The sequence below is a fragment of the Calidris pugnax genome, unplaced genomic scaffold, assembly GCF_001431845.1.
Source record: "Calidris pugnax isolate Ruff unplaced genomic scaffold, ASM143184v1 scaffold132, whole genome shotgun sequence".
Lineage (NCBI taxonomy): Eukaryota > Metazoa > Chordata > Aves > Charadriiformes > Scolopacidae > Calidris > Calidris pugnax.
The window spans coordinates 540465-684643 of NW_015090910.1; positions in this window are offsets into that span (position 1 = coordinate 540465).

Genomic DNA, 144179 nt, shown 5'->3' on the forward strand with positions numbered 1-144179 from the left:
ATGCATAGTTGTGCACACAATCCTTTCAAATTTGCCAGAAAAAAAAGCCCAGTTGTAGTGATTTTGGGTCAGGAGAAACAATGTGACTTAAATTTTCAGTTTATGAAGTACCTGTGTTGACAAAAGCATTTTTATCTTTACATTGGTACAAATTTACTAAAATACTCCTAATACCAGGACAAAATTGTGAATAACTGTAGCCGTGCATAGTTGTGCACACAATCCCTTCAAATTTGCCAGAAAAAAAAAAAAGCCCAGATGTAGTGATTTTGGGTCAGGAGAAACAATGTGACTTAAATTTTCAGTTTATGAAGTACCTGTGTTGACAAAAGCATTTTTATCTTTACATTGGTACATGCACTAAATGCTTCTGAGCCTGGGCTGTTGTGTGGGTGGTTAGGGAGGAGCCTGGACACGTTCCTGTGGGACCTGCTTTAGGTGGACCTGCTCTGGCAGGGGGTTGGACTGGATGATCTCCAGAGGTCCCTTCCAACCCCATAGCATTCTGTGATTCTGAGGACGTTGGGTATAGGGACCCACAGGAAAGTAAGCAGAAGCCAAAGGCAACACTGACAACATCATATGCCAAATTCAATGAAAGTGTAAAATGAAATGCCTTGTGCTGAGGCTGGTACAGGAAAGTAAGCAGAAGCCAAAGGCTTCCAAACACTGGCAACATCATATGCCAAATTCAATGAAAATGTAAAATGAAATGCCTTGTGCTGAGGCTGGTCGTGCAATCATTTTGGAATAAATACTGCCTTTTGGATAAGTTTCATTGATTTTAATAGAACTGGACAGACTGTATCCAAAGACTGAATTAGATGAGATCTAAAATATCCATTACCTCTTCATCCCCGCTGTTTGCTACCTCAGTTTCTAAAACCCCACACCCCACATAAACATGCCCGAGGTGAAGATGGGTGACCTTTCTCAGTCATCTCCTTCGTTTACTTTCCACGCAGGAATTCCACTGAGCGTCTTCTGTTTGAGTTATCTCAAAAAGTACCACGTTATCAAAACCCTATGGCTGGTTTCCAAGCAGTCTAATGATGATTCAAAGTGGATCTGTCTGTGCTGATACATAAAAAAGAATAATTTTAGTCCTGTACGTTCTGATAGTGAATCTGCTGCTATTGTGGCAGCTTTTTGCCTAGTGGTTTTATCTGCTAACACTTGAAGGGAATCTTTATCCCAGATTATCTGCAGCTGAACACTTTAAAATCAAGAAATTTGGCTTGTTATGATTATAGTTATTTGTAGTATTGTAGCACCTGAGAAAGGACTGGAACTTCATTGCAATGGGTAATATCTGAACTTAGAGGAAGAAAATCCCTTGCGAGGCTTTTACAGTTATACGTAAAATGAGACATAAAAACTTGTTAAAAGCAATAGGAAAAAATTGGTGGACATTCTAAGAAGTTGGTATGATTCTAGGGTTGGTTGGATATGTAGCCTAATGGTCCTGAATGAATGGACATTATTACTAAGGAAATCAATTAATCAATCAATCAATCCCTGCAGTCCCCTATTGACCATCAATTCTTTCTGTGTGTCTGGGTATCTCCTGCTGATGGGAAGTAGAGAATAAATCTTTCTGTTTTCCTCTGCTTCCACGCAGGCCTTGGCTTTTCTTTTATTAACCTGCCTTTATCTTTACACACAAGTTTTTAATCTTTTCTCCCCCTGTCCTGCTGAGAAGGGGGAGTGATAGAGCAGCTTGGGGGTACCTGGTGGCCAGCCTAGGTCAACCCACTACAATAAGTTACAAAATATTTTTAGTTTCATCTTCAAGTTCTGCAAAGCATAAGTAGGTAGGGGGAATATCTTCAAGTACTTCTGGGTAGGAAGATAATTCAAACTCCTTGTTGTTTTGTAGAATCACTCAAAACCTCTATTTATGAGAACACTTTTCCTTTTTTACAAGCTTGAAGTGTCCTTCTATATTGCTGGAATATTTGGCAGAGCAATAGATCCGGCCTAGGAACTTAAATACTTCTTGTTAGAAGGAAAGCTCTTTCATTAAGTTATTTTAAAATTCCCAAGGGTTTTTATTCTGAAGCTGTTCACCTGCATCTATAAAAGGAATTTACAAAAATATGTGATCAAAGAAGTATAAAGCGAATGGTTATTTTCCTAAGATTAAAGTGCATTTTTGGTTACTAAACTAGAAATGAAAATTGGCTCTATTAAATATTTTCATCAGTACGTTAAGCTTCATAAAGTAAGTTTATGTAGGTCACAAATTATAACACAACATAATATGGTGTGTGGAAGAATCACAGAATGGTTTGGGTTGGAAGGGACCTTGAAGACCATCCAGTGCCACCCCCTGCCCTGGGCAGGGACACCTCCCACCACACCAGGTTGCTCCAAGCCCCATCCAGCCTGGCCTTGAACCCCTCCAGGGATGGGGCAGCCACAGCTTCTCTGGGCAACCTGGGCCAGGCTCTCACCACCCTCACAGCAAAGAAGTTCTTCCTAATATCTAAACTATGTTATGTTACATTTAGAACAATCTAAGTTTTCTATCAATTTTAATTTGCAAACGTATCTCTTGAATTTAGAAAAGATTTACACATGTTATGTTACATTTAGAACAATTTAAGTTTTCTATCAATTTTAATTTGCAAATGTATCTCTTGAATTTAGAAAAGATTTACACATCTGCAATGTTTGGTGCCATAAGTAAAGAGAATAAATTACATTGCTCTTACATTATTTGAGTGTGGGGAACAGATGCCGTGGGTCCTAAGAATATAGACAAAATCTGCAAAGGTAGTCTAAGATCCAGGCTGATGTTTAGTAGAATTCAGAAGAACACCTGAACTATTGTTTCCTGATATATAAAATTCACTGGCTAGATGATATTTTTGAAAAATTATTTCCAGAGACATATATCAGAAATTCTGTGGCCTTTTGCTGCGTGCAATACCATGTTAGCTAACACGTGGTAACTAAAATAAGTGCTAATCTGATGTGGAAATTTTTTGCTAATTTTAGGAAAATTATATGTGCCTTCATCTTGGAGATGGTTCTTGAAAAAGAAGTAGGCTGTCAGCGTTTCAACTCTTGTTATGATTTAATGATGCGAGGATAACAAGACGTGCCATCTTTAGATTAATAGATAACATAAATAAGGAAGACTAATTATAAACAATTTAAAAAAGGAAAGCAATCATTTAGTGCATCAGTAGCTGGCAAGGAAAATGGATTTTTACTTCTTTTCATAATTCATTAAGTATACGTTAGTTTTGGGCAGGGGGGAGAGAGTTATTTCAGATTCCAGCAGCTAAATCTGTCCAAGCAACATTTGTCAAACCCACTTGATGGACATCAGGGCCCTTCAGAGTGGTTTACAGACAGGGGATGCCTTCTCTTGTGGTTCTCCTGCCACCCCTGGCTGGGACAGGAGAACTGCCCCAGTGCTGCTGGGAGGAGGAGGAGGAGGCTGGCAATAATTTACCACATCATATTTGACCCTGGAGCAGGGGCCAGGCTGGGTTCTGCCCACCTGGGATGTCTCCCCACTTGTCCTCTGGCATTTCCCACTTCTCCTGCCACTCCTCCTGGGACAGGGGAACTGCCCCAGTGCTGCTGGGAGGAGGAGGAAGAGGCTGGCAATAATTTACCACATCATATTTGACCCTGGAGCAGGGGCCAGGCTGGGTTCTGCCCACCTGGGATGTCTCCCCACTTGTCCTCTGGCATTTCCCAGCAGGAAATATCGTGTCTAAACCACTTTTGACAGAAATTTGTCCAAACGCTTCTCAAAATCCATCTGTCAAAAAGAGCTCGTCGTCTCCCCACGTGACCCATCCCAGTGCTGGGCCCCTTGTGCTGTTATCAAATTATTCTTGCCCCCTCTCCTGAATTTCCAATATAAACCTGTTAATCCTTTCACCAGTTGACCCGCCAAATAATTTATTTTCCTGCTTTTCTTAGGAAGCTTTGAAGTGTTTTGAAGACTGTTCTTGCGTTTCCCTTTGGTTTTCCCTAATTGAGACTGAAGCACTCCATTTCTTTCAGGGCAGCAGGTAATTCAGACTTGGCACATCACAACGTGCACAGACAGATGCCCTCATAGCTGTGTTGTGCATCCCTCCTGCTTAGAAGACTCAGCACTACGTAAAATATTAGTATCTAACTATCTCCATTCACAAAGAAACCCAAGGTTTTTTAAATTGTCTTTTTACGCAAATTATTTATGATAATTATTTATTTGAAAAACGTAGCTCCAGCGTCTCTCGTACCAACTTTTGGTCACATCTAAAGTGCTCTTTGTTCCAGATGTGAATGCAAATTGCAAGGACAAGGCAAAAGAGCTGGCCCCGTTGCTCTCAACAAATGTTATTCTTTTGTAATGACCTTTTGCTTTGTTAAACCACAGAAACTGCTTTAGAAATTGTTGATGGACGTGTGTGTTTTATGGTGCACCTGGTGTTAATTGTTATGCTTAATTCTTACAGTCTTAATTGTCATCATTGGTAGCTGAGGTTAGTCTAATGGGCTATGACACCATTGGTCATGTAGCTGAGGTTAGTCTAATGGGCTATGACAAAAATTTAATTGTCCCCAAAACCCAAGAATTGTCCCCAAATACAAGAACTTCCCAATCAGTGCAAACCACCACTGAATTTTATCTTGTCCAACTCCTGCAAAGCAGCTGATAAATGTATTTTCACCAAAAAGTGTGTTGGGGTCACCCTTCTCATCCACTTTCTGTGGTTCTTGTAGCTCTGGCTTTTGTTGGATGTATTTAAGCGTGGGAGGAGCAGACAAGGTGGCTGGTGACAACCAGAGAAGATTGAGCAATGACAACTAATTACTCAGCTTTGCAGTGCCTGAAATAGTATTTTGAAGGTAACTCTCCCTTCCCCATCCACCCTCATCCCCTCCCTGACAAAGACTTGGTGTGTCTAATAGGATATTGCACCTGGAAAGAGATTAGTTAGAAGAGATCCAAGTCTACCTGTCATGGTAAGTCACTTAGTCATTTGCCTCAAACAATGGAAGACACAGAATCATAATTAAGGCCTCCAGCTCATGGCAAGATAAAATGTGTACCAGGATAGCAAAGCAAGTGGCTGGATGTGTTGGTCATAAAGTTATCACCTTGGAGAGAGTCTATTGTTCTGAGTCTGTGAGCTCTTCTCTAACTGATGAGGAAATTAGGAAGAGATGATGATTTTGGAGGCAAATCTGCTTTTCTTCTGGAACTGTCAAATTTCTCTCATGCGACAGCACCACCTTAGCAGAGGAGAGCATTTGTCAACAAAGGGTTGCTGCTTGAGGTGTGACAACATCACCCACTGGTGACCTCTTGGGTCCCACCACGGCCAAGCAAACCCAAAAGCTGGGACCCTTGTGGCTCTAGACCATTAAGTTCTCAGCACAATCTCATCACCTCTCATGATGTGAAGTCTGAGCAAAGAGGTGTGGGGTTACTGGGTAGGAAGGAAATGTATAATATTTATTTATGTTTTTACTTCCAATAATACTGCCTGGAGGTGTTCTCCAGATGGAGAGAGCAGGGCTTGGCTGCATAGTTGGGTAATTAGGTGCCTGGCAGCCTGGTCCCAGCAGCTGCCACTGTGTCACCAGTGATGCAGCCTGGATGTGGCATGTCCTGGAGAGAGGCAGGAGAGACCCTGCACAGGACAGGGTGCCCCTCCATCACCTGGCACCATCATGCTTGCACCAGAGCTGAATCAGTCTCTGCTAAAACAAGTCCTATGAGGAGAGGCTGAGGGAACTGGGCAGGTTTAGTTTGGAGAAGAGGAGGCTGAGGGGAGACCTCATTGCCCTCTACAACTACCTGAAAGGAGGGTGTAGAGAGGCAGGTGTTGGCCTCTTCTCCCAAGGGACGAACGACAAGACCAGAGGAAATGGTCTGAAGTTGGGGCAGGGGAGATTTAGATTAGATATTAGAAAGAACTACTTTCCTGAGAGGGTGGTCAGGCCCTGGAACAGCCTGCCCAGGGAGGTGGTGGAGTCACCATCCCTGGAGGGATTTAAGAAATGTATAGACATGGCTCTTCAGGGCATGCTCTAGTGCCCAGGTGGGGGTTTTTTTTGTTTTTTGTTTTTTGTTTTTTTTGTGGTTGGACTCGATGATCTCAGAGGTCCCTTCCAACCACTAAGATTCTGTGATGTGGCCACAGCCTGGCCTTCCCCCGGGATCTTAAAAATCACTCTGTACCCAAGTTGTGCACATTTTGGCTTTCAATCTCCTGTAGAAAAGCAAGGCTATTGACTGCCTCAGCAGAGGAGCTCGGAAACACCAGCAATCTTTGAGACGCCTCAGAGCCAGAAATCTCTGCAAACACGATACGTTCCCCATCTAATTTCACTCCATTAAAGGCTTTATCTGGGAGGGCAGAACCTTTCCCGATCGAAATTGCGCAGTGGAGTTCAGTGAGAGCATCTTATCTGTCAGGTACCTGCACCAATGAGGTCACTTCAGGCTGTGGTTTCACCCGACAGAGCCAGGTGAAATATTCTTTCCCTCTTCTTCCATCTCTCACCCTCCCTCCAGACCCCCTCCCTGACCTCATCCTTACGCAAATCCCTTTCCAGCTCTGCTTCCTGTGCCTGCACTGAGATCTGGATCAGGGGATTGATTTGGCTTTAAAACACCCGACTCAGCTGAAAAAAAAATATAATAAAATCCAGCCATTAAAGAAAAGAGCCCTTCCTACTAAAGTAACTCTTCTGGGCATAAGCTACTTATACAGTCACAAACAGCATAAAAGCTGACATTAAAATGACACTCTTGTCTACTGTTTTGGACACTCCCTGGATGATGATGGATTTCCAGGCTTGATTTATAACCACTGGAACTGTTGGCTGATCAGAGGGAGAGTACTTCCCCATACATCACATCCGCAAATGGGAAACATGCTCTTCAGTCCTCAAAAGCAGCAGAAGAAAACAAATCTGCAATGTAATGCTGTAAGTCCAAAAACTGTGTAAAAAAAGGCAGCTTTTTCTTTTTTTCTGGCACTGGTGGGAATCCAGCCTTTCCTTTTTCCGAGATTTTCTTGGAATGAAATGTTTTGTTTTGGAACGGCAGAGCTCCACCCTTTTGTAGCAGCAACTGAAGACAGGAAAGATAATTAACAGCATCTAAAATGACACTTAGACAACCTATATTTAGGCTACTGAATCTCACCATGGCAGCCAGTCAATTAAATAACTTTTCAATCTCAATACATGGTTGATGGCAGCGAGCTGGTGTCCACAGGCTTTAGTAGGAGCTCAGACGTGCATATTTGGATCCCTATATGTAGATGTATAAATTTAGATGTTTGACTCTCAGTTTGGATGCCTATCTATTTGTCAGACAAGTAAACAACTAGTTTTCTTGGTTCTCTTTTTTGTTTTTGAAGAAAAATTCAAATGTGGACTGTTCTATTTGTCAGACAAATAAGCAACTAGTTTTTTTTGTTCTTTTTTTTTGTTGTTTTTGAAGAAAAATTCAAATGTGGACTTCAAGAGGAAATGGGCACAAACTTGAGTATCAGAAGTTCCACCTAAACATGAGGAGGAACTTCTTTACTTTGAGACGGGTAGAGCCCTGGCAGAGGCTGCCCAGAGAGGTGGTGGAGTCTCCTTCTCTGGAGACATTCAAACCCACCTGGACACGTTCCTGTGGGACCTGCTCTGGGTGGGAGGTTGGACTGGATGATCTCCAGAGGTCCCTTCCAACCCCGTATCATTCTATGAAAGCTCTGCTGATAAACAGAGAAGTCAGCCCACTGTGGCAGCTCAGGGAAGGCACGGATTTGGCAGTGGCTTTGTGGGTCTGTGGTTTTAAATTTTAGCATCTCAGACTTTGACACTCACGGAAGGTGTCATTTGAGACTCAGCTCTTATTTTGTGCTGAAACGAGTAATAAATGATAAATGGTCAAAACAAGCAAATATTCACGTTGACGTGAACACCTGTGGAATTACAATGATATTCCCTCCAAAGATCATTGTGAACAAAACCTCTTTGCCATATGAATAATGTTGGGGAGAAAAGTTGAAGGGAAAATCTCCCCTAGTCCATTCAGACAGCAACGTAGCAACTCCAGGGTGTTGTATTCAATTGTGTATTTTAATGTTTCAGCCCTTCACCCAGACACAGCAAAATCATCCAAAGTTTGAATATCCAATTTCTGGTATGAAACCATTTCCACATGCTATATAAGAGTAGCTCAAACCCTGTGTTTCTCGCCCTGTTCAGTAGCTGACTGGGCAAAAAATGCCATGCTATGTAAGAGTAGCTGAAACCCTGTGTTTCTCACACAGGGAAGATTCCCTGTTCAGTAGCTGACTGGGCAAAAAATGAAACAATAATGAGTATTCTGAGAAAATTCTCTCAGTTTGGTAAGAATAGTATTCCACTATCATTTATTACACTTTCTTTGTTTTTCACCACTTAAAATCAGAATAATTCAAGAACTTTTTTTACGGGTATAGCCTCAGGAAAGTATTTATGTCAAAGCACTGTGACTTATTCCTCTAAATGATTGAGACGGAATAGAGGAAGTGTGTTTAAAACATGATGAACCATCAGATGTCTAGTCATAAATAGAATAAATGATGGTGACATTTTTATGCTGGGCATTACCAAACTAGTGCAGAATTCCTTCTGTTTAATTTTGGTAATTTTTTAAGCACATAAGGATGTTATTTGGTTGCCTGGACACATTTTTTTTTTAAAAACTAGATATTAATTATACTCTTGCTTATATTTTATTTGGACAGTGACAGATATTTGGCATCTTAAGTGAATATTTTCTGCAGGTTTGAATTTACAGCTAATACACTCTCTTGTCAGGAGGAAAAGACCTACTGGGCTATTAATGAAAAACTATTGGCAAAAGCAACAAATGTTGATTTCTTTTCCCTTCCGATATTGATCCTGATTGCCAATAAAGAGGTGCCTTATTTTATTGCTCTTAGAATCCGAGATTCTCCTCATCCTTCTCTACTCCTTAGATTTCCTTTAATTTATCTATAGCCAGAGAGAATGTTTCTGGCTTGGAGAAAAAAAACCCTCTCAGTGGTGAGCTGAAAACAGGTTTTGGGGGAAAACAGGTCCTCAGACACCCTAATGGGACTAATGTTTCGGGGCAGGCCAGAAGTGGAAAAAGAGGAAAGAAATAAACCACTCTAGAGAAGAGGAAACTACCAGCTCAATACAGAAGCACTTGAAGCAAGAGGAATGCATGTTCTTTTGATCTATTATTGTTAGCATGCGGGCCTGAATAACATGGGCAGATTAATTGGAAAATAGCCCATAGCCCATTCATAGATAATGAAGTACTTATGAAACCTTTAAATGAGCTGCCCTGGCAGATCAGATGACTGCAGTGCTTACTGAAGCGCCACTGCTTCTAATTTGGAGATAAATAAATCTTGTTTGCAGTAAACTGACAGACCTCTCAAGCTGCCATGTGGCCTTCAAGTAGTCGGTAGATTTTAAAACAAGTTAAATGTCTGCTATGAACAACAACAAAAAAGTGTGTTCTTCAATTCCCCGTTAAATTCTTTGAGCTCTTAAAACCCAATTTCTGGTGTAAGTATTTTATGGAAAGTGAATCTTGATGTTAGCCTCCAACACTCATCTAAAAATTGCTGATTCTTTAGCTCTGCCAGCTGTGAAACCCGTACATCGGAGACTATTGCTGGACACAGATGAAGAGAGTTCATTAAAAAATATTGGACCGATAATTCACTGACATTTCTTGCTTTATTTGCCTAGCTTTATTAGTTCCTAAATCTCTAAGACCTTTTTAAACATGTGGAGTGAGACTGAGAAAATAAAACGAATCTGTTCTAATGGAGACATTTGTCACCGAGGCAGATCAGCCAGCCTGAAGTTAAAGAACAGACACTGGGAAATTGAGGACGTTGCTGAAATAAGGTTAAAACCTATGATCACCAGAATTCATAAGCTGAAGCAGTCAAGAGCAGCTGATGCCCCAGACCTCATCCAACTCTGTTTGTCTGAGCAGCCAACTGGAGCGATGACGGTAGCTGAAGTGCTGGCAGCCCGAAATATAGAAATGCTGAACACCAGAAGCAATTCTTTCCTGAACAAATGCCATTGGGGATGGCTTAAAGGCTGTGTGGCTGCTTAAAATACTCATCGGTTACCTAAAGGTCAGAGGGAAGTATACTGAGGTAACAGCATCCGTCAGGTATTCTCTGACCTTCAAACTTCAGTAGGTACCTGGAAAAGCTGGTGAGGGGCCTGGAGAACAAGTCCTATGAGGAGAGGCTGAGGGAACTGGGCATGTTTAGTTTGGAGAAGAGGAGGCTGAGGGGAGACCTCATTGCCCTCTACAGCTCCCTGAAAGGAGGGTGTAGAGAGGTGGGGGTTGGCCTCTTCTCCCAAAGGACGAACGACAAGACCAGAGGAAATGGCCTGAAGTTGTGGCAGGGGAGGTTTAGATTAGATATTAGGAAGAACTACTTTACTGAGAGGGTGGTCAGGCCCTGGAACAGCCTGCCCAGGGAGGTGGTGGAGTCACCATCCCTGGAGGTATTTAAGAAACGTGTAGACATGGCTCTTCAGGGCCTGCTCTAGTGCCCAAGGTTATTGGTTTATGGTGAGGTGTTGAGTGTGGGGTTTAGTTGGTGGGTGCGGTGTTTTTGGTGGGCGTTTGGTGTGGTGGAAAAGAAATGGTATAACCAGAAATGGTGAACTTGAAGGATGGAGGAGACATTTTCAGTTGGTGTAAATGAGCCACTGTGGGTGATTGTTTTACTTGATACATACATTTTAGGCTGCTGTTAATTACAGTCCAAGTTGCATCCAAACAAGTGGTTTCCCACCCCAAAATCTACTATAGCTGCTCTCATTGTAAGAACATGGAATACGTGTTAAATGCAAATCAGTACTGAATACTTATGCATACTTATGTATACAGATGCAATACTTTTCTCCTCTGCCTTATATCTCTACTTCTATCTCTAGTTATTACTTTTGGTCTCTTCAAGTGTACATGAAGTTAGATCCCAGTGGAGGTTGAGGAATCTGTACTAACACCTGCTTTTCAGGCAAAGTGTCTCCCATTTATTAGATTGCCAGCTTCTTCATCATGAAATATTTTTTTTCTACCTTCAGAAACGTAGACAATGACTTCTAATAAGGTACGAACGATTCTTTGTCGACTTCAGAGCTGTAAGAAAGTGATATGTTTTCATTCTAAGGAAAAAAAAAAACAAACAAACCCAGTAGATATGCAAATCCCAGTAGCATGACTGGGTGTACAGAGGAGAGAGCTGGTCAGGAAATATTTATCCCACAGAGGACAGCAGCAATATATATTCATAGCTCCACTCAGAATTGCTGGCATCGGGCGGCTGCCATCCACATTGGCAGATAAGCATTTTTTCCTTTAAATTCATAATTTTTACATTTGAAGGAGCAGAGGCAGCAGAAATCAGGCTTGCGTTTAAAGGATGGGAAAAAAAAAACCACAACCAACCCCAAAATATGGCCTCTAGTGGCGTGCAAACCCTCCCATATTGTTCTAGCAATACCAGGATAATATGAACGTGCAAAGTTGAGTTTTAAATTAGAGAAAAGAAGGAATGAGGTAAGGTTTTCATTAGGTAAAGTAGGGGGAGATAAAAAATTTAAGCAGAAGGTAAACAGGTAAAAAAACCCCCAATAGCTGATTTTGAAACAAAAACACGACACGGATGTTGTGATTAGAAACGGCAAGAGAAAGGACGTCAAGTCCATTTTGTAAAACCCAATAGCTGATTTTGAAACAAAAACACAACACGGATGTTGTGATTAGAAATGGCAAGAGAAAGGACGTCAAGTCCATTTTGTCAAGTAGGAAATGAGAAATAGTTGTAGCAAGGTAATAGGCTGTGAGGAGCCATAATTTCTAATTGTGGATTGTGCAAGCAGTTGTGGGGCTGGGCTCACTGGTTAAGAATAACAGTAGTTTTGCAATGAACATTTCTTTGTCTATAAATGCACCCATAAAATGGTGCTTCTCTAGAACTGTAGATGATCTTGTTCCTTTTCTGTGTGGTCTTGTGACTGAAAATGATGACAACCAACATCCACTTGAATATAGGGACAGAGGCACAGGACCCTGATTTTTTAGAAAAGGTCCCCAGATTTTCTTCCACCTATTAAAATGTTCACCATGGTTTTGAATGTATGAGGGAGCACAAAATGACACAGATTCTGTCTTCTCTTTGGAGCCAATAGAGAATTATCTATCCCAGCTCTGTCAAACGAACAGAAAAAAAATAGGAAAAATAAATGACAACGGTTAGAGTTGAAAACATGATGGTCTGGGAGACAGGACACAGAGGCCACCCCTGCTTTCTGCTGGCCCTGGACACTTGCCGCTGCAGCTGAATGGACAGTTGGGTAAGGAGGAAATCTGGGAAATGCCAAATTTTTCCTTGATGAGCATAAAAGGTGTCTTTGCCTTTCTCTCAAAGGTTACATGCACCCTTCAAACACAGAGCAGTGGATGTTTCTCAGCTGTAATTTCTTCTCGACTTTCATGTCTCTTTTGAGGATAAAATACTATTTTTTTGGAAGAACATAAGAAACTTTGCAACTGATAAATGCCATTTAGACAACTGTATCTTTATGTCCAGAATATAATCTTTGTCCTTTCTTTCAACTATCTATTCATTCATGCAGGGCCTCAAGCAAATCCCTCTATTTCAGTGAGTCACTTTCAGTTTATTCCGTGGTTACTGTGATGTGTATGAAAAATTGATTAGGTTACGTTAGACTGGGGGTTAGATGAAAAGTTGCAAATTATTACTTGGAATTTCATGTTGTAAAACTGAATTTTCTCTGTATAATACATTCCCCTTTAACATATCTGATCAGCTTCAAGGATAGACTTCGGAAATTGTGTGCATTTATTTAGAGTTATTTAGACTTCATAGTGGCAGGAAGAAAAGGACACAGAGAGGCCATGTTTCAAATTCCAGTATTACAAGTATTTTAGCCTCTGAAATGGATTGTTCTGTAGAAGGTCCCATTTTTCTTCATTGCCTATGAATATATAACAATGTCTATGTAGAGATGTCTGTGTGGTAAACGTTTACATCAGGGAGTCAAATCCTGTCTAAATATGACAGAACAATTCTGTTCATGTTTTGGTAATCTCAATGCACTTAAAATACCTTGTGGCCTTTCAGTATATAATGGGGCCTTATAAGATGACAGAGACTTTTTACCAAGGCCTGTAGTGACAGGACAAGGGGCAACGGTTTTAAACTGAAAAAAAAGGTAGATTCAGATTGGATTTAAGGAAGAAATTCTTTACAGTGAGGGTGGTGAGAGCCTGGCCCAGGTTGCCCAGAGAAGCTGTGGCTGCCCCATCCCTGGAGGGGTTCAAGGCCAGGCTGGATGGGGCTTGGAGCAACCTGGTCTGGTGGGAGGTGTCCCTGCCCAGGGCAGGGGGTGGCACTGGATGGTCTTCAAGTTCCCTTCCAACACAAACCATTCTGTGATTCTATGATCATGTGGATGTTCCTGTTTGCTCTTCTGGGATGATCCCCCCAAGATCATAGAATCATAGAATTGTCTAGGTTGGAAGAGACCCTTGGGATCATCGAGTCCAACCATCTACCCTACTCTACAAAGTCCTCCCCTACACCATGTCCCTTAGCACTGTAATCCCCAGGAAGAGGTGTCAGTGCCTGCAGAGTGGTACCGTGTGGGGACCTGAGCTCTCCTGTGGTGCTGGAAGGGGTAAGGGGACATTTGGTGACACAGTACCTCCAGAAGTCGACATACCCTTTCCCCCAGCTGCCCATCTCAAAGGGTCACCCCTTCCACACCACCCTCTGCTAGGGAAGACAGAGTTTTTCTTTATTGGCTTTGAATATATAACAATGTCTATGTAGAGGTGTCAGTGTGGTAAATGTTTACATCAGGGAGACAAATCCTGTCTAAATATGAGAGAACAATTCTGTTCCTGTTCTGGTAATCTCAGGTACTTAAAATACCTTGTGGCCTTTCAGTATATAATGAGGCCTTATAAGAATGACAGAGAGACTTTTTACCAAGGCCTGTAGTGACAGGACAATGGGCAACGGTTTTAAACTGAAAAAAAGGTAGATTCAGATTGGATATGAGGAAGAACTTCTTTGGTGTGAGGGTGGTGAGAGCCTGGCCCAGGTTGCCCAGAGAAGCTGTGGCTGCCCCATCCCTGGAGGGGTTCAAGGCCAGGCTGGATGGGGCTTGGAGCAACCTGGTCTGGTGGGAGGTGTCCCTGCCCAGGGCAGTGGGGTGGCATTGATCTTCAAGTTCCCTTCCAACCTGAACTATTCTGTGATTCTATGATCATGTGGATGTTCCTGTTTGCTCTTCTGGGATGATCCCCCCAAGATCATAGAATCATAGAATTGTCTAGGTTGGAAGAGACCCTTGGGATCATCGAGTCCAACCATCTACCCTACTCTACAAAGTCCTCCCCTACACCATGTCCCTTAGCACTGTAATCCCCAGGAAGAGGTGTCAGTGCCTGCAGAGTGGTACCGTGTGGGGACCTGAGCTCTCCTGTGGTGCTGGAAGGGGTAAGGGGACATTTGGTGACACAGTACCTCCAGAAGTCGACATACCCTTTCCCCCAGCTGCCCATCTCAAAGGGTCACCCCTTCCACACCACCCTCTGCTAGGGAAGACAGAATCACAGAATCTTCTAGGTTGGAAGGGACCTTAAAGATCATCTTGTTCAACTGTCAACCTGACTGACAACCTAAGACCTTCCAGGATGAGGCGACTCTACTCTTCTGCTGAAGCCAGGCCATATGCAAGAGTCATGGGGTTTGTGAGAGGGAGGTAAAAAAGGAAACCAGATCCTGCCTGTAGCCCAGTGGGGAGAAGCAGCATGGTTTTGGGAAAGGTATCTGACACCAAGACCATGTGCTTCCAGCTGAGCAGCCTCTCTGATCTCCATAAGCCATAAGTGTTTCTCCACTGCTGAGAAACAACTGGAAAATAAAAATATATCAACAGTCCCCATATAGAACATAAGTGCAATTAAGAAGCATCTTGAAACACAGTATGTGGTTAAATAAATCAGATATCCTGTCGTTGTGAAAACCCTTCTATGTTTTAAGTGGTCGGTAGTGCAATTTGTGTGTGAGGAATAGGAATGAAGATATGACCTACCCATCCACGTCCTTTTCAATTTGTGGCAGGTTGTTTCAGTTATAAACACAAAATATTAATAAATCTGTTTCAGAAGCCAAATTTTTCAAACATTCATTGGTGAGCTTTTAGTGGTTCAGCAAATGAAATCTGAAACAGCTGGCTGATGTATATTTTTAAATATAATCTAGTGTATGAGCTCGGGAATGAATTCAATATAATCACCAAATACTGAATAAAGTTGTAAAATGATTTATTGGAGCAACAGGGAGTTATGCAGAAAATAAAATTATAAAATGTTAATGAAATAGGCATTTAAAACTGGAGTTGTAGTGTATAATTTATTCCATTATTAAAGTATTAAATTGCTTTTGTGCAATAAGCCAGGATAAATGTAAGGCCAATGACTGTGAGGTTGAAAGTGAATTAGTATGCGCTGCCATGGCGTAGAACCAAAGGGCTACAAATACAGCTGTGTCATTACAAACCCAACATTTTCTCTGTAATACCACGTGTAACAAACTCATCAAAAGAGCAGAAGTTGCATCTGCCACTGTGGGCTTTTTGAGAGATTATAGAACTTTCCTGCCACAAACCACAATAAAAATAGTGTCTGAGCACTTTAATGAAAATAATCTAGATTTTTTTTTCCCAAATAATTTCAAAAAGAATACTGTTTCAGTATTTTATTTTTAATTTCTTTTTCTTTAAATTAATGCCAGAAGGAAGTTATTTTGAATCAAGAAAGATTTCTCATCTAAATGGAATTCCTTTAGAGATACAGAATCCTCTTTTTTTTTTTTTTTTACACAAATTTATTTAAACGGTGTCTTCTCCAGCAGAAAAAAAATTATCCCCAAAAAATCCTGGTCAGAACTGCTTAAAACTTTGCTACAAACAAAGAGATATGAGCTTAAATGTATTAAGAACCAGCTGCAATTGCAGCCTTTTGTGCTGGTTCATCTTACCAGCCTGCTGAATGAGGCTGAAGAGTCATCGGCATGATACTTTTTTTCACCCATAAGTGATAATTTTTTCCTCTTCAAAATGCTAAATTGATAAGATTGAGGGGTAATGTAGTATTTTATGGGAGTTAGGAAATGGAACAGTAAATAATTCTCTGCCTGCACTGTAGAAAATGGACGAAAAAAAATAAATAAAATTCCAGAAAAGGCAGAGAAATTAAAAGACATAATAGGAAAGAAGAACTGATAGCTAATAATTAAAAAAGACTTATTCAAGGAAAGAAATGGGTAGGAGACATTATTATAATCAGAAGCGGTAGAAAGTGTGTGTTAAAGAGAGATGGGAGTGACCAGAGGTGAAACAGAACAAAATAAGTTAATACTTAATTAGGCAAAGTTCTTAGTCGTGTCTTAAATCTTTCTGGAGACAAAAAACACTTAATTGGCGCCAAAAAAAAAAAAGTTAATAATAAATAGCCTCTAAACTGCCGTTCATTTCGTAGAACCACACGTTTTTGTGCAAAGAAACAACAAAATAGACTTAAGAAAAGTGTAAGATGACAGAAGAGAAAGGAACTAAAAGAAGAAAGGGAAGCTTATGGAAGAAAGGCAAAATGCACCCAGCTTTAGGACGGAAGCATTCAATATAATTTATTCATATTCATTTCAGCCTGTGATTTAGGGGTTGTCAGGAGGTGACTTATTACAAAGCGCGGCCTCGCACAGCCAGGGGAGTTGCTGTCAAATTCACATCCTCCAGCAAAACTGTGCTGTCAAATCTGTATTTTCATTTTCAGAAAAAAAAAAAATAAAAATATTACATTACACTCCTTTCACAGAGCATTACAGAACCAACGTGGACTCAAGAGGTTGGCAAAGTAGAGTTGACTTGTTTTTGCAAAATAGCCTGATGCAAGTGCTCTAAAACTTAAGTTGCCCAATTAACATGGGCACAGGATGTCACTTCCAGAATTCAGTCTTCTAGATGTCCATATTTGTACCTGTATTACCATGTAATATATTTATTAATTTTTCAGTGCAAACATCTCATCATCCTTCAGCTAATGACAGCTAAAACTACCTTCTGGAACAGGCTGCCCAGGGAGGTGGTGGAGTCTCCATCTCTGGAGACATTCCAAACCCACCTGGACACGTTCCTGTGGGACCTGCTCTAGGAGGACTTGCTTTGGCAGGGGGTTGGAGGAGATGACCTCCAGAGGTCCCTTCCAACCCCATGTCATTCTGTGATTCTGATACAATATTTCTGAAGGAACCTGAAACGGAAATAAGTAAGCATAAAATAGATAGAATTTCACAGGAAAACAAGTGGCATAGGTAAATCAGTATCAACATAATTTATTTACATATTTTAGTCAATTAAAAATGCCCAGAATACAACATGAAGCAAATTGTTAGTTGTCTTTATTAAATAATCTTAACCAGACACACAATTTCTGCTGCTCTTGGACCTAGCGCTGCAGAAGCCAGGGGCCTTTCTGCACATTTTAACAGTCAGAGAGGTAGGAATTGTTTCACAGACATCTACTTTTTGGTGTTAGACATCTTATCCAACCCCTCAGAGCTCCCTTAGTGGTCAAGAGAGAGAAACAGACTCTTTTTAGTTTCATGCTGGGATTTTTCTGTGAGTAGATGGGGGCACCGGTGAGAGGTACCGAGGTATTCGCATTGTGGACTGGATGTCATCTGGGAAAGAGCCACAAATGTCATCCAAACCTCGAAGAAGAGCTTTTCTTTATTCTTTTTCTGCTACTGAGAAAAGCGATTAAGAAGCAACATCACTGGGGTATAACAGTGGGATTTTAATAGCTGACTGGTGAAATATGTTGTGGCAACCAGTGGCTGGAAGTGGAAGTCAGACAGAATCAAATTAGAAATGAGGAAAAGCTGTGACAAGAGCTGACAGTCAGAGTAAACTCCCCGAAAGTTGGGTTGTTTGGGTATCTCTCCAAAGGCCCAAAGAAATTGGAGCATAGCGTTTAAATAGCTAAATGTTCTGAGGTTTGGCTTGCAGGTATCTGGGTAAAAATGCAACGTCTTTTGAAATACAGAGGGTCAGACTTAATGATCCAGTAATCTCTGACCTTAGTCTTCAGAAACTTCAAAATTAAATAAAATGTTTCATTATCACAGTATACAAAGGGAACTGGAAAAAACCCTGCTGCTCAGCTTTTTTTGAAAAATAGCCATTTAAATGTTTATATTGGTCTGAAATGCGCATGTGAACATTTAGGACACTGTAGAGAATAAGAATCTGAGATTCTAAGAAATGTGTAACATTTCTGCATTTCAGAGTTGGAAGCACACCAGTCAGTTTTCATTTCCTTAGGAAAATTCTCAGATATTGGAGAATTTTCTGAATGGGGACACTGTCTGGAAGAGTGACAGCACGAGACAGGGAGCTTTGAGCTCCTCTGTGTACTTCATACCTGGCTGGCTTTAAATATGAAAACTTTGCTAACGGTAGATGCTGCAAGAAGGTTGAGATGGCTGAAAAAAGGCATCTGAAAATGATGTCAAAACACATGATGTGAAAGTGAGGCTTTTCTTTTTCACTTTCTCAGTTAGTGTTTGACATATCTCAGTAAAATAGCTGCCTTGTGAGTGACCATTGCCTTCTATTTTTGAAAGAGGAAACTATATTATAGCAATGCAATTACCCTGGAGAATGCTATTATTTGGAAATCTAATTCACACTCACTCAAATGAAATGCAGTTTTATTTTATAAAGCCCATATTCAAGATCTGTGCAATTGCAGCCTTATTAGTTTTTTCCCCACAGCACCACCCACCTTTCTGCATGTTGGCCAGAACACTTTTAACAACAAAATGATGTACTGTGCTTCTAAAATTGTACAAATTTATAGTCACCTCTGTTTTATCGTAATAAATTGGAGTGCATCCTTTAAAAGGGAAAGAAAAACACCCATCGCTTTGCACTTTAAATTAAAATAGGAAACATAAACATCTGAATTGCATTGCATATTTTTATTAAATTCTGGTGGAAGCTTTCCTTGGTGTGAGGGCAGGTTCCTAATGAGCTTGTTTTTCAAGGTTTTCTTGGTGTCCTGAAAAATTAGAGCAGGGCCAAAGTGAACCCTTTCTTCTGTGCTTGGCAGATGCTTTATCATAGGAATGACAGGTTCAGGTAATTGACCAAGTCACCTCATCGTTGCCCACTTGAAATATCAGGAGAGGGTAATAATCTGATGGATGAACCAGGGAGTGGATTTTTCTTTGTATATCCTTGGTACTGGCTGCAGGGAGGCAGGTAACCTCCCTGTGGGACGGGTCTGGCCTACAGATTGGGCCCTCTGTTCCACTGAGAAGGGAGTCCCCTATTACAGTCACCCTCCTTTTTTTCTTTGTTGATGAGGTCCTGAGGCACCTGGGTGGGTGACCCATCCAGGGTGCCTCACTGGGGAGATTGTCCTCTCCAGTCTCCTTTGCCTCATCCCCAAAATCCAGGACTCCAAACCTATTTTGCAATTGTAACTGGGAGTGTGATGGAGGCTGTTGAGAGTTCTGCTTGCCTCTCTGAGGGAGGACCAGCGGTTCCGCTTGCCTCTCTGAGGGAGGATCAGCCTCCATTCCCCCCTTTCCATTAAGTCCCCTTTCTCTGCCTGGTGACAGGGCAGGAGGGGATCATCTACTTTTATTAGTGCCTCATCATGCTGCCTTTGTCCCAGGGTATGGCTCCACCAGTCTTATTTCGCTTCCGTGTTCTCTAATGCTTCTTAACCTTTCCACCTCTTCACGCAGTTCTACCACCTGTCTGAGCAGGTCATTTATCTGCTCACATCGCACACACCGGGGGTCCCTGGGTCCCTGTGGTACTGCAGCCAGGCTCAGGCATTCGGTGCAGCCAGGGCCCTGCACGGCTGCATCTTTGCGGGGGAGCTCGGTCTGAGTTCCCACATTTTTCCTCACAGGGCCTTTGGGGCGTTTGGCCGCCATTTCCTCTCTTGAGCCTGAGCGGACCATTCCCCCTCAGACTCTCCCTTTGTGTCCCGCGCACGAGTCCCCGCTCCGCCCCCTCCCTCCGCCGCTCTCCGCGCGCTCTGTCCAACACTCGGAGCGTGTTGCGGCTGCGGCCGCTTTTAAACTTGCCGAGGCTCGCCCGGCCCCGCCCCCGGCTACGTCAGCCTCTCGGCTCCCCCGCGAGATTCCCGACTGGGTTCGGGTCTCCCCGCTCTCCCTTCGGCTTCCCGCCTCCGGGAAACCCCCTCTCCGCCTCAGTCTAGGTCACATTTAAAGCCGCAGCACTCACCGCTGCCGCTGTCGCTCTCCGCGTGCCATAGAGTAGTCCCTTATGAAACCCAACCATGATATCCATGGTCTTTACCTGGAATGAAATTAGGCACAAACAGCCCCCATCAGACGGCAGGCAAATTGCCTTTTGCTGGCCTGTTGTGTGCTCTGGGACTTGCAGGACACTCTTTAACGTTAACATATTGGCTTGAGGTAATTGATTCCTTGAAAGTAGCCATTGAACTACCTACAACATTAGGGCAATACTTTCAGTGGGGTGTTTTGCAATAATTCATCTTAGGAGTAACTATGCTGTCTCACTGAGGGGCTACCTGCTCTCCGGTGGACTCTGATGGTGTCTCCTCCAACGCATTACATCTTCCCTGGAACGTATTAGATACCGTGCCCTGTGGCATCTGCTCTTTCATAAAAGCTTCAGAGAAGAATTATTCCCTGATATACACTTGAACTGCGTGTGGGTTAGAGGAGGGTTAATGTATTCTCTTCTGAGCTTATTAAGGTCAGTGTCCTACCTTACCCAACGGCAAAGCCATCAGTATGCTTGTCAAAGCAAGTCATGCAGTCACTACAATCTAAAATATGTGTAGAAACGGTGACTTTAGGTAAAAGGCCACATATTGGTTTGAGTGGAATGTCAGTGGAGGGTAGATGATGCGACTTAAAAAATGACGTCTGCCTGCTACAGAAATCTGATTTACTAAAAGAGGGTTTCTTAGTCTGCTGCCCTTTGGGAGCAGAACTCACACAGAGCTTTGCAGCACGGTTAATGTTGAGCTACAGCACCATTATCACACATCAGTTGTTTGCTCAAAGGTCCATTTTTCACCTGAGAAGCTTAGTCTGAAATGTGTGGCCACCTTTTCACTCGGTCACATTTTATGCTCAAAGGCAGTGGCTGAGGTCCAAGGAAAAGTTTCCTTATGGCCAAAGGAAAGCTGGTTGTAAACTCTCAACCAGCTGTGTAGGAGATACAGGACAAGCCATTTCAATGCCACGTATGGTCAGGGCTTTTAAGTGTCTGGTTAAGAGAACTGATGGGTAGTATTTGGCCTCTGGACCACACACTGGCTTCCTGGAGCTCGAGGGTAAGGAAGTGTTAAGTTTTAACTTTCAGGCCACAGAGAAATGCCTGGTGAGTAAGATCTGTTGCCTTTCTTTAGCTTTCTGATGTTTCTCTCAGGGGACTTCATATTTGCTGATTATTTCCCACCAGCAATAAAAGATCAGTGGCTGAGACAAAGGGTAGAGCTAGTTACATATTTTTTTTAAGAAATTGATTTTTGGAATTGTTTTTTTAATTTTTTTTTGGTCAGGAATGTAACATTTGGGAAGCACTTTCCTTTGAAAGGACTTTGTATGTCCAGAAGAGGGCTTTGAGCAAATGGAGAATCCAGTAGTGAGAAATTTGAGTTTCCCACATTGCCCTTATAAAACAAGGAGTGCCATGGGGCAGAACACCTCTGGCATCTCACTCTCTGAGAGCTATTAGGGGACTGCTGTGAGATAAGAGGATGCCATTTTTTTCCTACAGGAGGAAATCTGTTCTCTCCCGACTCCAATGTAGGAGACACCCTTCCATGTTATTTTCCTGTGCTGTTTGGTTTTAGGGCATGATAAACTATTTAAAAACCATATACTTGGCCGGGCAATATCCATGTCTCCCTTCTTTAGTATTTAAGGCACTTCTTCAAAAAGAATACCCAGTTTCCAATACTTACATAAATATATATATATATTTCTAATTTAAGATTTGCTGCTGCAGATAAAAATAGTAAATAATTTGACCTACGTGAGATGAAAAAGAAAAAAAACGAGAACTTTTGCATCATATTATCATTCTTTTCATTGCTTGGCATTTTCCTCCCTTTCGTGTTACCATTATTACTCTACTTGCTAATTCATTCATTCACTGCTGCCTTGTTTGGAAGCCTTTGCTCCTGCTTTTCCTCGTGTTCTATCCACATCCTTGCAACCATACGATTGTTAGACAAATTATCTTTATTTGAAGGAATTCTCTAAATAATGTAAGGACTGGGACTTCTCGCTGCACAAACAAATAAAACTTGCTCTCCAAACCTGTTATTTACCTTGGGATATGACAACTACCGCTACATTTTCCAGGCCGATTTTGAAAGGTTGCTTTCTCAAGAGACACTAATGTAAAACCACATCTGGAATTTAAAGCAAGTTCCATGCTTGCTATGAGAAAATTTTTCCAACTGTTTCCTCATGGCTCTAAAACCTATTTCTGTGTTTATTGAATTTCAAAGAACCCTTATGCTTCCCAGCACTACCACTAATACAGCTTCACAAAACTCATGCCAAGGGTATGGATGTAAGGAGCTGCAGGAACACACATTTCCTGGCATGTGTTTTAGCTCCCACTTGCCAACTTCTGTTATTGTCTGAGGGATTTCTACGATAAACCATTTCCAAGGTAAAAAAGAAGTGCATTTAAACTGCTAAGACAAATTTTTAAAACCTGAAAAAAGAAAAAGAGTGTTTATTTTTATATTTTCTAGCCCCATATTACCATCGTCTATTTGAAAACCAATAAATTCTCAATCCCTCAGAAATGAATTTGGGATTTTAAAATATTATGATTCAGTGTACAGCTAGATATTCCTGGCTGTTTTAAATTTTCCTTTAATTTCATTCAGTTTAAGCCTCCCCTTTTAACAGAAAATTTTAAAACTGAAATACAAAGATTAACTAGCAAGAGACTTTCTTATATACAGATTTTAGAGCAGAATAGAAAAGTTTATTCTTTTTAAAGATATGCAGTTCTAGTGATAGGAATAGCTTATTTTCCCACAAGACAGGTAGCCACAGATTTATATATAATGAAAACTGGATTAAAGTTCTGGATAAAATAAGTATGAAACATTGCTCTAGGGAGAACGACTAATTTAGTTAAATCATGGAAAAAGTGAAACAACCACATTGTAGTAATTTTAAATGGTGAGGAGTTTGTCTTTTTCAAGGACTGTTCTTCATAGAAATAATTAATAGTGAAAATTAATATTAAAAATGCTTTTTTGTATCATTTGAAAAGATACCTTCTGGTGGTGACAGGTTATAATCTTGTTATGAATACTAAGGAGCGTATGAATAGAGCATTCTCTCCATTTAATGAGCCAGTGCTGTTATTGCAAGAGATACAAAATATATACTTCAGAAATATATTTCAGAATATTTATATGCAATAGTTTGATTCTTACAGTTGGTACTGCAGATTTTCACACAAACAAATATTTGAATTAAGATTTAGAATGGAACTTGCCCTGTGATTATTTGCAAGCCTTTCTAAGGTCCTGGAATAAGAAGAGAAGTAACTCGAGCAGCACAAAGAAATGATGTTGGAAATACTGAAGCTGATAGCAGAAGGAAAAGCTACTGTAAATGGGGTGACACATTTTCATATTTATATCAACTGCAACATTGGCCGTGGCACCCATGAGCCAGCACTAAAGTGATCAACATCTCTGGTGCTTCCTGGAGACCCAGGTAATGAAATCTGCAATCCCAGAAGACTTGGTGAACAGAAAGATCTGTCAAACCTGCAGCTCGCTGTGCTTAATTTGTGCAGGACATCTTTTCCCATGTGGTTTCAGAGGGGTCCATGTTATGCTGAAGCTTCATTCACACAGCTATTTTGGCAGGAAGGCACCAGCCAAGGTCCAACTATAACTTTTGCAGATGGGTTGGTGCACAAGGATGCGCCCACTTAGCAGAAAACAGAGCACAAGGTCTGTTGGATGCCTGATAAACCTGGCTTCTGTCACACTCGTTCTGTGGTTATGAAGAAAACCAGCTATAAGAAATAAGAAATAAAGGCCATTTACATGGAGAAATTACATTTGATTTCTGGTATAAACCTGAAAAAAAATATCAGGAGGTCTGAGAACCTGAGAGAGCTGCTTATTCTCTGACTACTTTCTGCTTGCCTTCAAGAAAAGCTTGCTTATTCCCAGACTACTTTCTGCTTGCCTTCAAGAAAAGCTTTTTTCCTATTTTTTTTTTTTTCTCCCCAGTGAAAGTAAAGATTGTGCTGAACACTTTTCCAGTTTCCAGTTCCTTAAAAGGGTGGGAAACATAGAACTTTGGGATGGAGGTTGACCCATCACATATATAGTCTTATACAGCAAACAATCAATAATATCTTACAAAGGGTAGAAATAGCTCACCTAAATAATTCAGGGGAGGGAGAGAATAATTCATCTCACCCAACTTTAACTATTTGAAAAGAAAACTGCCAGTCTAAGGTTGCCTACAGTTAGTTTCTTAATATAGTTCTGAGTGGAGATTTGGCATGGAATAGCTGCTGCTCACATACCTGGGCTGAATATTTGAGTTTGTGTGCTCTAGAAAGCATTATGCTGTGAAAGTTTGGTTGTATGGATCTGAGCCCTGCTACACCAGTTGGCCTCAGGGCTAGAGAGATGCCCTGCTGAGCACAAAGCCACAGGGAGCACCCACTTTCCTGGGCCTCCTGACGCCCAAGCATGGTCTACACATGCACAGGACCCATTCTTCTACCTGCCAGGGGTTTAGCATGCTTAGGATGGGCGTTCCTTAAAAGGGCGGGAAACATAGAACTTTGGGATGGAGGGTGACCCATCATGTATATAGAGTCTTATACAGCAAACAATCAATGATATCTTACAAAGGGTAGAAATAGCTCACCTAAATAATTCAGGGGAGGGAGAGAATAATTCATCTCACCCAACTTTAACTATTTGAAAAGAAAACTGCCAGTCTAAGGTTGCCTACAGTTAGTTTCTTAATATAGTTCTGAGTGGAGATTTGGCATGGAATAGCTGCTGCTCACATACCTGGGCTGAATATTTGAGTTTGTGTGCTCTAGAAAGCATTATGCTGTGAAAGTTTGGTTGTATGGATCTGAGCCCTGCTACACCAGTTGGCCTCAGGGCTAGAGAGATGCCCTGCTGAGCACAAAGCCACAGGGAGCACCCACTTTCCTGGGCCTCCTGACGCCCAAGCATGGTCTACACATGCACAGGACCCATTCTTCTACCTGCCAGGGGTTTAGCATGCTTAGGATGGGCTTTATTGCAAAAAAAATGATCCATCCCATCACTTGAACTTCCCTGTCTTGGCTTCTCTGATAGCTCAACCTTGAGACAACATGTTGCCTTCACACTGTGGTATCAGGTGGAGGGGACTATGGATGGCCCACTGCCCAACCCAAGCCTATATTGAAAACGTACTCAGTAGGCAACCATCTCTTGTGATTTACACTTTTCTTCTAGCCATTTTGTTGTTTTTTTTTTCTGTTAGGAAAGGCTTTGAACAACATAACACAGAAACATTACTGTGTTTTCAGTGCAACTCTGATGCCAGAAGTACACTATGTCTTATTAACAAGTAACTGCTAAACTCTAGGTTATACAAACCACTTACCACATTTAGGAACATTATTAAAATACCTAATTAGAGCTTGTACGCAAACTATAAAGGGTAGCCTTTAAATTAGGGGGCATTTATAAAAGCTCTAGTTATCTTCATGATTACTAGACACAGCAACATTCTAATGGCTTGTTTAACAGATATTGTATAGTTTAAGGCCAGAAGGGACCATTAGATCATCTAAACTGACCTCCTGTATTTCACAGGCAATTAAATTTCACCCAGATACTCTGTGCTGGTTTCATCAGCTTGAGTTAAAGTAAAGCATTTCAGTCTTCATCAGACTATAGCGTGTACTAGAAACTGAGAAAAAAGAGAGAACAGAGCCTGGAGACTCTTAAATGGCAGGAGCTAATATGTTCAGATGATCTTAGAAGGCATGCCCCATGCTGCGAGGGAAACGCTCTGTCAGATTGAACTGCAAAAAAGGATCTGAATTTGGCAATCAGTTTGAACTTGAACTAGAACACATAATGTAAATTATACCGGCTGTCATAAATAAATCAAAATGTCCTTAAGTGTATTTTAGATTTATTTTTTATTCTTTTATTCTCCACTAAGTAGTAAGAAAGAGTATAAAAAAATCCGATTTTTTTTCCTCCTCTCCTCTCCTCTCCTCTCCTCTCCTCTCCTCTCCTCTCCTCGTGAAATCCTGTGCTGTAGAAATGTATAAAGACATTATTAATGGTTTAAAACAACGGAATTATATTTGGGCTGAAGGACCGAGACAGCAGCACATGAAAAATCAGAATAGCCTCTGAGAGGACTATAAAACACCAATAAGAAATTTAGAAACTGTTTAGAAAGTCAAGTGAGAGCAACTTATTTTCCTGGCCCAGTAAACCACAGGAGTAAGTTTTTAATGCTAAGATGGTGCCAGAAAGCAGCAGGGATGATCAGGCAGGCCAACAGAAATTTGGTGGGTTAAATTTATACCAGCTTCAAGCCTGCTGAAGTCTTGAAGCTGCAGATTTGACATAACAGGTTCAGGAGATCCAATCTGTTTGTTAATAAGCCCCTACAGTTGGCCACTACAGATAAGAACTGTCCTCAAATGCTGGGGGGGCCACTAGTCCACTTCAGGTGAAAAAACAGTAGTTATAAAGATAACTCATCAAGTGCAGTGATCTGGTTTTGATCAGCCAGACACTGTCAAACAAGATATTTGACCGTTTTCTTACAACTGTAATATTATCAACTCCATATTTTTCAGTTCAGGCTCTCAAATTCATGATGCTTGTTACAACACATACTCAAAAGACATTACAATTTATCTGCTGGCTTCTTGCTGTAAAATCCAATTTATGATGTGTAGACTATGTTTTATACAGAAACTGAACTTTTTTCCTTCTCTTTTTTTCCCAAGAAGAAACAAATCAGAGTTAGAAGTAGCCTGAAACCTACTGAAACTTTGTCCCTTGATGATGTCTCTTTTGACGAACATGGACACACAATGTTTAGGAAACCAAGATGCTCCTCCAGAAGCTGCTCTGCAATTCCTTTGCAATGGTTAATCCAGGCTTCACACTTGACGAACACCATATAGACTTCCCTACCAGGGAAGGGTTGGAAGCATCCAGGCTGCTGCCAGCTTCATGTCCCCAAGGCACATGGACCAGCTGGGTCATTTAGGTCATTTCTTCAAGAATTCTGCAATATTCTTTATTTGACATGGCAATTTTGGCAGTGGCCAAGAGTTGTTGAAACTCTTGCTTTCCCCGTTCTTGCTACAAAGATTTTCTGTATAGTATGGTTATTTTATAGATTTAAAAATTCTTTGTATAAACAGAGGACAAAAATGATCTTCTTACTAACTCCTTTAAGCTGAGAGATGGGAAACTCCCCTTTTTCTAAATTACCCTGTTTTGTAAGCTGTCACATTTGACTCTCTGGAGACTTTCCTTTTTTAAACAATGAAATTAATCCATCACAAATCTAGCTCAGAGATTTACTTCTCCATTAAATCAGTTCCCCACTTTCAACTCTTTTCTGTTTCTTCTCTTAACGCAGGCAATTTATTTCAGACATTGCATTGTCAAGCTGATCAAATAAGACAAGGATTATTTTCCAAAGTCTTGCATCATTTGAGTTCTCTTAGAGCCAGATCAATTTCAGTTTCTCCCTCTGACTATTATCTGCTTTTTTAAGATGAATTTGGAGCAGGATGAGTTTTGGACTTCTCTTCCACTCTTAAACTGTCCACGTGACAGAGTCAGCTGCTGTCTTTTGCTCATTTGCTGAGACAGTGGAGATTTCATTTGAGAGAGCTGAGAGCTGTGGTTTTCTTTCCTTTGCGGTGGTACAACTTTTACTTCTCTAAGGCAAAATTTCCTCTCAGAGGCAGGAGATGTACCTGGTGGTATTACTTTTACTTCTCTAAGGCAAAAATTTCCTCTCAGAGGCAGGAGATGTACCACTCATTAAAACCTGACTAATTGGTTATAAAGCTTGACTACTGTATTGAGCAAACTGATGCAAACTATGATGAAGAACAGAATTAGTTTTGATGCAAACTATGATGAAGAACAGAATTAGGAGGTCCCTTCCAACCCAAACCATTCTATGATTCCTCATTGGCAGTCAAAGGACAAATGCAATTATAGAATCAGATTGGAGAACAAAACAAAAAAAGTGTAATTACAGTAGTGGTCGAAGTACCAAACCATAACTCCTGCAACTGCTTGAATATTGCATGAGTGGGCCATCTTTATTTTAAGGAAAGAAAACTATGGCTTCAGGTAGCTTGTGAGTATAAATCCACAAATGGGTCTCTGTAATCTTCTGTCCTAAAAACTGACTTTATAAAGCTGCTTCTTGTGTCATGTGAAATTTTGGTTAAGTCAGCTTCTTTTTAATCACATAATATTGCTTTTGCAGTGTCCTACCTAGCCAGCCAGCACCGGTCTTAATGCTTTGTCAGCAGTAAACAAATTATTTACATTAGGGAACGGTATCTTTTCTTGTCAGACAAACAGGAGGTGCTGAGCCATCTGTGGACACACGCTCTTTGAGTACAATGCTTTTTAAAATATCTTTCACTGCTTCAATGTGCAAATGAAGAAAATAAATGAGAGCCATTATTAGCCCGTGGTGAAGCCACTCTCTGTTACACATTAAGAAAAACGAGCTGGAGTAATGGCATTTCTGTTTCAGCTGACCCCCTTCCTGGCTTCCTATCGTTTTCAGCTCTGTTTTTTCTTCAGCATTGTCCTTATTCAGGCAATACCAGAAGCAGCCAGAGAAGTTTCCTGGTAATTACAGAAGAAAGTGCCTGGTAGATTTTTGAGATCAGTACATGAAGATTCTTTGCTACTTGCACAGCATTTTTTAAAGCAGCCAAAGAGCTGCTCCTTATGATGCCGAAATTAATGTTCACCTCTCCTGAAGAAATCGGCAGTTCAATTCTTATCTGCTGAACTAAGAGCTTTTAAAAAGGAAAGCCATATTATAATAGGGAGAGCAAGAAGATTTCTGAAAGTTGCAGAAGCTTCAGCGTACTTTTTACATTAACTCTCTGTGGGCTGCAGCCAATGCCCATTTTGAACTACTTAGGGATGACAGATGAGAATGAGAACGGTACAGAAAAGGGGTAATATAGATTTTCTTGACAGCAAGTAATAGAGAACGCTTCTGCACCACTGCTTTAAAACAATTGTGATCACCATCTGTGTGCATCAAATACAGATTATGGTTGTTAGAGATACCAGCAAATTTAAAATAAGCCCGTCTTTGGAGTCAGCAAAACACTATTTCAGCAAAAGGGAAAAAAAGTGTTGGTGCTGTGGTGGCTGTGAAAGAGCTGTGGTAATCCATAATAACCTCATCCTCCATTACCCATGGAATTAAATTATAGTAATCAACCCAAAATAACATATTTTTTCTTACAAAGAACTCACCCTAACCATGAGATTTTGTTTGATCCCAAGAACAGTCGTATGGGTCCAAATCCATACTATCTCAGCAGGTCACCTGACGCTGCCAATTTGACAGCTGTACAGAAAACAGACTTAAACGAACACAAAAAAGGGCTGTTCTGGTTTGTCTGAAGCAAAACTGTGTGTTGTGAAAGTTCAAGGGGAGCTTTGCTCTCCCCAGTGTGGGGAGATAATGGGGCCCATGCGGACTGTAGTTTGAAAAGCGTCCAGGCAGATGATTGCTGATTGTCTAAAATAATTCGGGTTTGGGATTTGGGAAAGCAATTCAAGCTTAGACAGTGATATTTTTAAAAAACAGGTTTTATAATCTTACTGCGAGAAAACCCAAAACGAGTCTGAGCTGCTTGTTAAAATTGTGATGCTGTAACTAATTTTGAAATATTTTACTGGATTTACAGGGTCAGAGTGTGTTCTCAGGAGTCCATTAGTTGAACATGGAAGAAGAATATCTTCATGTACCCTTCATATCTTGAGCCATTCAGGGAATGGAAAATAGTTCTCTCTCTCACGGATGCTTCTCCACTACCCTTTGGGTGCCATGAAGGACGGATGATGGGAGGTTGAGACACTTGGGAGGGAATCCTGGAACCAGCTGTATAGATTTGCACCACCAGCGATATTCCTAGTGGAATATCCACTATCCAGCTACCTCAAAGTCACTCCTTGCTCAAGACAAGTTCAATAAATTTTTTATTTTTTAATTTTTTTTTACATTTTGCACAAGAGTCACGAATGTTTAAAGAAGACACAGATGAAGAAATGGAAGAAGTGCCTTAATCTACTTATAGTAAGACTAAATTAGAAAGGTGTCTCTCTCTATCTTCCTTACCCAGCTGACCTGCTGTAGGCTCTCTCTGATGAGATCGCTGTCAGAAGCTCTTTTTTTTTTTGCACTTGCCTCATGTTTCAAATTGCATTCATTAGCGAGGACTCCACACTAGTCCAGCTTGTTAGAATCTCCCCCTTGAAGTCCTTTATCAATTTTGGACAGATTTCATCTTTCTTCCAGGAGCAAAATTTATTTCCTCTTTGCCCGACGATAATGTAGAGTTTCCTCTGAAGCAGAACAAACACTTTTTCTCTTGAGATTCAAATATCTCTTTGCTGAACCAGATGTCATTTTCTGTTCTGGGCTTGCTAATTAATAACTATTTGCATCAACGGTGGGTAAAAGTATTCTGAGTGATTTGTTTGTGACCCCGTGTTCATGCCTCCACATGAAACCGTGTCCTGTGGTGAACGTTATATTACAACTCAATTTTGAACACTGATGCAAATATTAAAACTGGCTAAATTCGTACAGGCCATAACTGCTTCTTTCTTGAGATGAAGGTCTTTGGGGTCACACAGGATCTGAGGGGACTGACCACTGACATCTTCCTTCTTCTAAAGGACAGGGCCATGCGGGTAATTCTGGTGCGGTCGCTGCAATGAACAAGCACAGTCTGTCTTTCCTGAACTGCTGCGTCTTCATGCTCTTAAACTGGTATCTGTGGAGTCATGGTAGGATGATGTACTACTATACTAAAAGAACAGATCTTTTAGGACACAAGAAAAATCTTGAGTGGAAATGGACTGCAGAGAGCAGCCTAGTAAACACTCTGACCCCATCTATTCTGGGATTAAGGAACTCACGCACAATTAGGCAGCATTTATGCACTTGAATCTGCAAGTAGCTTGTGCTTGATGTTAACAACACATTTAAAATAAATACTTACTCTCTTTCCTTTTCATATGGGAAACACTGAAAGAACTGCCCGATCATTTCTTCTCATGCCACTTTTCAAAGTCGGGGATTGATCTTTTCCTGGCTCCTACTTCTTTCTTCATCTCCCATTGCATGGAGCGGGGCTTCCTGCCAGAGCAACAGCCTCCCACAAAGGCAGAAAATTCCTCAAGTGACAGCAAATGCAACTTTCTTAGTCCACTTTGGGTATTAAGGAGGTATTGGACATAAGCTTAGATCCATCACTTTCTTCTTGACAGCTTTAAGCCAGTGAATCAGAGTCTTTCTGTCACTCAGGAGGAGGGTTGCAGAGTACTGGTATCCTGGCCATCACCCTCCTGCTCATTACCTAGATTCACTGCAGTTGAAGATTATCAGGTTTTTCACTGAGCCATAAATCCTTACTCATCCAGAATTTACTGGCTTCAAGACAAAGAACACTTTCATAGAGGAATAACGGGAGTATTTTCCTCTGAATTTAGGATTTAGTTGCAGCTTAACTATTTCTTCTACTTACTGTCAGCTCTTGTTTTAAGTTTTCTGCAAAATACCTGCTCTTATTAGTGGGAACACTATCCTGCACCCTTGTTTCTGACGTTCCAGTTGACCTCCATCAGTGGGCATTTGCAGATCAAAACAAAGAGGAGGAGTAGACCAACTGCAGCCTTGGGTTGCATGAACATGAAAGTTCTCCTTTATCTCCATGGCCTGGCACTAGGGATGGTTATTTGCCTTCAGTCCAAGGCAGGAGAAGACTATGGGCTTGCTGTGTGGAATCCTTTCCTGACAGGTCTGTCCAGGGTCCATTTGCTCATAGTTGAAAGTTGACAAACATTTTACTGCTCTGTCAAAGGGCCCAGCAAGCTCTTAGAAATATTTTCTTCTGCCTTTCTACGCTTGAAGGAGTATTTTGTTCCCTGGGTTTCCAGCAAAACTAACCCAGCAAAGGAAATCAGGCTGAATTACAGATAGCGTTGGTGGAAATAGGCATTTTTTATAGGAAAATAAATAATTCCATCTATGTAAGAGCTGTACCGAGAAAGATAAAGACTTTATTCAAACACAAGCATCACAAATAATCAAAAGATTACTGGCAAAGGAAATTGCTTTTTCATACTAGAGTAGTTGTTGCCTCTTTCCACACCCCCCAGTTCTCCATGACAAAAAGTTTATATTTATTTGGTTAAAATTTAGATGGTTTACAATGCTGCAGGGTCCCGAATGTGCTGGCCCAGGAGAATACCTGCAGAGGACACAACGCATTGCATGTTTTAAAGACATGTCTATATGTCTCTTTTATGAATGTAATGGAAAAATTGTGGCAGTGACATGACTATATAAAACAATGTTCCGATATTATTTCCCAGCAGAGGTGTTCCTCAGTTTCTCAGACCCTTGCAGCTCTGCTAAATGGAGCTCTCACAGAATCACTGCTGAGGAGAGGCAAAGCCACAATGAAGCTGATGGTCCCTAGATTAAAATCGTGTATAATCATATTCCTTTCCAGCGGCCTTTGCACGGAGGCACTGGTTCAATTTGGTTATTTGCATGGACTTGACCTTTTCTTCAAATTAATTAACATAAACCCCTCACACTTCATAAGAGTTAAAGCCTCCGTCTGAAACCCACACAACAAAGACTCCGTGATGCACTGACAATAGGGACTTAACTTTTCCTGGAGTTTCTCCTGGAGAAATAGTCATCTAACTTAAAGGCTTTCTGCTAATTAATTCCTCTGCTTGAAGTTCTGGAACAGGGAGGACAAAAAGCCCTGTCCTAACGAGCCCTTTGTAGGAAGCTGTGTCTCTCTCAAAATCCCAGAGTTTTGTGTTATAGCTAAAATGTGTGGCCCACAGGAATTTAGACCCCAGATACCGTTCTCTAGGTCTCTTTTATCAGCCACAGGACTCCCCAGCTTCCCCTATGGAGAAGCAGTATTCTTACAATAAAATGTCACTAATTTATCCTGTAGATCTGCTCCTGAAACTTCTTACCCTTAGTCCACATCAATAGGCACGTATATTATCTATATATATATTTCCATACCAACACCACGTCTTGGTAAACAACCAGCCCAGACATTTCACTACAAGACTCTGGCCCTGCCCCAGCCTCTTCCCTTAGGAAAATTTCTGCCTCTAACCTCCAAGAGAAAGGACTGTCTTGCAATATGCCTGAAATAGTAATACAAGTTCTTTATGGTAGAACCAAGAATATTTCCTTGCTCATAAACCTTTCCCCAAACCTCAGACTGAATCTTTGCTGCTTCTGTGGGTAACTAAATTATTCAAAGTTTACGACTTCAAAACAATAAAAGAAAATAATACCAGCCCCTTCCAGTTTTAATGCTTTGTCCAGCTATTGGGAAGGCATGAGCTGAGTCTGTGATTTATCAGAGCAGATAGAGTGCAACATGGACATTTCTGTTGCAGTTATGAAGCACACTGCATTTTACTCCAGGACATTAGGCTTCCAATTCATTTATAATTCCTCTTTCCTTATGAGATTTTTTTTTTTTCAGATATTATATCTCCTGTTTCCAGGAGTCAGAATCTCTACCTTCTTTCTCCCAATAACATTCTGAAGCTTCCTTTGGGCTGAATTTTAGCCGGCACATGTGGCACACATCACTGTAAAAAGGGAGATCTTTATGCTTCTTAGGCAAGGCTGGGGGAATTTAAAATCAAATCACTGCTGCTACTCCTTGTAGCCAGCGGTTGCAGAAACACATGTAATTGTGTTTTCTCTACTGGAAGGCAGTTGTATGAATATTTGTAAGCTAATTTTTTTCTGTTTTGACATCAGGAGTGCGTACAGCAACATATAAATTAGATACCACATTGAAATACATAATTATGCCACTAGTGCTTTTTCTCAGGTATCTTCTTGTTTTATTTTTCCTATCTTTAAGCCTTTTCTTATTTTAAACATTTTCTATTCCTCCACTCAGTGTTACTGAAGGCTTTTCAGCTTCTTTTGGAAGAAAAAAATAATTCATGGATGAACACCTGTTGTTGTTTTGTTGCTCCTAAAGCTCAGTGGTCATAGCCAGGATTTTATATATCACAATAAAGCAACCAGGTATACTATTAACTTCAGTGACATTTCAGGCTTGTTTTGTTCAGTGAAATACAGCACTCTGAAAAAATCTAGGCATCCAGCTAATTTCCCAACAGTTCCACATAATTTAATGGGATAAATTTTCTAGTGATTTAACCGATTTGGCTTGTTCCTTAAGAAACACGTCTGCTACAGCTAATTTGGAGGGACAAAAAGATGAAATTAGTACTGTTGAGCAACAGCTATAAATTAATCTCCCAGGAGGAATTTTCTTTTGTAACCAGATCAAATTTTCCATCGATTAATTTCATTCCATTAAATCTACTTACTGCTTACTTTACTTCCATTACTGAAGCAGTACTTAGTCATGATACATATGCCTTCTAAATGTGAGCCATTTACTAAAGAAAAGCTTTTGCACAGTAGAGATGTCAAGAAAGGTTCTGTACAGTCTGAGTTCTAGCCCAAATGTCTTATTCTCCACGCTGGAATTTACATACCAGAGAGGTATTTGTTGGATAAATAATACACTGAAATTATTATTATTATTGTTATTGTACCAAAAACATACTTTTCCCTCCTCTTAATAGATAACATCTCTCATCTTTGTAGATTATTCTGTACCTTTTTAAGCCCTATTTTCATTCTTCTGTGGTTCTGTATCTATATCATAAATGGTTTCAATTTCAGCACTCTGGGATTTCTCCAGTATATAAAAGATTGCTTCCACTTTGAGTCTGTGTAGCTCTCCCAGATCTCTGGAAAAATCTGAATTCTCTGCATTGTCCATACACTCAGGTTGCCTACAATTCCCTCTAACACATTCCAGATAATGAATAGTTTGCTAATCCTTTTGAATTTACCAAAATTTACTTATTTGGCTTTAAATGACATCTATTTTTTTTTTTTTCCTGTTAGATTAATGGACAACTTCATTAAGCATGACCTATACAATCTTTAATGTTTTCTGACATTCCAACCAGTGCTTCCTATAAAAACCATAACATGGATCCAAATCAATTCACCTCAGCTGCCAGCACTTGTTATTAATTACCCAACACCCCAGCAGGTGAAATCTCTGTAGATTGCAAACTTCCACTTGAGTCTGTGTAGCCATGAGCTCTTGATATTTGATGAATCTCAGGTCCCAGCACTGCTGCATCCAGCTTCTGGACTACATTAAATCAGAGTCTACAATTTGGGCTTTTCCAAAGGAGTGCCTGACAGGTGAGACAAAGAGGTTTGTGTGTTAATTTAATTATTGGGGAATGCTGTTGTTCATTACCCTTAATTTAATATATGAGGCTCTGCTTTGACTTTTGTAGTATGGTAATAACAGTTGTTTCCAATAAGCAACCAAAATAAGTGGATGTGAACACAATATCACAAGGAAAGCTCAGTGAAGATTTCTATGAACATACCACAAAAGAAATATGCTGTGGTTTTATTTTTTCTTAGAATTGATTTGTTACACAAAAGGGATGCTGTTTCCATCATTGACAGTGAGCTCAGCAGACAGAGGGTATCAGACTATATTCCTGAAGTTCCACTCAGTTCTGTCCTCTAACTGTTAAATTCCAACATCCATAAAGTTTATGCTGCGAAACAAATTACATTCTACTTTTTTTCTTCCCCAGTATAACATGAATAAAATTTAACAGGAATTGAGGCAAACATCCATCATACTGGAACCGGCTTTAGGAACCTAATGCATAGTTAGAGGAAGTTGATTTTATTGTAAATTGTAACTTAAAGCTTATGCTACATTTGCTTTTACACATTTCAAACAGTTAAAGTAAAGTATGTGCAAAATCTGAAGACTGGCAGTTTAAAGTAAGTTCTTTGCAGAACACAGTGAGCCCTCAAATGGAATAATTCATCAGGACAGCTTTCTATATTTATAATTCTTCCTTGTAAGACAAAAAAAATCCCACTTTTTTCATGTCACAATGGAGTTACACTGTTATGAATCCTTTTTCTAATGGTAACACCTGTGATATCACTTACAAGGTCCTTGTTATTCAATGTTACAATTATACCACAGTTAGAAAGCAGGAGCTGGTGGCACCAGGGTTATAACTAGTCTAAGCTTTCATTGCGACGGGTGGAACCATCTCTATTACCCTCCTCTTATGAGATAGAATTACTTGGGTGTGTATTTCTGCATAAAATTGTACTGGCCACTTTCAGTGTGTCTCTATAATGTTGTAATATTGTTTTAAAAGGGGATAGCTGCTGGCTCGGCAGTAAGTGCTGCTGGAGGGCTGCTGCTGCACCTGCAGCCATCTACATAACATGATGAGATGCTCATCATCCCCTTTGCTACAGCTTGCTTGTCATTGAAGGCAAAGAGGGAAGGGAAACTGGTTATTCTGCAATAACTGGGTGAAAGGATTCAAACAACCTTTGAATCCAAACTGGTACTGCATCCAGCTCTGGAGTCCTCAGCACAAGAAGGACATGGACCTGTTGGGGCGGGTCTGGAGGAGGCCATGAAGATGCTGAGAGGGCTGGAGCCCCTCTGCTGTGAGGACAGGCTGAGCCCCAGGATGTGAGGTTCAGACTGGAGGAGAGAAGGCTCCAGGGAGACCTTAGAGCCCCTTCCAGTCCCTAAAGGGGCTCCAGGAGAGATGGGGAGGGACTCTTCATCAGGGAGGGGAGCCACAGGATGGGGGGAACAACTTTAAACTGAAAGAGGGAGATTCAGATGAGATCTCAGGAAGAACTTCTTTGCTGTGAGGGTGGTGAGAGCCTGGTCCAAGTTGCCCAGAGAAGCTGTGGCTGCCCCATCCCTGGAGGGGTTCAAGGCCAGATTGGATGGGGCTTTGAGCAACCTGGTCTGGTGGGAGGATGAAACTCAATGATCTTTAAGGTCCCTTCCAACCCAAACCATTCTATGATTCTATGACATTTCCACTTTCTATGTTGTATTAAAACAGCAATACCAAAGCCACAGAGCGTGACTTTAAGTCCAGAGCGTGACTTTAAAATTAAATATAGTCATACATCAAACCTGGTATGCTCAGAAAAGCTATCTGCAGAGAAAAACGACCCAGTAAGCAGACTGTAGCAGGGACTGGATCTACCTGTGAGCCTGTAGATTCCCAGCAGAGCTTTGGCTGAGGTCCACGTGCTCTCCTCTGCTACTGCATGGGGAGGGAAGGGCTGCACCGACACATCGCTCCATTCAGCAGTATAACGATATAACGATCGTCTTTCCTTTGGTGTGATAAACCCTGTCTGAATCACTGATCAGAAGTAGGGCTGCTTGGCTCTGCCCAGAAAATCTTTTTGGTGACATTTGCCCCCCAGTATCGCACCCGAGCGCGTTTCAATTACTCGCTGAGGAAACGGCGTTGGCTTAAAGGGCTCTCTCTGCGCTGGGAACTTGGCCCCAGTCGAAACGACAAACCTTTCTGTCAGGTTTGTCTCTAGTGGGGAATAAGGGCTCTCTCCTACTTAATTAAAACTCTCCTCTCTTAAGATTTGGTGCCTTGCCGTATCAGGGTAACATAACCGCAATCAGCAATATCCCCTGTGGAAAGACAGTTCCTTTAAACTGTCCTGTCATTTCTTGCCGGCATTTATTTTGCTAGCAGAGCACTTTGGAAAAGAAATTCCTAGGTTAAGCACGAAGGAATTAAACTAATGACCAGAAAACTGATGAAAATGCTAGCTTTTCTTTGACTAAATAAAAACCATTTGGAATGCCATAGCAATTTTTGTAGAGAGTGATCTCGGGTCAGATACATCTTAATTCCCTCTACCTTTACTTTTTTTTTTCTGTTGAGTGAAAATTTAATCAGTAGATTAGAGGGCATGGGGGGAAGGGATTGATGACTGGTTTTGCTTTGGAGAAGCACAAGTTAAAAAGAAGGGCCTGGAAGAAAAGGAGGCTGAGGGGAGACATTATCAATGTCTACTAGTCCCTGAAAGGATGGTGCAGAGAGGTGGGGTCGGTCTCTTGGTCTCTTCTCACAAGTCACAGGTGATGGGACAAGAGGAAATAGCCTCAGACTGTGCCAGGGGAGGTTCAGATTGGATATTAGAAAAAATTTTACACTGAAAGGGTTATCAAGCCTTGGAACAGGCTGCCCAGGGAAGTGGTCCCCAGAGCACAGCAGGCCATGGTACTCCTAAATGTGCTGGAAAAGAGGAATTTGGGAAAACAGAAACTGCAAAGAAATTGCCTTGTTGAACTGTTTGATACTAAATATTAACTCTGCCCTAAAATCCTGTCAGGTGAGTGTATAACCTCTAGCACCGAGAACCTTAGAGCCATTTTAAAACCATTTTTGAGCCACCATCATTTTAACCTTTCAGCACACCCAAGAATTTTCTAAAATGGGGCTGTCTCTCAATATCTCCTGCTTTCCAAAATCTATCAGTGACATGCATCTCTAATACTCCACACAAGTTTAATTTCCATTCTATTGTTGAGCTGCAGTGGAAGGAAAGAAATGTATTCTCTGTGCTGACTCTTAGTAACAGAAACACTTGAGTGAGCACCAAACTGTTTTACATCAATACCTACCGCTTACATTGTGCATTTTATTCATACTCAGATTGAATTTATTTTCCTTAGTCTTCATGGGCCTGCTGAGCACACAAATAATTTATCTACATCAGCCCTTACATGCAATATTTCCATTTAAATTTCTCAATACAAAATAACATATGGAGGCAAGTGACTTCAGTTTTTTTGAAATAGATGTATGAATTTCTATTCTTCAGCTGAGTTTTTTCCCTTCCTAGCAAACTAGATTTTGGACTGGTGTTAAACTAGACTCAGATATAATCCTTAGACCTTGGCCAGCTACTAAACAAGGAGGGAAGAAGTAGAATTTCAGGCAGATCTGGCAAAATTGGAGCTGTAATATTCCTGGAAAAAAAAAACAAATAAAAAATTACAGCCATGACTTCCACTTTAATTTGAAAGATACAACACATTTGTCTTGCTAATTACAAACACCAAAATATCAGAATATATCAATGTCATTTCAAAAGCTTCAGTAGTTTGCAATAAGCTTATGTGTAATGAATATTGGACGGATATTCTGTCCCCCTTTTTCCAGAAGTTTTTGCTGTGAGGGCGGTCAAACATTGGCAGAGGTTGCCCAGAGAGGTTATGGAGTCTGTGCTTGAAGATACTTAAAATTGTTCTGGATGCAACCCTGGACATCCTGCTCTGGGCAGCTCTGCTTTGAGCAGGGCTGTTGGATTGGGCAATCCCCAGAGGTCTCTTCCAGTCTCAGTGATTCTGAGTTTGAAGACTATCTGATGTAGCCCAGTCCTTTGCAGTCTGTATGAGATGATGAGAAGTGTCTTATAACCATACATGGCTCAGGCTGAGGTTGCCCTCCTGACATCCCCCACAGCAGAACATGGCTTTCAAACACCTTGGTGGTCTTTCATTTTTCAGATTTAGCAACCTAAACCTATTGTAAATACTGCTGCCCTAACCGCAGAAGCCCAGTTTCACTCTTATATTTCATATTGTCTACAGACACAGTAAGGTAAAGAACAGGAAAATGTACACAAAAGGGGCAATATTTCGAGACATGGACAGTGGGATAGAGTGCACTCTCAGCAAGTTTGAGGATGACACCAAACTTGGTGGTGCGGTTGACATATTGTCTACAGACACAGTAAGGTAAAGAACAGGAAAATGTACACAAAAGGGGCAATATTTCGAGACATGGACAGTGGGATAGAGTGCACTCTCAGCAAGTTTGAGGATGACACCAAACTTGGTGGTGCGGTTGACATGCTGGAGAGAAGGGAAGCCATCCAGAGGGACCTGGACAGGCTGGAGAGGTATGCTCATGGAAATCACATGAAGTTTAACCAAGACAGGTGCAGGGTCCTGCACCTGGGACATGGCAACCCCAGGCACAAATAGAGGTTGGGTGGAGAATGGCTAGAGAGCAGCCCTGAGGAGAAAGACTTGGGTGTGTTGGTGGATGAGAAGCTCAACATGAGCTGGCAATGTGCACTGGCAGCCCAGAAAGCCAACCCCATCCTGGGCTGCAAAGGGGTTCAAGGCCAGGCTGGATGGGGCTTGGAGCAACCTGGTCTGGTGGGAGGTGTCCCTGCCCAGGGCAGGGGGTTGGAACTCAATGATCTTTAAGGTCCATTCCAACCCAAACCATTTTACGATTCTATGTGATTTTATGTGAAGGTTGTATCATCCTGCCTGCTAGCGTTTGAAGCAACAGTCTGAAAATTAAGGCTATGGGGAGTACTAAAGTCAGCTGATTTTTTGAATATATATATGTATATATATTTGTTTCAATACCAGATGGAGAGAGAGTTAGGGTTCTTGCTGTGCTTTCTGCGCTAATGAAAACTTGATAAAGGATTTGTGCTGTTTTTGTGACAACTTGTGCAGGAAGATTTAACAGCTTTAATTTGTTTTAGATTAAAGAAACATTCCTTCAGAATAAATATTTTCGTTGAAACAATGTAGGGGAGGATATTTTCTTTTATGAGATGTTTATTCAGTAATTTGCCTGCTGAGAATTTGCTTCCAAAAGGTGCCAAATATGCAGCAATGGAAATTGCTGTCTTTGCACAGACCAGGAGGAGTGTGAGGGTTCTGCTCTCAGCTTCTGCGTGGGGTCAACAAGGCCACTCCCCTCCTGTGCAGTCTATTATATCACATTATCACTTCTCAGCTCTGAAATCCTCCATAATTCCACTGGTGATCTCATGCTCTTTGCTTATTTTTCTGCTGAGGTTTTTCTTTATGCTCAACTTTTCATGTGGGGCTGAGGTACCCCAGGTGCATCATTCCATTCTTGGTCTGAGGACCAGCTTCCTGGCTGGGTTCTGTCCCACACTCCCTCTTATTGTAAGTCTAACTCTGGACTGTTTCTCATTTTAAGATTTCCATTAGTCTTAACCTAGTGTTAAATGAAAGATTCTAAATGCTCTCCATGTGGGATAATTTATTCAGGAGTCTTAAGGCTTCTATGAAACCATCTGGTTCCTCCTAGAGTACCCTCCTATAGGAACCTCCACATTTTGTGAGCTCAGCTGGCAGCGAGGTTTCCTCTCTCCCTCCTTCTGTAAAAGTGACCAATCATCTTTCCCTTAGTTTTTTACTTTTGGGAGATCTAGGACAGTTCCAACTCTGTTGCCACGATTCTGAAGACTTTCAGAGTCTTCTATTATTTATTTTTTTTAATGAGAGTCATGTCTTCGCTGTCTCTCTTCAGTGTTCTCATCCAACCTGTGCACAGAAAATGTTTCATGTTCTCCTTTCAAAAGGGCTATGGCAACCTGGCTGTTATGGTGTTTACTATCTCTGTTAATCTTTGGATTCTCCAAGATCAGAATAATAGTTTCTTGGGTTCCTGAATGTGCCATCTTAGCTTTTTTTCCAATAAAATTTTATGGGTGAGGGAGGGGTTCATGGGATTACATGAGTTAAATTGCAATTTTCCTACTGGCACTGTGAATCTGTTATAAAATGCTGCTTTCTAGTGAGGTCAACACAGGTAGTATATTCTATTCTTCTCTCTTTTTTGGCAGCATAGAAGGCAGTGATGGTATAAGATGACTAAAAGAAGTAAATAGTATTATTGAAAATAATGTATGTGTTTGTTTGTGTGTATGTTTGTTCTGCCATTTGTGATGAACAGCTGCCAAGTAAAACCACGCAACCATCCTTAGGAACTTTATATCTTCCTCAAAGTCACAAGGAAAAATATACAGTCCTCTCACATGGAAAAATATAGTCCTCTCAGAAGAAAGAAGATAACAGGCAGGACGCTCATGAAATTACCGAGCAGTTTATCAAATTCTGAGTGAAAATTAAGTACATTGAAGATACTGCAAATGGTTCTCCTGGTACAAAAGCTGAATGAAATATTATTACCATACTTTGTGTGAGGGTGGAAAGGACGCAGATACTGACCAAAAATGGAAGGAAAAGAAATGCCAGGATATATTTAAAATAGATATTTTTTTGAAATAAGGTCTTATAAATCACAAATTAAAAAATATATATATATATATAAAGACTACATCTTAAAACTCTTGCAGGAATTGCTGGTCACAAATTAAAAAAAATATTATATGTATATAAAGGCTACATCTTAAAACTCTTGCAGGAATTGCTGTAAAGAAGCAAATAATTTTATAACTACTGTGTGGGATGATAAAAATGACTGTTCATGGACTGTGGCATCTTAGATCAGAAGTAAACACAACTTTAATTAAAGATGATTCTTTTACATTTATATGTGACCATTAAAAGTGCAGAGAATGATAGAAATTTTCCCAAGAAGATTCCAGCAATTTGTTGAACAGCCAAGTTCAGTTGACACAGACAAAAGGACTTTTAATTGATGTTGAAGTGCTCTGGAATTGTGAATTTTACAATGTCTGATGCACACAGACAAGTTCTTTTCGGATTATTTTCCGGATCCGAACAGGTGTTTTCACACTTTTTGGAACTCTCACAGCATTTCCAGATTTGACTCAAATCTGGGTCTGGGATTTACTTCCCATTTTAGAAAAAACAAATTTGAGAGCTTGTGAAAAGCAGCTGCAGAAGAAATAGCATCAGGACAGCTCGGGCAAAGAGAAATATTAGGAATGTTTTCAGGTTTCTGTTCCTTTCTACTCAGTTTTTGTTTGTTTGTTTTTTAACAACAAAAAGATATTTTTATGAACAGTCTTGGCATATCACTAAATGCATTAATTTTAAACAAAGGACTAAACCAGGCTTGTGTTCAAACTCGCTGTTTCATTTGCCTATTAAAGCTGTCCTTTAGGAGTGGTTGGAGTGGAAGGAAACAGTTCTGGCCTCTTTTCATCCAGTTTCTCCTGCTCTCTGCCAGACAGCTGCCTCCCATTAGGAGCTGAGGAAGAAAAAGCAGTGTTTAGCCCCACACTGCTTAATGAAGGTCTGAGGCTCATTGTTTTCTCTGTTGGAGGCTGCCTCATAGAAGGGTCATGGTATTTAATTTGGAAAATACACCTACAGGGTGTAGGTAACAGGTAACGAGATCTGGATTGGTCCCTTGCTGAGAACACCATGAGCTGCATTATGAAATAAGGTATGGGGTTTTTTCCTTGATTTCTGGTCAAGAAAAGTTTACCAGCACTGTGTCTTACAAGCACTTCATCTGTCTCCAGTTGAACATATTGGAGAGGCTGCACGGTAGATTAAATTGAAGAGTTTGCAGCCTTTTCTGGCAAAAGGATGGCTTTGGGAGATACTATTTTTTTTCTAGGAAAGAAATATAATCTGTGCCAGTTCTCTATAAAACCCAGATGTCAGTTAATTAGTGGTCCCATAAGGCAAGTTGCCACAGAGATCAGGTGATTTAGTCCTTCTCAGAGAAAGGCTTTGTCACAAATAAATGTGAAATCCTAAGCGCGGAGGTGGAAATGCAAACAGCGAGTGACAGTCTAGAGGTGAAAAGAGGGGAAAAAAATAAAATTCCTGGAGCACAACCTATTTGTCTGGTATTCAGAGGGAAAATAAATGCTGTTGGACTCTTGTAACACCTGGGGAAGTGCAGGTATAGCACGCACATGTTTATTTGATTGCTTCCATGGTGGGAAAACCCAGTTTGAGAAGCAGAAAGACCTGCCTCTTCCCTGGCCCAGGAGCAGTAAAGGCTGATGGCTATTGCTTCCTGCCACCCCAGTGAAGAGGGAAAGCCCCATTTCATTAACCAGGAGTTTCCACTCAGGGTCTGAGGTTGGCTCATTCTTTTTTTCTCTGTGGTAAGTGGGAAACTTCACAGAAGGGTCACTTTATGAACATAATGTAAAAGAAGACAGCAAAAGGACTGATAAAATTGACAATTATGTGGAAGATAGAACAAATATCTCAGCATTAAAAGCTAAAAAGGGGGGACAAAGTCCTCTGAATCTCATCATAAACAAAAAGACAGGCAGGCAGTAAGAAGCAGAGGGTTTTTTCAGGGACAAATTTGTGAAGGATTACATTGCTATCCTGAATCTTTCACAAGTTATTCAGCACAATTGTTCAATCTTTTGTGCGGAGCCTGATAAATTTTTACCTCATGGTACCCCACATCTTTGCAGAAGCAGCTCTCCCTCAACTTCTGCTGCTATTTGTGACAGAAATCGGTATTTCACTCATCTCTTTGAGTACTGAATTGATTATTTTTTCCCTGGGACTCAAAACAGCCTGCCCAACACGTGTGCCCCCACAGCCTGGCATGAAAGGGTTGGCAGTTGGATCTCACGGGTAAGAGAAGTGAAGAAGAAAAAGAAAGGAAGCAAAAGAGAACTTAAAGCAGCTCCTTGCCTGACAGGCCTATTATTTTGAGTTATAGATGGAAACAAACCCAAAATGTAATTTCGCTGTCTCCTTATGAAGGGAAATAATTTCTTGAATTTTGCAGTTTTGACAGCAGGCAGCAGTGGAGATGGCATGTCAGAGCAACCATTTCCTCAGCCCAGGCTCCCTTGTCAAAGGCAGGAATTTATTTTTACTTATTTTCAATTTTCACTCCATTGCAGCTGAATTTCTCCTCCTTAACACTTTTTCCCCTTCTGACCCCTTTTCTTCTCCGTTCCTCCTCAGGTTCTTACATTTTCCCTTGCACCAAGGTGAAGTTCTTCAGCTGTGATGGAAAAGTACAACTTCTCAATTCTGGCAGCATCCTCTGCCTTGATGTTTGTTTGCAGTAGCATGTGAGCAGCTGATGGAGCTTCCAAGACCAGAAATTCTTTACTTCTTTTTTCTTTCAAGGCTGTTTTTTCGTGGAAGTAGCAGAATTTGAGGGAATCTGGCAAGCACTGTTGCCCTCCTAACAGAAGGATTGCAATTAATTCCTTTTCCAAGCCTGAAAGTGACTTTGGGAGACAGGAAATGGCAGAAGCTGGGAAATGTGGGACCACTAAAATACATGGCACTGCCATAAATTTATTAAACTATTACTCACTGGAAAAAAAAACCAACCCACCAGTATTACTCACCAGAGCCCTGAGGAGCAGTGGTCAGGATTTCCATGTCAGGGCAAGAACTGAGCCCTGCTCTTCTCCAAGGAAGCTCAACCTGCTCCCCCAGTCCATGTGGTAGGTAGGTGAGATGAGGGGAAACACTCACTGCATACAAACGTAGACATTCCCAGACACATATGGACATAGAGGAGACTGGACCACTAGTAACCTTTTGAATTTCCCTTCCCAAACCATTCCCACCTTGGAGTGTCCTTCTGGAGCCAGCAGTAAAAGGGTGGTCTAATCCTGCCATGCAGCTGGACACAGATGTCCCTGATGCTTGAAGAGATTCCAGTGAAGTATAAAACCTTAAATGGGGTAAAAAAGGTGCTTTCACCTCCAGACCTCTCCAACACTTAATTTTCCATGCCAAAGTACAGCTTTCCATGTCAGTTTTTATATCTTCAGTATATAACCCTGAGTACTTCTCTCTAGGTTTGGTTGATAAGCGCAGGCTTCGTGAAAACTAATTTGGGTACAACTCTGGCTGGTAAGAAGGCAGACAAAAAATTTTCTTATACGTTTAATCCAAGTTGCACACTCAAATCAACTTTTTAAGCTCTGCAATAATAAAATAAAAAAAAAAAAGGAAAGAAAGAAAAACTATAGTTCTGAGGCTGAAATCCTCTTCTCTGGAGGCAGTGGGGGAGCTTCAGCTGCATCAGGCATCAGTGGCTTCATAAAAAGAAATTGAAATATATTCTTAAATAGGAGGGGCTGTGGCACACACCCACTTTGATGTCTTCAAAAATCAGAAAGGGCTTGCTTTTCTTAGGTCTAACACAACATTTGTATTGGCAAGGGTATCTTTGCCTGGTTTACAGTTCAGCTATGTCAGATGAAGACTCCTCAATCTGCATTCAGGAATCTCTGTGGAGCCATGCAGGGAAGTGGCCTGTGGAATAACTGCAAAAAATCCAACACACAGATTTCTACCAACGTAACAAAACCACCAAATGATATGAAAAAAATATTTAAAGTCTAGCCTAATTTATATAACGCATGGACATCAACCAAAGGCACTGCTAAAATTCCTTAACTTTTTTTTTTTCCCAAAGGTATGGTGGTTCTTGAATAAAAATGCTATGAAACATCACTGAGAATACAGTTTGCACATAAAGAACAAACTTTCAGCACTCAGACTGGGAAGCTGGAATGCTGTAATTCTGAAGCTCAATCTTAAATAACAAACAGTGGTAGCAAAAACAAAATAAATAAAAATAAAAACCAAAACACCTTCTGGAAGCCTCAAAGCATAAGAAAGGCTTGTTGTGATTCCAGCATGTGAGACTGGGCATAGCTGGATAAAACGCTGGCCAATTTTGTTAATCTGCAAGTGTAAAAAGGATGTGTTTTAATTGTTCCTTTAAAAGGCTGCAGGCATCCTTTAATGGAAGTAACTGCAGCAAGGATTAGCAGAATTCAATTAGCCACAACAGGTGTTTGTTAGAGATCTTTAAACCACAGAAGACTACCTGGTCCTTCAGAGCAACCAGCAAATTACCTACTAATGAATGTTGTCAGGAAAGCCCAGCTGGCTGGAATGCCCTGGAAGTGCCAGCATTGCCAAGGCTCTCCTGGCAGGAAAATAAGGCGTAAACGTTAAGATTCCAGTCCCTAAAGGGGCTCCAGGAGAGATGGGGAGGGGATTCTTTATCAAGGAGTGGAAGCCAGGTGTAAACCTTAAGATTCCAGTCCCTAAAGGGGCTCCAGGAGAGATGGGGAGGGGATTCTTTATCAAGGAGTGGAAGGATAGGATGAGGGGTAATGGTTTTAAACTGAAAGAGGGGAGATTGGGGTGAGATCTCAGGAAGAACTTCTTTGGTGTGAGGGTGGTGAGAGCCTGGCCCAGGCTGCCCAGAGAAGCTGTGGCTGCCCCATCCCTGGAGGGGTTCAAGGCCAGGCTGGATGGGGCTTGGAGCAACCTGGTCTGGTGGGAGGTGTCCCTGCCCAGGGCAGGGGGTGGGAACTGGATGATCTTTAAGGTTCCTTCCAACTCAAACCATTTTATGATTTATGGAGGTTAGTGAAGGGTTCAGCGGCAATGGACAAAGTTTCCTTTTTCTCCAGGTAACCCAGGGCAATTCCTGGACAAGGAGAATCCGAGTTGGACCCAAATTTTCCCTGGAAAAGGCCTTGGGGATGGCAGTGATGAAATCTCATTGCATCTTCCCTTGGGAGAGAATCAGATCTATGATGTTTACATCTGTGAATGAAGTAAGAGCCGGGTTCTCTATTAGGAAATAATTTTTTCTGAGGTATGGGCGGTTACAATGTAATGTCATTATGAAAACTCATAGTCTGGAATGTCTAATATTTTTTCACCTAGAGGAAGGAAGACTGAAGATCTATAACAGATTAGAGTGGTTCTGGAAATTGTGTGATGTTATATTTTCACTTATTATTTTTATAAAACTTCTAATGCTGTTTGTTTTACTAAAATTTCAGGTTCTGGTTTTTTGCACCAAGATAAAGATCTCAGATTATATATATATATTATTTTTTTTTTCAAAACAACTGATTTTTTAATTTGTAAGACAAAATCTTGGATATATTTATTCAGATTTTTTTTTTTCAAAACAACTGATTTTTCAATTTGTAAGACAAAATCTTGGATATATTTATTCAGAGGTTTTTCACACCAAAAGACAGGTAAAAAGACTCTAAAAAGTGTTTTAGAAAGTTATCCGGATCTTTAAGCTACTCTCAGAACTTATTACCTTATTACTATTAAGGTAATAGGCCTAAATAACTTCAATTTCTGAAGCCATAATAGGCCTAAATAACTTCAATTTCTGAAGGCTGGCCATTATGAGTGTCACTACCTAGAGGTAAAAGGAAAGACGTGATTTTGAGAGACAAAGCTAGATATGCCAAATGTTTTAAATATGTCAAATGTGCATGTCCTATATCTTCTGATTCTCACATAATATTTATCTTAAAGACAATGCTATGGTGGATGGAAGGTTTTGAGCTATATCTGATGACAAAAAGAGTTATCAAAATGCTCTCCTTTTTGCAGACATTTTGCTTTTCTCAGTAGCAAGGGCTGAAGCAGAAATTGTTGAGGCATCAAAGCTGTAGACTGCTCAAAATATTGTTTAAATGAAGAACAGAGGTGTTCATGCTGTCATATTTCTCTGGATTCTGCAGTGAATGGAGGAATTTGGGAAACAATCTGAAAGCCTTTTTGAGAGGATATCAACACTTCTGTATAGAAAGAAAATGACTATAAGCTTCAGTTCTGGACACTGAAATGACCCCGGTCATTGTATGAAGATGCTCTTTAGCCATTAACCTCTGCTATAAAGCCCAGAGAATGGGATTTCTAAAATGGCTTTTTGAGCTCATTGAAGTCATCAGCAGAAGCCGATAGATTTCAATAAGGACAAGGAGGGGAGTGCTGCCGAGTGTTTTTAAAAATCCAGTCTCTGCTCTCATTTGAAGTAAATATGTGTTGATTAATCTCAAACTTAACAGATCGATGAGCTGACAGCAGTTTTATTAAAGACCAGGTGACCTGTTTAATTTCTGTGTAGGAAAGCCAATGTGAAGCAGAAATTTTTTAAGTGAAACTGATGCCAAGTGTGTCATACTTGTTTGCTGCTTGATTAAGAGTACACACAGCAATGGTCTTAACTCAGAAGAAAGAGTAAAAGGGTGACAAATGACTTGTGAGACAGAGATTAAAGATTCATGCGGCTTTTTCATCTTCCTGGTGTTGAGCCACGCTTAGAGCATTTGAGAATGATGACTGAAGTAACTTTATGTTCTGGATAATGGACTGATTAAATAATGTTGTAAAGACCATTGAAGAATGCAAAGAGATTGTACTGCATAATGGAAAGAAAAAGGCATTCCTTCTGAAATAGCAATGAGCTTGGTCTTTGCAAATCTTTACAAACTCCACTAAGCAGTGGGGGAAACATTGCAAGGAAAGCATGAAGCTGTGTGGGTCGGACTAGAAAGGCAACATGAGCAAGAGGGAAAAATGGGAATGGGGTTTAGAGTGAAGACAACTAATGTGTCTGCATCTGCAGAAGCACCAATTGAGTTTAAGATTGTGAAATTAATTTTCTGAAGAGAAGGGGGGAAAAAAAACACCTCTAACCCAAAGTCCTTTGGCCTTTTTAGTTAGGGATATCGTCACCGTGAAGACTTTAGTGCTGCAAACAATATCTTCTTTGCCAGACTTACTGATGACTGCTGCAGAATCAAAACTAGGTTTTTCGCTCTGATAGAAAAGGCTAGTATTTCAGCAGGGAAGAAAAACAAGGTTAGGAAATGGTGAAACTTCCCGTTTGGTATTTTTCTATGAAAACACACTCAGGACAGTCACAAAACAGAACATTTCATGCTGTCATTTTTGAGTTTAATGCTGTTCCTGCTGTCTTCCTAGGGCTTCTTTGAAAATGTTTTTTGTCTGATAATTTCATTGTTAATTTGCATCTTTGTGGCTGCCTTGTCTCCAGAAAGGTGTAATTCAGGTGGCCATTGGAGACTCTGTCTGCTGGTGCATCTGCACACAGAGGTGTTTTCGAAGCCAGGGACCAGAGAGAATGCTGAAGGGCCTTGAGGAAACAGCATCAAAGGCAGGTGCAGAGTCACAGTCCTGTAATTTAAAATCCATAATTTCTTTCTTTAATATTATTATTATATTGTTATATTCATTATATATTATATCTATAATATATTATATATTATATAATATATTTATCATATATCATATTTATTATTATATTACATATTTATTTATTTATTATTATAAATATCAGAAAATATCAGTGAAAATATCAGAAAGTTTGAGTGGCTCCAACTGTAAAACAGAGCTGGCAGAAAATTCCCGACCAGGAATTTTATCAAGATGCTGTATGACTGAGACTTTTGAGGGCACCGGATTGTCTTCGCTAGTTGTGATTTAAACTTTTGTCACAGGGTTGCAAGACCTAAATCAGCTTTATTTTTGGGTGCTGAACGGTGGACTGTGTTGCTGCTGCTTTCCAATGGCAGCCCACAAATGTTCATTGGTTTAAACGGAGGTTTAGATCTGCTGCATTGAAGCTTTGTGGTGAAAATGTAGAGGTATTTGAGTGGGTCTTATTTCCACTAAAATGTCTGGATTTCTTCCAAAGTAAAAATTTCCCCAATTTAAGCTAGTGGTGCCCCAGTAGATGCATCATAAAAGCTTAGCTGTGTTACTCCACTGTAGCTAGATTTACTCTGGCAATTACATATTTTTTTTTTTAAAACTCAAATGGAAAGGAAATAATTAGATCTGATAGCTATCATATAAGAAAGTATGCTGAGGGTGAAGTAATTAAACTGTAATTGTGGTAAATTATGTTTTTCATTAAATTTGTAAGAAGTCTCTTAAATGATTAGCTAAAATGTTTGGAGTCTTTGAAGTCCATTCAGCTTTTTTGATTCTGCAGACGGATCAGGGGGATTTACAATCTGTGAACTTATGTTTGGATACCACACTGTCTCGTGGTATCAATACCACATTGTTTCCCAGCTTGTTTGATTTTATTTTTTTTTTTCCCCACCAAGTATTGTTCATTATTGATAGTGTTACAAAATGTACAAGATACGAAGCTGCTGTGAGGGGCTCTGCAGTCTAAAAACTATCTTTATATTTACAAACAGTCTAAGGAGTTAATTTACTCAGGGAGTAATTTTTCATTTTATTTAAGTAACATTAACCCCTTTATTTTATGTCTCCTGCTTTTCAGAACTATCTTGTGCAGAAGTGCTGCCACAAAGATGCATTTTCTAGGGAGATAGGTCTGTTTGCTTTGAGTGGGGATGATGCTACATCTCCTGTGACTGTGCCTCAGCCACACCGGTCACTGTAGAAGATGTCTGAATATCCTGATTTTTTAAAATTTTTTTTTGGGCCTGCTTTGGTTTCCAAAACCATTGGATACACCACACGTTCAGCTAACAGGCAGATGGCTCAGGTTCTCAGTTTTTAACACATCATGGTCTCCTAAAGGACATCAAACCACAGGCCTCCAGATCACTGGATGTACTTGTCTATATAAAGTGAATATGTAGAAATAAAAAAAGCCCAATGCTCCCCAGGGAGTTATGGGAATCAGGTAATTTTTGTGCAAATAATCAAAATCTTTCCTGGTGACAGCCAGGGTTACAGGGAAAAGACTGAGTAAATAAGAGCAAATTCTCCACAGCTGCAAAATGAGCGGGGAGCAGATCTCCTGGTCCAGTCTGCTGTAGAGACCTGCAAAGCCATGGCAGTGCACGGACCATGTGGAAAGAATGATGGAAATGCTTTAGACAAGCATTACCCTTGGAAAAGAAGTAAAGATTATCTCTGTTTCAAGGAGGAGATGGTGGGGGTCTTTTGCGTGTGTATGGTTGGACTCAGTGATCTCAGAGGTCCTTTCCAACCATGAAGATTCTGTTAAGAGCTTCCAAACAAATTGAGAACAGACATGTTTTTTTAAGGGTAAGCTGAAAGCAGCCAAAAGTTACTGCAGCTGCTTGTGGAGAAGGAAGAGGAGAAGTAGAAATAAAAAATTAAAAAAAAAAAAAAAAAAAAAAAAAAAATCACAGCAATGGTTATCGGTTCCATGAAAACATGATGAAAGGGGTAAGTGACAAGACTAAAAGACAGAAAAAGTAAAGTTTTGGAGAGCACAAAAGGTAACAGAGGTAGAATGATCTGCTGGTAGATGGACAAGTGGAAAAGAGGGACTGAAGGGTCATATCAACAGTGGAAACCATAGCAAAAAGTGCATGGGACAAAGTGCACTGACAGATTGCTGCTGGAATGGGATGACATGACCATGACCTGAACAAAGTCACTGAAGAAGAGCAGATCTAGATCTTCAGTTGAAATTGTCAATACTGCAGAGAGAAAGTATCAAACCATGACAAGTCCAGGTTAGATGACCATTGTAGGTCCCTTCCACCTGAACTGTTCCCTTCTACTCTATTCTAAATGAAGAACTAGTGCTCTGAAGGATCCACAGAGATTCTGAATAACCTGGGAGATATCTATAAAATGCAGGAAGCTGATGCTGGATTCTGCCCAATCAATGGATTATTTTTTTTTTAACGGTCGGTCTCTGGGATTACCTGAGTTTATGTTTATAGTAGTGAGTGTAAAGCAAGAAGTCAGCTGTGACTAAACTATAAGAGAATTAAGTTAATGATTCAGGTTAGCTATGTTTAGAAATATTTATAATGGAAGATATGTTTATATATATGTATGAATAACAGTGACTACAACAACTAAGATGATAAGTGAATTAAAACCAGGGCTGATCCAAAATGGAAAAAGTTGTTGATGAAATGTAAGATTCAGTATCATTCAGGAATAACCTGAATGAGAGAAAAAAGCCTGCCCTGTCAAGGGAGTATTCTTCAGGCAAAGTTGGCAGTTTACTTCAAGCTTCTAAAAGTTACACTTAATGTATTTGCACATACTAATTTATCCTAAAAACCGTAGAATGTTATTGTCATCGTGAAACAAAATCGAAAGCATTAGATGATGATGTTAACAATTCTCTTGACAGTGTAGAAGTTTGAAGGGTGAATGAAAACATTTCCTAGCAGAACTGGGCTCAATTATGGCAGAGGGATATGAAAGAGTAGAAGTAGAACACAGGGACGCCTGATATTTACGGTGACAGCCTTTGCCCTTTGGGTCTGGCATCATTCTGCAGAAAGTTTAGAGTTGCATTTCTCCCGTTTTTTTAAACTCTATTATGCTGTGATCAAAGACGTTTTGAACTACCAGCCCTCTTAATTCAAAGGTAAACATAAATGGTAGACAAGTCTCACAGTTCCCTCTGTCATTGCTGTTCCTTGGCAAAAATAAAAAATCTTTTATGATAAATAATTTTAAACAATTAAAATGAAATCAAGCTTATTAAATCAGTATCTCACTGTGTGGTAACAGTCACAAATGCACTCCTTTTGAAGAAGCAGTGATTTAAATATTATGTTACTGTCTAAAAAATTAATCCTAATTCTCCTCTTTTATTTCTTTTCCAAACACATCTGTAAAGCAGCACTAAATCTTAAAAAAAAAAAAAACCAGAAAATGAGAAGTATTGGGCAATGAAAGGTTGGATTTTTTTTAATAGATTTTCCCTGTACAGCAACTAGGATTTCGTGCTTGGTCTGATGAATAATTCCATTACTTTTTAACACATTTTGATTTGCCACTCTGGAGAACCAGATATTGTGGAACAGGGCATCTTAAATAGATTTAAATGATTAGTTGAATCTTTTAAGTGGATTTAAAAAGAAACGCTAACAAAGTTTTCACATTTTTCATATTGATGAAATGTTGAATAAGATTGTGGGGGGGTTTTTTTCCAAAATCTTAAAGTTTCATTATTTACTGTTTTTATTTGATATTGAAGTGTCAAAATAACCCAATGTTACCCATTAAAGAATGCTTGTACAAGCAACAGACAGGATCTTAGTGAATGATAGAGAAAGAATTTATGGTTTTATGTCAGTGTCAAAATTCACCCTGATGTCAATAGTGTTAGGATTTTGCTGAATTAATCTAACTACCTATTTACTTCATAGTTTGGTGTAGTCACTGAAAATTGGCACATCATTATAATTTTTATGAAATGTGTTATTTCATTTAGATGGAATTCATGGAATGATCTAAATGTCTTCCTTCTCTAAATGCAATTAGTGCTTCTATTTCTACAGCTGTTAGGGAAAAAAGTTTACTGCTGAGAAATACTACAGTAGATGTTCATTACTTCTACAGTAATTTTTATTAAATTGTGTGTTACTAATATTGCTATTATATGATGTTAGTTGTTAGTTCATTTATTTCCATTTCTAACTGCCAAAGCATTTACAGAGCAAGATTGCTTTCCATATTCCAATTTGCTGAATGGAAAGACTCAGTCAGAAATGTGTTGTGAATTCAAAATGGCCATGCAAACGGATGTGTAAGATGCAGGACCAGTGACCATGAGTCCAAAACACTGTTAGGTCAAGACTACACACAGAATGCACTTCTAAGACATTTAAAAGTTCAAGGGATTTCATTACACAGCAGAGAAGACAAGATTTTATGCAGCGCTTGTCAGTGAATGAAACTTCTTATTCTCAGAATCCAGTTCTGCAGTCTTAAGTGGTGATGAAAGAGACTTTCTCAAAAAGTAATCCTATTAACTTCTAACCTGTGCTCTTCACGTTGAGAAGGGGTAAATGATTCAGGCGATCAGATTTACGAATATCCTGCACTGGAAACTGGAATTTAGGGAAAACTTGTCCCTAATCCTTACTGGGTGTTTAAGTAAATGATATTTCTCAAGGATGCCATATTAAAATGGGTCTTTAAATGTTTGAAGCCTAATGAGTAAGAAAATTTCTGTTTTCTTTTCCTTTATTTTTGTTTTTAATTTTGAATGAGGAAAAGAAACCTAACAGCATTTATGTAGCATGTTTCATATAGTCCTTTTTTCCCAGAAGTGGTGCCCATGTCCTCCTCATGTATTTCCTTAAACATCAAGAGGTTTTCTAAGCATGTGGGATAAGAACATCATTGTTCCATCTTCAAACTCTTTTCAAAACAAGGATTTTGAGCATCTTTGAGATACTTGAACTTCTGTAGACCACATGAAGTTTTTTCCTATCGCACCAGAGCGTGTCCTTGCTATCTTAAGAATGTGTGTTTTGTTCCTCAGTTACTTTTACATAAGATTTTACTGTCTTTCTAAGTAGCCTGGGTCTATGACTTTTAATGATCCCTTTCACTTGGCTGGGGAGTGGCTTTAATTGTCTCAAAACTAGGGCTTCAATGAACATTTAATAACTGGAAACCCTCTTCCTAAAAAGCTTAGGGAGGTGAAGGAAGAGGAAATACCAAAGCTTACTATTCTCTCAGGAGTGTATTTTGTTTCTCAGAACTGCAGAAAGCAGGAGCTGTGTCTGTGTAAACTCTCATGGATAAACATCTGTCTTAGGCATGAATATGGCTGTGCTGGTGTATGTGACAGAACAAACAAGATGTCCCCAGAGCTCTGCAGTGATTATTTACAGCAGTCATTTAACAATAAGCTAATTCTTAAGACAAGAGCGTAGCGAATGTGGTGAGCAGCTGGTGCTTACAGTATTTACCAAAGAACTCCAGAATGGCATGTTCTGTCAAGAGCAATCTGATATATATATATATTACACGTAAATAGAGAGGGGTTCATTTATGTGTCAGGGTACGAGACAGACAACCGCCTGGAGAGCACTGCTCACCTATCAGTCAGCTTAAAGCTGTCAGAGAAGAAACTCTTTGTGGTGGAAATTTAAAAGGATGGCTGTGGAAGAGCCCTGGATTATTAAGGGCTTGGAACCTAAACAGATCTCATTAAATCAGGAGCTTTAATAAATTAGGCAAGCCAAACGAGTAGGAAGCAGTCTGCTCAGTTCCCCAAAGTGCTATGAGCGGTGGCTTGACGTGCTTTTCAGACCTAATGCTGGAAGTCAGAGAGCTGACAAGGCTCCCCTTCCAGACACACGGGGTGGCCTGACACCTTCTCCTCATCCGCTGGTGGCTGTGACCCACGGACCTGGCAGCCTGGTCAATGCAGGGGGCCAGGATGGCACCCACGGTCAAGGCTGAGCATCATCTTCTCTTCCCTTGCATGGGAAGTGTTTGTAAAGACCTGTTTCTATCCACGCTGTTATGTCGGCTGTAGAAGAACGGTTGCCTGGATTCACCTCCACCAAACTGGCAACCAAATTACAGTTAATCAGCTCCCCAAATTGGCTGTCAGCCTCTCTCTCCCCAGCAGCTCCCCAGGCCCGAGGCCTGGTTCCCATATGTGCAAGCAGCTGGTAGGTAGAAGGCTTGGGCTTTTAGGCTGTTAAGCTGTTATCTTTCTTTTAGCAGTTCGGAAATGCCTGTTCTGCAAGATGCAATCAGACCATTTTTTCTCTCTCCAACAACCTTAATGCTGTTTTACAATGTCCACACAATACCTTATTCTTTCTTCCCAGTGGTTACAACTCCCTCTTGCAAGGACACCATGGCCTCATGTACCACGTGGCCCAGGAAACAAGCTGCTCACTAAGAAGAGGCAGAGAAGAATATTAATTCACAGCAAAAGCCAATCTATAGAGATATAGATTAGATATTAGGAAGAAATTCTTTACTGTGAGGGTGGTGAGACTCTGGCCCAGGTTGCCCAGAGAAGTAGTGGCTGCAACTGTGTCCGGTTCTGGACTGCACAGTACAAGGGAGACATACAAGAGTCAGTCTAGTGAAAGGCCACCAAAGATAATGAAGGGCTTGGAGCACCTGATGTACGAGGAGAGACTGAAAGAGGGACTGTTCAGCCTGGGGAAGAGAAGGCTTGGGGGGGGAAAGTCATCTTAGTGCGTATAAATTCCTGATGAGGGGAGTGAAGAAATTGGATCTCAGGAATATTCAGTGATGGGACAAGAGGCAATGGGCACAAATTGCAACACAGGAGCTTCTGTCTGAAGACAACAAAACATATTTTTACTGTGAGGGTGGTTGAACACTGGATCAAGTTGCCCAGAGAGGTCGTGGATTCTCCATCCATGAAGAGATTCAAAACCCAACCGGACATGGTCCTGGGCAACCTGGTCTAGCTGAGCCAGCTTAAGCTGGGGGAGTGAACCAGCTGGTCTCATAATGTCCCTTCCAACCACAATGATCCTGTGATTTCTTTTGTATGGAAGATATTTTTATTCTTTTTACAAAGAGCTATGGAGATATCTAGGTATGCCCAGGTCCCAAATAAATACCAAATATATACCATGGAACTTGTCTTATTAACTCGGGAAGAATATAATGATTGTATTATTAAGTGATAAAAGCCTTTACTAGATTTTTTTTTTTTTAAGTATTGGTTATTATTTTCCTTTAATGCTTGGGAAGGTACACTGCTGGAAACTATATATCATGGCTTGGCTTGGACAGGTTGTTAAGCAGCTTTAATGTAACAGTCCTGTGACCAACATCCTTTTGGAGTGAGGGAGAACGTTTCAGGAAGGGAAAGTTCAACACAGGGACATTACTTTTAGAAGTCCTATATCTTTCAGTCTCCTAAATCAGGCAGCCAGGATCTAAGTGTCTTAAATCATAATACAGTCTGATGGACACTTAAATGTCTTTAAAGTGGAAGAATATTTATTTTAACCCTGAAACCATCAAATCCTTACTAGAAATTGAGTTGTTTATTTTACAGGTGGCTACCAATAATGAAAAGTTGTGAGAAATAGCAACAATAGATTAATTATAACCTGTAAGGACAATCAATCTCTAATGAAGACTTGCCATGCTGCTACTTCATTATTCATCTGTGCCTCACAGCTCAGGTACCATAAAGCTTTCACCAAGCTCTTTCAGATCACAAGTTTCATGAAGTTAGTTTACACAGAAACACATTAAATGACACTGAGCTTTCTGTATGATTTTCATAAAAATAAAGTCAATTGTGATCTCCGAGCTGTAATTCCCTAAAACAAAGGCCTTTTGGGAGCCATCTGCTGCAAATGTCTCCCTATCATAAGCATAATTCTTGAAAGCACAACTCTGAAGAATCTGTTTTGCACATGCCATTATTAGCTGAAAGTACAATTACATGACTGACTTATTTTCTCTGGAAATCATAATAAGTGTCGAGTCATGCGTGGTTCCTGGAAAATCGCTTGACTGTCAATTCACCTCAGTAAATCTGCCTGTTATTTTACTGTCTGGTAGATTTGGTATGAACCACCCTGGCCATGTTAAAGACATTTTGCTGTGACTTACTGATACGCTTGATGCTACAGAAATGACGTCCATTAATTTGCCCTCTAAGCCAAGACTGTTATTTGTGGAGAAAAACAGGTGGCCTCAGTAAACTCACTGTTTTTGTCAATGGAAAAATCCTTATTCCTTTCAAGAGGGTCAATATCTTTCCAATAGAGTGCATGGGATCATTCTGAGTGTAAGATTTTCATTTGCTTTCAAGCTGTGTGCCTCCTCTCTTCTTTGCACGTGGTATTCCACGAGTGAGAAGCATTTCTCTTCTCACACAGATTATACATACTTCCAACATCATTCCTCTGGGGCTCATCTGGTCTTTGCAAAATCACTGATATTACTTGGGATGTGAGCTGGGGCAGGATTTATCCCAGCCTGTGTAAAAAGTTATGAAGCATTTTACAGTCCTTTTGTCCATGTACTGCTACAGTAAAAACCAATGGTGCTGCCTTCCATAACCATGAGGATTATTGACTGAAAACAAACGACAGCCACTCAAATCTAGCAAAACCCATTAAAATGTCAACCCTTTTTCACAGTACATGGACTGCAGCAAGAGCTTGTGCATGAATATAATAGGAATTTTATTCCTTAGCTCCCATTTGTTTCCATTGACCTCCAATATGGGCATCATACTTCAATGAAAAACAGAAGATGTTTATAGTAAACAGAAAAAATACTGCTTTTTGGGCATTTGAAGGCTGGAAGGCTGGATCGTCATACAAAATGAGAGCTATTAAAGCATCTTTATCGTCAGTGTTTAGGGGACCTTAAAGCCCTGGTTTAGAATCATTTAAGGAGTAGAAGAGAAAAATTATTTCATGTTATAGTGGAAGGAAGAAGAAAGCAATACTGCTTAGTTTGTATAAAAGGCCTTTTCTGAGATTTCTATCTAAATGCAGATTTTCAGTTTTCAGCTCTGTACAATCTATACAAGAAATCCCTCAGGACAAAGATACTGAGAAGACATGAATATTTAAATTGAAAGGTTTATTTTTTTCTAGCAGGAAGACAAATTTCTGAAGTATGTTTTGTGTCACTTTAGTTGAGCTTTCTTTATCTCCGTGAAACACTGAAAAAGTGGAAAAGATGAAGCTGAGGAGAAAAAAGACAAGCCTAGGATGTGTTTGGAATGGAGTCCTTCGTCCTTCTTGTTTGGTCTGTTTCTGCAAGCACAAAGCAGAGAGTTCCTTCCAGCATTTAAACCAGACAGACTCGTTTTCCAGCCCTGAGGTTAGTATTTCTTCCAGCTCCTGGGCAGGTCATATTAATAACTCTTTTTAAATTGCTCTCCATTTGTGTAAGGATTTGGGGAGTAGTTTTACTTTCTAACAAGAGGAAAAACGAAATTCTCACTGCAGAAGGCAATCCAAACCCTAACGAAGAAATTTAAAAACCCCACCATCCTGGCAATTAGGAGAGTAAGGGGAGATTTATGATTGACTGTCAGTGCTGTCAAACTCTTAACGGTGACTGTGGAAACAATCACTGCAGCCCACTTTGTTGCAGGACTGTGAGGTGGACAAACTTGTGCCACTTCTGTATGGGTCACTGTGTACGGGAGAAAACTGAAATTGCTCAAATCCTGTCAGGGGGTCAATCAATAGCAACATTTATTTTCTGATGGCTCTCCTTTGAAGATACTTGTTTCCAGTCATCTAGCTGACAGGGCAGTTATTCTTTACTGTGACACCAAGGAGATGAGAGCAGTAGAAGACCTTCAAGGAAGATTGGGTAGGTCAGGGAGGAGGGCTTATAATGACACAAATGGAGAGGGGATAGAATTCCTTGGGATAAGCATGTGGCATAAGGATTTTGTAAGTGGGGTTAAAATCTCCATCATCAATTCCCACATCTCCATTAATGTTGCTTTCAGGTACTCTAGGCAGATACTGAACTACACAGTAGAAGGCAAGGCAAGACGCGAGAGAGGATCTCTGAACCTTCAGCATAAACTGAAATTTGAGGCCACATGAGTAGGGGACCCAAGTAGGAAGACTAAGTTTCTAAAATAGGGGCACAAGTCCTGCCAGAAAACCTGCTCCAGTGTGGGCTCCTCCCCACTGGTCCACAGGTCCTGCCAAGACCCTATTCCTATGCTGGCTTCCCACAGGGCCATAGCCTCCTCCAGGGCACATCTTCCTGCTCTGATGTAGTGTTCTCCATGGGCTGCAGGTGGTTATCTGCTGCCTCCTCACTGGTCCACAGGTCCTGCCAAAACCCTGTTCCTATGCTGGCTTCCCACAGGGCCATAGCCTCCTCCAGGGCACGTCTTCCTGCTCTGATGTAGTGTTCTCCATGGGCTGCAGGTGGTTATCTGCTCCATCGTTAACCTCCATGGGCTGCAGGTGGATATCTGCTCCATCGTTAACCTCCATGGGATAGCTTGCTTCACTAAAGTCTTCACTGTGGGCAAATCTTTGCTCTGATTCCTGGAGTTCCTGTTCCTCCTCCACTGACCTTGGTGTCTGCAGAGCTGTTGCTCTTGCATATTCTCACTCCTCTCTCCAACTACAGTTTTCTCCTTTTTTTTCCCTACTCCTCCTTAAATATGCTATCCCAGAGGTGCTACGACCATCACTAATGGGCTTGGCCTTGGCCAGCAGCTGGTCCATCTTGGTACTCCTCTCTCCAGTTGCAGTTTTCTCCTTTTTTTTCCCTACTCCTCCTTAAATATGCTATCCCAGAGGTGCTACGACCATCACTAATGGGCTTGGCCTTGGCCAGCAGCTGGTCCATCTTGGAGCCAGCTGGCATTCACCCTATCAGATTTGGGGCAGCTTCTGGCATCTTTTCACAGAAGCCACTCCACTACCAAAACCTTGCCATGTAAATCCAAAAGAATTTCAGAGACAAAAAAAAGACAGAGTCTTCTGAGGAGGAATTAAGAAGACTTAGTAATAATGATACAAATATTTCTAGGTTATTTTAGGATTTCCCACAGCTGTAACATGATTGCAGCCCCACAGAAGAGCTCTTCAGTTGGCTGTTTTGTAGTGCCAAGGCCTGGGATTGATCAGCATCTCAGACAGATCCTGTTGAAACAACCAAGAGCAGCTGCACATCCTATGTGGAACCAGAGCTCTAACCTGGAGGGAAGGACCTCCGTCAAGCAGGTATGGTTATGGGAAGATGAAAGTAGCACCTAAGTTCTGCTTTGCTTGCAAAGATGCAGTGGTTTTGCCTGAAAAAAACAGCAAATTGCTCAGTGGTAAAGTAATTCGGTGAGATGTGCAGTACTGAGATTCACAGATGGTGCAAAATGACAGCTAAAGGTATTACCGCTCTTTTGTAATTTATTTTTGTGTTTGCAACTCTAGTTTTTTCCTCTCTGTATTTGAGAACTCAGAGAGCACAAACAATGAATATTAAAAGCTTAAGATGAGATGCTAGGATATTATTTCCTCCGAGCTTCTTAAATTTAATTTCCAAGCTAAAATCAGTTTTATTGTTTTGAAGTGAAGGTGAGATGTTTAAAATTTTCCATGTGAAATCTGCAGGCATTGCTTTCATGTCCCCTCATGTTTCACATCCAGCCTCAGTTTACTCAAGTGACAGTTTCTTGCAGTTTTGCAGTGTTTTCTTGTTTGCTACTGATGTCTTTGCTTTGAATACTGGGCTAAGAACAATGACAAAACTTTCTTTCAAATAATATCCTCGCATTTCTCAGTCCTGCAAGTATCTGTTTTTTTTAGGACTAAGGAAAGCCACTAGAAATGACAAAAATAGAGTCCCCGAGACAGAACAAGATGTAACTCTTTCCTTTAACATGTGGCATCAGTAACATTACTAATTACATGGGCACATTAACTGAACAGCATCCCGGTTTTAAAATTGTGAAGAAACACCATCCTTAGCATAGAAATACATATATCTTTCCCTTTATCTCAGAAAAGATTAATTTTCCATGTTGATTCCATACCTATTATAACTATTTAATTGTTGGTAAAAGCGCTGGCAATGGTAATTGAAATGTTAAATGTAGTTCTGTTACGAAAATTGGATCCATATTTGTATATGTTGTGTCATCCGTGGTAGCTGTTAGCAAATGCTCACTTTCCACGTTGTGGTCATCACATGTATTCCTAAACTACCCATTTTGGCCTATAAGCAGATTATTTGCAAACATTTGAAGTCTCCAGAATGTAAACAAACAGATGTGTGATCAACAGGTAATCTTTTGCTTGTATCAAATAAACTGTATGAGAACAGAATGTGTACTTTAAAAAATTGTAATGCACTCAAGTAATAGCATATGAAATATCATTGAGTATAAAAATTGGGAAGGGATTACTGAGCAGTGAAAACACGTTAGCATGTTTTCTGTATAAAAAATAAATATGATTAAAATAGCAGGTAGCTGCAGAACTAAAGGAAGTCTGTTTAAGCCACTACGTCTTTCCTTTTAAAGACAGAATTCCTTTAAAAGCCCTTTTCCTTTCCATCTAAAAAAGCCATACAGTTCCCATTGCTCTAACGATGGGTGAGTGACCTCCAATAATGTGTGTGGGGCTCAAGACTGTGGCTCGGACCCAAATACCTTGCTGCAGGGCTGATAATTGCAATATCTCCAATTTTCTGATAGCTGTAGACCCGTGTAACTTGTGGAACCATGAAATTAAACAGATATTGCCCACATAAGTTCAGTGTAACTGCGAGGTTTAGGCTGCCAGTCAGTTAGAGGTGATTACATCCTTCAGCCAGTGTTGCAAGACTCTACTAAATTTCTGTAGCTACAGCTTGACAGCAGAGCTCTGCAAAAGACAGTTCATCAGCCTTCTGGTGCCAACCATGTATTTAAACATTTCGGTTTTGAGAAGAAATCAAAACAAGCGGGTCTTTGACCAACCCTTTTCTTTCGAAGCAAGTATTCTATTTGTCTTACAAATATATCTTTGCTAAATGAGAATCTTTCTCAAACTGTCCCCCCAAAAATAATATTACAGTGGAGTACAATGGTATAAAAGGCTGAGACTCAGAATTCATTTTTTTGAGTCTATGAGCAACAGGAGTCACACAGCTGGGGATGCAGCCCAGGGTGTGGGGGGCTTTCTGGGCTGCCAGCACATGTTGCCAGTTTATGTCAAGCTTCTCGTCCTCCAAAATATAACAAGAGTTATAGTGGAAAGGTTGTTCTGTTACTGCTTTTTTGTGGTGTGATTTCTGAACGTTGTGGTTGTAGAGCTAGAAATCTGCTCAATTTGTTTTTTCCCTTGAGGGCTCACTTTGCCAGAACTAAGAGGAAGGGAGCAGATCTGTGAAGTCTTAGCAGAAGCAGCAGTCTCTGCAAGCTCCAAATAACACGTTAAGGTCCCGAAGCAGAGCGGGATTTAAGGCACATTGTGTTTGGCATTACCCCCCTGGTTAACTGGGATTCTGCAGTGCCTTCCAGCAAGGCTGATGGTTTCTGTTGGGTGCCCTTTGGCAGGCTGGGGGGTAGCAGAGGCAGCCTGCCTGGGTGCTCTGGTGATTTGAAGGTGATGTTGTAGCCAAAGAAAAAGAGCAGCAAAAATTCTGTTGTTTATCTGAGCCTATCTTTGACCATGAACAGTACTAGTAATGAAAAAAATAAGACCAAGGTAGTGTTTGTTTTGGTATTGGGTATTTTTTTAATTTAGTTTCATTTTTCTTTTTTTAAGGGCAGTGTTTTACTCATTATTTACCTTAGATCCAGCCATGAGTGACAGAACCATCCTCCAACAGATGGCAAGACATAGGGTCAGAGAGAAAGATGCAGAGCAGGGGTATCCTCAGGAGTATTTTGCAGAGATGTTTACAGTGCAGTGTTAAAGTTCAGGTTTCACATTAGGATGTTCTCAGAATGATATTATCTTCTGCTACTAGAAAGAATAACATGAGCTCCCCCCTGGCAAAGGGGCATTTTGATGTAATCTAAGACATAAGCATAGGATGATGAAGCATAGGAGTTCTTGCCTCCTACTTGGATGTCTGGAAGTACAATATAAGGATCATAGAAATTAGCTGTAGAAGGAGTAATGATCACTACCACCATGTAACTTAAATGCTTGCTTCGTTCTTCTTGTGTTCTCCATATGTTCCTTATATCAATTACTTCTAGTGCTGTAACACCAGCGTTCAGCTGTCCTAAAATTAATGAACATTCTCATTTCAGTGTGCCTAAGGTAAAGAAACTGTCCTTTATTTTATGACAGAGCATTTAAACTTTACACCCAGTCTCTGCGGCAAAACAAAACGTTTCTGCATGAGATTCCTCTTCAAAATTGGGTGTCATGCTGAAATATCAATAGAGCAATAAGTATGACCTCTGTAGCAGATCAACATTTATTTCATGAAAAAAAACCCACCCAGCAGCAGATGGCATTTGGATATAAACAGATTTTGAAGTAAAATGCTTTTGCTTACTCTGATATACTTAATATATGTAAAGCAGTTTTCTTGAGGCAGCACAGTATGGTTCAGAACAACTTGATATTTCTGAAATTTCCAAGTGATAAGCCTCAAATAGCTCCCTCATGAATAAGAGGCAGGCACTTCACAGGAACCTTGCAAACATCCAGAGCCACACCATGCAGGGAAGGAGGGACTGCTGGAGGCTTGAAGGAGTGGTGGCTGGATCCTCCCATGATGGGGAAAGCTGGAGATGGGTAATGGCTGCCGAGGGAGGTTGTGGAGTCCCCTTCTTTGGAGATACTCTCATGATGGGGAAAGCTGGAGATGGGTGATTTGTGGCAGCAGGAGCCATGCTGCTTCTATGCCCTCAAATTTGAATTTGTAGCATTAGTGAAGTAGCAGGAGCTGCGCTACTTCTATGCCCTCAAATTTGAATTTGTAGCATTAGTGAAGTGCCTTAATAGACAGCGGAGAGGGTCAAGCTCTGTTAAGAGAAACTCCAGGAACCAGCTGGGCCTGGACCAGAAGTCAGCACCGGTAGGAAATGGTTGGTGAGGGTGGATGCAGGGAGACACCATCATGTTGTCACCGGGGGTTTGATGCATTCCTGGAGGACAGGATCTGTGATGTTGCAGAGATGACCAAGGCTTTTGCAGCCCTTGATTTCATGTTGCTCATCAACGTGGGCACCAATGACACTACCAAGGAGCCAATCAAGAGTGGGTACAGAGAGCTCTGGGGAGGAAAAGTGAGATGAAGGGACTCAACTGATATCCTAGGTCTGGGACTATTAGCAGTGAAATAACTGATGTTACTGAAACAAAGAAAAAGAAAAACAGTTGCTGATTTTGATCCAAGACTGAATATGACATCACTCCCTGCAACAATATCTTCTTAGGAGGATTAGAGAAAGTGTTTTGTGTATTTGAGACTGCTGTCTCAAACTCAGGGAAAGAGTAACAAGGCAGGGCTGCTGGTGGCATTCTCCAATGAGGAGATGTTAGAAAGCTTCAACTTTTCCTAGGTTAGAAATTACATTGCTTGTTAGAAACAACTGTAAGGAAAACAATGTCAATATCGCACTTAAGTTAATCAATTCTCCTTCATTGACCTTCTGAAGATGGAAGGAAAAGGCTCTTCCCTTGTGTGAATCGTCGTGCTCTTCAGGTTAGTATGCACAGCTCCATCTTTTGGTTCTTACATTCAAAGATCATTGCATTCATGTCTGTAAGGGAAAAGGAGGGAGACCTGTAAATCACACACGTTCATGGACTCAGCATCTTCCTCTTGTCAGGAATGGCAAGTTTTACAAGCTCTTTTAAAGGCACGTCAAGTAAATCAAGTAACTATTGGTTTTAATTAGCATCCCTGCAAGCTGTGCTGCTGCTACCTGAAGATGAGTGACATCTGAGGTATGAAATTCTTTCATGCCTTTGATGTTTTTTCCATATAGAAGGCTTCTCATCCATGGAATTTTTATGCCCATTTCATAAAGCAATTTAAGGACACCAATGGGAACTAATCCTTGGCAATGCTGCACCTAAATAGTCATGAACTGAGTTAATGCTAAGAATATTTGAATATAATAAGTAATAATGTTGTCCACAGGGCTTTGAGATGATTAATTCCTAGATGATCTGTCATGAGGAGAACACATTTTCACTGTACTTGCATTCAAAATGGTTTACAGCTAAACACAAGCAAGGACATAAATATATACAATTTTTGCTGTACTTTTTGAGGGCAAACCCCAAAGAATGTCTTTCATGTCTGAAGGGAGAATGAAATGCAGATTAATCCACAGATCAGTGTAAAGCTATCATAAAAATCTCTGTAAAGGAGATTTTCAAGACTATGTTCTTTGATGCTGCAATACACAGGTATTTGAAAAAAACCAAGATTTCTAACTATACTTTAGTATTACTGATATGCTGTACTAGAAATCTTGTTTTTTTTTCAAATACTATACTTTAGTATTACTGATATGCTGTACAACCAATAAAGAATTAAATTATATGACTTCTCACCCATTTTTAAATAATAATAAGTAACACAGCCAGCTCACTGTACAATGAGTTTCAGGAAAAAAAAATAAAACCAAAAGAAAACCCAAGGAGCTTACTTCTAAGTGCCACTTCTATAAAATTTATTGGCATTGTCAAGGAAAAAAATATCAAAGTGTTCAGAATGCAATACGTAGGACTGTTGTATTGGGTTTTTTTCCCCCCTGTCCTGTGACTGATGAATATCTATCTTAAAAGCTGAATGTAGGACTGTTGTACTGTTTTTCCCCCCCCCCGTCCTATGACTGATGAATATCTATCTTAAAAGCTGAAAAAACAATTGAATGAAAATTTCTTCCAGTCCTGTCCATGCTGAAGGATTTGGGTGTGTTTTGGAGAACAGAATGTTAGAAACCATGTTGATTAAGCCTGTATTTTGACAAATCTTCTGTGATTCCTACTTCTCAGTCTTCTCCACGTGACTTCTCACCCCAGGACCCACCTGGGGCTATTAGTAGCTCTGTTCAGCTCTAGTCCAAGGGTCATGGCCTTCTTCCTGATGGGGCTGTAGCTCTTCTAGGTCTGTCACAGTGTCAACATTACTGCCTCATCTGACTCCTGTGTCTCACTCATGCTGGCATTGACCAACCTGTTGAAAGGGTGGTCAACTTCACCTCGCATTTCAATAGCACAATTTGAACACCTGAAAGTTCATTTATTGTCTGTTCAAGATAACCAGTTAGATGACTGAAAGTTGGAGCAGCTGTAACCAGGCAAATATCCTGTGCTGAGGGACATGGGTTAGTGGTGGATTTGGCAGGGCCAGGTTAATGTTTGGCCTTGATGAACTTAAAGGTCTTTTCCAACTTAAACGATTCAACGTTTCTATGATAAAGGAACAATCTGTAGTAGGTAAGCTTAGCTCTTGTCCACCATACCCTGCAACACTTGATCTATGGGGGCATTCAAAGATTCTTCTTTCAATACTCTAAAATTAGTTCAAATCAGTCAGAAAAATACAAAGGGAAGAGTGCAGGTGTGTGGAGAGCAGCATGGAAAAACATTTCTATGATAAAGGAACAACCTGTATGTAGTAGGTAAGCTTAGCTCTTGTCCACCACACCCTGCAACACTTGATCTATGGGGGCATTTAAAGATTCTTCTTTGAATACTCTAAAATTAGTTCAAATCAGTCAGAAAAATACAAAGGGAAGAGTGCAGGTGTGTGGAGAGCAGCATGGAGAGCTGCTTCCCACCTCCTCCCAGACCAAGGCAACCTGCCCCCCTCCTCCTCCAAGGGACATTTACCGGATGGGTAAAAACAATTCCCTATTGCTTTAAGTTGATCTAGAATTATTGGAATAAATTACCATTCATTAAGGTTCAGCTGGGTTAATTATCTAACAACATACTTTTTTGCAGACAAGCTGTAATGCTTTCTTTCTTGAGTGTTGCTCAATTTTCATTTATCATTAAAATATTAATTTAATGATAAATGAAAACATCTTAGTGTCCAGTTATTCATCATCTCCTTTATTATTTAATGGATACTTTACAGGAATTATCTTGAAACTCAGTGGGCTTGACCTTGCTTTCATTGAAATCAATGACAAATCTCTCACAGAGTCCAACGCATTATGACTAGCCTCACTGCATAATGAGTTATTATTATGGTTTTGCTGCCTTAATTATGCCCTGACACTAAGCACATAGTTGCTTACTTATAAAAAAATAAAAAGCTGAAGAAAAAAAAGAGGCAGATAAATACTACAGTGAAATATAAAAGCAAAATCAGAAATTTTACTTTGCCTATAATCATTTTTCCTGGACTACTAATATTTATATGGCATATTTAAGAAGATAGAACACACAGGCTAACAAACAGGTAACAGGATTAATTACTTTCCGTGGATGATCTATATTTATGCAAACCCTTAATGAACTCCGTGCGTTACGGAAACTACACCACAAGGGACAAGAAGACTTATTAACTTGCTACAAGTCATTTGGGTATTTTCCTCATGAACAGAATTAATTCACAGTCTCACTGGAACTTAGACATCTTATTGATATCATTTACATTTGGATTTAATGCGTTAATTCTTATCTTTACTGTCATCTGCAATACTTATAAAAAAATAAAAAGCTGAAGAAAAAAAAGAGGCAGATAAATACTACAGTGAAATATAAAAGCAAAATCAGAAATTTTACTTTGCCTATAATCATTTTTCCTGGACTACTAATATTTATATGGCATATTTAAGAAGATAGAACACACAGGCTAACAAACAGGTAACAGGATTAATTACTTTCCGTGGATGATCTATATTTATGCAAACCCTTAATGAACTCCATGCATTACGGAAACTACACCACAAGGGACAAGAAGACTTATTAACTTGCTACAAGTCATTTGGGTATTTTCCTCATGAACAGAATTAATTCACAGTCTCACTGGAACTTAGACATCTTATTGATATCATTTACATTTGGATTTAATGCGTTAATTCTTATCTTTACTGTCATCTGCAGATGGTTGGGGAGGGGAATAATGAATACTGGGTTTAAAATAAACTTCTGATACAATTTAAAGGTGGGCCTAATTAAAGATTTGTGTCTTTATATGTACCATAGGAAACTACAGAACAATACATAAAATGTTAACAGACTATGTTCACACATAAAAGACTACTTCAGAGCACACGGAACTGATACAAGTTGGACACAACTTTTGCATGGACAAATCTTTTATTCTTGGAAATCCTCGAGTGCTAATTTCCTTGTTATATTTATTAATTTCTTAAAAGTGCTAGGGGACAATCTCATTAAGTTACAAGCATATTATTTTGCAAGTGGTCCATGGGGAATGTAGGCAACTCAGCCAGAATTTTGAGCGTTCTTAAGAATTTTCAAAGTGCCAAGGATGTCTGCAGTGCAATATCAAGATGGCTACATTATATTTTCTCTCTGTTTTAATGAAGCTGGCTAATCTTTTAATTGCACTCTTATTCCAAAACATAAGTTTAAATGGATGTTGTATTTATTTAAAAATAAATAAATAAACAGCTCCCTCAAATCCTATTTTACGCATATTCAGTGTGACTTGGTACAAAGCAGATAGATACATCCTCACTACAAAGCTTGGAATCTTTATGGCTATGAATTTCCATATGGACTAGGGGGACAAAGGGCTTGTAACTCATTTGCGTGCTCAGAAGTCCCACATTGCCTCCTCTCCCATGCCACCACCACTTGGGTCACCCTCCTCTGATTACTCTTGCTTGGGCTGAAATCTTTCCTATCAGCTGCTTTTCAGGAATCTGATACTGGGACCATAAAAATTCAGTGCAGGTTAGAAGCAGATTATTCTATTATGTGTGAAAAACAAAGAAACTGAAAAATAATAATGACAAGTTACTTTATTTTTCAGGGCATCCAAAAGTAAGATTTTACATCCTTGGACCACAGTGGGGAAAAAAGCCCTGAATTGCCAAGCAATGCCTCCTCAGAACACCCAATGATGGATACTTAGTTGGGTACAAAGACAGAAAACTACCTCTAGGAAAGCAAACATTTAATTGGTGACCTGTAGCAAATCAGTCACATATTTCAAGGTGAGATGTATTTGAAATACTCTTTTGTTCAAGTCAGCAGAGTGTGAATATGCTTTGTGTTTGGAATTTACCAATTAAGGCCATAATAAAGAAATTAGGATACCTAATAATTCTAAAACAGAAATCCAACCCAATTTGATCCACACATCCCACAGTGAAAAGCATGCTCATTTGAAAAATGATTGTTTTGGAGATCTTTGTCTCCAAAGAACTCTGGTTAGGAACCTGAGCTGTGTTCATTTTGACCATTGCCTACTCTTCCCTCTGGTTTGTGCAATATAAATGCAAGAAAGTAAAGAAAATTACTGCAAACTCTTAATTTTTAATTTTAAAAGGTTTGATATATTTGTTTACATATAATCTTTACGCACATCCAGGACTGGGATGCTAGTTCTGTAAAATGTTGAATGCTGTTTTTAAGTTACTTTCTTGACGTTTTTTCTCAGTTCTTGAAATACTGCTCTTTCAAAGCGGTTTGGGAATTTAGCTTCTATTTTCCTCAGGTTACTTGGAAAATGTTGGGATGTAATTTTACACACAGATAATTCTGCCTGGGACTATGACATGAGCTGGATCTGCTCTCTTTCTGAAATGGAGTGGTGCATCCACGCTTTTTCTTGGGAAGGTTCCTTGACCGTGAAAAACCCTGTGGTTGGTCTGGAAATGGCTGGAGAGAGCACCAGTTGGTCCAGACTAAAAGTTGGCAGGAACCTATTCTTAAGACTATAGCTTTGTCCTGTTTAATGGGCGGGTTTTAACATGACTATGCAGGGTCCTACACAAGTGTGTAGTGAGATAGGGTTTCTGGAAATCTTTGTACTTCAGGGATTCGGCACAAACAAAAGGCATGAATTTGCAAAAAGCAAGGCCAAAATATTTTCCTTACCTCTTCAAGCCCTCCACTATGATTGCATTTCCTTAGACATATTGTATAAATAATTTCCAATCTATTTTATTCACGTAAATTTCTCATTAGAGTCAATGGATCCTTCCACCGAAGATCCATTGCTTTCACTATGACTCTTTATTGATTAAATCCTTAGAAAAAATATCCTTAAATACTAGAATGCCGAAACCAAACATTAGGTCTAAAACTGGAGTGTTCCCTGGATGCTGTTGTCAGGTGCTTATGTGAGTGACTAATAGGATAGCAACTCCTTTATGATGTATTGCACTAATTCAACTCTTTGATGATGGATTGGAGCAATGCATAATCCTAAAATAGGCATTTTGAAGATCAATTACTCAAGAGACGGAAGAGGCTGGGAATAAAGGATCCAAGGAAGTCAATAAATAGTAATTATAAAACTTAATGGAATTTTTGAGTAGTTTTGCTGACCATTAGATGGAAGAAAGAGACTATAAACAAATGAACTGGTAAATTGTTCATCAGCCATTCAAATTCTTCAGTGAGGTGGTTTGTGAAGGTCTAAGCTTCAACTATTTTGATCCCTTGTTTCTCTGGAAAGGTTCTTGAAAGAAGTGGTCCCAAGACTAAATGAGTGGATGAACACTGAAATTTCTTGCTTTGTACACTCCAACAAATTCCTCTTTTATGTCACCAGAGAAGATAAATAAGAACCTTCCATTAATTTGCTATGTTTCTTTTCACATGTTTTCCTGCCAGTCTTTTTTGTAAGCAATGCAGCCTGGGTCTTAGAGCCCTGGGTGTTACTCCTTGCTTTGCCAATGACTAGATCCATGACTTAGTATCTTCTGCATGCTTCAGTTTCCTATTTAAGAGGCCTACAGAAATAGTAGATGTTTGAATAATTTTTACAATAATGTAGCTCTGTTCAGCAAGGTCAACAGGCACTTTTAAAATGAGGACCTGTAAAGAATGTTCCGCTAATCATCATATGCAAAAAGAACTGCAGAGTGAACAGATTTCGTGTGGTTAAAAGAAAAGAACACAAGCAAATGAACAAATGATGCCGAAATAATACTAGCACCATCTTAGCATGCGGGTTTGTTTAACTAAAGGTTGTTGAATAAGTGGAATCATGAGCGTAGTAGTCATTGCGTGCATTCTTCGTTGTGGCTTTGACAATTAATGATACCTGCAGAAAGTGCAAGAGGTATGATCCATTTCAGAGAAAGAAGGTAGAGGTTGTTGAACTGTACGAGATGGAAAATTTCCTGAGTTAGAGTTGTAACTTTGGATTTGTTTTTGAAAAAAATAGGTGATGTGTGTGCATGCTTGTGAAAGTTCCTATTTGCATTACAAAAGTATTTGAGAAGTATGGAAATGGCATTAATGAATCCTGCCAACCCTTTGAACATCTTAATGAAGGGATAACAACAATTTAGTGCTTCCATTTCTTTGGCAAATTTTAGGCAAGATGCAAACTGTTCATATAAATACCTCTGCTATGAAAGAAGGCAGTGTACTTCATAGGTTAGAAGTCAATGGTGGATAAACACATATTTATCTCCTAAAGAGCAAAACGAACAGCCTCTTTGAAGTAGTGGTGAATTAATAATATGCTAACAGTGACAAAATGAGCACATGAAAATTTGCTAGTTTTGGGAATTACTAAATAATACTCAATAATTCTGCTTCAAGGTACATGCACCTCATCAATAACATTATCTATAAAAAGTGACACGGTGTAAATTGTGTGCCTCTCACAATGTTGATTGCTTAATTGCCCACATCCATTGTGACAGTGCTGCCCTGTCAGCACGCTAAGTAATTGAAAAATTGTTGTGTGATGGAAGATCAATACGATTCTAACAAGAAACAAATATGATACAGTACTAAAAACAAGCAAATAACCAAATTTAGCAGTTGTGATTATCTCCTGAAGACACACAGGCATTGATTGGTGTTTCATGGGTTTATTTCTTTGGTAGTAATGGCAATCAATGGGTTTTCAATTGTTCATTTTTACAAAGTACTATTTCTTCTGGCAGGACCAGTCTGGGGAGATAAGTGAAGTTGTTGAATTTTTTACTTGAAAGCCATGTATTGTCTATTTTTAATTAAAACAGCTAATGGTCTTTATTGATTCCTTAAATGTGGTATACTAGATAAACCTTTTGTACTTATCCTTAGTTATTTTTGTTCAGGCATTATAGGGCTTCACTAAATCCTTTCACAGAGAATATTTGGTGGTGGTGGTGGTGGCACATCAGCAGAAGTATAATAAATTACTTACCATCTCTCAATATTTTCAATGTACATTCAAACACAGAGAGAGTTAAGCTTAAGACCTGTTGCAGAAGAGTGGATGGCACTGTCACCCAGCTGACATCCTTATTCTCAGAACTCAGACCTGCATAAGAAAACAGAAATTCAAAGAGCTTTTCAGGTCATTTTATGCCATTATGTCGCCTAGGTTTTGAACTTTATCTCAAATTCACTGTGTTATGAGTTGAAAGAACATTGAACAGAGGTGTTTTGGTTTGTTTTTTTTGTGGTTTTTTGGTTTTGGTTTTGGTTGTTTTTTTTTTTGTTGTTTTTATATTTGCCAGGTATTTACATTATTTTGTACCTTAAAAACATCATAACCTCATGTGATGCATTCAGATGGTGGCCAACAACCATTATTTTTTGTGAGTTAAGGCTGAGGAGTCAAAAGGCATTCTGTCCCCCTAGAAGTAGAATATAGGTGCAGACACCTGTATGATCACAAACCAGAGTTCATTTCTGAGAATATAATTTTTATGTTAAACACAAACTTCTGTCATATTTAATTCCAAGATAAACATGTAAATTGCATTATAGCGGATGTGTTCAGAGAAAATGTAAAAGCAAGCCCTGGCAGAAATTACTATAAACATTAACACTTTTCAGTGTGCTGTGTTTCCAAAAAGGTTTATTATATTAGTTTAATAGTCTTGTGGGGTTTTTTTCTGTTTAGCTTTGTTTTCCTTTGAGAACTGTCATACTAGTGTACATATTATATGATAGTTTTCACAGAGACAATTAAAATAATCTTGTTTGGCAAAGAAAACACAATATATGAGAACAAATTCAATATGTGATTATTAAAAACAATCCATGGAAAAATGTCAGATACATAACTCAGATACTTTTTCTCCACAACAGATAATGACTCCTTTAGTCATTAAATTGTATCTATTTCTTCTTAATCCAATAAGAAAGACTAGCCTCTTCATTTAAACATCACATTCTTCACAGTTGTTGCTACATACAAAATCCATTTTTCTCTTCTGTCAAAACACACCATCCATCTTTCCAATAGCAAAAACAAATGAGGAGCAATGTATTTGCAAAGACTACTGGAAGGATTTGTTCTGGCAGAGTTTTTTTTTAGACTTCTATTCCTAAGGACACATTGGAAAATAAAATTAGCAATGTCAGCATAAATAGGCTTGCTAAATAACTGGTCTGTGACCACTTATGTCTAACTCAGATTAAATCAATAGAGTTAGAGCTGAGATAAATTATCTGTGTCTACCTGGGTCTGGGGCAGATGTCACAGAATCTGATGCTGCTGTTGCCTGAGCCTGAAACATCTCTTAGACTATATCTTATTTTTCGGACAAAAGAGAATTCCAGAAACCCAAATGGCTGTAAAGAACTGGTTCTTGTGGGCCACCACTGAAGTATTTCAGTAATTTTTAAAAACAATTGTAGAAGCGTGGGATTCTCTCTTCATCTGCCAGGTCACCATACTCCCCCATTTCACAGAGAGTGAGCAACATGATAGATTTATAAGGTAAAAAGAAAGAAAAAGCTTATTCTTATTTGTCTTCACTGTAATTATACTGGCATTTATTTTAGTTGTTGTAGGGCCAGAGGCAAAGTCTTCTCCTTGCAGGTGAAGGAGGTCTTGGGGTGGTAGAGGAGGCAGAGCATCTCTGATCCTTCTATCATGCAGCAGGGACACGGAGGGACAAAAAGATTTAAAGTCTATCAAAGGAGTGCACTGTCAAAAGCCCGGGATAGTCTCAACATCCTTTAGTGCAAAGTTTCTTCTGAGACCTGTCTTTCTTTTAGAAGTCACTAATTCTTCCCACTTTTCAGGACAGAGAGTCTCACCCAGCTCCTCAGCAGTGGCAGGAACCTCAGGAAAGATGCCAAGAAAACCTGTGCTGCAGTGGGACATTTCCCAGGTAGGTACAAGAGGGAAAAATTTCTGCTACACCAGTGTGTCCTTTTTCTTGCAGGATGTTGTGCTGAGGGCTAAGGAAGTGCCTAAAATTAAACTCCAGCTGTAGTAGTCCTTCATCCAGTCTAGGTAGTCACCCAGTGATTTGGCTCATACTCTTATAAGTCATATTTTTGTAATATATTTGAGATTTCTCCCATATCTGCAATGTCTGTGTGCGAATCTGTGAATTACTTCTAAGGAGTAAAATAACCAAGAAAAACAAATCTGTTATCAGTAGCCTTATGCCCATTACATGTACACATTTCCTCGAGGAAGGTGTAAGGGTCTGTAATCAAAAAAAGGTCAGAAGCTGCGAGGCTGTGGTGCTGTTTAGCACCTCTATAAATGCTGTAACTCATCTCATTTTGGGTCCCTGTGCTGCAAATCTATGCCCTAAAATCAAACTTGAGCCTCAGTGTGTTCTCACTATTCCACCAAGGTTTACCAAAAGGTTTCTGAGCCGAATCTGTGTCACATGGTTAATTTTCAAGTAAAGAGGAAGGAGAACATACAATTAATAATCTACAAAATCATACGAGGTGAGCTGCATCTCATTTTAAACCTACTTTTGTTGAAAGGAATATTTATTTAATACTTCAAGGTCCTCCAACAAACGGTTAGAACTATCTGAAATGTCTTTTGCTTATTGTTCGTTAGACCTAAACCTCATGAGTTCATGATCTTCCAGCTGCAAAGAGGTTGTCCTGATTAAAATAGAAGTCTTGCAATGCATTGTTTTTTTAAAGGTGAAATAATATAATTTTGTTTAGGTTGATGACCTGTTGTCATGTTTTGAACTCAAACATCAGCCAAAAACATTGCCCTTTTTCATTTGATGACCTCTGTCACTTACCATGCATTTACTGATTTTTTTCATCTCCCTTTTTCTAAGCCACTAAGAGAATAGAATATTTTGGTATTAATCTTACTTTGTCACACTTTAACATATTCAGTCAAGCAGTCTAATAGGGTGTTTTAGGAGACAAATAGAAGTTTATATTTCTCCTATATGAATGTTGTAGAAGTGATTAGTACGGCTGTTTCTTATACAGTAAAAGTTACTTAAAGTCATTGGTGTTTCACTTTTCTGAGTACAGATTTTCTGGGTAAACATCAGATAGTCTTCTTTCTCTATGCTTTCTTTACATTTTACAAGGTTTTATCTGAGCATTTTTGTCTTAGTTTCAGCTGCTCGAAGCTGGGTCCTTATTCAATGCAGAAGGCAAATATATGTTGTATAAGGAATTCTTAAAATGTTAGAGGAGGTAGATGCAAGTTTTCAGTAAAGATCTAAAAGGATTTTTGATACTGAATGGTTGAGGAAGAATACACTGAGCTTTCACTTGCAGAAGAATTAATTATTTGGGAAGTATTCGAGGAAATATTTTTTTATCCACTTTCACTGTGACATAAATTATAAAACTTTGGAACATGTATTTGGCTTTCTGGACAGTATCTATGTGAAAAAAAATAGCATATTGAAGAAGTTGTAGTAATAATAAATATGAATGTAATGCACAAGGTATAAATCACTGTGACAGCCACCCTAGGGAACTAACTCTATTACAGATGGGAATATGCAGAAAGCAACCTACTGCTGAACTTCTCCAGTGCGTAGCACTGACTTTAAGAGGCTGGTCATTGACACTTGATTTTAATCATAATATTAGAATACAATTTTTCTTGCAGCTTTGAAGGAGCTCGCTTTGCTAAAACAAGTCAATCATTTATTCTTGCCACTTGGCTGTCATCTTTCCCATCCTTAACACTATCTCTTCTCTGTGTTACCTCCCTTTCAGAGATATTTCTAAGTTTCTCTAAGGATTTTGCTTTTTACTGGTTGTTTTTGTGTCATCAGCCCACATGAAATGCCATAGTAAGTAATATCCACCAAGAAAATAATAAGTTAAAAACTTCAAAACTTTCAAGTTCAAACTTATTCAAGTCAAAATATGAGCAGGTATCCCATGTCTGGATTTGAAAGCTACAGATATTACAGAATACACCTGGGACTTTCAGGAAAGGAAGAACTTCTGATAAGTGCTCCAAGCCTTTTTTTTCAGCACACTGTTAGTCAGAGACCAAAGGCAGAGTTTTAGGTTGCTGAGAAAGCTGGAAAATAGCATTGCAGGGGGTGTCCGACTCCCTGAGAGGGAACTTCTTTCACTGCTCTCAGACCGATTCCAGGAAAGTTCATGGTGCTTTGCTGAGAAGTGTGTTGCAGTTTTCTCTCCTAGAGCCAAGAAGCCCCTACAAAGTACTCCACTAATTAGGGATTCAGGAACTTTCAGCAAGATTTATTGAATTTTCCTAAGCAAAGTATCCTGTATGTGCATTAAATCCATAAACATCACTGAGGTAATACTGTTTGGCCACACTTCAGAAGTTCATCAATAATCCCTATCATTTGAGATTTTCGAGTTCTATGTAACATTCTTTATGATCGTTTTTATCTTTATGTCTATCTACTCTTTTAATAACTGGTATGCAAGTCTAGTTTCAAAACTTGTAACATTAATAACAATATCTTGACTACACAAATAGATAAAAAAAGGAATTAGGTGAACTAGTCTAGTTAGTAAATGAAAACAAAAGATCCTGATAATCTCATATTTTATATTTATTAACGCATTAAAAAATTCAGAGGCCTAGTTTAGATGAGACCTCATTCCACTGTTCTTCCATGACCTTTACATTTGCAGATAAAAATTATTTTCCCCTCATCCTTTGGTATTTACCTTGGTCACTAAGATGATATTCAGTGCAGGCACTACAGATTTTCACAGTAAAAACCTCTTCTTGCATATACTACCCTGACTTGCCCTGACAACGGTAAGAAAACTCTTTTTCTCTTGTTCCCCATAAGCACATATATCTCTGTCACTGTCATAGTAAAGCAACAGGCAAAAGTGCTGCTCCCACAAATAACTTCCTCATTCATTTCCAGCCTTTTTCAGCAGTGATGGAAAAGGTAATGAAATTTATGACTAAAACTGTTTTCCTCAAGAAATCTCAGCTTTTCACTTCCTTCAGCTTCAGAAAAGCAGATGATGGACACCCGATAGACATTATTACTGATGTAGGTATCGTTTCTTCACTTCACAGAAAATAAGTTTTTAGCATAATACAGTTTCTAGCATTACCATTCACAAGCCTCTTGCAAGCACTTATTTTTAGACACCAGTTAAAGACTGTTCCTTCTGCAAAAAACATGACTTAGAAGCCACTGGGCAGAAAGATGAGACGCATTAGCAGTACAAACTTGTAATGAAAGCAAATTTCCTGAACGAGCTACAATAGATTAAAGAAAAAGACTAAATTTAAATTAAATTTTTCTTCCTTGAAAAGGGTGTTTGAAGAAAGACCTGTTGCCAAATGTATGCTCGTGTTTGTGGATCTGTGCCAGATAAATCCAGCAAACTCATTTTGAGAAACCTCAGCAGGCCATTCCAATGGCATCAAGTTTTTTACCTTAGAGCTTCCACAATACAGCAACTACATTCAGGAGGAGATGAACTGATCCCTCAGACTGTTCTGGGACAGGACATAACCCTAACGCTGATAATGTTTTAAAGCAACTGTAGCATGCCCCAGAGTAAGGCAAGGCAGTGTCATATAATGGTTATTGAAAACCACTTAGGCTGTTAGGTCTGACTATGATTTACACCTTTGTAACTCAGTCAAACAAAAGCAAGCTTTAAATCAGAATCAAAAAGAGCATGTTTGTCCATACAACCAATCATCTTTACAAATTTCAGGAAACTAAGCTGGCCTCATACACCGGGATTATTCACAGGAAAATGAGTGCAGTGGAGAAAGAACATTTTTCATCCCTCTCTTAAAAGCAGATCGCCTACTTTTACTCCCATTTTCCTTAAAATTCACCATATAAAGTCAGTCTGTGAATGTCAAAGGCAGTGAAAAATTTTCCACTCTTCACCTAACAGGCTTCTCTTTGAAAAAGAAATTTAGAGGTGTGCTAGATTTCGAGTGCAGGGAATCAAGAGGCTGATATGAAGGCATAAAACAGAATACCTCTCCAAAAGATCAAGCACATGTCATTGGGCTTGATGTGAGAAATACTGTATGAAGTTCTATAGCTTGTGTTCTGCCATAAGTCACACCAGATGATCATGAGGGTCCCTTTTATTCCCAAACAACTGTGGATTTATTGTTGCTATAACAAGGCCGCTTCACACTACTCAGGCAGTGCAAAGTGCCTTTTAAGTGTGCATAAATTACATTTATTCTCACTTAAAGGACATTTTATCTTGCCACAACTGTGTTAAAGACCTGTGATTTATGTTAAAACCAGCCCCTTAAATATTCTAGTTCTGGGTTCATAGATTTTTGGTCCAAGAGGGACAGATAACGTTCTCCAGTCCGACAACCTACACAATACAGACCACAGAACTTAATTCAAATAATTCCTCCTTCAGCTTTGATTGTGTAAATCATTTGTACTTCAAAGAAACATCTCAAGTTGAGACTTATTGAGACCAAGTGAGTTCATCGTACTTCTCACAGAGTTACTTGACTGCAAACCTGAACCTTAATTTCAACCTGAATTTATCCAGCACCCACTCATAACCAGAGAATTTTATCATACATTGTCTGCTAGATGGAAGAGCTCTTTACCATCAAAAACCTCTCTGTGCAGACAAATACCAACTCCCTTCTTAACTGTCTGTTTGGTAATTTAAACAGATTGTGTTGCTTTGGGTTCTTGATACAGCAGAAGTTTCTGAGGCCTTGAATGATTTTTATTTTATTTTTTTTTAAATTTCCTGATTTTCAACATCTATTTATAAGGTAAGCACAACAGAAATACCTACAGACAATAATATGAAAATAATCTCTTCTATGCACCTAATTCCCCCAATTTTTGTGTTGTAGCACTATTATAACCTGTATCTAAGCAAAATCCAGGCTTTGATGGACAGGAATGTGAAAAAGAAAATGCATTATTCTCAACACAAAGTACCTTGCTCTTTACTGAAATGTCCATGCCAAGAACAGAAAAGATCATCCTGCAGAACATATTTGAGGTGCTGAATTCCACTTCTAGGAGACCCATCCAGTGCTCTTCAAAGAACAGATTAGGTAAATACTCTTAATTGTTTTTTACTTTTTTTCATTTCTGTTTTTGGTGATATAATTATTACCTAATACAGTAAAATTACTGTCATAAAAACATTAAAAGGTGATGTAATTTCAACATACGGAGCAAAATGTTTATTAAGGAGGTATGATTCCCTGGCCTGGGAATCAGGTTTTGATCACATTTGATCACACCTCAGAAATGTTGGAAATTTCTTCTGGGAGTGGTAGAAACATCCTCGAAGGATTCATTTATTACTGAGACTAACTGAAAAAGACAGGGTGGCACCAGACTGGGCAACTGGGACAGCCAAGGTGAAAGAAACATTTAAACAATTAAAATTTCATAAATTCTCAGGGAAGGTAACAAAATTCTGCTGGCACAGTTGTTTGTAAAAGGAAATTTGTTCTCTGTTTCCATCTCCTGCAGATATCTGTGAGAACAATACCAGTATCACTTAACTCCAGTCTATGCTGGAGACATCAGCCACTCCAACACACAGCACTGAAAGAAAGAATCCAGTGAATTACGTCTCACAAAGACCAACTGCACTCTCACAGCATAAATCTACATGTTTTTACTGGAGGGCTGGTGGCAAATCAGGCAGCAAAGATCCCCAATTATAAAATGTTTTTGGGAAACACTGATTTCACATTGTTCCTCACCATCTGTCAGAGTTGCAATGGATATCATCAAAAGCAGCTGCTGTTTTTTCCATTTCAGGCTCGGAGTATATTAATAAGTCTAGAGAGGTGCATTGTCTCGGCCCTGAAAATGGAGAATTTCACTTCTGTGTTTGATACTTCAGTTTTTAAACCATTCTGTACACAATGTTAATGCAGAAATGCCCTCTGCTCCAAGTTATACCACTGTATGAAAATCTGTGATTGCATACAGAGGAGCTCAGGAAAAAAGGGAACATTTTCAAATGAAAACATATGCCTTTATTTGCTGACACATTCTGATGATTTGAACATATGAAAATTTATGATTGCATACAGAGGAGCTCAGAAAAAAAAGGGAAGATTTTCAAATGAAAACATATGCTTTTATTTGCTGACACATTCTGATGATTTGAAATATTCTGAGTGGCGCTAATAACTTGCTCCCCTTTTCCTTGCTGCCATTTGAAGCTATAAAACACCATCAAGATGTGGCTGTACTCTGTCTCTTTGTCCTCATTCTCGTTACACGGCCGGTGTTTGAAGGAATGCTTTGTATTCCTTTAGGAAAGAGGAATCATATTTTATAGTTCTGATGGGAGAATCATAAGATGATTTACCATTTTTCCTAGGGTGAAGCAATGGGGAAAGAGGAGAGCCAGTATTCATTGAGCACTGCTAAGGGATGTGGCAGTTTCAACTTTCCCTCTAAGATTAACACCATTTCCAACAAAATAAGTTGGGACTCATCCAACTCAAGTTTTGAAATAACTTTGCACAACAAATTGACAAATGTTCTTCGCTTCTTTCAGGCACACTTTAGTTTACGTTCTGGGTCTTAAACTGTGCCTTCCATTGAAGCACCAGCATGTGAAAAAACCTTCCTTAGATGCCACTGTGATGGCCACAGCGTAAGATTTTTTGATAAATACAGAAAAAAATTGGCAAAAGTAAGGGCAAGGCTCATGGAGATTGCCTTTATTTAGGCCAGAAAACAAATGCAAAGAGAAAAACAGAAAGAAAAAGCTACTGAAAATAATAAAAACTTTATGCAGATTGCTAGGAAGCCTGAACTAACCAAGGTTTCTCTGTGTTATCTACCCTTGGTTATTTATTTACAGTAATATTTCAACTAAACTTTTTTTAACAGTATGCTAAGCCTTTCCAGAGCATAAACCCTACTGAGACATACAGCTCCCGGTTGGCTACAGATGAACAACAGCACATGGGGCACAGCAATAGACCAACGTGGTGAAGAACCTGCATGTTTTCATTGCTGGAAGATTGTGCTTTGAGCAGGTAATGTTAATTAAATGATCATTATCCCCCTACACACATAAGCATTTTGGAAAGTCACAGACAAAGTGGAGATTGTGAAAAAGGTTTTATTTTTTCTTTCTCCAGGGAAAATGAACTTGTAACAGAAAGTCCATGAGGGAATTTTGTTACAGACCATTATTTTTAAATATTGTGGTTTCTCTGGTTTGTACAACCCAAGGAATACGCACGGTGCAGTCTAATTGAAATTTACACTGAAGGAACAGGTAGGATCATTTTGTTTTCTTTGATACTTTGAACTAGTCGCAGAGAACTCTACAGTAACCCAGATAAAACTGATTTAAAGCATATAGAAGCTAGGAAAACAACCTGATCCCCAGACATAGGTGACTGATTAAATTTTAATCTCAGCTTTAAACTGAAGAAGAAAGTGTTGTCATGCACAGAAAAGGCAACTAATTCTCAATGACCCTAGTGCAACTTGACATTCATATTGCTGGACAAACTGAAGTGACCACTGACCTGGGGTCCAAGGTAGAACAAAGACGAGAAAAGATGATGCAAACAAGTCTTCAGGTACTACTTTTTACTTCACAGGGCTGTGTTCTCATATCCTTTCATAATTTACAAATCTGATTAGATACAGATGTTAACTTACCTGTCTTTAAATCTACTTGTATAGAAAAAGTAGCTTAACATGATTTGGATTTTGTCAGGAAACTGGTAATGCTAATACGGCAGTGGCTTGTTACAGACAGGGGACAGAGAATCACAGAATGCCAGAATGATATGGGGTTGGAAGGAACCTCTCGAGATCATCCAGTCCAACCCCCTGCCAGAGCAGGGTCACCCAGAGCAGGTCCCACAGGAACGTGTCCAGGTGGGTTTGGAATGTCTCCAGAGAAGGAGACTCCACCACCTCCCTGGGCAGCCTCTTCCAGGGCTCTGCCACCCTCACAGCAAAGAAGTTCCTCCTCATGTTTAGATGGATCTTCCCATGTTCCAGTTTGTGCCCGTTCCCTCTTGTCCTGTCCCTGGGCACCACTGAAAAAAGCCTGGCCCCATCCTCCTGACACCCACCGTCTTATTATTTATAGGTGTTGATCAGATCCCCCCTCAGTCTTCTCTTCTCCAGACTAAAAAGACCCAAGTCCCTCAGCCTTTCCTGATAAGAGAGATGTTCTAGTCCCTTCATAATCTCTGTAGCCCTCTGCTGTACCCTCTCGAGCAGTTCCCTGTGCTTACAATGACCATTTAATCTGTGGGCCAGAACTGCATCCAGCTCTCACTGTCTTCTCCTGTTACATTAGAGAGGCACTTAAAGCAGTCCACCTGCCATGTCTGAGCTGGTTTTAATGAGACAAGAGCACAGAAAAACAACATATCGCTCAAGGAATGCTAGTCCCAAATATTAACTGTGAAATGAAAGTCACAGACTTTTCCACCATCACACATTTGAAACATTCTGTTGAACTATTTTCTCTTCCTATTCATCTAGTTAAAGCGGATTTTGTCAGAGTTCCTGTGACAGAAATAGCCTCAAAAAGACTTTGTATTGCAGAGTCAGATAAATGGAGAAAAAAGCATAGGCAGCAGGTAGAGTCAAGGGAGACTGCCATTAGAACCGAGTACGGGGAAGCTCCTTTGCTTTCTTCAGTATGTCCTTTTTCCAGCTTCATGATGGTATCAGCACTATGCAGGATAAAGAGATTCAAATTATGCAGAGAAGACAGGGATTTCCAATTGCAGAATATCTGCAAAGGCAGCAGGAAACACAAAGCAAATTGCTTTAGCCTTTCACTCCCAAATTGCTAAGCAGGCACATCATCAAGTCGATTTTACACCAGTTCCAGGTTATACAAGAAGAGGTATGATTATTATGGATGGGGATGACGATGATGAGGGTGATGGTGATAATAATAATAGTGACATAACTGGAGAGGAAAAGACAAATGAAGAAAATACAAGGTAGACTTTAGCTCAGCTCATCACTTGCCTGAAGGCCCTCATCAAGTTTACTGGCAAGCACAATGCTCTTTCAGTGATTATAAGACCATTGCAACTGTAAACACCCATACACAATACTCATACGTTAATAGCACAGCACAGGCAGAAAAAGAAAAACAACCTTTAAAAATCCTAAGTATTTTGATAAGAAATATCTGAAATGAAACAATAATGACAGTTGTGTTAGAGTCTGGATATGTCTTCAGGGTTTATAAAAGCACATTAAAACACAGAGACAGCAGCACAGTATTTTTTCATGGCCGTGTCCAAAGCATAAGGATTGGTTTCTGATTTGACAGTTTTTCCCAAACCTTTTCAGCTATTCAAAGATCTCAGGAGTTATGTATTTTTTTTCCAAAATCTGCCTTGTACATGCCTACCCCTATCAACACACGTGATTTATTGCAGTGAAAATACTTTTATGTTGTATAAAAATTATTAGGCCCAACAAGTAATAAAATGCCACCAACAGTTTGAATAAAGCTGAAATTACTACTCCCTACTCCAACATGGCTGATAAACACTCCAAACTTAAAACTGTCTCTAGTTGGAAAGATTCTGCAAATATAAAAGATGCCTTTATGTTTTTAAGTAACCCATATTGCCATGAAGTTTTGAGAATTTGAGATCTGAGAATTTTCCTAATCCTCTGCAGAGACTTTTTAGCTGCTTCTGAGTTTTATGGATATTGTTATTGTTCTAATCGTTCCTTCATAAGTGCTTAGAAGAGGAGAGAGGCTTCTCTTGAGAACACTCTGACTAATAACTTGAGATTCAATACATTTTTTAATTAGGACTGTGGGCACGAGGGCAGCTTAAACAAACCCTAGAGTCAGAATAAAATCCAGAGGGTTTTGCTAAAATATCTCAGAAAATCTTAAACATTAAAAACCATCACCAGTGCTTAAAAGCTGTTCCAATTGAAAGTATCTTTGACAATAAATTATAGGAAAGACTGGATTTCAGGTATAAATCAAAAGTTCTGTAACGGGAAAGTAACATAGGAAAGAGCATACTGAAAGAGCCAAGAATTAATTTATGCATTATTTATGCTAATTAGAACCTTTTTCACTTTGTTTACTGGGTTTTATGGGGATACTTACCTGAGCAAGTCGAGATTAATATCAGTGACTTTTAAAAGCATAGGAATTATCATATAAAACAAAGCCACATGCCTACTGAATCCAGTACTTTGTAACACCTCAGACAGGTACCAGAGGCACGTAATTGGCAGGCAGAGATCTAACTAGAAAGTTTTTGATTCTAAAAAGAGTGTAAAGGTGTTTCATTTCTACAGGTTACATTTAAACATCAAAGAGCCATCATCAGTTGCACCTATTTCTATCCAGATTAACTGCTGTCATAACAGATTTATACAGGTGGAATTGAATTTTGTTATTGGTTTAGCTGCAAGCAGAACACAACCTGTCAATATTCATAAATCAAAACAAGTCTCTTCTAAGATGAGAGATGCTCAGCACAAATGAAGAGAATAGTCTACATGGAAACCAATCTATTACCTAAATAGAAATCACTAACTGACCTCAATGGCTAACAATAAAACCAATTTGATTTACTGTAGCAGGCTGATTCCACATTGTCAGCCCTGTGGTTTCTAGGTCCCACCAAGCTCAGCTTTTCTATTCCCCTCTCCCAGGTTGAATTTGCAACCAGTCTAAGCTACATCTCAGAAATTCCTAATGGATTTCTGCATTGGGGATGCTGAAGTTGAGAAGGGACAAGCTTTGATCTGCATACCAAGAATCATAGCTATGCTAGTTTTGACTTTTCTCACTATAAACAGTCAATTAGGTTTAATTAGTTTAATAAGTTGAGTTTTAATGACTCCAGGATCTTTTCTCCCTTTGCTGCTTTATACAGAAGAATTCACTTAGCAACCTTTTGCCTCTTGCGAAGAGCTAAATTTTGGGATTAGAGATGCCTTCTCCTATACATCTTGGTTTTCTTGCTCCTTCATGTGACTTGTTCTAGGAGGAGAAGGAACCCAAGCTGTAGCCTGTTCACCTTTTGCCTTTAGTCTCTTACTAGTTTTGATCTCCCCATTCTTTTGGGTATTGTTTTACCAGACTGAAGGATGGACAGTTTGACTTTTGTGAATACCTTGTGAAAAATCCCAGGTGAGGGACCACATTCAAAATAGAAACACCCAGCTAAGCTTGTAGTTCGTTTAGACAGATGTGTTCCTCTGTCCCCACTGGAGAAAGCTGGGATGATGCTAGTACCAAGAGGAAAACAGCAGTTGATGTTTTCAAGGGTTAATCGATGTTCAAAGAATACTAAACTACTTAGAAACCATTTGTTGCTAGAGTGTAGTGATTCCTGTGGCATCCTCAGGAAATTTCAGGCTGTAGAAATGTGCTGACAAATACTGTATCTCCTCACTTACTTAATCCTGGGTTTTTATTAAGTTACCAGTCCCATAAAATACATTGAGTGAATTCCTAAGGTAACACAATACATTCACCTTTTGATGTGCCTAAATCTTTACCTTCACTTGAAAAATATTCAGAACAGCAAGCTGAGAATACAAGTTTGTTCATCACAGAAACTTTCCTAAGGACTTTTGTGCAGTGTAACAAAATGTTCTGGTTTTAACCAGCATTATCTTGCAGTGAATTAATGAATAGATCTGTGAATGTTCTCAGTCAATTCAAGCATTTAAATCAATTACAGTGATTGCTAACACACTGCAGTTAACTGTGCCTTTGTGAAACATGATTTCTACTCTCTGTAATGAATATGCAGGATGATGACCCCCATCCTCCCCTTTACTGCCCAAAGGAAAGGAAAAAACCAAGCAAAATAGTCACATGTATGACAAATTGATTAGTTCCATTACATTTCTCTTATTATGAAGTGTTCTGATATAATCAATTTATAATTCAATCAGATTGTTTTCACTGAGGTCCACTGCTGGAAAGCTACAAGAATATGAAAACACTTTTGAAGTTTAATTAAAATGGGATATAACATAGTATTTTCACAGTTTCCTCTTAAGATGTGGAGGAAACAAGACAAATAAATGAATTTGAGAAAAAATGATAGTCAATTATTATTGGTAGCCATAGCAAAATATCTAATGTTCAAGACTTACCTAAAAATAAATTGTGCCCCTATTGCTTTTCAAATGATACCATCAACTTTGCATATAGATTAAAATATGTATGTGATGAGAGTATTGATCTAAGGGGGAAGTCAATATATTTCAAATTAATATTCTGTGACTGAATCATGCAACCATATTCCTACTTCAGATTGCAGTGGGTATAGAAACCAGTTGAAATATAACAGTGAGTTATCTTTATATCCTTCCATTCACCCAAGGAGATACTTTAAGCCAGAACTGGATCTAATTTTGGAAGAGGGAAATTTAATACAGTATTTTTACTGTTTCCTATCAGTAGATCATATTGGAGTAAGTAAGAACTTATCACAACAGTGTATTCAGGAAAGACAGCACAACCAATGTAGAAGTTTTTACCAAAGAACTTAAAAAAAAAAAAAGTTTCTTTAATCTAGCCAGTGAAGAACTCCCTCAAAAAAAGATTCTAATCCCCAAATGTTCAGAACTGAAAAGAACAAACTTATGAATGAATTTAACATAATGGAACAGTGCAGACTAGAAAATGTGGAGGGAAAAGAATCACTTATTTCTTGAAAGATAACGGGATGTGCTTAGAGCTTTATAGTTGGTATATTAGGAGGGCTAAGTATAATTCTCTTTACTAATAATGTATTTTTTTTTAATTTTATTTTAATGCATAATACACTGGAGCTTCTCGGTAACCCTGTGATTTCTGACACCCAGCTTGGCCATTTACAGAGGGCAAATAGGTAAGATACAAACTATGTGTTTGTTTGGTTCTATAACATGATTTCTTGAATGTAAGCCTATTTTCTGGTGTATTTGGAGTTTAAAAAAGAACCAAGAAATCCTGTAGGAATGGGTGGAAATTGATCTAATGTTTTCTTCTTGGGAAATGAAATAGATGTACAAAAGAATCAGGGCAAATCCATGTTAAAAAGTCTTTCTCTTAAAATTTTTTACATTGTTTAAATTACCCTTTGCTAGCAAGCATCTTATTCTGAGTCTGTTCCAATTGTATTGTTCATATATGTTAAGGGCTGAACTCCCAGATGTGCAGAAAAAGGAGCTCAGCTTTTAGTTAACTACTCTTTTTAGGAGTGATTTATAATAACAAATCCTCTATTATCAAGTTATTTTGATTTATAGATTTATTATGCCAGAGCTGTAATAGAAACAGTGCAAAGCATTCCCAACAAAGACTGGTGAAAGGAGTTGATTCAAGTAAGGAAAACTGTTATTCTTGAGGCTTCTATTGCTTCATGGACCAGCTTTAGCCCAGAGTCATTGCTAGACTTCTAATGCTCAGGTTTCTGCTCTAAAACAGACTGTGCTCATACTCCTTCTCAATAAGAATAAAACTCAGCTGCCAGCCTGGAACAAAACGATAAGAACTTTCCACTTTTCTCAACATTTTGACAAAACACCAACGTGGTTTTGTGCTGACCATTTGGCGCTTCTGATAGGCAGCTTAAGGAGGCTCTTTCTCAGACTTTTGAGTAGAGCTAGCAAATACCAATAGCTAAAGCACACTTAAAAATGGCTTACAGACATTCAGGGACTTAAAGTGATTTGCTTTTAATACTCAGAGAAGAATGCTGTTTCTTTTCTCTGCCTTCTGACACGAGCAAGAACTCAAAGACTCTCCGCTTCATTAGCCTCCTATGATCAATTGTCAAACCGTTGTGTCTTGTTTGTATTATAATTGCATCCAAGGCCAGTAGTCAGGCCTGTGCTCTTGTTGGGTCGAGAAAAATGTCAACAGGGAGGCTGAAAAGGCCTGGGAATAATTAATTTAATCTAGTTACAGCACAGCTCTGTTCTATGGCTTATACAGTTCCAGCCTGGGCCAGGGTCTCACACCACCTTTATGTGATAGAATTCCCAATATCTAATCTTAATCTCCCCTCTTTCAGTTTGAAACCTTTACCCCTCATCCTATGGCTCCCCTCCCCAATCAAGAGTCCCTCCCCATCTCTCCTAGAGCCCCTTTAGGGACTGGAAGGGGCTCTAAGGTCTCCCCGGAGCCTTCTCTTCTCCAGGGTGAACCCCACCAACTCTCTCAGCCTGTCCTCACAGCAGAGGGGCTCCAGCCTTTCAGGAATCTTGGTGGCCTCCTCTGGCCCTGCTCCAACAGGTCCACGTCCTTCCTGTGCTGAGGACTCCAGAGCTGGACACAGTGCTGCAGGTGGGGTCTCATCAGAGCAGAGTAGAGGGGTAGAAGACTTTTTTACATCAGACATTCAGACATTCTTCAGTCAGCAAATTTTGTGGTTGGGCAAGGACAGAGGGATAGGAAAAACACAAAACTGTCTTGCTATAAAGACAAAACCGTCCAAATGTGTGATACTCAAGTAATTCTAAGTTTCAAAATGTCACTTCTCTGGAGCCACATTTCAGTCTGGTCTTACCTGTTAATTCTATTTCAAATGTTAAAATAAGTCCCTGTCTCCTCACGTCTGACCAGATACTGTTCTGCTGTTGGGTGTCTGAAATACTTGACGTGATGCAGTTAGGATAAGTTGGAAACTGAATTTTGGAACCAGGCATTAAGCACTGATTGCTTTCTTACCTACCGCTTTACTAACAGCTTTTCCAATATCAGGACACCCCGAACAATTTTCAAATTCATCCACGTTTTTTAAGAAAGACTGTTATCATTCTGGAGGTAGTGCAATAGCAATTGCAAAAGTTGGATTTTTTTACTCTTTCCCTTCTAATTCATTTCTTACCTTTGAATTACTACTTAGGACTCATCCATAGCTTTGTTTGCACTTTCATGGACACCTCAGTCTTCCTGACAAAGACAGTTGACTTTTGGATTACCTTTAGGTCTTTTGTACCCCTTGATGCTGTTCCTCTCTGCTATTCACGCTCCTAACACACACTAGTTTGAGAGCTGGGGCTTGTAACCGAGTTGAAAAATCCCTATATAGCGATATATTTGGGACGCAGTGATGGGTTTCATAGAGTAAGCACAGGTAAATGGGTTTTATTGACTTCTAATTCAGGCAATATAGAATTCATCTGTTTGTGATAGCCTGGCCTGGGTATATCAGGTGGGTACGTTTCCCAACCATTTTACCTGCCTCTCTCAGGAACTTATCCTGAAATAGAAGAAAGAAATCAGCACCTATTTTATTAAGCTGACAGCAACTTTCTTTTTTATTTTACAAATAGCTTCTTCCAAATCGCCGGGTTTGCAGACATCTTTTTCCTTTCTAGTTTCATCCTGTATTTACCATCCATTTCCAATAGTGTCTGCATTCATTATCTTTTTTTTTCCCATATCTTTTCTGCTCTTTAATCTCTCCTTTGTTTGATTTCCTGCACTATTCTTCTTCTCCCTAAAAATCCGTTTTTATTTGCTTCAGTAATCACTGCCTCTCACACGTACCCTTTTATGACCTCAAATTACTTTTCATTGCTTATACCTTTCCTAAGCACCTTCCTCTCCGCCGTGTGCTCCCCTGATTCATGTGGTCTACACCGAAACAACGCTCAGACTAACATCCAGAAGATCTCATCCTCTAGCAATGCGGTGGGTAGGTGACTCTTCTCTGAAGCAAAAAATCAGGTAAGAAACTCTCCTCCTAAGAGACTGTTTAAGTGGTGAACAATACCAGCAGAAATGAATTTACGGTACATTTTCTACTTTGACTAACACCCACCTGTGTCAGATACTTATCTTTGGAGAGGATGAATCATCCCCTGGAGAGTCTCTTTGCTCTCTGCTGTCCGTAGGTGGGAAACCAGATGATTAGTTTAGAATAGCTGTCTTGCAGAAGAAAAGGAAAAAAAAAAAACAGCAGGCAAATCCCAACCAACACCAGAGGTTAGATGCTCCTTGCCCAAATTGAAGCTTATCACTCCCAACTTTGTGCTGAGGGAGAACAGGCAACTCCAGAGGTACAGTTTGTCTCATCTCTCACAACCACCATCTGAGGAGGAGAGGAATTGCTTTCTGAAGGAGTGTTGTATTTGGCTACAGAGGGAGGGTAAAGTGCTTAGCTTAGGTCCATAAGACTAACTTTTAACCACTTGGGTTGGCCAGGGTGTAAATGTTGAAAGAGCTATGTCACCCACACAGTGTGTTCAAGAGTGAAAGTACAAGTGAGTGGCAATTCTGCTTTATATTGCACACACAAAGTGCTGCAAGTTCCCCCGAGGGTGTGAGGGACTTCATCTGGGGACAAGCATCTGGCCAGTCTTCATCACAGGCAGCTCCAGAGTCAGGATGAGCTCCTTAGAGCTCTCAACCAGTTTACTACTGTTTGCAATACTGACACTCCAGATTCAGGAGCTATCACACTCCAGGCAATGATGACACACAACCAAGCCATTAATGGAGTCTGTTCCTTTATTCAAATACATGGTGTTAAGGATAAGAATAATTTATGGCCAGCATGCAAACAAATCAGTAAGGAAGCATTTGTTTCCCTCCTGAGTGACTGAAGTGACAAAGATGCACTTTGAAACATGTTTAAAATGTTGTACGCTGTTACTGCACGCTTTCACCGTGCTCAAAATAGGAGGTTAATTGTAGACAGGCCGGAAAATAATGAGATAGCATCACCATTTGCAAACATAGCATACAACATGAACTTCTGAACTACCTTTCCCTGACAGCTGTGGTATGGTAAATGAGTATGGCAACTGAATCACTAATATGCTATTTCTTTCCGAATCCTGTGCAAGGTCTGTCTCTTACAGTTTATGATCATTTTCTACTCTTTGTAAGAGAATATGGGGCCTTCATCCAAAGGAAGTGTTACAATATATGCCGATAAGCAGAAATCAGTATTAGAATATCAGAAAGCAGGCTTCTGTTTTCTTTGAGCATGAAGATAATGGTTGGCACTTGGGGCAACAAAGTCCCTGTGTAAAGGCCATTGCTGTCTCAAAAACGTTGATGACACGCTCTGCTACACAGGGTAAGGAAGAAGCTGAGACGAAGCTTCAGCTTCAAGCACCAAAACTTCTTGTGATGTCAGTGATTGACTTTTCTACCTATTTCTGAATGATGCACTACTTTTTTATTGGATAGCAATTCATAGACAAAGCTCTTCCACTATTTTGATTAGAGAGAGTCTCCCCAGACATGGTAGGCTGTGCTTAGTATTCACTGTGGAGAAACAGCTAAACCCCAAGAGTTTTCTATTTTCACGAGAAAGAATAGCATGAAACAGTTGTTTACAGTTAATTTATCACTTGTGTAATGTGATTTTTTTTTTACATCATCATAGCAATAGCATGAAGAGCCATACCACCCCTCATTTAGAAGTCAGTTCCAGATGTTTTCAGATCACAAACATTAGGAAGAAAACTAGAAGCGAGGAAAGAAAAATGCTCTTATGTTTAACATGCATTTGAATGACAAAAATCCCTTAAACAGAAATTCTGTTATGAGAGACAGTTTTTACTATCTGAATTAGTATGACCTTGATTAAACGAGCACAGAATGATATGTATCATGTGAGGTGTCAAAACATGATGTGGATAGTTAGTAAGTGTATGATGTTGCTAAAATTTTGGTAAAGACAAACTCTTTGAATCTGTTCAAAGAATGAGACAGTGAGACAAATCCCAATAGCAAAAGGGCAAAATATTTTTCCTTTATTCAAGTGTATAAAGAGCTTGGTTTTTGCACATGACCCATAAGAAAAACAACATATCTTTTTTATGATTATCTATTGGTATTGCAATAGTCCTGAGCTTCTATAATGATCATTGTGGCCTTTCAAAACCAAAAATGCTTAGTAATAGTCGTTGTCATATAAAGGGATAAAAGCCCCCCAGAAGGGATTCAAGACATATTTTCTCTTTTTCTGCACAGGATAAGTGAAGCAAAGAGGAATTAAGTTACTCAAGCAAGTCGGTAAGTGTTGCAAATAAAACCCATGAATGGAAGCTTCGTCTCCTCCTAACTCTGACCCAGAACCCATCTGCCCTGGGCACCTTCCCTTCTGTTCTGTAGAATAATCTATTCCACAGGATAGTTTAAAATACTTCCTGAAATACAGATACATTGTGACTTTCACCCATGCTGATCTCTTTTGTAGTATATACAAAAATATTCCAGCGAGTTTCTAAAGCTTGGGCTTCCAGTAATGGATCTAGACTGACGAGCTTTTATTAAATTATACATTTTTTTTTAAGCTCTCCTGTCTACCAGATGACTGAAATCAGAACTTCCAGCATTATATTCAGTGGCAGTTTGGGGTTTTGTTGTTGTTCTCTTCTGTTTTACTCTTGGGAACTGCATTTGCAGTTTTCTTTCCTGTTATACTGTCCTTCATGTTTAATGAGTTATCAAAATCCTCCTTGGTGATATTTAAATTCCCTCAGTGCTTCTTTCTATGTAACCAGTGAGATTCACAACCTTGCAAAAATATATTATTCTCTACTAATTGATTGTGATATCTTTGGACATCAGTGTTGATTCAATATTAAATTGCAGCACTATGTTTTGCTACAAATTAGGAAAACCAAATTTATGTTGCAATAGAGAAGCTCATTTGTGTTTTGTTGTGCTCAGTTACTAAGTAAAGGAAAAGAACAGTACTCCCAGCCTTGGAAACTGAGTCACGAACAGCAAAACATAAAATGCAAAAAAACTATTTCACTGCATGAAGAGGTTGAGCCTCTGGGATCTGATAGTCTTTAGCAACTTCGTTTCTGTCCTACTTGTGGTCCCCAGAAATGCTTTTCACGTCATGGGCCCCTGTGGTGGTTCTTCTCTTTCTACTGTCAAAAAATAAACATAAAAATGATTAATTTGAAACAACTGCTTTAGAGATACTTGCTAATCTGAAATGTGACCTTTATTTACCAGGCTGGAGAAGAGTGGGAGTGGAAAGAGGAGTGCCGGGGATGAAGAACACGTAACCAAGCTCCGGACACTGGTGTTGAGGCGTCACATGTGGTGATTCATAGACTCTCAACTTGCTTTCTGTCCTTGGTGAGGTTTTCCCCCAAAACCCACTTCCCCCTCAGCCCATTAGCGGGGCCTGCTCTGCTGCAGAGCCCACCCCTTGGCAATGGGAAGAGATCAAGCCATAACAGCTTCTACCAGGGAGGCCTCAGTAGGACGTTAAAAAGTTGTTTACTCTTAATTTGTAAGGATGTGGTATTAATTGTAAGATCAATTTCCTTTTAGAGCAGCCAAGCAGACTATTACCTCTTATCTCAAGGACTCTGTCTAGATAAAAATGATTTATGTTTTACACAGTAAATTTTTTTTTTTTCCTTTCTCTCTTTGTTATAGTATTCTCCTATTTTCTGTCATCTATCTTTTTATTCAGTTAAATGGCATGGAATTATTTGCACTTACTACCTGGACAAAGAACTAGTTCTCTGTACAAAGAAAAAGCCTGTAATGTTTCCTTTGAACAGCAGCAGCTTTTTATCATTCCGAAGTGGATACAGAAAGTTTCTTGGGTCAATTACTCACTCACCAGTAGCAACCACCACAATTGTTCTCTTTCAGAAACACACGAAGCTCACATCTTCTGGGTAATAGAAAATGGATTTCCTTGTTCTGAAAAATGACCATAATGAATTTGAAATCTTAGCAGAATGGATAGCCTGTGGACGGCACTTTCAACTAGCCACTGGAAGAAGTATTATAAAAACAATAATAATCAGAGATCTTTTCTACAGGAACCATACAACCCATCGCTTAAGGGCATATGTGCCAGGCTACCAAATAATAAATTACTTTTGCAGACTGTGCCTTTATACACTAGTGAGAGTCCTTTTATGACTTCTTTCTAGTGAACCACCTTTTCTTTGGTATTTATTTCAATATCCTTTTCTGCTATTGCATTCATTATGATACCCTGGAGGACACACAGTGTGTCAGGGTGATTCAAGAAGTCCATCATCTCAGGAAAACCCACTTCTCAGAGATCCCAGAGTCCATTTGCTGCTTGAAGAGCTGCTGACAATTATTGCAAGTGCCAAAGTCTGTGCTTCCATTAGGATACATTAGTGGTATCCTTTGTCTCCACTGCAATAAAAAAGAATTATTTATCTTTGCATATATGTGAGTAGCAACACATGGATCTATCTGTTGACCTGGGATGAGCAAAATGGGTGCAAGAACATCTACTTTAGTGCATTGGCAATGACCTGCTAGAACATTTTGATTGCTCATGCCTCTGTGATGTATTTAGCACCTGTAAATCAATTTATGCTTCTACCTCAAAATAGAGATACAAAGCTTAAAATTTCTGGGAAATCCTTCCAATTCTTTTTATGAAAAGAGTAAATACAGTTTGAGATGTTATAACTTGGGTAAGAAATTAGAAATACCCATGTGACTTTACTTAGAAGTGGCTGTACTGGGATAATTTTTTAAAAGGAGTGTTCCTTTTTAAAGGTAGTAATGTTTTTTTAAACATTGTTTACACTGAAACAATTGTCAGTCATGTTCAGATAGCATAGAGTCATTCTTCAAGCACGGCAGAGTGTAGGAATGCTTAAAAGAACATGATAAAGATAATGATTCTGGAAGCCTAACATAATTTAATAAAAGGAGTTAGACATTTGAACTGATGGGAATCCCTTGAGTGAATTGGAGCTGTTGGATTTGCAAACTAATAAGCTTCATAACAAATACAATATATAGAATCACAAACCAAATGTTTCTATCAAAACTTGAATTACCAGATTCTAGAGACGCAAATGAAAAGTGACATATATCATAAAGTCCTTTCATGCTAATGTATATTAGTAAACTTCTCATATATGTACACACTCTGAAATTTTTAGCAAAATTAAACTAAATCTGAAGGTTCATTGGAGAAAAGGTGTTTCATCCCTTCATGTCAATGCCTCACCCCAAAACAAGGCACTTTAGCATCCCATTTTGCAAGAAGTACAGCTGGGGAAAAAATACAGCTTTGCTCTTGGCAAATAAAGAAAGATGTTAAGGGAGAAAATTCAAAGGGAGAATGAAAATAGATGGACTTATAAAGTGCTCAAAAAAGAGGTTTTGAAAGGCGTCTCTGCTCGGTGGATGGTGACAAACAAAAGGATTTGGCAGGTTTGTCAGCTTGCTGGGCTGGTCGGCCTGCCAAGAGCTGGCAGGACTTATTAGTCATCGCCGTTCTCTCCTTCTGTAGAAATTACTCTCCAGAATAAATAATCAGATGAATTATTCTGTAGCTCCCTCTGCATGCTTAGTATCATAAAGGACACATACAATACACCAAAGGCCATGACAAATGGCTTATAAAGCAATTACTGTGTCCAGTTCTGGGCCTCCCAGTTCAAGAAGGACAGGGAACTGCTGGGAAAAGTCCAGTGGAGGCTACAAAGATGATCAAGGGACTGGAGCACCTCTCTGATGAGGAAAGGCTGAAGGACCTGGGGCTGTTTAGCCTAGAGAAGACGGAGAGGGGACCTCATCAATGTTTATCAGTATCTAAAGGGCAGATGTCAGGAGAATGGGGCCTGTCTTTTTTCAGTGGTGCCCAGTGACAGGACAAGAGGGAACGGGCACAAACTGGAACATAAGCTGTTCCATCTAAACATGAGGAGGAACTTCTTGACTTTGAGAGTGGCAGAGCCCTGGCAGAGGCTGGCCAGAGAGGTGGTGGAGTCTCCATCTCTGGAGAAATTCCAAACCTGCCTGGACATGTTTGTGGGGTACCTGCTCTGGGTGATCCTGCTGTGGCAGGGGGTAGGACTGGATGATCTCCAGAGGTCCCTTCCAGCTCCATATCATTCTGAATAGCTTGAATGACCATGCTGGTGCAGCTTGTTATATTTACAGCAAGGTAGATGGCAGCTCTCACAAAAAGAAGAGCGATCTTGCAGGCAGAGGAGCTGCAACCTTCTCACACAGAAAAGTAAGGGCTCAAGTGTGATACCTGGGGGGGATGAATAAAAATATGACTTTGTGTTCTTTCCTAGACACTGACTGCAGGAAGAACGTGGAGGCCAGCTCAAAGAAATGAAAGGGAGAGAAAACACTGTAACCCCAGTTAAACCTGAAGATTCCAATAAGCAGGTGTGAAACCCAGCTGTTCTGAGGCCCCTTTGTGCCATGACAAAATGCACCAAAGACTGAGGAAGTAATCAATTGGTTTTACTTACAGTGTGAGTGATGAATCTCTTCACGGCACAGCATGGGCTGACCTCCCAGTGCACCTTCCAAGGGAGAGATCTGCTTCAAGATACCTGACCTTATACCGGTAAAGGAGTCTGCTTTGGCTCATCTGTTTAATTGAGTGACACTAATTGTTGTTTTGCCTAGACCTATGATATAAACACACAACAAGCTTTAAGCACACACAAAAAAAGCTTTTTTTTTCTTGCCATTCGAGTCATGCATCATAACATCATGCTGGAAATTAATTAAAAGAAGCATGAAATGAATACGAAAAACAACAAAACCAATTATAAGAGCAAGTCTTAGAGACACAAAACAGAATCTTATAACCATGGTGATGCAATTCATAAATATTTGTCATTCATGTGACCTACCCATTTTATTCCCAGAAGGGTTGGGAGCTCAGCTGATGAGTAATAACAATTGACACAGACTGGGCAACGCTGCTGGCCCTGAGGAGAAAGGAGCACAAATGGCAGAAAATTATGAAATTTATTTAGGCTTCATCTGAGAGAAGGGCTGAATTTTTAAGCTTATGCTTACTAAAAGGTACCGATAGAAAAGCTAGGAGGTCTTTGAGGTTCCTTCCAAGCCAAACCATTCTATGGTTCTGTGATTCTATATAAGCTAGATGTCAGGCCATAGTCAACACCTGCTGGGCAGAGGTGCTTCCAAGCATATCAAGACTGACCTGGAGCAATTAAGTTTTCACAAGAGATTTCAGACCCAAAAGAACAGCTTAGTGGCAGTGCTGAGGACTCACATTTCCCACTTAGAGTTCCATCTGCTGAAATGCTTTGGCGGCTCTAGTCTTTGGTTGATTTTTCCTACTCCAGCTGTACCATGATATATTTTATTCTCCTTTAACTAACTATCCTGCAAGGATATTTCAATATCAGTAATTCAGTGCAGGTTCTGAGAGATACCATAAATAACAGATGATACAAAAAAAGGAATATTTTATATTCTGTACAGTTTTATTTGTTGATATTAGATGACCTTTAGGTACAACCTAATTCAAACTTCTTTAAGTAACTGCACTTTAGATATTATTAAATGAGAAGCAAAAAAACCCAATCCTCTAATGTTAAAAGAATGCCATAAAGGCTGAGAAGTGTTCAATAGGTAGAAAATATCAAGATTAAGGCTGCCTTTAAGGCATGTATCATGATATAGCGAATAAATACAAGATTACATTTTCTATATAGGGCACCCTTTCCCAAATCAGCATAAAACAGGATTTGTATTTGCTTCGTACACAGAATTTAAATATTTTATAGTGTCTTCTCCCCATATATTCCATATAGTATTCAAACATTTCTCTGAAGGCAGAGTTGTTATTTTTTCTCATGAGCTTTTCTGTGGTGCTTGTTCCAGCCTCTGAGGGCTTCACAAATTACAGCCAGGCTTCTCAGTTCCTTGGGAACCTGTAAAACCCTGAATGTCCTACGTGCATTGGTATAGAAACCTCTAAATTTCATGTGTGAAAAGTTTGGATGCTTACCTGTGTTCTCTGCTCATGAACAAACCAAAACATTGCAGCCCATTTTTTCTGCCAAGGTCTGTTTTCCTCCCGCTGACGGACAAGGGAACTTAAGCCAGTGCTGCCAATGAGAGAAGAACATTAATTTTGTGCCATCTCCTCCAAAATCTCTTCTCTATCCACCATCCTAAATGATCCTGTTATATTCAGAAGCATTTTTCCTCTTAAAACCTTGTGCTGTATAACTGTGTAGTAAATCTTGTGCAGGATATTTGTAGCTGTGCCTCAGGCAAAATTCCTGGAGTGCTGAGATGACATAACCTGGACTCCTGAATAGAGCAGTGTCTCATGGACAATACTGCAGCATCAGCACTTTATATGGATTAATGAGCTCCAGGTTTATTTACGCTCCTCAGAGTGATATTTTGGGCTGTTTGAGGACAGCATCAGTAATGATCGATCCACTCTTGCAAGGCAAGTTCTCACAGTCCCATGGACTAGAAAACAATGGAGATTTTGCAAACCTGGATACCACAAAATTAAATAAATATTGCATTGGGCAGAGTCAATGTCTGTACACATGGTTTCTTTGTGCAAGCAAAAACCTGATGCTTCAACACTTCTGAAATGTCTGTTCGAGGAATAGTATTTATGACAAGGAAAGGGTGAGGCCTCTGTAAAATTGACACTTCTTAAAAGCACAAGGTACAGTCCCATGAGAGACTGAAAAAAGGGAAACTACAATGCAGACTTTAAGCCACGAGCAAGTATAATGTTATATATTCTCAGTGGCCTATTTTTTTTGGAGCTAGGATCCTAAATCTAGCATAGCCCAGAGTCTCCAAGCACCCATTATACTCAAGTCACAAAGAGGTGATCAAAAATAGAGCTATAACACTTGCATGGAAAGGATAAGTCTTTGTTTGAATCTTATTCTCAGACAAAATTCAATATTCTTTGTACTATTTCTGCCCTTGAGCATTGCTCAAGGATGGCTAGTAATGCAGGAGCAATGCATGGCTATTGCTACTTTGGTTGTTAGGGATTTGCAAGGCAGGAGGTGGTTCTCATGGTAAAACCTACACAGAGAGCTAGAGTCAATGGATCAACCAGAAATATTGAGAGATCATCCATGTAAGTGGATATCCCTATTATTTTGTCTTTCACCTACTATCCTGGATTGAAAATATTGCAACAAGGCAATAAGAATGCACAACTTTAAAATCAATGAACAAATAAACAAATAATTATAATTATAGTGCATAGTAATATGTCTTAACCAAAGGCTAACAAAAGATTCTCCATTATATTCCAGCAAACTAAAAGAGGAATTCCTCAGGGTGCTATCAGAGAAGAAGTTAATTTTATCATTCCAGTGGATAAGGACTTCTCAATAAAAAAAAATAATCTTTATTATACACTGGCAGTAAATATATATATATATGAAACTGCTACCATTATTACAGCCTTTAAAGTGCACTTAGTGGAAATTGACTGTCCAATAAAGAGATGTCAAGTCTTTAATGAGAATTACCTCGATATAGAAAAATAGCGTTAGCAGAATAAAAACTTTAAGCAGATTGTGCAGTGTTTGCACAACACAGATAACAATACGGTTATTAAACTTTTAGTCAGAAGAATGAAAAAATCATGGTGCATTGTTTCTGCTATTCAATTTATCTTGACAATATGGAATTTGGTTCATGTAGTAAAAAAGAGACTTAAATTACATAAAATTTAGAAAAGGCAGTTGCAAATATAATGTGCAAAAATATCAATATAAAGTGAATTCCTGTACAAGGTTTATGTTATAAAACTATAAAATAAAAAGTAGAATTGAAAGATACATTTTAGTTATCCACAGACACAGAGCAGTAACAATATGATACCAAATACCATTTCGCAGCTTTTTCATAATATCAGATTTTCTTTTCCTTCCCCACACATTGTACTAGCAGAGATACAAATAAGTTTAGATTTGGCCTTGAGATGCCATACGTTTTTCAATTTCTTTTGAATTTAAGCTTAACGGTGAATTTCCTAGGTTTAGAATACTTGCTTTGGGGACAATGTTGTTGTGACTGTGTAGTTATCTGCCCTAAATTAGACTAAAGGTGCACTTGGCAATAACATACTTTTAAATTATGCATAGTTTAGCTGTGTAAAAACCATGTTAGTCAAGAAAAATCATTATTTCTTAGATGAACAGTAAACAATAAATCAAAAAGGACCACTACCATGGGATTGTTCTTACTCTTTGAAGATGTGAAGTCCGGAACTTAATTCTGGTTGTGAATTGGCTCCCACTGGCTCCTTCCTACTTGTGATTATTTTATTTTTTTTTTCAACTTTGTGGACAGAAGTTCTGGATTCTGCATGAAATAAAAACAGCATAAGGCAGAGAGGAAAACAGGGAACAGTAAAGTCAGGAAATCAGAGCTCACTACCTGGCAATATTCTTGCCACCTGCAATTCCCTTTTTCCTGGTTATATACCTCAAGCCCTCTTCTTCTGCACATTTAATTTCTCTCTCTCTTTATAAACACATGGAAAGATAACCCACATGTCCCAGTCTCAGGTCCTCTTCTGTTCCCTGTGAACAGACCTTGTAGAATAAATAGTTTTGAATAATTTTTCTAATAGATTTATGCTAAAGCTTGTGACACATATGTCCATACTAAGGGAAGTCAGAGCAAAGGGTTTATAGTTTGTCCTCCACATTCCCTTAACTGAGAGAAAACACATGACTCTAGAGAAAGGGAGCTGGGACCTGAGTAAGAAACTATTTTGGGAAACACAAGAAATTAATTCAGACCCATTTACCTGTATAGGTATGTCCCTGTCTCTGTCTCTACAACCACCATCATATGCTATGAAAGGATAAAGGATTAAATCAGAACTGGGTAATTTTACACATCTCCAGATAAAATAGAAGATTAGGTACAAGTAGGTGCAAGTAAATAGAGCTCAGTTTTGTTGGTTTTTTTGGTTTTTGTAGGGAGAGAGGAGTGTAGTTGATAGAATAACTGAAAAAATGATGAAAGGAAAAAAAGGGAAAAAACGGAGGTGGATTTTTCTTTAGTGTGAGGGTGGTGAGAGCCTGGCCCAGGTTGCCCAGAGAAGCTGTGGCTGCCCCATCCCTGGAGGGGTTCAAGGCCAGGCTGGATGGGGCTTGGAGCAACCTGGTGTGATGGGAGGTGTCCCTGCCCAGGGCAGGGGGTGGGATCTGGATGATCTTTAAGGTCCCTTCCAATGCAAACCATTCTATAATTCCATGAAATAATCTACACACAACCCTTTTCTACTTTACATACCCATTTTCCATACCTATTTTCACATCCTGTAGATGTGAAGGGCTTCTTTTGCATCTTTAAACTGATGGGCTGCCAAACAGAGCTGCTGGGGAGCATGTATGGGCTAAAATCAGAAAACTATTCTAAAAGTGTGATTAATTTTCATATGGGACTTACAATGCTGTGTCTGCCTCCTGGAAAAAAAGCTGTTTTGGAAGAAAATAAAAAGTTAGATGCACGTTTTTGCAGGAATAAAGAGTATGGCTCAAAGTCTTCAGAAGTAGAAAGAGGAAATCATACAATCAAGGGCTTTCATATTAAACAACTGAGGGACCTATACTTCTAACAAGGTACTATCCATTTATTTTCACCTAGAAAACTGGAGTTTGTTAGTTGCTGCTCCTTGTTCAAAAGGAAAATATGTATTTACTGTCATTATGAAAGGAGAATATGTTTTAAACTCAGGCAACTTTCTGAGGTGGCCTAGATTTTTTAAGGAAACTTAAGAGAGCTCTGCTGTTCTCCAGGAGTACCTGGAAGCGCATTAAAGCATAGTAAAAAGTATTCTAAACAGAAATTAAAGTGGATGTTTAAATGGCATGAAATGGAACTACATTGTTCCTTATGAAATCATAGAAAACAATTATCTGAAATTGTCTACCATGAAATAAAAATGCTTTTCAGCACACTTTCCTTTATATTGGCACTGCTGAGATGTTTACTTACGTAGCAGCTTGTCTTTATAGGAGGCCTCAATTTTCCAGTGCCTATTGGTTCAGATGATTCGTTTAAAGAGGTAGACATTTTTAAAATTTTGCCTCTAGTTGAGTTACTGCAATTTTGAATGCAATTATTTTTCCCTGAGATCACACTTGCAGATATGAGCTACAAGGAGCCTCTTTCAAAAGTCTTGTTTTGAATATGGATGAGCGAGACTCATTTGTACAACATGCATCTGAAGGTCATTTAATTTTTTTTTTCAGAATTAACCCATAACTCCTGGGAAATGGCACTGCATTCTAAATTATTGGCAAACACCCAACAGTGCTATGGAGAGAAGATTCAGCTCTGGCCATAGGGGCATTATTACATTTCAGAAAGCATTTTCTATTTTAGCACAGGAACATGGCAGGAAGAAATACTAACAGAGTAGCTATAAGTATGTAAATGTATATGGGAATGACACCAGTTTAAATGAAAACACTCCATCTGAATACTTTTCTACTAACCAGATTTTAATATTGCCAAACTAGTGAGTCTACTCAATTTGTTTAACTCACAAATTCTTGAAAGTTTGGGTTGATTTTCCTTTATGCATCAACATTATGTTTACATAAAAATCTCTAATGAGCCAGGCTGCAGCTTCTGATTTTTGAGTTCTGTTGGGATAGCTAAACATGTGTACCAGTTATGCACTGCAGTTCATTTTTTTCTGGCTGAGAAAACTTGAAGAAAAATACATTAATCTCTGTTTCAAAATTAAAAACAACAACAAAAGCAAACAGCTCTAAAAACCCTGCAGAGATGCATCCATCTGCTTGGGGTAAGAATAATCATGGAAAACATTGAACCAAAGCTATTTTGCAGATTCACTGTAACGTGTAGCAGAACAAAGATGTAAATGAAGTAGCTCATCAAATCCAGGAATTTTCTACTCCCTCTCACTATATATTCATTGCACTTCAGAATTTTTCTCAAGGTATTCTTTCTTTCAAATTGCTAACAACTTCAATTGTTTTGCAAAGGCAGGCGCTGAATGACACATTCTGAATTCTTAGGAATCTCAAGGACAGGTAAGATTGGACTTGAGGTTTCATTTCACTTCATAAGGATGCTGGGTGGTAGCAGTGAGGACAATGGGACATTGAAGAGCTTTGTTGAGTATTTTAGAAGACTGAGGGGGGATCTGATCAACGCCTATAAATACTTAAAGGGTGGGTGTCAGGAGGATGGGGCCAGTCTTTTTTCAGTGGTGCCCAGGGACAGGACAAGAGGGAACGGGCACAAACCTGAACATGGGAAGTTCCATCTAAACATGAGGAGGAACTTCTTTGCTGTGAGGGTGGCAGAGCCCTGGCAGAGGCTGCCCAGGGAGGTGGTGGAGCCTCCTTCTCTGGAGACATTCAAACCCGCCTGGACACGTTCCTGTGGGACCTGCTCTGGGTGACCCTGCTCTGGCAGGGGGTTGGACTGGATGATCTCCAGAGGTCCCTTCCAACCCCATAGCATTCTGTGACTGTGATTCTGTCCCATGTGGCTGGTGTTGCCTGCTGCCCCAGCAGCAGCAAACAGTTGGTGCCACAGGTGACTTTGGAGTGTGAGGTGACACCTCCCTGCCAGCCCCCATAGCACCTCCTCCTCTCCCATCACCCCCCCAACCTGCCCATTGGGGCAGCACGGACACTTCTACAGCACGCCTACAAGGCAACTTAAATATAAACTGGTTGTTAACGGGCTTGACTGCACTGCGTGAAGTCCCCATTTCTTTTCAATCCAAACATTTTGTTCCTTGAGGGGCTTGCATTTAACATGATAGGGAGTTCATTTACTCTGGTGCTAATAAATGTACACTAGTACTCACTCTCGTACTGAAGAAATATACTTTGGTTGTTTTACATTTCAAGGCACACATCTTGCTTAAATTCACCGGCACTTTTTTCCCCCCAGCCTGTTCTATATTCATTACATACTTACATATCCCCTGCTTCTCTGCATTGTGGGGATGCTTGCCATAAAATATATTTCCTCGGGTTCCACTATCTTCAAAACACCTCAGGTATTTTCACAGAACCCATTTTATTTTCTTCCTAGTGAAGTTTATTAAAATATCTGCTGCTACAGGCTGCAGTGCGTAGACTGAAGCCGTAACTCATACTTAAGTACATTTTTCCAGCCGTGCTACTGATAGCCGAATAAAGTTAAACTCTCTTTTTGACTCTGCTGATTTTTGGACGTGGTGTTTCCCTTCCTAACCGAGGTCATTTCCTTCATAACCATTGGTGTTCTTGCAAGACAGGTGATTAAAGATCACTTTTAATCTCTCACAATCATATAGTTATTCATGCCTGTTAGGTAGCAGCAACCATGCTTCTCAAATACACAGTACTTTTCTATTAAATTCTGCAATACTTTATCTTAATTACTCCCATTTTGTCTGTCCTATTTTCCTACTACTTATCAACGTAGCAAAGCAAGACCTAAGGTACCTGGCAACCACCATATGGATTTCCATCCAGGGTTGATTAATCCATAATTCTGGGCATCACCTCCAAGATCCACTTCTTGCCTCTTCTGCAGCAAAAGGGGCTGTGAACCAGACACTGCACATGTGCCCCTTAGGGATGTAATCAGTTGGGTTTCTGTTTCCCAAAGCCCATGATTAACCAGTCTGGATCTTGTGATTTCCCTTTGCACAACACCCACATCCCACATGGTTTTCACTCTATTTCCACCCACCTTCCTGGTGCTAAATACCTTTGTGTTGCCTTCATGCTCTGCTTTTCACCCCTTGGCTGTGCTTCAGAGGGCAGTCCATTCAGCACCTAATAGAGAAGGATGAGAGACAACTTGATTACCATCACAGAAATAAAATTATATTGTATTCATAGAATCATAGAATGGTTTGGGTTGGAAGGGACCTTTAAGATCATACAGTTCCAACCCCTCTGCCCTGGGCAGAGACACTTCCCACTAGACCCAGTTGCTCAAAGTCCCATCCATCCCGGTCTTGAAAAATTCCAAGATGATAATCTCCTAGAAGAAGAGAAGAGCATAGAAAAAAAACAATACTCAAACTTGGCAAATTTCAACCAAAATCTCTGTATGTCTTTAAACAGAAAAGGTAACTTACAGAACAAGTGGTTTCTCCATCTCTAGGTTTCTCCCCATCAGGAGTGGATGTCTTCTGAAAGAAGGCTTTAAATCAGACTGGAAGTGTGTGGCTCGGTGTGTGAAATGCTCTGACCACTGCAGTGAGGAAACCAAACCAGGCTGATGGCTGCTTCTTGCTTTAAAATCTCATACCTACCTAAATTAGCTACAGTCCTAGCCTTTTTTTCAGAATCTTTGATTAGATTTCTGGTTATTGTGAGTCCTCCATCCTGCACATCTCTTGACCAAGCAAGTATATTTTGTTTAATACAATTAAGTAATGACAACCACAAGGAAGCAAAATTGTTAGTTTTTTATCTGTTTGCTGATTGTGAGGACCTGGCAGAAGGAAACCGGACAACCTGCGTAGCCTGAAAGGCTGAGCAATGTTTTTCCCTTGCTATATTTGAAAATGTTAATCAAAGTTATATTGAGGACAGCTTTAAAATGATTCAGCAGCAGAATGGAAATGAAGGATATAGTTTAAGCATCTCAGATTGTGGTTTTGTTTTGGTTTTGGTTTTTGTTATTTGTATTGACTACCGTTTTTGTTAATGCAAGACAGCAGTAGCGAGAATACCTCTTGAAGACTGTTCAGGGGATCTTTTAATTTCTGTTTCCAAGGACAGACAATTGAAGCAAATGAAATATGATTTGTATGAGACACAGTCTGGGTAGGAATAAACACATATTGTATTCCCAGTACCTATGTGACTCGGTTACAGAGAAAAGAGATCCATAACGCAAGGAAATAAGAAGCAGAAGTGAAAGGAAATACCCTAAAAACCTGATATTGCTCCATGCTTACCAGCGGTTTATTTAGCTTTGCAAATTACAGTTTTGACCTGATTGTTAACTTTCCCAACCAATTTGAAATGCGTGTTATCTATTTTTCTGTAGTTGTATAAACTGCCAATGAATCAAGAAACTGTGTCAAGGCAAAGCACTGCATTTGTATTAGGTAGTTTATTTCACTTGCTGTAGTCCAAATAACTTTGGAATATACTGACATCCAATATTCAAACTTGCAATATAAATTTAATTTACAGTCTCTTACATTTCTAATGCATGGGAAATTTTAAACAGAGTGCAGGATCTTTAAATATTTATAAAAACTCAGAGGATTGTAAAGTTATTGAATATTATAATTTGCTTCATACATAAACATGACAGTAAAAAGATAGGGGAAAAAAAATTTAAAAAGTTCTACCTCGTGGCCTTATTATTAAAGATTGCCTGAAAGCAGCTTTAATATTAAACAAAAAAGAGTTTAGCAGAAAGGAGGGACATGTAGGCGATAAAGGATCTACAAATGCAGGCTGGCTGCAGGGACTCCACGTTACAGCTGAGACTCGTAGTCAGCAGCTTGGTGAGGAGAAGTCCCATTTTAATCAGTCTTCATTCACAGACCTTTCAAACTTCAGCAATGGGAAGTATCACTCAGCTACCTGATTTACTGCTCAACAAATATAAATGATACAAATAAACACAATGCAGTACTCAAAAAGTCTGCATCTTTAAGTGGAATAAATATAGTCTTCCACAATATAGAGTTCTGGAATTATTCAAAGTAAAGAGAAAAATTGACTATATCTGGAAAGCAGGGCCAGAGACTGCACCAGAAAACGACAGATTATACTCCCCATGATAAGAGTTAAAACATATGCAAGACGTTCAGAGATACTTTCATAGACTCACCCTTTTTTTTCATACTATCCTCTCTCATTTAGTTACCACACAATATTCCACCTCAGCAGGAAAATAACAGATTATACTCCCCATTATAAGAGTTAAAACATATGCAAGATGTTCAGAGATACTTCCATAGACTCACCTTTTTTTTTTTCATACTATCCTCTCTCATTTAGTTCAAAAACATATAGTGTTTAATTGATAAAGTATATGAAATAAACTTGTGCCCAGAGAAGCTGTGGCTGCCCCATCCCTGGAGGGGTTCAAGGCCAGGCTGGATGGGGCTTGGAGCAACCTGGTGTGGTGGGAGGTGTCCCTGCCCAGGGCAGGGGGTGGCACTGGATGGTCTTTAAGGTCCCTCCCAATCCAAACCATTCTATGATTCTATGATAAAGAAGTAAGAAATGCAATAGGAGACCACTGCCTTATGATAAGTGCTATCACATACGTGCGAAAGGCACTTCACAGACTAGAAAATCAAGAACCTAAACCCATGAGTAAGCCTCTGGTTAAATAACTTTGTTTGCATTTATAATAATTTCTCCATCATTTGCTCCATCTGTCTATGGGACAGGATTTTTTGGCTTGTCCATATGGAGTATAACAACACTGTGACACCCGTTAAAAAAATAATTGGGAAAAATCAAGTTTGGGTTAATAAAATGAAAACTTTGAATTTATCAAGTTTGCCTCTGGCTAAAAGCAAACTGTCAACCCCATTTTTTGGTCCCTGAAGGCACTGCCAGGCCTATTTTTGCACAGCACGGTGGCAGCCCAGACCAGTTTAAACAAACGCAGCGAGCACAACAGTCCTCAGGCTACCTTGAAGAGCACTTCTGTGTTTTCCTGCCAAGAAAACCATCACTTTGCCAGGGCCACGTTGTGGTTTGGCACTGCACAAATCTGAGTTGCTGCCAATGGGCAGCAGGATGAAGCCAGCAACGTGTTTGTCTTGGAAAAGCGATGTGTTTCCTGGACATGTGAACTCAGAAAACACAGTTGTTACGAGCCCTGACTTTTCATCACTTGTGGATGAGCAGCATCTCATCACTTCAGACCTTCCAGCCAAGGGGAACCTGACTTTTCAGTGACTTGGTGCCTCGTGCAGTTTGTTCGGAGTTTGGGTTGCACGCTGCAAGAGCTAGTCAGAGATTTCTTGCCATTTGAGCTGATCAGTTTGGCTACAAAATCGCTAAAGCTGCTTTTTCTTCACACTGATCCATTCCCTTTCCAAAACACGATGCCTTGGGAGATGTGCAAGGTCTTATCTGGAGTCCTTTCCATACTTCCTCCAGTAGAATGGATTATTTTCAGTTCCTTTTGCATTTTTCATTCTCGTCTCTAATGTTTCCTTCTGAATATTGATTTTTTAAGGAAGTCTGAAGCCATCCCCAAACCAATACTGATGAAGGATATGATTTTTCATTTATTTCCCTTGCTGGTCATTCAAATTTTCCTTCGAAGCAGTGCTTGGCTGTGTCCTGGGTTAACATCAGATGAGAATCTGCCATGCTCCATTTTAACCTTCTGGAAAACAGCTAGTAATTCACGTCTTTGCTGCCTAGCAATCAGCAGAGAGAGTCATATAAGCACTTCTTCAATTAGATGCAAGTACACGACGAAAAGTTAAAAAAGTCCACCAAAAAAAAAAAAAAAAGACTCTGAGAGCAGACTTCAGAACGATAATCCTTATGCTGAAGTATGTAATGCTGCTGAAATATGTATTCAAAGACCATTCCTGCATAAGAACAATACCTACTCAAACTCCCAGGGTAGAAAATGAATTGGACAAGATTTTATTATCAGGCAGTACCAATCTTTTTTTTTTTTTTTTTGCTTTTATCTCTTAAATAGTACGTACTGGCTATCACTGTCATTAAAAACACACATTTTTTATAACCCTTAAGCCGCTGTTTCTAGTTACTCTCCTTGAAGATGTACTAGCTGGTAACATGTTAGTGAAAGAGAACTACTGCACATGCTAATTTACTGTTTTCATTAAATGGAGCTGAACAGCATTAACACTGATGAGCCTAATGAAATGAATATTACATCTCAGTGGATACTCTGACTCAAAGGGGGAAAAGTACCTGCAGCTACAGGAATTTTCCATACTGAATTTTGAAAGAAAAAGCAGATCATACGGCTCATGCACACAAATCCGCAGAAGATTTCCATTTAAAAAATAATAATATTTAAGTTCTTAAAGGAATTTATGTTTGGGAGGGATGGAATTTGCTTTACTGCACAGAATAGAAATGCTGCGTTTCTGCTCAATTTTTCATTTACTGCTTGTTCCAGAGCCTCAAAGTCACGGGCCTTCGAGTGCCTCTGGTCCCACAGGCCCCGGCTGTCAGGCTGCTGGTTACACAGCCATCCATGGGAGCACAAAATAATGTCACCAGACATGAAAACTGTATGAAATTCCCAGCAAAGGGAAAGAGGGGGAACAAATACACTTCTCTTTGGTTATGTTAACTTTTGCTGCCAGTTTGCATGAATTAAACAATGATGTCTACAAAGGGACTCGAGAGCTTTAGCTGGTGTTTGAGTGGGACTTGCATAGTGGTGACCCAAATGGTGCTGTAGACTCAGCTCGTGGGCTCCTGAACACCAATAACTATCTGAGTACTTACTCAAAATTCAAATTATTGATATGTCTTTTCTTTTGTCACTCAATGCCTATAAATACTTCAAGGGTGGGTGTCAGGAGGATGGGGTCAGTCTTTTTTCAGTGGTGCCCAGGGACAGGACAAGAGGGAACGGGCACAAACCTGAACATGGGAAGTTCCATCTAAAGCTGAGGAGGAACTTCTTTCCTTTGAGGGTGGCAGAGCCCTGGCAGAGGCTGCCCAGGGAAGTGGTGGAGTCTCCTTCTCTGGAGACATTCAAACCCCACCTGGACACGTTCCTGTGGGACCTGCTCTGGGTGGACCTGCTCTGGCAGGGGGTTGGACTGGATGATCTTCAGAGTTCCCTTCCAACTCCATATCAATTTAAAAGGCAGAGTGATATCAGCTGGAAATATATGTAGATAAGGTATATGGTACCCGACTCCTTAACAGATTGCCCCTCAAGAAAACTCGAGTCAAGTGAGTGAGACGGGGAGGGAAAGAGCATTAAAAGAGGCAGAAAAGCTAAGAAAAACCTCCCCACTGCCTAAAAATGAAGAGGCAAGAGGAGACAGGAAAGAGGTGAATACCAAAGGATGGAGTATGTCCCCAGCTAGACTTGGAGTAACTCATGAGTCTTAATGGGACAGAAGAAATTCCAAGTAGACAGGAGAAAATGCAAATGCCCCGTCCTAAAAGTGAAGGGATGACAGAGCAACTTTGCTGAAGAGTACCAAGAGCCAGTCCAGGAAAAAGGATAAAAATTCAGGCTTTTACTTACGACCAGTTCTTGCCTCTCAGCAATCTTCAGACTGATTCTGACCTACCTGAGGCACGTGCTGGAAGCTGCTGGGGCTGCACGTCACCACCAGTGTCCCTCCTTGTCCGCACCACAGAGATCTGCAGAGGAGTCTGTGTGAGAGACAGCAGCTCTGCTTCTTAACGAATGTAAATTAGTATAGCTTCATTATTTTTATAGAGCTGTGACAAATGTATATCAGCTGAAGATCTGGCTTATTCTGCCTCCTCCTGCTTCAAGCAAACACACTGTTTATCTCCATTTTAATGCAAAACACCCTATTAAACCCTTCATTTTGACACAAGTGGGCTGTGTGAGTGAGAGAGAAAGCTGATAAGGTTCCCAAGAGTTGGCAACAAGATCCTCAGCTAACGAGTAGAAAATCTGAATCACGGTCCTGCTCTTCCGATGACGAGTATTCGTAGTCACTGATGTCAGTGATGCAGGTCTCTGAGAGGGGCTGGTTTGGGTGGGAGATGTGATGTCGCAGGAAGGAGTTGCAGACTGGGAGCCCATCTCCCAGTGTCCATAACAGAGAGACTGAAGCATTTATGTCAAAGCTCTGACCTGGTCTGACATGAGCTGCACAGCTCCTCCAGTTTAATGTGGTGCTGCTCATGGCTGCATGGCCACGATACCAATCCATCCTCTTGCCAAACGCACGCCTTTCAGAGGGCTGGAGCACCTCTCCTACAAAGACAGGCTGAGAGAGCTGGGGTTGTTCAGCTTGGAGAAGGCTCTGGGGAGACCTTATCGTCCCTTCCAGTACCCAACAGGGGCTACAGGAGAGATGCAGAGGTAATGTTTGCAAAGGCAAAGCATAGGATGAAGAGCATTGGTTTTAAACTAGAGCAGGGTAGGTTTAGATTAGACATTAGGAAGTTCTTTGCAATGAGAGTGGTGAGATACTGGAACAGGTTGCCCAGAGAGGTGGTGGAGGCCTCATCCCTGGAGACATTCAAGGCCAGGCTGGATGAGTAATCTGATCTAGTTAAAGATGTCCCTGCTTTCTGCAGGAAGGTTGGACTAGATGACCCTTAAAGATCCCTTCCAACCCAACACATTCAGTGATTCAGATCCCTAAATACCTTTCAAGCCTGGGCTCCAAGTCCTCTTCTCTTTTGAAGGAAGGGCTCCCTAAATCTCCTTTAAGAATAGCTCCCAGCCCTTTCTCCTTGGGAGAGGCGGTCTGCCACACAGACAGTTCACCTTGCAGTCCCTCCTGGGCATGAGTAAATATTTGCTGAGCCTACAGCACCATCAAGGTAGTTGCCTCCATAGGCACGATGAAGACGAAGCAGATCTAAGTCGTTTCCAGTTTCAACAAACATTTGTTGTCCAGTGTGTTGCTCAATGTGAAAAAAATATGGAAATGCTTTATAGGGAGAATCACTTTAGGTTTACATTTTCTTCTGGAATAGTGAGAGGGAGGTTATTCCCAATGTGGTGTAAGTAAATGTGCAGCTGGCTCAGGTGGTCCTAAACTCTTGGTGCAGCCCTTCTTGATGGGTTTGGCTTGATCCCTAGGCAGGAGACCTGGCAAAGCACAGGGGGCAACCAGCTCTTCCCCCCCCATCACAGAGAGCCAGGCAGTGATTGCTCATGCAGCACCAACCCTGACTGAAGCCTGAGTAAGATTCCAGATGAGTAAAGTCTATCTTAGGATTTCAATCATCCCACACCATAGAAGGATCCAGGGATTCTGCAGAAATGACACCACTCAGTTGATTTTTTTTTCCCCAGCTATTTTTCATCTACTTTCCTTTCCTTATCACCATTTTAAAGGCCAATTTCTTTGTTAACATGTAAAAGAGTATTTGCAAAGGTCTCATATCTATGTCCTATGTGAGAAAACAGCAAGTGGTTTGCATGACTGATTCAGAGGTTGCTGCCATCTGCAACATTCCAAATATCACGTCTCATTTCAGAAGAAATGTAAGAAAAGAGTCATAAATATGTGACTAAGTGATATGAGAAATTTGACACCTAAGGAGTAGCATTTTCTGCATGATCTCAAACTCGATGGAAATAAACCATACATTTTTAGTGCTAAAAGAGATTAATTTCAGCAAGCTGCAGAAATGGGGCTGACTGAAATTTACGTGAGAGAAAATTACAACCAAATTCCATACGTGGACAAAATAAGTACACATTGGCTTCAGACATTAGCAATGATTTTAAATTAGGCTGGAACCTAAATGAATTAGATTTGGAATCAGAAAATGTTTCCAGTAAAACTAAAATATTTTTGAGGTAGCCAATGGTTGCAACAGGAGTTTTCCTTCCAAGAAAGTAAGTTAATAGCAAAATTGTGGGAGAAATTTTCACAGCAAATCTTTTTAAAGAGAAGAAAACCAAACCTTGCAGTCCAGTAGTAAAAGGGAATCTTACCACACAGAGGTTTATCCTCAAATCTGTTGGAATCCAGAATTTTCTGTTTTGACTCCTCAAAATGGATGACAGGACATCATTGAGAATATATCTGCATTTGCTGAAGAAACCACAACAACAACAAAGGAATAAAAACAGTGAATGTAGCCAAAGACATATATATTTGATTTCCTTGTTCACAAACACCATCTGGAAAAGTCTCATCCACAAAAATGAAAGAAGGGGAAAAAAAGTGCTTTCTTCCCTGTATTACATTAACATCTGAACTTCATAAGGAGATGGGACAACTGGCAAGTTAAATTTTACAGCAGAAACACAAAGTATAAACAGAAACAAAGCTAATAACTTGTGCATATATTCTATCATCTCATGTGGTCCTGTTCAGAAGAGCCCAGGGAAGCGTGGCTGGATGGGAACTCATGGAAGTGCTGCTGGAAACCTGACCAAAGACTACAGCAGGAGCCTTGGCATTACTAAGCAGAATCAAAGGACTGTTTCGAGTACTGGTTGTACTTGTGGGTTTATACATCCCAGAATGGTATCTCCCTTTTTTCAGTATCATGGGCATCTCAAAGTCCATTACAACGCCTCGATACTGTCAGGAGAACTGATCTGCAGGATAGAACGGAATATTTCAGTTGGAAGGGACCTATGATGATCATCTAGTCCACCTGTCTGGCCAATTCAGGGACTACCAAAAATTAAAACATGTTACTAAGTGCATTGTCCAAATGCCTCTTAAACACTGACAGGCTTGGGGCATTGACCTCCACTCTAGGAAGCGTGGTCCAGTGTTTGACCACCCTCTTGGTCAAGAAATGCTTCCTAATGTCAAATCTGAACCTCCTCTGATGAAGCTTTGAACCATTCCCACATGTCCTATCACGTCTCAACCTCCTCTGATGCAGCTTTGAACCATTCCCACATGTCCTATCACTGGGTACCAGGGAGAAGAGCTCAGCACCTCCCTCATTTGAGGATCTTCACATCCTTCTTAAATTGTGGAGCCCAGAATTGCACACAGTATTCAAGGTGAGGCTGCACCAATGCTAAATACAGCAGGATAATCACCCCTTTGGACCAGCTAGTGATGCTGTGTTTGATGCCCCCCAGGATGCAGTTTGTCCTCTTGGCTGCCAGGGCATCCTGCTGACTCCTGCAGAGCCTGCTGATGACCAGCCCCCCCAGATTCCTTTCTGCAGGGCTTCTCTCCAGCCACTCCTCCCCCAGTTTATTCTTGTGTCCGGCATTACTCCACCCCAGGAGCAGAACCCAGCATTTCTTGTTAGATTTCATGCAATGAAATGATTGCCCAATTCTCTGGTCTGTCTAGATAGGAGACTGGAGTCTGTGGCTCCCCATTCCCTATTAGTTCCCTTGATTATTCCTGCCTGTGTTTAACACTTTACAGTTGTCCCTATCGAATCTCCATTTTTAACTTTTATCTGCCTTGCAGCATAACTGTGGTATTTCTGTCTTTTTTAGTATAAGCACCCTATCTATTCCTTCACCCAGACTGCCAGTGAAAACAGGCTAGAATAGAGGGAAGACAAAAGCCTGCAGAGCTGCATAAAGATAACTTCCCCTTTTGTCCAGAAACTGCTGAAAAGCATTTCTTGAGCATGATTTTGCCTGCAGGTTAGGACTCTTTCATCTAAACCATGATTCTGCAGCTGGCTTGCGAATATCATGTTAAACCTTGTGAAAAGTGTTGCTAAGATCCAAAGTATAAAATATTCATGGCTCCCATTCTACCCACAAACGCCATTATCCCACTATAAAGTTACTTGGATTTACCAGGAACAAGTTATGTGAGAAGAGAGTTGGTGGCAATTCATCTTGTCATAATTTTCCAATTACTTACCAATAGGTTGCTCCAGAGTTTTCCTGGGTATTAAAGTTCTGCTGAGTGGTGCGTAGCTCCCTTGCTTCTCTTCTAGCCCTTGTTCCCCCTAAAAAAAGAGGGGAAAGCAAGAACAATGTTGTCAATTTATGGCACTTCATCCATCCTTGGGGAATTCCCAGAGGTGGCTGCTGGCTCTGAGACCTTTTTCTGTCAAAGAATGAAATTCATCAGGTCTGGAAGAGTTAAAAACATCTTATTTATCTAAGTGTCTTATTTACCTCTGACAGAGGCAGAGGGTTCACTGCTGGTATTAACTTTGCTAATCCCTTCTTGTTGACTTTTCTACCGAAGATTGAGAGGTAACACTATCTACCTTGCCTAATGCTTAATTAAAAAAAATGAACCTTCTACAACACTATGAAATGTAAAATGTAGTAATGGCAAATATGTCCTGAAGTTCAATTAGAAATTCAGTTTGCACTCATAACTGTAAAAGGCACGCAATGGAATCTATAATGGTTTATTTTATTTCCTTTAAATCCTGGTTAACCTCTCACTGCTTCTAAATCAGAATAAAATTCAGGCACGCAATGGAATCTATAATGGTTTATTTTATTTCCTTTAAATCCTGGTTAACCTCTCACTGCTTCTAAATCAGAATAAAAGCAGAGACATGTAGAGTGAGAGTAACCTCTGAATATCAATATAAATTGACTGAAATACGTTGCTGAGAATGCAACTTGCATGTTGTAATCAACACTTCTATTGTGACACAAAATTGAGAGCAGAAGATTAATTCAATAATGGTCATGAACTGTCATCTTCTTAAACTGTTATTAAATGTGTTGTTATTAAATGTTATGTAAACGTAAATCATTATTAATTATATCCAGCACCAAAAATACTGCTATATAGATACTATCTCAGTGGCAATGAACATAGGAAAGACAAAATGATGGCTTTTCTTGCCATAGTCGCACTGGAAAAGGGGAACTTTGACACCTTTTGGAGAGCAGAAACTTATTAAACCTGAGGGGAAGAGTCAGCCCTAGATAAAACAAGTTTTTAATCCAGCAACTTCTAAAAGGCAATTTGCACTTGATCTGACTTACATATTAAATAAATACTGTAGATGATTAACTCAAAGAGCAATTGCTTTTTTAAGTCTTGTTTTTGAAAGAACTAACGCTCCCAGGACTAAATTAAAATGCAATTTCAGAACTATGCAAGTTGAAAATGCTGTTATCGTTAATATTTTAGGCCATAGTACTCTCCTTCCCTGTTTTTTACCAAGATTCTTGCTTGTGGATTCAGAAGAAAAGTTTAACTCAATTGCTGGACATTATTTTAGCCTTAATTCATAAAGGCATTTAACATACTCAATTCTCAATTAAACCAATGTGGATTGAGGGGTTTGTTTCAGGAATGTTTACCTCCTTTCCCGAGTCACTCTCCGCCTTCAATAATAAAAGAACCCTAGAAGTAATCATTTCACTTTTAAAAGAAATAGAGAAAACAGGCTACAGCTGTATAAATGCTTCTCTTTCTCTGAAAATTCGGGGTGATTGCAGTTAGCAGTAGCCAAAAATGGTGCAAAACAGTTGAGGGGCAGAGAGAAAGGGGTGGTGGTTCCTGTTCCTCACTGTTTGAGGTGCCATACAAACTGGTGATGGACGAATTGCTGCAGTTGCATGCTTTAAAAGATATTAGGCATGAGGACCATCTGGATGGGAATCAGCTCCCAAACAAATACGGTCTCCAGAAAACAAACAAAATTCTATCCTGCAACATTGCCATTACTCCTCCACTTAAATACGTCAAGAGGGAAAAACAATTAGGCATGACAAAGCGCAGCAATTTGAGGAGAGTAACAGGAGGTGGAGATATTGACAGCCAAGGTTAGGAAAGTAGAATAAAAACTTTTAAGGACACTTGACATACTCGTTGAAGCTGGAAGGCTGCTCTACTTGCGGCTCACACCGACTGCAGTGAGCTCAGAATCAGAGTTGAAGGCCCTGGTTGAGGAAAGCACTCAGCCAAATCCTTGAGTGGTTTGTTGATGAGGGCTAGACTGAAGGATGTGCTTAATGTGCAGGTGCCAGTGCTCAGAGAAAAGGAATTGCAAATATGTATTCCACAAGGAATGCAGCGCAAAGTTTCACATGGGCTTTCTGAGGGCAGCTCTGCTGGTAGAACCTTCCTGCACTTGACTGCAGAAAGACAATGCCAGCAGCACCGTGACGGTGACAGGAACAATGGTGCATCATTTCAATAAATACATAAAGCTTCTTATCATCTGCTTCGCCTGCAACCCCGACCGAGAGATATTCAATGGAATGCTGGCATCGTGTGGCAAGATGAAAATGCTAGAAGTTGACTCATCCTTCTTTTCTCCTTGAACTAATACACAGCATTCTGTAGGACAAGAAAATAATCCCTGTCCTCAGTTTATAAACAGTCTTTGGTCATGAGGAACAGATAGGTAGGAAAGGTTGTCTTTGACATAAGAGACTGAGAAGGAAAACCGACATTAACTACATCCTAGAAGCACAAAAGCATGTGGGCCAACAGTATATGTAAGGCTGTTTCAGATTCATAGAATGGTTTGGGTTGGAATGAATCTTAAAGATTCTCGAGTCCCAGCCCCTCTGTCCTGGGCAGGGACACCTCCCACCAGACCAGGTTGCTCCAAGCCCCATCCAACCTGGCCTTGAACCCCTCCAGGGATGGGGCAGCCACAGCTTCTCGGGACAACCTGGTCTCTCACCACTCTTGCAGCGAAGAATTTCTTCCCAAAATCTGTTAGTTTGTTATATAAAATGTTAGCATCACATTCCTGCACCTTGTATGGGAAAACTGAAAAGGACTTTTGTAATGGAAATGCAAGATTAAGGCGCAATTTTTAGACTCCCCATTTGCAATATGAAGCTTTTTTCAACTAAGTACCAGGATTATCAACTTTCTTGAAGGAATTACTTTCAAGAAAGCAGCTGCCAGTAGGAGAAATCTAACAGGATTAACTTGGAAGATACATGATGCCTTTCTACACCTTAAGGGCAGTACAAGTGTTTTGAATTCATATTTTTGTACTCATTAATTTATCTTAGATCAAAGAAGTCATCTAGTAATATGCCCTTTGGTGCCATGTAATCATTTCTGTATCTTTCTACTATTAGATATGATGCTATACTAGAAAAAATACATTACATATGCTACTCATGCTATAAACCTGGTGAGCCCTGATAAGAAGTATTATTGTTTTCTTTTTTGTCTTGGAAAGAATCAAAAGTCATTTTGCATTTATTTCTGGAAGGAACACACTTACTTCAAAACTTGAAAATATCCGGCGGTTCAGAAAGAAACACATTCACTTTGGCTATCTGAGGAAGCGATAAGGCAGAGACATACAAGTTAATGCATTATTTGATTGCAATTAAGTCAGCATTAGTTTTGCAGCACTCTTGTTTAGCCAGAACACAGCTTCAGCCTTCACAGCGTGGGGATGGGAAGGCAGTGAGATAAACTCCCAGCAGTTTATCTTTCAAGCATTACCTACGAGAAACTAAGCTGAGGCAAAAGATCGGTCTGTAGCTCCAAATTTCACCTCTCGACTTTCAAATTTGTGAAATTATGCCATACTACCCAGCAGTGCTGCTGAGCTAAAGATACGTGAATCATAAGGGTGCAAAATAAAGTGGCCAAAGAGGTGTGGACTTCTCAGTTGTCACCGTGTTACCAGTCTCCTCCATCAGAAATATGAACAGACCTTGAGAGAGTATGCCTTAGTGCCCCTTGTGAGGTGGGAGGATTTTTCATTCTTCCCTTGCATTTTGTGATCTGATGAGATAAATTCCGGTCACCTGAGTCAGAGGGGAGGCAGACATGGTTCTCTTTGGGGCTGATGGTCTCTTTCTTACATTCCCAGGAAATATATCATCATAGCGTCCCAACAAACAAAAGGTTTTTTGATCTTTGCTTTTTCATGGAGGAACACTTCCAGTTTTCGTGGAAAGGTTTTAAAAGCCTCAAGTACAGCAAAACCTGTGTGTGAAACTTCATTACTGTACAAAAGGGAACTGCTCTGAGATGGACCCTTGGCTGCAGTTTCTGTATTGAATCGAGCTGGTGTCATCTGAGAAAATGAGGACAAATGCTGCCAAGAAAAAGGAAATGGGAACTGTGCTTCAGCTGTTTGAAAGGGATCAACACAATTGAGGGTGGGTAGGTACAACAGAAAACGGTAAGGGTGGCTAGAAAACAAGAGTTCAAAAAGATACACCTTCAACAACCTCAAGCACCTTCAGAAGAAGATATGAAAGACAGAAAAAATCAAATTAGATGCTTATTTTTGTTTTTATCCAAGTCTCCAGCAGCCTGCCTGAGTGGGGTGGACCAGGGTACTGCTGCAGTTGGTTCAGGTTTGCCTCAGCTGCTGCTGTCACCAGCACTCATTACAGGGAAGTTCTTTTTGTTCCCACTCAGCAAAACCCCAATGAAGTGTAGTCTAAGATACATCTCTGCAACTGTAGCCACTTGTGTTTCGCTCGAGTTAAATTAACAGTGTGCTAAATTAACAGTATGTGAGCTATGAGATGCCTTTAACTCTGATTAGACGGTCATGGATGATTAGCAAAGGGTAAAGTCTAAATTATTGGACAGGGAAGGCAAAGACACTTCCTTGGGAGGTGTATTTGTGTCCCTTTGTGTTAATAATTATATCCTCAGTATTTACACACCTAGTTTATCTCTACAGCTTTTATCAAACCTTTCATCTCAGCACTTCTCCGTTTCCAGCCTAAACCATCCTTCTTCCCCTGTGGAAGGTCGAATGAGGACAAGGATGCTGCAGGGGAGCTACTTGATTTCCTTACGGTAGTGTCCTCAAAGCCATCATTTGAGAAACTGCTTGGTTCTTTACATGTCAAAAAGTAGTTATTTTCCCCTTTTTGGAGGGTCTGGAGATGGGCCAAAGATTTGCAGAAGTTCTGCTATAAGGAGTCACGGCTCCATGGCATGTCATCAGAAAAGCAGCTTCCTGCAGCTGCTAACACACCCATTTGTGACAAAAAATGTCCTTGCCCTCAGCTAAACAGCATCACGACACAGCATCGTGCACTGGGAGTGAAGACAAGCCTGATGGACTTGTGTAGAAGAAGAAACACCAGAAGAGAAAATGGGAGGGTATTTACAGAGGTTGATTAAACTTCGTTTGCTTCCAAATACAGGAAAATAAGACAAACTTATCTTTTTGGCCATGAAGATGACCAGAGGGCTGGAGCCCCTCTGCTGTGAGGACAGGTTGAGAGAGTTTGGGGGGGATTCACCCTGGAGAAGAGAAGGCTCCGGGGAGACCTTCGAGCCCCTTCCAGTCCCTAAAGGGGCTCCAGGAGAGATGGGGAGGGACTCTGGATCAGGGAGGGGAGCCATGGGATGAGGGAGAATGGTTTTAACCTGAGAGAGGGCAGATTTAGATAGGATATTGTGAAGAACTTCTTTGGTGTGAGGGTGGTGAGAGCCTGGCCCAGGTTGCCCAGAGAAGCTGTGGCTGCCCCATCCCTGGAGGGGTTCAAGGCCAGGCTGGATGGGGCTTGGAGCAACCTGGTCTGGTGGGAGGTGTCCCTGCCCAGGGCAGGGGGTTGGAGCTAGATGATCTTTAAGGTCCCTTCCAACCCAAACCATTCTATGATGCATGCCTAAATAGTAAATATGGTGTGTTACAGTTAAGTAAAAAAGTAGTACATGCTGAACTTGTACATTCAATACTATATTGTGACATTCCCCTGTTTATTCAGTTTTTCAGTCAGTCTCCAAAAGGTATCTGTATGGTTTTTAGAACTGTAAGAAGATTCAGGTTGGAAAGGACCTCAAAAAGGTCTAGTCAAATGTCCTGCTCCAAGCAGCAATAACTAGAAGGACAAATGAGGTTACTGATGAATTTATCTAGCTGAGTTTTGAAAACTTCCAAGGATAGAGACCATGTGACCTCTCTGGGCAGCATGTTCTGCTCTACGGTTTGCCTCATGGTGAAAATGTTTCTCCTCATCCACCCTGAATTTCTTTTGTTCCCACTTATTCTTGTTCTCTCTCTTCTACAAGGGATGCTCCTTCCCAAGTGAGGCACGTTGTCTTTCTCCTTGCTGAATTTCCTGAAGCCTCTATTAGCCTGTTCTTCCAAGTATTTAAGGAAGGAACAATTTTGATAGAGCGATAGAACGCAGTCTGAATGAGGTTATACCTTGCCATGCCAACCTCTGAGGAGTAATCACAGTAAATTTCTCAGGAAATTTACTACCTGCATCTATGAAACTGATGCTATTTTAGACAGCGTATCCCTGGGTCCTGTTCCTGCAGAGATGTCTATCTTTTGGCACAGCCTCTTTCCTGGTAGCATGTAGACTGGTAGAAAGTTGGCCAATCTTCCTCTGGGCCCCTGAATCTTGTCTTGTCTTGGTCCTTAGGCTGGTGCCATCTTTTCTTATTCTCTTGGCCTTGGCTTCTGCTTGACCGTGCGGCTCCTGCCTTGTTCTCTGCCTCTTCTGGCTCCACTCCTGGCTTGGCCTCAAACTCTTCCTCCTGTTTGTGCCCAACAACTCCTGTTGGGAGCACTGTTCAAGCAGGGTCTCAGAATCTTAAACATCTACTTGTCCTGAATCCTCCCCCCACCCCATTTTGATGTTTTGGTTTTGGTTTGGTTTTTTGTTGTTTTTTTTTTTTAAACTTAGACTATTATCTAAATAAATTAAGATGAAAGAAATGTTGATGGATTTGTTAATTTTTCAATAGATACCTCTATTTTTAAGTCATCTGTTAATTCCCATGAGAGAAGCACAAGGAAAAAATCATTTTAGCCACAGTGAGGTTTTAGGATTTGAATAAAAGCAAACTACTTTAATCTTATTATTTCTCTGCAATTAGCAAAATTTATCTCAAAGCCCTTTTGGGTGAATTCAAAGAGCTACATTAAGAATAGACATTAAGTTTTTGCAGCTGTTAAATCAAGGTCACAGTGTCAGCCAGGGTATTAGTTATTGGGTAAGAAGGAGATGGATGGACGAGTTTGGCATCTGTGTTTTCTGAAGTACTGGATGTAATACATCTTCTGGCAGTATTTTAAAAAAATCCACTTTATTTTTTTTCGTATATCAGTCTCATAATTTATTCTCTGTGCTAATTCAGTGACTTGATGATTTCAAAATTCAGGAGCAAGTTATTATTGATTCATTTGTTGATTCACTCAGTCTTTGATTTGATATTTGGATATTTTGTCAGTTCCAGCTCTAACAGGAACATTTCAAAACACACCCACAAGGAAATGCTCTGAGCAGTTGAGAATTGAGTCTGTCATTCAAAAAATCAGAAAATGCCAACTCTGCCTAGTATCTTCACAAGATACGTAAAAAACACTATGGGAGCAGCTGAGGACACAGTCTTAGGAAAGACAAAGACCTTCACAAGAAAGTAGAGCAGATGGATGGACTTTAAAACATTCTTCCTTTCCCACTGGTGAGAAATATTACAACTTAAAAATCACTTCTCCCTGCTGCCCAGGGTTTCACTTTTTTTTTCTAAAGAAAAAACAAGCCTTACTGATTTCTGCACTTTTTTTTTTTTTTCTGCTGTAGTTTAAAGGGATCTCCCAGCTTAACTTCTCCCTGTCACTTCTGTCTGACATCCCTTGAGAAGAGGAATCTTCAAGGTCGAACACCTCTGTTTTGAACTGCAGCTACAACGGACACACAGGGTCATCTCTGTTCCCATGTTGCTTTGGTTGTGCTGCATACCAGCTCTCCAGGGGTGGTCTGGATGGTGGCCTTGCTCTCCAGAAAAGGAAATTACTGTCACAAGTAGCTAAACTAAGGACAAAAAGAGTGGTAGAGGTGCATAGGTGAAAAACAGTTAGAAGGGAGAGTTTGATTTTTGACTAGATAGAAACCTGCCAGCTTCTTTTGGGCAAATCATAAAAATCATCATAAAATAATTCAGGTTGGAAGAGATTCTCAGCAGCACCTAGTGTAGCCCCCAGGTGAAAGCAAGGCTAACTTCAGTGTGAGATTGGGCTGTTCAAGGCATTGTTGGGTTTATAAAACTTCTGGGGGTTGAGGCTCCACAGTGTCCCTGAGGAAAGTACTCCAGTGTTTAGCCAAATCTCTTAGTGATTTTTTTCCTTATATTTGGGTGGACAGAGCAGGCAGCTCGAAACACCTCGGTCACCTCAGCACTTCCATGTCACACACAAAAGGGCATTTGGTGCTTTTTCCTTGCTTTTTATGGCTTGCTACAGAATAACAAAAATTGCTTTAGAACATAGCACCCTAAATAGCTTCAGAGATTGATTAAACGCTTTATTACTGTGCCAGCTATTAAGTTATCTCAGGGTTACCCATGGCTTTATATGTGTCAAATCAATACGGATTATCTCTTAAATAACCTTTAAAGCCATGAGCAAGCAATGCAGCACTTGACTGAACAGTGTACATAAACCTCTCAGAAAACGGTTTTGTCCCTTATTAGCCTAGCAAAATCAGGACAGGCCATCAAGGTGTGCAGGGGTAAGCTCTTTAAATCAGAAGGGCAGCATTGATGATCTGAGGACATTTGATATCATGGGCAACACAGTGATTACTAACATCACTCCAGCCAATTCAAGAAAGGGCACAGAAAGTGAACGTCACAAAAACAAAGGCATCCAGAAAGGTACCCTTCTCCCTCCACCCCTCATTTCTGCTCATTTCCGCCCAACATTTCTGCTCTGTGCAGAACTTTTCAGGCAAAAGCGGGCGCAGAGACCAGTCACGGAGGGCTGGGGAAAGAAAAGGGACAGGGAATGAAGCCACCGCTTCTAGACTGGGTCCACTCAGGAGAAAGAAAATTTTGCAAGGAGATGGAAAGGAAGGAGGGGTTGCCAGGGTCTATCCCAGTCTTGTACCCTTCACAGTGCCCACACAGAAGATCTGGAACTGATGCTCAGCAAATGACATGTCTTGCAAGATCAATCAGCTCATACACAACCATCACATTTCCTTCCCCCCAGATTAGCCCTGCTGGGGCCAGGCTAATTTCCAAGGAGAAATCAGTTCTGACCAATTATTATACTTTTACTATAGTACATAATATGTGCTGTTGCAGTATTTTCTGTGTTCCTGCTGTGCTCCCATGATGTTGGCATTGCACAGTTTCACACGAGTGATACAGACAAGCAGCTATTTTAACACAATGTGTAAGAGAACCCATCTTCTCATCCTCTTCCACTTAGATCTGTTCTTGGCTGCTTCCCCACTCTAAATTCCCATAAGATCTATATGAAACCACAGGATAACAGTCACAAGTTCTGATTTTTGGAAGGAAGTAACAATAAAAAAACCAACCCAAAAGCAACCAAAAAACCCACTCAAAGATTTACACACACATGATTTTGCAAGAACAGATACTGCTACTGAATCCCTACAAGTGCCACTTTTGTGTCTAGATGACTCCAGCAACGTGTTTACCTTTACACACACATGATTTTACAAGAACAGATACTGCTACCAAATTATGAATCCCTACAAGTGCCACTTCTGTGTCTAGATGACTCCAGCAACGTGTTTACAAACCTTGCTTTAAAGTGAATTTTTTAACTGATATTCAGAATAGACAAAAGATGTCCTGAAGTTTGGGATTATGTTTCCATCAGCAGTTATAAAGGCTGATTGTTTTGTTCGGTTTTCCAGAAATCATATTAATCACATCACATCGAGCATTTCCAGATTGTTACTGTTTTATTTTCTAACAAAAAGTGGGCCGGTCCATTGGTGCCACCACAAAACCAGCAGGGAAGGAATTGCTAAAGGCAATGGGCACTGGGATCAGAAGCCAAAGCCTACAACAAAACTGCAAATAAACTGTGAATAATAAGAACAGCAAACTGCTACAGCTCTGCTCCAACATACAAATTATATTGGCCATTTAACACATTTTTGCCTCTAAAACGAGAGCTAAGCAACAAGAGCAGTTGGTTATAAAATCCAACAATTGCAGTGTGATGTGATTCCAGGAAATACGAGGCAATTTCTCTCCAGCCAAGAAGCCCACCACATGCCCCACCTCAAGCTGTGCCCAGGGGGATATTATGTCCCAACTGTGAGCAAGCATGGACTTGTATCACTGCTTCTCAAGAACAGAGAATAGTTGTAAGTTCAGCTCAAAGTAGTTCCTGGCATCTAGGAAGTCATACTCCTGACAAGATCAAATAATTTCCTAAATAACTGCTAAAAATCCATATTTTTATTTTTTTTTTCTTATTCCAGGGATTTCATCCATTTGATTTATTAATTCATTACGCAGAACTAAGCACTTGTTTGTAGTGAACAAAGATGACAGAGTACAATTTTTACCGAATAATGCTACACTGAAAGGACTTAAATGTATTTTTGAAGCTGAAATGGCTTACAAATATTTATAGAGCAAAAGTTCTCATGAATTCAATGTAACCTTTTTAGCACACTGCTCTTTTTTTTTTTAAGAAAGAATAGGTTCACATAATGAAGGGCAGAAGATTTTTTAGGAACAGGTTAGAGAACTGACAGAATACAATTTTTACCGAATAATGCTAAACTGAAAGGACTTAAATGTGTTTTTGAAGCTGAAATGGCTTACAAAAAATTTATAGGGCAAAAGTTCTCATGAATTCGACGTAGTCTTTTTAGCACACTGCTTTTTTTTTTTTTTTTTTTTGCTCTTTTTTTTTTTAAGAAAGAATAGGTTCACATAATGAAGGGCAGAAGATTTTTTAGGAACAGGTTAGAGAAATACTCCCCATAAGATATCTGCTGAGCTTGCCCCAGTGGGATCAGATGACTCTTAGGGAATTCTCTCCATGCTGCATCTTTTTATGAATGGACCTCTGAATTTGGCACATTGTAAGAAATTCTTCTAACCTTTCCAAAGTATGTAGTAGATGACTATAATTAATATGACTATATTAAAGCAACACAGGCTGGAATATTACAAGAGAATGAAACCAAGAAACATGGTCTATTAAAAAAAAAAAAAAAAAAAAGGAATTGGACCAACAGCGCAGGGAGACGCTTGAATTAATAAAAAGATTGTGCTTTTCCTTCCAGGAAGAGTGGAATGATTGAGATGCTCTAAATTCCTAAAATAGGTCAGAAAGTAAGAGGGGAAAAAAAAAAGAAGAGGAAACAAATCCTGCAGGATTTCTAGGAAGCTGCTATAACCTTCATAATCTAAAAGCAGAGTGCGGTCCTGCAGTTCTTTTTATATACAGCTTGTCACACCATGTTTCTTTTCAGTTGTGCTTTAATTAACTTCTACTTTGCGGGTGCATCCCTCCAAGAAGGACTTGGACTACCTTTAAGCATTTCCCTGGATTTCTGCCAGATCTTCTCAACCTCTTCTCAGGTCTTCAGGTCAAAACCCCTGTACACCAGTACTACTTCTGGTCCACATCCTGAGCACGTCTACGAGGCAAGTTTCAATTAGATGAATTACGAATTAAGATTCAGGCAGCTTCTCCTTCTTCAGGCATCAGAGCTTTGATCTCGGACAGTAGAGAACTGAAACCAAAAAAAAGTCCAGTCCTGAATTCCTCACAGTTTATTTTTCAGACTTTTACATTCTTACTAGAGGAAAGAAAAGTAGTTCAAAACGACCTGCTGGCTGTGTCTTTCAGCAGGGACACAAGATGTCGTGTGAATCTTCCACAAGCCAAGATGGTTCAGATTCACAAGTCTTGGGTCATGGTTTTTAAAATTTTATTTAGAGCTTCTTGATGAATGTTGTTAAAAGTTGGGATGCTAATCACCATCTGGTGACAAGCATAAAACATCTCCATGTTTAGCTACAGCTAGAAAAGGTGCATCCTCTGTATGATACTTTCAATGATGTCTTGCAGTACACAACTTGTGACCTGAGAACATCTCAATTTTGCCATTTATTGCCTCTTACAAGTGTCACATTAGCATTAACATGCTTTGAAATAAGTCCCTGTCAACTGGTTATTAGGGAACTAAGTGAAAGAGCCTGATTGTCCCTTTTGATCAAAATCAGAATAAAACATCTTACCTGTAAGTTCTTAGATAAGAGAATTGGGATCAACATGAGTAACTGACAGTCATTAATAAAAAACATAAACAGGCAACCAAACTGACTCAAAAAAAAAAAAAAAAAGATTATGAGGGAAGTAGAAACTTGTCTCAGTGACAGTCCTTCATGTAAATACAAGCAGGTGTGACTGAGACCCTCTGGGATGCTCTCTGACATGTGTAAGGCCAATTATCCTACATCTCTGTTATCACCACTCCATTCCTCTTCACGTCAGAACACGAAATATTTGTGGAAGCCTCACTTTTTTCGAGTCTTGTTGGATGAGTTTTGGTCCATAGAATTGTTTGTAGCCTGTATAAGCTCCCTGTGCAAGACAGCTTCAACAATCCACCCACCACCAAGAGCAGGAACTGGAGTCTACCTGCTGCTATGCAATACACACTCATCTTCTTCGTTATAAACAGCAAGTGCACTTTGCAGTATTGCTCCTTTAATGAATTTTTATGACAAAAATGACACATTTCAGTATTACAGTCATTGCTTCATTTAAAAGGCTACCGAATCAGCTCCTCATCTGGTGCAAGTCACAGAACCACCTGGCCCATGGATAACAAGCCCTAGAATACGGTGCACAAATCTCCACAGCAATATAAGCAAACAGTGCCTGTGGGCATATAAAAGGTACTTTAAAACTGAATATAAAGTAACTTTTTAATGTACTATTTTTTTTAAAATAAGCCACGTTCTTTTTCACTGGCTCATTCCAGTTGAAAGGCCTAAGAACAAGAAAGCACTTCTAACACTTTTGTGTGTACCTATGACAAAGGCTGACATTCAATATAAAAAAAACCCTGCATTCTTTGCTGCTGTTTTATTTTATTGTCTTTTTCCTCTTGAGAATACACATGCAAGGTTACAAGGAAAATGAGATTTAAGGTAAAAGAAAATATCTGTAGCTCTGTTGCACAGAAGCTACCACTTCTAACCCTGTCTTCTTTTTATTAAACATTCATTCATCCCTCTTTTAAAAGATAATTAACAACTGTTATTATCCTAGCTTGATTATGTGTTGTCTGAAAGTGCCAATTCATATGTTACAGGTTGAACTGTCAGAGACAGGGTATAGCTGGTGTTTGATCACTTTAATCAAGGAGGTGCCTACTGTATTTATAAACCAAAGATTTATGTCCCAAAAAACCAATGCACTTGGATTTTTAATTAGTACCATGCAACACTTATACCATATTCACAAAGCTATCATTCTGAATTCATCAAGAAGTCTTTTTTCTACTGTCCATTCCTGCCGTATAAGTATTGACTTGCCTGTTGGCCGATCTTATTTTTTAGAGAAATGGTATTATACAAAGAATATAGTAACTTATGTTTATCAACCCATCTCTACTAATGTGAATAACTGGTTATACTGGCAACTGGTTATACTCAGTACAGGAAGCACAAGTTGTGTTTTTTTTGCCTGGACTCCTTGTAGCAGCACAGTCCAGGTGCTCCTTTGGAGTTACCCAGCTGAGGCTGTTACATGGTTTGGTACCAGCACTATTAACACGCACAGCTGGGATTCCTCCTATCCCATAATGCATTTTTTGATGTACACCGTATGCCAATTAACATCTCATAAATTACTTTGCTACCATCCATCTGTATTCAGCATTTTGGCTTAATCTTTTAATATTATACGCTCCCAGCAGAGAAGATTTGGATCAGCAGAGCTGCTCTGCTGTGATTTTGCCCAGAGAGGTGGTGGAGTCTCCATCTCTGGAGACATTCTGAACCTGCCTGGACACGTTCCTGTGGGACCTGCTCTGGCAGGGGGTTGGACTGGATGTTCTCCAGAGGTCCCTTCCAAACCCGACCTTTCTGTGATTCTCTGTGATTCTGTATCTGATGGACCCTGCAGAACAGTGCTGCTCCAGGAGAGGGGTGATGGCCTTGGTTACCACTATAGCCATTGTGTGGTCAGGCAATGAATTTCATACTCCTTTGAGTTTTAAAAAGTTCAAAATGTGGCCCTCTGCCCTGTCTACTGTAACTTGTAAATTGGTGGTTGAAATAATCTTGAAGGACTACAGCCAGGAATACGGGGGGGTAAGAAGAATATTGAACTCAAGACTTCTTTCTTTGAATGCTCAACTTCTTGAGTGTACATAAGAAGTAGGCAACACCAATGAAAAGCTATCCCTTCCAAGAAAAGGATGAGCCTCACCCCATTGTTAAGGAATAATCATAGACACACGTCCTGAGGAGATGGCTCCACAGAGGGTAACCAGAGCAGACAGAAGGGCCTCCCTGTAGGCGTTTGTAAGGAGCCTGCTCTGAAATATCAAGGTGGGACTTCAACATACAGCCTATTCCCAGCCCTGCTGGAGAGTCAGTTTTAAAAAACCTCTTGCTCAGTGCTTTAGCCATTTGGATCTCATTCTGACAGGCCAGACAGTCCTCACACAACGATCATTATGTCTGTGTACCTCACAGTGCTTTAGATTCCTCTGTCAGGAACAAACCCCAGATTACAGCATTACAGTATCTCAATACAGCACATCAATATTTAAGTCCTTTATTGGGTTTGTTCCTAATTTAGAGACATCTGGCTTAAAGGGAGCTTATTCTAGTTCTGGTATAATGCTAACGGCTTCCACAGGGAGCAGCTGTTCCATTTTATTCCAGTCTTCTCCAAATTTTTCCTAAAGAGCTGTCTAATTCCTGTATCATTTTGCCATCTTGTCTCAGATGGAAGTAGCTGTGATAGCTGTGTGCCTTTGTATTTAGCACCTACTCCATGCAGTGAAAACACTCTTTAGCATGCAAGGCAAAAGGTAATACAAGTTTTGCTGAGGCTGCAAAAACTCACAGCAGCCTCTACACTGGGGAGAGGTGGTAAAATGGGTTGGAAAAATTAAACATCCTGGGGGAAAACCTGGATTCCCGTTTGGATCCAATTATTCCACATGAAACCTCAAAGAGAAGGAAAAGGAACACTCAAACGCCACGTAGAGTCAAGACAGAAGTTAGAATAATAGAATGGTTTGGGTTGGAATCAACCTTAAAGACCATCCAGTGTCACCCCCTGCCCTGGGCAGGGACACCTCCCACCAGACCAGGTTGCTCCAAGCCCCATCCAACCTGGCCTTGAACCCCTCCAGGGATGGGGCAGCCACAGCTTCTCGGGGCAACCTGGGCCAGGCTCTCACCACCCTCACAGCAAAGAATTTCCTCCTGAGATCTCATCTCAATGTCCCCTCTTTCAGTTTAAAACCATTCCCCCTTCCCCTATCGATCCACTCCCTGATGAAGAGTCCCTAAATCTAGGTCTATTTTGAGTAGCAAGAACGTACAGAAACAATACTGGTTTCATTTTATCTTTTACAGGCTTATGCACTCTCTTACATGCCCTTCCCCACTAAGCTTTGCTCTTTGCTTATGCATCTCAGCCGGATAAGCCTGAGGGCTAGTCAATCACAGGGCACTATTATTAGTATTTTTTGCTGAGCACCTTGATTAGGCTCTGAATCTCAGGCTCTGACTTTTGTTCTTAGAGCCCAATCATCAGGAAAACCTTGAAGAGGCTTTCACAGATAACAAATGCTTTTCCTTCCTATCATTTTTACCATGAGGAAGCCCATCCCCCCCCAACCCCTTGAAACCTTTCTACGATTCGTTCCTGCATCCCCATCGCCTGCTTTAGCCGGCTACTTGAACGCTTTCAGACCTGAAGACCTTCTCATCTTGACTGTTGCTCACCCTCTCAAAGCCTTCCCAGTAAGCACACAGCGTGTCAAGTGCCCTGTGTTCTGTAACACAGAAGCTGCACCTTAACTATTGGTTTCCTTAGCCTTTGCTGAGGTATTTTTAAATCAAATTAAAACTTTTCCTCCTTCTCTCAAGGATCCCTGGTGGACTCTCTGACCTCTCTTCTACACTCCCCTCCGTGCTTATTCCACACCTCTGATCTTGCCCTGCCCTCCGTCTCCTCTATTTGCACAACACTGTATGTCCTGAGGGCTTTCTCCCTCTCCCTGGTTTATATTAAAAACCTGCTTTAAAATTTAGCCTTGTCTCTCCTCATGCAAGTCCCCCCTCACTAGCTCATTCCTGAAAGTTTCCACTGCCAACTCAGGAGTTATTCAATTCCACCCTAGGATTCTGCTTTTTGCTGTATCCACTGTCTTCTTTTTATTAAACATTCATTCATCCCTCTTTTAAAAGATAATTAACAACTGTTATTATCCTAGCTTGATTATGTGTTGTCTGAAAGTGCCAATTCATATGTTACAGGTTGAACTGTCAGAGACAGGGTATAGCTGGTGTTTGATCACTTTAATCAAGGAGGTGCCTACTGTATTTATAAACCAAAGATTTATGTCCCAAAAAACCAATGCACTTGGATTTTTAATTAGTACCATGCAACACTTATACCATATTCACAAAGCTATCATTCTGAATTCATCAAGAAGTCTTTTTTCTACTGTCCATTCCTGCCGTATGACTTGCCTGTTGGCCGATCTTATTTTTTAGAGAAATGGTATTATACAAAGAATATAGTAACTTATGTTTATCAACCCATCTCTACTAATGTGAATAACTGGTTATACTGGCAACTGGTTATACTCAGTACAGGAAGCACAAGTTGTGTTTTTTTTGCCTGGACTCCTTGTAGCAGCACAGTCCAGGTGCTCCTTTGGAGTTACCCAGCTGAGGCTGTTACATGGTTTGGTACCACCACTATTAACACGCACAGCTGGGATTCCTCCTATCCCATAATGCATTTTTTGATGTACACCGTATGCCAATTAACATCTCATAAATTACTTTGCTACCATCCATCTGTATTCAGCATTTTGGCTTAATCTTTTAATATTATACGCTCCCAGCAGAGAAGATTTGGATCAGCAGAGCTGCTCTGTTGTGATTTTGCCCAGAGAGGTGGTGGAGTCTCCATCTCTGGAGACATTCTGAACCTGCCTGGACACGTTCCTGTGGGACCTGCTCTGGCAGGGGGTTGGACTGGATGTTCTCCAGAGGTCCCTTCCAAACCCGACCTTTCTGTGATTCTCTGTGATTCTGTATCTGATGGACCCTGCAGAACAGTGCTGCTCCAGGAGAGGGGTGATGGCCTTGGTTACCACTATAGCCATTGTGTGGTCAGGCAATGAATTTCATACTCCTTTGAGTTTTAAAAAGTTCAAAATGTGGCCCTCTGCCCTGTCTACTGTAACTTGTAAATTGGTGGTTGAAATAATCTTGAAGGACTACAGCCAGGAATACGGGGGGGTAAGAAGAATATTGAACTCAAGACTTCTTTCTTTGAATGCTCACTAATCTTGAAGGACTACAGCCAGGAATACAGGGGCTAAGAAGAATACTGAACTCAAGACTTCTTTCTTTGAATGCTCAACTTCTTGAGTGTACATAAGAAATAGGCAACACCAATGAAAAGCTATCCCTTCCAAGAAAAGGATGAGCCTCACCTCATTGTTAAGGAATAATCATAGACACATGTCCTGAGGAGATGGCTCCACAGAGGGTAACCAGAGCAGACAGAAGGGCCTCCCCATAGGTATTTGTAAGAAGTCTGCTCTGAAATATCAAGGTGGGACGTCAACATACAGCCTATTTCCAGCCCTGCTGGAGAGTCAGTTTTAAAAAACCCCTTGCTCAGTGCTTTAGTCATTTGGATCTCATTCTGATAGACCAGACAGTCCTCACACAACGATCATTATGTCTGTGTACCTCACAGTGCTTTAGATTCCTCTGTCAGGAACAAACCCCAAATTACAGCATTACAGTATCTCAATACAGCACATCAATATTTAAGTCCTTTATTGGGTCTGTTCCTAATTTAGAGACATCTGGCTTAAAGGGAGCTTATTCTACTTCTGGTATAATGCTAACGGCTTCCACAGGGAGCAGCTGTTCCATTTTATTCCAGTCTTCTCCAAATTTCAACTTCTTGAGTGTACATAAGAAGTAGGCAACACCAATGAAAAGCTATCCCTTCCAAGAAAAGGATGAGCCTCACCTCATTGTTAAGGAATAATCATAGACACATGTCCTGAGGAGATGGCTCCACAGAGGGTAACCAGAGCAGACAGAAGGGCCTCCCCATAGGTATTTGTAAGAAGTCTGCTCTGAAATATCAAGGTGGGACGTCAACATACAGCCTATTTCCAGCCCTGCTGGAGAGTCAGTTTTAAAAAACCCCTTGCTCAGTGCTTTAGTCATTTGGATCTCATTCTGATAGACCAGACAGTCCTCACACAACGATCATTATGTCTGTGTACCTCACAGTGCTTTAGATTCCTCTGTCAGGAACAAACCCCAAATTACAGCATTACAGTATCTCAATACAGCACATCAATATTTAAGTCCTTTATTGGGTCTGTTCCTAATTTAGAGACATCTGGCTTAAAGGGAGCTTATTCTACTTCTGGTATAATGCTAACGGCTTCCACAGGGAGCAGCTGTTCCATTTTATTCCAGTCTTCTCCAAATTTTTCCTAAAGAGCTGTCTAATTCCTGTATCATTTTGCCATCTTGTCTCAGATGGAAGTAGCTGTGATAGCTGTGTGCCTTTGTATTTAGCACCTACTCCAGATACGCAGAGAAAACACTCTTTAGCATGCAAGGCAAAAGGTATGCAGTGAAAACACTCTTTAGCATGCAAGGCAAAAGGTAATACAAGTTTTGCTGAGGCTGCAAAAACTCACAGCAGCCTCTACACTGGGGAGAGGTGGTAAAATGGGTTGGAAAAATTAAACATCCTGGGGGAAAACCTGGATTCCCGTTTGGATCCAATTATTCCACATGAAACGTCAAAGAGAAGGAAAAGGAACACTCAAACGCCACGTAGAGTCAAGACAGAAGTTAGAATCACAGAATGGTTTGGGTTGGGAGGGACCTTAAAGACCATCCAGTGCCACCCCCTGCCCTGGGCAGGGACACCTCCCACCAGACCAGGTTGCTCCAAGCCCCATCCAACCTGGCCTTGAACCCCTCCAGGGATGGGGCAGCCACAGCTTCTCGGGGCAACCTGGGCCAGGCTCTCACCACCCTCACAGCAAAGAATTTCCTCCTGAGATCTCATCTCAATGTCCCCTCTTTCAGTTTAAAACCATTCCCCCTTCCCCTATCGATCCACTCCCTGATGAAGAGTCCCTAAATCTAGGTCTATTTTGAGTAGCAAGAACGTACAGAAACAATAGTGTTTTAATTTTATCTTTTACAGGCTTATGCTCTCTCTTACATGCCCTTCCCCACTAAGCTTTGCTCTTTGCTTATGCATCTCAGCCGGATAAGCCTGAGGGCTAGTCAATCACAGGGCACTATTATTAGTATTTTTTGCTGAGCACCTTGATTAGGCTCTGAATCTCAGGCTCTGACTTTTGTTCTTAGAGCCCAATCATCAGGAAAACCTTGAAGAGGCTTTCACAGATAACAAATGCTTTTCCTTCCTATCATTTTTACCATGAGGAAGCCCATCCCCCCCCAACCCCTTGAAACCTTTCTACGATTCGTTCCTGCATCCCCATCGCCTGCTTTAGCCGGCTACTTGAACGCTTTCAGACCTGAAGACCTTCTCATCTTGACTGTTGCTCACCCTCTCAAAGCCTTCCCAGTAAGCACACAGCGTGTCAAGTGCCCTGTGTTCTGTAACACAGAAGCTGCACCTTAACTATTGGTTTCCTTAGCCTTTGCTGAGGTATTTTTAAATCAAATTAAAACTTTTCCTCCTTCTCTCAAGGATCCCTGGTGGACTCTCTGACCTCTCTTCTACACTCCCCTCCGTGCTTATTCCACACCTCTGATCTTGCCCTCCCCTCCGTCTCCTCTATTTGCACAACACTGTATGTCCTGAGGGCTTTCTCCCTCTCTGAACCCCTGGTTTATATTAAAAACCTGCTTTAAAATTTAGCCTTGTCTCTCCTCACGTAAGTCCCCCCTCACTAGCTCATTCCTGAAAGTTTCCACTGCCAACTCAGGAGTTATTCAATTCCACCCTAGGATTCTGCTTTTTGCTGTATCCACAGGATGCCAGAACTTTTCTGCTGGCATATGACTCCCACACACCCCCCAAATTCATGTCATTGTGCACATACAACAGTGGGGCAAGATGTAAAATATATCCATAACAAAACACATCCTTTCTTCTTATTGCTCAGGTAATTTTGTCTTATTTTCTCTTCCTCATTAGCCAGAGTGAAAATCATAGCATGGGACAGTAAATCCTCCTTGCATGGCTACCAGAACGATGGGAATAAATCATACTGGAGCAAGTGACATTCACACAGCTAACCTGTACAAATTCTACATACTTCTGCAGGAAAAAAAACCCCAAACTACGATATTTTCAGACCAGGAAAATATATTTCTCTGCATCAACCCTTCAATTTTATGGAAACAGAAGCTCTGCTTTATTAGACCCCGATGGTCTACTACAAGGTGTACCCAGAATTATTTCAAAACCCACCAGAGAGCCAAGGCAAAAACCCATTCTGTCCAATGGTTATTTCTTAACCCATTTTCCTCCTTTACTGAGAGTTTCAGTGAAAGTCTGGGATGTGCGATAAACATAAAGTGGCTCTTTTACAGCACAGGGATTTTTTGCACCTTAAAAATCTGACAGTGAACTCCTGAACATAATTAGGTGAGCTCTTGTGCGTATCCATGTCACTGTGACTTGCAGGCATGCTTTGTTACTGAATCTCCATTTTCCTCCCTTATTGAGAGTTTCAGTGAAAGTCTGGGATGTGCGATAAACATAAAGTGGCTCTTTTACAGCACAGGGATTTTTTGCACCTTAAAAATCTGACAGTGAACTCCTGAACATAATTAGGTGAGCTCTTGTGTGTGTCCATGTCACTGTGACTTGCAGGCATGCTTTGTTACTGAATCTCAGCGTTTTCATTACCACATAGGGCAATATTTCTGTTATTAAACTATGTCTTTTTATGATTTAGAATGCAAAAAAAAAGAAAAAGCATTGTTTATGTATTTATTGACTTCTCCGCAGACACAATCAGAATAAGAAAAAGCAGAGAAAATATTATCGGAGGAAACTGAGTTGTAAAATAATCCTGTTGGGAAAATATTCCAGTTTTAAGATCTGTGTTTTAAAAGGACAAATAGGTTTTAGTAGCAATTGCTTATCCTGTGGGAAAGGAAATATCCTTTTTGTTCGTTTCTTCTTTGATTTTGTTTTAAGGATAAAATAGGAATCGTGAGAATTACTGACCGATAGCTCTGCTTTTGTGAATGTATTGTCTGATTGTGTTTCTGGTGTCGATTCACTAGTGTGACAAATAAGGACAAAATGGCCCAGCTCAGAGAAACTTTGGACTCATATAAACCACATACAGTTGAACTACCTCCTGTGACCAACTATAGAATCATAGAGTTGCCCAGGTTGGAAGGGACCTTTCAGATCATCGAGTCCAACCATCAACCTGACACTGACCAAAAACCCTCCCAAAATCCTGTCCCTCAGCACCATGTCTGCCCGGCTTTTCAAAAACCCTCCCAAAATCATGTCCCTCAGCACCACGTCTGCCCAGCTTTTAAATCCCTCCAGGGATGGTGACTCCACCGCTGCCCTGGGCAGCCTCTTCCAAGGCTTAATAACACTTTCAATGTAAACATTTCCTTAATCTCCAATCTGAACCTCCCCTGGTGCAATTTGAGGCCATTTCCTCTTGTCCCATCACCTGTTCCTTGGGAGAAGAGACCGACCCCCCCTGGCTACCCCCTCCTTTCAGGGAGTTGGAGAGAGCCAGAAGGTCTCCCCTCAGCCTCCTTTTCTCCAGGCTGAACACCCCCAGCTCCCTCAGCCTCTCCTCACAAGACTTGTGCTCCAGACCCCTCACCAGCTCCATTGCCCTATAGCCCAACTGGTGGTGGGCTTTGAAGATGCTTTCCAGAACAGTCTGTTCAGAGCAATCACAAAGCCTATAGAATCATGAATTATAAAAACCAACATCACCTTTCTTGCCAGTAACAGCAGATGCCACGTAGGCATCCAGCTGTGGCGACTTGCTGCAGCTTCTGCTGCTTGACCAGGCTGGGAAAAAGAGTTTGTAGTCAAGATGCTGCCTCCTCAGGTTCAACGTAGGGCACAGCCATCTCCATTTTTCTTTCCCTACAAGTTTGCTGCAGCACTACCCTTCCCACTACCTCCAGAATCATCCCTTCTCCTTAATTTTTAAACCACAACTTCCCCAGAGGCACTGATGTTAACAGAGAAACAGAAAAGAAAATATGGGGTGACTCAATGGCTCCAAATCTCAGACCAAGCAGAGACTTAACCAAATGGTAGTAGATAAAATTTGAGAATACAGATACTTGATGCGTGCGGTCACTAGAAAACTAACTATTGAAGTAGAGTTTCAAAAGTTACAAATTCTAAAAGAATCCTACTAAAAGTTTTGGAACAAAAGCATAATGCTTATTTGCTTTCCTTTGTAAGGCTGATCGTATTTTATATTTGCCATCTGATATTGGATATCTTGCAGCAAAAAGGCAAAATGATTACCTGTGACGAGGCAAAAAGGGTAAATGAAGTTAAATGAATAAATGAGTTTCTCCTATAGAAAAACCCCATAATTAAAGGAAATAATGAAGTAATGGATTTTTTTTCCCCAATTTTAGCATATATGTGGCAATGTAAGAAAGGCAGAGATGTATAGCAGTAGTGTTGAGATTCTGCATTGTATGGGAAGATTTGGGGTTTGGAGTTTTTTGTTTTGCTTGTTTTTAATATTTCCTCCTCTTCCCATGGTATTCAACCTATTTATTCAATACCAAGACAGTTTTCCAGGTGACAAGCCTGCCAGGTACACACGTACTGTAAGAGTGCAGAAGGTGTTATCAGAAGTTGTGAATTTTTTCCTGAAGTAATAAAATTTATTAAGCTACTGCTCAGATATGAGCCTGCCCAGTTCTGAACTCCTGGGCTCTGCAGTTTATGACAACAGTCACAAAATCCACGTGGCTCCTGCAGCGGACATGAATAGAAGCTTTATCAATATTTTTATTTTGCAATGTTTCCTACTGTTCACATTTACATCTCAGTGTAATTTCAGGGTTTTGAGCTTTTTGTCTCTTATTTCAATGCATTCGCCAAGAGAATGGTTTCCCTGTAAAACTCTAAGGCCAGTTTGGCAACTGTTCTAAAGCACTTCATGCGTAACATTGTATAGAACAATCAGAAAAGCCTATTTGTTCTACTACAAAACCTTTTTACTGCAGAAAGAAGGCAAATTGGTTAAGCTTTCGTGATTTCTGCTATTAAACTTGCTCCTATCAAAGCCTGCTAAATAAAATATGCCAGTCTTTCAATGTGAATGAGTTTTGCTCCACTAATCACAGCACATCCCAGGTGGCACAGGCTGGAAATGTTTGGAACCCAAAATTACCCAAACCTTTTGAAGATTACTGTTTTCCCTAGGTTTACTGCATAAAAGATTAGGAAGTCAGATGTTGTTGATAGGTGTATTTTTTTCTAAGTTCAGGAAGAAAAAAGTTTTTGAGAGAAGGAAACTTTTCTTACTTCAGATTGAATTTTCTGAACCTATTTCATTATTATCAAGGAAAAAAAGCCCATTGCTCAGTTAGTGCAGATCTATTTCCCAGCATTGACAAGAGGAGAGACAGTATTTAGAAATGAACACATGGGTTGATTACCACTGCTGCACCAATAATCTTTAAAACTTACATTTAGATCCTATTTTTAAATTCAGATGGTTGTTTTGGGACCTGAATGGAAAAAATTTAATTCATCTTTGTTTTATGAGTTTAAGCACACGAAGTTATTTGAAACCCAGTCTAGTAGGAGCAAATTTATGCAATTTAAATACCGTTTAAACCATATAATCTATTGCAAGCTTTTGAAGCAATATTGTACATTTATGTAAAAATTATTCCAAATCCCTCAACTATCGCACTATTAGAAAAACTCAATACCTTACAAAGTCTCCAGGGAACACTTAATTATTCCCTCCTAGTTAATAACCATACTTATTCTCCCAGAATACCCTGTGCCAGAACACTCCTTCCTTTCCCACGGCATGGTCTTTGGTCTCAGCCCACTGGAGATCTTTGTTTTCCATCAGATGGGCATTTGTGGTCTTTACGAATATTTTGTGGTATTATTATTATTATTATTTTTATTTCTGATGTCCTTGAAGAGTTTCAATGTGGTGTTCCCTCTGTACAAGCATCCCACTGACTGGCAGTGGGAAGAAGAAGAATGATTAATGATCAGAGCTCTGCTTAACATACATCACCACCAGATGACAAGAGGAGAGGAGATATACTTCTCATTTCTTATTTCACAAAGAAAATGAAATATGTCTTTAATTGCATGCCTGCCTGTAGTAGGTTTACAACCCAACACCTAAAATACTTGTAAAAATTCACTACTTTAAATTCCCATATTTTTTCATAAATACATTGGAGCATGATTGAAATATTAACAAGGAAATACCAGGGCTGAAAAAGGCTATACAATTGACACAAGACGAAAGGATCAAAGCACACATTAAAATAAAATTAAAATTGTGATCTCTCACTCATATCAAAATGCTATTGCATGCATAATTTCATGAAAATCCTATTTAATCTCACTGCATTTTTATGCATTCAGTAAATCTACCATGGAAAAGCAATAAATCAGAACATTTTACCTGAATATTTCCAATAAACTTGTCATATAAAGTCAGGAATAATATGCCTGGAGAACAACACAGAATTGTTTCAACGCTCAATACTGTGTCAGGAAAAAATATATAGAATTCAGGGTTTCTCAAAAAAAGCATAAACAAGCAAGTTTTCTTGCATAAGAGTAAGAAAAAACTAGTTAGCGTAGTAATTAATTTGGGCTCCCATGACATTTCTTTAAAGTAAAACCACATCTATTGACAGTTGCCCTTTCCAAATTAGCCCTATTGCAAAATGGTAATTAGGAACAGAGTTATCTTTTTTGAACTACATATTTTAAAATCAGCATAGTTATCTGTAATCCAAACAAGGCATCAACAGTTGGGTAGAAGAAACTTATCCCCCTCTGTCCTTTTAGTCCAACCTTCTATTTCTACTGCAGCTTGCTTTCTGGGCCAATCTTATTTAAGAATATAAGTATTTTTCCACAGATAATGGAAGATGATAATTAAGTCAGTGGACAAGGGACACAAAGTTGGGAAGTGTGGTTCAAAGAGAAGAATGTATCAAAGTAAGTAGAACAGAGGAGGCTACACACTTGGGAATAATGCTGAAAAATGCAGCTAACCAGCAGAAACATCATGGGAGAGGGACATGTTAAAGGGGGTTGAATCTGCCATAGGATAAATGAGCTGCCAACAGGATGCTGTTGTGAAAAAACAAACATGTATCGGGGAAAGTATTGCTAAAAGATTATTGCAGTATAAATTTTCAAGAAGAACCTGGCAAAAACACATTTTGGCATATCAGATACGTATCAGACCATGTTTGTTCAAGACACATGCGTTCCAGCTGCACAAGTAAGAATAAAGGCTGTTGGAGTGACAGGAGAAGAGAGATTTCCTGCAAGAACTCAATGTTTGTTCTATTCTAGGCTTATCTTAAGGTATCAAAACAAAACAAAAGAAACAAACAAACAAAAAAAAACCCAAAAAAGAAAAAAGAGGGACATTATGCACTTGGATCAAAGGGTAGAGACTTTTCCTGCTGGTCACTAGCTCTGCTGAGTGAGTTGATCTTGAATTAACCTCTGAGAAAGTCCTGTTTCTGGCACGGAGAGAGCTCCTCGCTGCCCAAGCCAAGTCATGGGGCTGCTCAGAGGCTCAGGATGATGTTTAGACAGGCTGAGCCCAGGACATTCAGAGGTGATGGCTTTCATGCTAAATATGGAGGACAGTCCAAAGGTTGAGTATCTTCCACAGCTTCCTCAAGAGACTCCACACATTACCCCATGCCACTCAGAGGGCACTGGAAGACCCTGAATGACACCAAACTGTGTCCTCTCTATATTTAACCATGGTCTATCTTCCCCTCAAATCATGCAACCCTTTCTTACTTGATTTCCATTACTAACTTCATTTGGGGGGAATGAAAGCAGTAATTCAGAACAATGGTTTAAATAACTGAAGTTATTTGCAAAGTTATTGACAATCTCAGAGTTAATGAAGTAATTTGAAAGATCAATTCTCCCCTCTGTGTAGGGATTAAGATTAAAGGAAGAAGTGAATAACAATAACAATGACTGGGGTGAAATTACTCTGAACTCTTCGACTAATTAAAAATAAACAATGAATATATCAAATCAAAGACTGAGTGAATCAACAAATGAATCAATAATAACTTGCTCCTGAATTTTGAAATCATCAAGTCACTGAATTAGCCCAGAGAATAAATTATGAGACTGATATACGAAAAAAAATAAAGTGGATTTTTTTTAAATACTGCCAGAAGATGTATTACATCCAGTACTTCAGAAAACACAGATGCCAAACTCGTCCATCCATCTCCTTCTTACCCAATAACTAATACCCTGGCTGACACTGTGACCTTGATTTAGCAGCTGCAAAAACTTAATGTCTATTCTTAATGTAGCTCTTTGATTCAGGGAATTCACCCAAAAGGGCTTTGAGATAAATTTTGCTAATTGCAGAGAAATAATAAGATTAAAGTAGTTTGCTTTTATTCAAATCCTAAAATCTCACTGTGGCTAAAATGATTTTTTCCTTGTGCTTCTCTCATGGAAATTAACAGATGACTTAAAAATAGAGGTATCTATTGAAAAATTAACAAATCAATTAACATTTCTTTCATCTTAATTTATTTAGATAATAGTCTAAGTTTAAAAAAAAAAAAAACAAAAAACCAAAACAAAACCAAAACATCAAAATGGGGTGGGGGGAGGATTCAGGACAAGTAGATGTTTAAGATTCTGAGACCCTGCTTGAACAGTGCTCCCAACAGGAGTTGTTGGGCACAAACAGGAGGAAGAGTTTGAGGCCAAGACAGGAGTGGAGCCAGAAGAGGCAGAGAACAAGGCAGGAGCCGCACGGTCAAGCAGAAGCCAAGGCCAAGAGAATAAGAAAAGATGGCACCAGCCTAAGGACCAAGACAAGACAAGATTCAGGGGCCCAGAGGAAGATTGGCCAACTTTCTACCAGTCTACATGCTACCAGGAAAGAGGCTGTGCCAAAAGATAGACATCTCTGCAGGAACAGGACCCAGGGATACGCTGTCTAAAATAGCATCAGTTTCATAGATGCAGGTAGTAAATTTCCTGAGAAATTTACTGTGATTACTGCTCAGGGGTTGGCATGGCAAAGTATAACCTCATTCAGACTGTGTTCTATCGCTCTATCAAAATTTTTCCTTCCTGAAATACTTGGAAGAACAGGCTAATAGAGGCTTCAGGAAATTCAGCAAGAAGAAAGACAACGTGCCCCACCTGGGAAGGAGGACCCCTTGTAGAAGAGAGAGAACAAGAATAAGTGGGAACAAAAGAAATTCAGGGTGGATGAGGAGAAACATTTTCACCATGAGGCAAACCGTAGAGCAGAACATGCTGCCCAGAGAGGTCACATGGTCTCTATCCTTGGAAGTTTTCAAAACTCAGCTAGATAAATTCATCAGTAACCTCATTTGTCCTTCTAGTTATTGCTGCTTGGAGCAGGACATTTGACTAGACCTTTTTGAGGTCCTTTCCAACCTGAATCTTCTTACAGTTCTAAAAACCATACAGATACCTTTTGGAGACTGACTGAAAAACTGAATAAACAGGGGAATGTCACAATATAGTATTGAATGTACAAGTTCAGCATGTACTACTTTTTTACTTAACTGTAACACACCATATTTACTATTTAGGCATGCATCATAGAATGGTTTGGGTTGGAAGGGACCTTAAAGATCATCTAGCTCCAACCCCCTGCCCTGGGCAGGGACACCTCCCACCAGACCAGGTTGCTCCAAGCCCCATCCAGCCTGGCCTTGAACCCCTCCAGGGATGGGGCAGCCACAGCTTCTCTGGGCAACCTGGGCCAGGCTCCCACCACAATCACAGGAAAGAAGTTCTTCCTGAGATCTCATCTCAGTCTCCCTTCTGTCAGTTTAAAACCATAACCCCTCAGCTATATGGGCTTCGATAGGTTTTCTGAGTCCCTATTCCAGGGAAGACTAGAAAACCAAAAGCTGAGCACACAAAAAAGCCCCGCTCATAAAGAACTCCTTGGACACCTTATTTGTCCCTTAATTTGCCCTTTATTGCTTGCCAGTTGCATTTTTCTTTACGTTTAACAAGCTCTACTTGCAAGGGCAAACAAGTTTCCTCCTAATGATGTTCTGATGGAAGAAACATAATTGCACACGATAAAATCTTAGTAGCTGTTTTAATTGCTCCACAAATTATCCTTAAGTGCTGTGCGTGATTTATAGTAGCAAACCGT